This window comes from Phyllobates terribilis, unplaced genomic scaffold (genome assembly GCF_046119375.1).
Source record: "Phyllobates terribilis strain yellow unplaced genomic scaffold, ASM4611937v1 Scaffold_68__1_contigs__length_7421828, whole genome shotgun sequence".
NCBI lineage: Eukaryota > Metazoa > Chordata > Amphibia > Anura > Dendrobatidae > Phyllobates > Phyllobates terribilis.
The window spans coordinates 558,519-702,697 of record NW_027362828.1 but is presented as its reverse complement, the minus strand read 5'-3'; positions in this window follow the sequence as shown (position 1 = coordinate 702,697).

The window sequence follows — 144,179 nt, the reverse complement described above, 5'->3', positions numbered from 1 at the left end:
AGAAACCTCTGTTTGGAGAAAGGGCCAGGCCCGGAAGGGAAGGAGCACCATTTGAATTTTGGAACACAAATTTGACTGAAATAGATTGTGGGCATCATGTTGCATTTCCATGGCCCCTAGGGTACCCAAACAGCAGAAAACTCCTAGAAGTGACCCCCATTTTGTAAACTATACCCCTCAAGGATTTTATCCAGGGGTATGGTGAGCATTTTAAATCCACAACTACTACACAGAATTTGATAACATTTGGTCTCCACATTGAAAATGTTCATTTAATTTTTCACGAAAATGTTGCTTTAGCCCCAAATTTTTACTTTTGCAAGAGGTATCATAAAAAAGGTGACAGCGCGATTTGCTGCCTAATTTCTTCTGAGCAAGGCGATACCCCACATGTAGTCAAAAAGTTCTGTTTGACACACGACAGGGTTTGGAAGAAGCGACATTTGGTATTTTGAATGTAAATTTGACTACAATGGATTGCAGAAATCATGTCTCATTTGCAGAGCCCCGGAGGTACCAAAACAACAGAAAGCCCCACAAGTGACACCACTTTGGAAGCTAGACCCATCAAGGAATTCATGTAGGGGTTTGTTGAGCTTGCTAAACCAATGGGTGCTTCACAGAACTTTTTAAAATGTGGATGTGAAAATGAAAATTACTTTTCTATGCTAAAATATGGTTTTATCCCCACCCCAAATTTGAAATTTCCAGAGTGTATAATAGGAGAAAACAGAAACTTAAATTTGTTATGCAATTTCTTCCGAACATAAAGATACTGTCACGCAAGATGGATGAACACTAACAACTAAAGACAACAAAGGAAACAAACATGGGGAAAAGTAACTTAGCTTGAGCCAACTTCAGAGAGATTATTCCTAACGTCCTCCAAGCACAAAAGAGAAAGTAAGCAGACTGCAACAGCTCCAAGCCTTCTCAAGAGAACAAGTGAATATCACCGGCACCTCCCTCTATCAAACAGCAAGTATTTCAACAGCCAGGCCTGGGTGTCAGTTAGCCAGAGGGAGGTAGACGCTGGGTCCTAGAGTGAGACAGATAAGAAGGTGTCTGTAATGTCAAACGAAAAGATATTCTGCAAACAACTCGAGGGCGACTGTCTGTCACATCTCACACACACATGACAGATACCCCATATGTGACGAAAACTGGCACATGGCATGGAAAGAGCGCTATATGATTTTTGAAGCATAAATTTGTCTGGAATAGATTGTTAATGCCAAGTCGCATTTGCAGAGCCCCTGACAGGTCAAACAGCTGAAACCCCCATAAGTGAACCCATTTTGGAAATTAAACCCCTCAAGGAATTGATAAAGGGGTGTATTGATCATTTTTAACCTACAGGTGATTCACAAAACTATAACATTTAGATGTGAAAACAAAAAATTTAATTTATTCCACTAAAATACTGTTTTAGTGCCAAATATATAATTTACATGTGATATAATATGAGAAACTGGACCCCAGTATATGTTATGCAATTTTTACTGAACATGGCAGCACCCCATATGTGGTTGTACACTACTGTTTGAGCACACGGCAGGGATCAGATTGGAAGGAGCTCTACTTGACTTTTAGTACGCTGATTGTTTGAATAGCACGGTGGCTCAGTGGTTAGCACTGCAGCGCTGGGGTCCTTGGTTCAAATCCCACCAAAGACAACATCTGCAAGGAGTTTGTATGTTCTCTCAGTGTTTGTGTGGGTTTCCTCCGGGTTCTCCGGTTTCCTCCCACACTTCAAAGACATACTGATAGGGAATTTAGATTGTGAACCCCAAAGGGGACAGTGATGATAATGTATGTAAAGAGCTGCGGAATATGTTAGTGCTATATAAAATAAAGATTATTATTATTATTATTATAGATTGTGGGTCCTTGAGACAAGCCTCTGAAGTGCCAGATCAGCAGAAACCCCACCAGGTGACCCCATATTGGAAACTTCACTGCCTAAGGGATTCATCTAGGGGTGTAGTGAGTATTTTGAACCGACAGGTGCCTCGCAGAATTTTATAACATTGGGATGTGTAAATATAACATTTTAGTTCTAAAAATGTCATTTTTGTATTTGCTGCAAATTTGTCAGTTACACAAGGGTTAATAGGTAAAAATGGAACCCACAATTTATTGTGCAATTTCTACCGAATGCGGTAATACCCTATATGTTGTCGGAAACTATTATTTCCTTCAACTCGTCCAAGATGTTGGCCCCAAAATATACAGATGCCATCAACAGGCCAGAGATCAAGGATAAGCTCCAACGCTTCCAAAATAACATGTACGAACTTAAAGCAGAAGGCGTACACCTGGCAGTAAGGAACCTTAACAACATACTCTATGCCATGGCAGAAATGTCCGACCCAAAAAGATGTAGCAACAAGAGGTTGAGTAAACAAAATCCCAACAACTGGTTTGACAAGGAATGTAAAGCTATAAGGAAGGTTCTAAGAACGACCTCAAATAAAAAACACAGAGACCCAAACAACTCTACTCTGAGAGAAAATTACCACACCATGCAACAAAATTAGAAATCCATCCTCAAAAGGAAAAAGAAAAAACACATTTCCACAAAACTCCTCCAACTCCAAGATGCCCTTGAAGACAACAGCTTTTGGGAACTATGAAACCACCTAGGATCCAACCAAAAAAGCTACAACCTCCATATCCAGACCAGGAACATATGGCTCCAGTACTTCAAGGACCTTTACAAAGACATCCCAAGTGGGGGCGTGGCCAGGACCTCAATGTGAGAGGAAGTGTGTGTGAGGAGCTCCTGCTGAGCTGAACACAATAGAGGCATAGAAAAGGCAGAGTGCCGGCATTTTCACCTCAATTACAGCACACATGGGGCCACGACATGCTAGGACACCGGCATCCACTCCAGGGCCAGTGATAGCGACCGCACTGGACACCTTTCTTCAGAAGGACTCAGCACCTCATGGTGTCCCGGAGCCATCTTGGCTGGAACAGACCGGGATGCAGCAGCTTCAGACAGAGCACAGAGGTGAGGGGAGTGGGAACCAATCTCAGCTTGCAGCCCCTGCTGATGTGGATTTGCCGGGGCAGATAACAGCAAAAAGCCAAGGCAGAGCTGTGGGAGTCGTCTCCTCTGCAAATAAGACTGTTGCAGCTCACATGAGGTGCACATCAGAGCCCCCCTCCCCCTCCTCCCCTCAGACAATTGCACAAATAACAGCATGTGCTGCTGATCATCCCCAGCCCCCATCAGAAGATGGAGGGACCTTCTCTATGCATTCCCATGGGAAAAGGAGCAGACAGGCAGCCGGGGAGATTGAAGGAGAGCGGAATATTTTCACTGTCCATGATAAAGGGGTGGAGACTTGTCCTCTTCCCCTGGCTGTACTGAGGATGAATGGCGGGTTGGGAGCCTGCAGTTCTGTGCCCCCCCCCACCCCCCATGGCAGAAGTACCTAGAGCATTTACCCTCCAAGACAGACTTCAAAAACCTTATAAAGGAAGTCAAGGATACCTGCAGTTCAGAGATTGCTTATGTGAGACAAGACCTGAGGCACTTGGCAAATCGTATAGAAATACTGGAGGAAGATCATAATACTACTAGAGCTCATGTAACCAAACTACAACAAGTGACCACTCAGCAAGAATCAGTGATGCAGGATATGCATGCCCACATTGAAGATCTTGATAATAGGGAAGATGAAGCAACATACGGGTGAGGGGTCTCCCCGAGTCGGAGGGGGGGGGGATCTCAGAGCTATACTTCAGGAGATCTTCAACTCTATCCTGGGTGATAACCAGCCTGCCTCGATCAAATTTCATAGAGCTCACAGAGCCTTGCAGCCAAAAGGTATTACAGCATTTCCTGCTTGCATGACTTTGAGCTGAAAGAAAAGATAATGGCCAAGGCAAGGGCCCAGAAAGCCATAAAGTATAGGGGAGGCGGACATCCAGCTCTTCCCGGACCTGTCTAGAATTACCCTGCAGAAGAGAAAGCTGTTAGAACCCTCCTGTTAGTTTTTTTTCTATTTTGTTGGTCACATGACTTTCTGCCTATATAATCCAGCTCCGCCCTTCTGGCCTTACTGGACTTCAGGGTTACATTTACTCTTAAGCTAGCCAGGTGCCTTGTACCTTACTCTGTAGTTTGCTTGGTCTTTTGACCACTAGTACTTTTTGTTTGTCTTTGCTCTGCTACAATTTCTGTTAGGAGGTGTCCAACTATATCCCTGTCCTTAGTTCTTGTAGGGACCCCTCCCTTATATCTATAGGTGTGCGTTCAGACTAGCCGAGGACTTAGGCGGGTCTGTTCACAAGGAACAGGTCCCCCGCTGCATCGTAGGGAATCAGCTTAGTCCTATTGTAGGGACAGTTTTCCTATCTTTCCTTAGTGTTTGTAGCAGTTCGTAACAGTAAGTCCAGCCCAAAAAAAACACTCTAAGGAAAGAAATCCAGATTTCAGCACAGTGTCAGTTCAGGAGTTGGCTCAACGCCTGCACGGACTGTCTTTGGAGGTGGCCGAGCTCCAGCAACACGTGAGTAGCTGTCCTGGAGCTCATTTTGTCGAACCGAAGGTAGGACTGCCAGATTTTTTTATGGTAAACAGCAATATTTTTTTTCCTTTAAAAACGCTTGTTTATTATATTTTCGTTTAAGACCCAGATCCTCGGGGAATGAATCACAGCGCATTGGGTTTATAATGTCACTTTTGCGCAAAGAACCACAGGGATGGGCCTTTTCTCTACAACCTAATGATCCGTGTTTTAGATCTGTGGAAGATTTTTTTTCTGCTATGGGGTTGTTGTATGATGATCCTGATCGAGTCTCATCTGCTGAAACTGAATTAAGACGTTTGAAGCAGGGATCAGGTGATGTGGAAAATTATTGTACATACTTCAGAAGATGGTCAGCTGAAGTGGAATGGAATGACTCAGCATTAAAATGTCTGTTTCTTGCTGGTCTAGGTGAAAGGGTTAAGGATCTGCTGATTGCCTTCCCAAAACCTGGAACCTTGCAGGAGGCAATGCAATTAGCTATACGTGTGCACAGGACACTGCGTGCTAGGATTAATGAAGAGAAATCTACTGCTATGGCAGCTCCTAGTTTGCAGAGGGTCTGCTCGGAAGGTGGAGAACCGATGGAGATTGGGGCCATGTCACCCCACTCTCAGGAAAAAGACCGCAGGTTTGCTAAGGGATTATGCTTTTATTGCGGTAAATCTGACCACTTTATTTAGAACTGTGTGCTTCGTTTGAACAAGGAAAAAAAAAAGGTCAGTTACGCCCGTATAGCTTGTTCAAACTCAAAAGGAGTATTTCTTTCTGGAAGCACCTCATTCCAGGAGGAGTTGTTTGAATTTCAGGTATTTGTGGATTGTGGTTCTACACTCAATGTGATTGATGAGGGATTTTTGGAAAAATTTAAATTAGAATCTAAACTTTTGTCATCCCCTATTTCTGTGGTTGCTGTTGATGGCTCTCCCTTGAAATGTATTACAAGGTTTTTGAATTTCCCCTCACCATTAATGGTATTCACTAAGAGAATTTGGATTTGGCGGTATTAAATAATTTGCCTTCTCCAGTGGTTTTGGGGTTACCTTGGTTAAAATTGCACAATCCTGTACTGGACTGGTCTACCAATGAAATTAAGTCTTGGAGTCCTAAGTGTTATGATAAATGTTGTAACGGTTGCATTGCTGCTGTGAAAGAGGGGAATTACCTGTACCTATTCAGGATTTTGGAAGGTTTTTTCTGAGGAGGAGTCGCAAGTTTTGCCTCCTCATAGGGACTATGATTGTACTATTGAGTTTGTCCCTGGAGCTACTTTTCCCAGGAGTCGCTTATTTAATCTTACTATCCCTGAGAGAAAGGCCTTGGAGGAATACATACAGACAAGCTTGGCCGCCGGTCACATTAGACCTTCTAAGTCACCTGTGGCTGTTGGATTTTTTTTTGTAAAAAAAAAAGGACGGCGGTTTACGTCCATGTCTGGACTTTCGCGAAATTAATAAAATTACAGTACGCAATTCCTACCCACTGCCATTAATTCCTGACTTGTTCAACTAGTTAGTGGGGGCCAAGTGGTTCTCTAAAATTGATCTCCGGGGGACATACAATTTGTTATGTATGAAGGAAGGTGATGAGTTGAAAACTGCTTTTAACACTCCGGTGGGTCATTTTGAGAATCTGGTTATGCCTTTTGGTCTTACCAACGCACCAGCGTTTTTTCAGAACCTTATTAATGACATCCTAAGACCATTGATCGGTAAGAATGTGGTGGTGTATTTGGATGACATTTTGATTTATTTGCCGGATCTGGAGTCTCATTGGCAGAGCGTACGTGAGGTATTGCAGTTGTTAAGTGACAATTCACTTTTTGCTAAGCTGGAGAAATGTGAGTTCGCTGTGCAGAGAATTCGTTTTTTGGGCTACATTATCTCCTGCGAGGGCTTTGAGATGGACCCGGTGAAGGTTCAGGCGGTACAGGAATGGCCTAGGCCTATTGGTTTGAAATCGATACAGAGATTTTTGGGTTTCGCCAATTATTACAGAAAATTCATTAAGAATTTTTCTATAATTGTTAAGCCGCTGACCGATCTCACCAGGAAAGGTGCGAATACGGTCCAGTGGACTACTGAGGCCATTGAAGCTTTTGTGTATCTCAAGGAGAGGTTCAGTGCTGCCCCGATCCTTATGCAAAACCTACAAAAGACAAAAAATATATCTCATACCCTACCATCATTATAAATAAATGTAAAGCTTTACATTTATTTATAATGATGGTAGGGTATGAGATATATTTTTTGTTTTTTGTAGGTTTTGCATCTTATTGCTAGTGTGAACATGCTCCTATTTCTTGCATGTGTACCATCTTAGTCCTCAGTTCACATTGCTTGGTTTTTTGTCTTGTTTGCATTCTGTGCAAATTAGGGGTGTGGCATCCCCCTTGTTGAGCTGGTTAGTATATATGTAGCTTACCACGGGCTTAGGTGGTCTGATATTGGGACCCGGTTCTATTTGTCTACTCTTTTTTATATGCATTACTTCAACTTTGATATACAGTAAGGTTTTTAATATAGACAGTGTAGGACCGTCCCAATTTAGGGTCACCTTGTCGCTGGTGGGACGGCTTGTATACTTTTTTTGATCAAAAATAGTTCACTAAGTACCCTATATTTCATATGCAACTTTGCTTTACATTTATTTATAATGATGGTAGGGTATGAGATATATTTTTTGTCTTTTGTAGGTTTTGCATCTTTTTGCTAGTGTGAACATGCTCCTATTTCTTGCATGTGTACCATCTTAGTCCTCAGTTCATATTGCTTGGTTTTTTGTCTTGTTTGCATTCTGTGCAAATTAGGGGTGTGGCATCCCCCTTGTTGAGCTGGTTAGTATATATGTAGCTTACCACGGGCTTAGGTGGTCTGATATTGGGACCCGGTTCTATTTGTCTACTCTTTTATATGCATTACTTCAACTTTGATATACAGTAAGGTTTTTAATATAAACAGTGTAGGACCGTCCCAATTTAGGGTCACCTTGTCGCTGGTAGGACGGCTTGTATACTTTTTTTGATCAAAAATAGTTCACTAAGTACCCTATATTTCATATGCAACTTTGCTTTACATTTATTTACAATGATGGTAGGATATGAGATATATTTTTTGTCTTTTGTAGGTTTTGCATCTTTTTGCTAGTGTGAACATGCTCCTATTTCTTGCATGTGTACCATCTTAGTCCTCAGTTCACATTGCTTGGTTTTTTGTCTTGTTTGCATTCTGTGCAAATTAGGGGTGTGGCATCCCCCTTGTTGAGCTGGTTAGTATATATGTAGCTTACCACAGGCTTAGGTGGTCTGATATTGGGACCCGGTTCTATTTGTCTACTCTTTTTTATATGCATTACTTCAACTTTGATATACAGTAAGGTTTTTAATATAGACAGTGTAGGACCATAACAATTTAGGGTCACCTTGTCGCTGGTGGGACGGCTTGTATACTTTTTTTGATCAAAAATAGTTCACTAAGTACCCTATATTTCATATGCAACTTTGCTTTACATTTATTTATAATGATGGTAGGGTATGAGATATATTTTTGTCTTTTGTAGGTTTTGCATCTTTTTGCTAGTGTGAACATGCTCCTATTTCTTGCATGTGTACCATCTTAGTCCTCAGTTCACATTGCTTGGTTTTTTCTATTGTTTGCATTCTGTGCAAATTAGGGGTGTGGCATCCCCCTTGTTGAGCTGGTTAGTATATATGTAGCTTACCACGGGCTTAGGTGGTCTGATATTGGGACCCGGTTCTATTTGTCTACTCTTTTATATGCATTACTTCAACTTTGATATACAGTAAGGTTTTTAATATAAACAGTGTAGGACCGTCCCAATTTAGGGTCACCTTTTCGCTGGTGGGACGGCTTGTATACTTTTTTTGATCAAAAATAGTTCACTAAGTACCCTATATTTCATATGCAACTTTGCTTTACATTTATTTACAATGATGGTAGGATATGAGATACATTTTTTGTCTTTTGTAGGTTTTGCATCTTTTTGCTAGTGTGAACATGCTCCTATTTCTTGCATGTGTAGCATCTTAGTCCTCAGTTCACATTGCTTGGTTTTTTGTCTTGTTTGCATTCTGTGCAAATTAGGGGTGTGGCATCCCCCTTGTTGAGCTGGTTAGTATATATGTAGCTTACCACAGGCTTAGGTGGTCTGATATTGGGACCCGGTTCTATTTGTCTACTCTTTTTTATATGCATTACTTCAACTTTGATTTACAGTAAGGTTTTTAATATAGACAGTGTAGGACCGTCCCAATTTAGGGTCACCTTGTCGCTGGTGGGACGGCTTGTATACTTTTTTTGATCAAAAATAGTTCACAAAGTACCCTATATTTCATATGCAACTTTGCTTTACATTTATTTATAATGATGGTAGGGCATGAGATATATTTTTTGTCTTTTGTAGGTTTTGCATCTTTTTGCTAGTGTGAACATGCTCCTATTTCTTGCATGTGTACCATCTTAGTCCTCAGTTCACTATTGCTTGGTTTTTTGTCTTGTTTGCATTCTGTGCAAATTAGGGGTGTGGCATCCCCCTTTTTGAGCTGGTTAGTATATATGTAGCTTACCACATGCTTAGGTGGTCTGATATTGGGATCCGGTTCTATTTGTCTACTCTTTTATATGCATTACTTCAACTTTGATATACAGTAAGGATTTTAATATAGACAGTGTAGGACCATCCCAATTTAGGGTCACCTTGTCGCTGGTGGGACGGCTTGTATACTTTTTTTGATCAAAAATAGTTCACTAAGTACCCTATATTTCATATGCAACTTTGCTTTACATTTATTTATAATGATGGTAGGGTATGAGATATATTTTTTGTCTTTTGTAGGTTTTGCATCTTTTTGCTAGTGTGAACATGCTCCTATTTCTTGCATGTGTACCATCTTAGTCCTCAGTTCACATTGCTTGATTTTTTGTCTTGTTTGCATTCTGTGCAAAGTAGGGGTGTGGCATCCCCCTTGTTGAGCGGGTTAGTATATATGTAGCTTACCACGGGCTAAGGTGGTCTGATATTGGGACCCGGTTCTATTTGTCTACTCTTTTATATGCATTACTTCAACTTTGATATACAGTAAGGTTTTTAATATAGACAGTGTAGGACCGTCCCAATTTAGAGTCACCTTGTCGCTGGTGGGACGGCTTGTATACTTTTTTGATCAAAAATAGTTCACTAAGTACCCTATATTTCATATGCAACTTTGCTTTACATTTATTTATAATGATGGTAGGGTATGAGATATATTTTTTGTCTTTTGTAGGTTTTGCATCTTTTTGCTAGGTGAACATGCTCCTATTTCTTGCATGTGTACCATCTTAGTCCTCAGTTCACATTGCTTGGTTTTTTGTCTTGTTTGTATTGTGTGCAAATTAGGGGTGTGGCATCCCCCTTGTTGAGCTGGTTAGTATATATGTAGCTTACCACGGGCTTAGGTGGTCTGATATTGGGACCCGGTTCTATTTGTCTACTCTTTTTTATATGCATTACTTCAACTTTGATTTACAGTAAGGTTTTTAATATAGACAGTGTAGGACCGTCCCAATTTAGGGTCACCTTGTCGCTGGTGGGACGGCTTGTATACTTTTTTTGATCAAAAATAGTTCACAAAGTACCCTATATTTCATATGCAACTTTGCTTTACATTTATTTATAATGATGGTAGGGCATGAGATATATTTTCTGTCTTTTGTAGGTTTTGCATCTTTTTGCTAGTGTGAACATGCTCCTATTTCTTGCATGTGTACCATCTTAGTCCTCAGTTCACATTGCTTGGTTTTTTGTCTTGTTTGCATTCTGTGCAAATTAGGGGTGTGGCATCCCCCTTGTTGAGCTGGTTAGTATATATGTAGATTACCACGGACTTAGGTGGTCTGATATTGGGACCCGGTTCTATTTGTCTACTCTTTTTTATATGCATTACTTCAACTTTGATATACAGTAAGGTTTTTAATATAGACAGTGTAGGACCGTCCCAATTTAGGGTCACCTTGTCGCTGGTGGGACGGCTTGTATACATTTTTGATCAAAAATAGTTCACTAAGTACCCTATATTTCATATGCAACTTTGCTTTACATTTATTTATAATGATAGTAGGGTATGAGATATATTTTTTGTCTTTTGTAGGTTTTGCATCTTTTTGCTAGTGTGAACATGCTCCTATTTCTTGCATGTGTACCATCTTAGTCCTCAGTTCACATTGCTTGGTTTTTTGTCTTGTTTGCATTCTGTGCAAATTAGGGGTGTGGCATCCCCCTTGTTGAGCTGGTTAGTATATATGTAGCTTACCACAGGCTTAGGTGGTCTGATATTGGGACCCGGTTCTATTTGTCTACTCTTTTTTATATGCATTACTTCAACTTTGATATACAGTAAGGTTTTTAATATAGACAGTGTAGGACCATAACAATTTAGGGTCACCTTGTCGCTGGTGGGACGGCTTGTATACTTTTTTTGATCAAAAATAGTTCACTAAGTACCCTATATTTCATATGCAACTTTGCTTTACATTTATTTATAATGATGGTAGGGTATGAGATATATTTTTGTCTTTTGTAGGTTTTGCATCTTTTTGCTAGTGTGAACATGCTCCTATTTCTTGCATGTGTACCATCTTAGTCCTCAGTTCACATTGCTTGGTTTTTTCTATTGTTTGCATTCTGTGCAAATTAGGGGTGTGGCATCCCCCTTGTTGAGCTGGTTAGTATATATGTAGCTTACCACGGGCTTAGGTGGTCTGATATTGGGACCCGGTTCTATTTGTCTACTCTTTTATATGCATTACTTCAACTTTGATATACAGTAAGGTTTTTAATATAAACAGTGTAGGACCGTCCCAATTTAGGGTCACCTTGTCGCTGGTGGGACGGCTTGTATACTTTTTTTGATCAAAAATAGTTCACTAAGTACCCTATATTTCATATGCAACTTTGCTTTACATTTATTTACAATGATGGTAGGATATGAGATACATTTTTTGTCTTTTGTAGGTTTTGCATCTTTTTGCTAGTGTGAACATGCTCCTATTTCTTGCATGTGTAGCATCTTAGTCCTCAGTTCACATTGCTTGGTTTTTTGTCTTGTTTGCATTCTGTGCAAATTAGGGGTGTGGCATCCCCCTTGTTGAGCTGGTTAGTATATATGTAGCTTACCACAGGCTTAGGTGGTCTGATATTGGGACCCGGTTCTATTTGTCTACTCTTTTTTATATGCATTACTTCAACTTTGATTTACAGTAAGGTTTTTAATATAGACAGTGTAGGACCGTCCCAATTTAGGGTCACCTTGTCGCTGGTGGGACGGCTTGTATACTTTTTTTGATCAAAAATAGTTCACAAAGTACCCTATATTTCATATGCAACTTTGCTTTACATTTATTTATAATGATGGTAGGGCATGAGATATATTTTTTGTCTTTTGTAGGTTTTGCATCTTTTTGCTAGTGTGAACATGCTCCTATTTCTTGCATGTGTACCATCTTAGTCCTCAGTTCACTATTGCTTGGTTTTTTGTCTTGTTTGCATTCTGTGCAAATTAGGGGTGTGGCATCCCCCTTTTTGAGCTGGTTAGTATATATGTAGCTTACCACATGCTTAGGTGGTCTGATATTGGGATCCGGTTCTATTTGTCTACTCTTTTATATGCATTACTTCAACTTTGATATACAGTAAGGATTTTAATATAGACAGTGTAGGACCATCCCAATTTAGGGTCACCTTGTCGCTGGTGGGACGGCTTGTATACTTTTTTTGATCAAAAATAGTTCACTAAGTACCCTATATTTCATATGCAACTTTGCTTTACATTTATTTATAATGATGGTAGGGTATGAGATATATTTTTTGTCTTTTGTAGGTTTTGCATCTTTTTGCTAGTGTGAACATGCTCCTATTTCTTGCATGTGTACCATCTTAGTCCTCAGTTCACATTGCTTGATTTTTTGTCTTGTTTGCATTCTGTGCAAAGTAGGGGTGTGGCATCCCCCTTGTTGAGCGGGTTAGTATATATGTAGCTTACCACGGGCTAAGGTGGTCTGATATTGGGACCCGGTTCTATTTGTCTACTCTTTTATATGCATTACTTCAACTTTGATATACAGTAAGGTTTTTAATATAGACAGTGTAGGACCGTCCCAATTTAGAGTCACCTTGTCGCTGGTGGGACGGCTTGTATACTTTTTTGATCAAAAATAGTTCACTAAGTACCCTATATTTCATATGCAACTTTGCTTTACATTTATTTATAATGATGGTAGGGTATGAGATATATTTTTTGTCTTTTGTAGGTTTTGCATCTTTTTGCTAGGTGAACATGCTCCTATTTCTTGCATGTGTACCATCTTAGTCCTCAGTTCACATTGCTTGGTTTTTTGTCTTGTTTGTATTGTGTGCAAATTAGGGGTGTGGCATCCCCCTTGTTGAGCTGGTTAGTATATATGTAGCTTACCACGGGCTTAGGTGGTCTGATATTGGGACCCGGTTCTATTTGTCTACTCTTTTTTATATGCATTACTTCAACTTTGATTTACAGTAAGGTTTTTAATATAGACAGTGTAGGACCGTCCCAATTTAGGGTCACCTTGTCGCTGGTGGGACGGCTTGTATACTTTTTTTGATCAAAAATAGTTCACAAAGTACCCTATATTTCATATGCAACTTTGCTTTACATTTATTTATAATGATGGTAGGGCATGAGATATATTTTCTGTCTTTTGTAGGTTTTGCATCTTTTTGCTAGTGTGAACATGCTCCTATTTCTTGCATGTGTACCATCTTAGTCCTCAGTTCACATTGCTTGGTTTTTTGTCTTGTTTGCATTCTGTGCAAATTAGGGGTGTGGCATCCCCCTTGTTGAGCTGGTTAGTATATATGTAGATTACCACGGACTTAGGTGGTCTGATATTGGGACCCGGTTCTATTTGTCTACTCTTTTTTATATGCATTACTTCAACTTTGATATACAGTAAGGTTTTTAATATAGACAGTGTAGGACCGTCCCAATTTAGGGTCACCTTGTCGCTGGTGGGACGGCTTGTATACATTTTTGATCAAAAATAGTTCACTAAGTACCCTATATTTCATATGCAACTTTGCTTTACATTTATTTATAATGATAGTAGGGTATGAGATATATTTTTTGTCTTTTGTAGGTTTTGCATCTTTTTGCTAGTGTGAACATGCTCCTATTTCTTGCATGTGTACCATCTTAGTCCTCAGTTCACATTGCTTGGTTTTTTGTCTTGTTTGCATTCTTTGCAAATTAGGGGTGTGGCATCCCCCTTGTTGAGCTGGTTAGTATATATGTAGCTTACCACGGGCTTAGGTGGTCTGATATTGGGACCCAGTTCTATTTGTCTACTATTTTTTATATGCATTACTTCAACTTTGATATACAGTAAGGTTTTTAATATAGACAGTGTAGGACCGTCCCAATTTAGGGTCACCTTGTCGCTGGTGGGATGGCTTGTATACTTTTTTTGATCAAAAATAGTTTACTAAGTACCCTATATTTCATATGCAACTTTGCTTTACATTTATTTATAATGATGGTAGGGTATGAGATATATTTTTTGTCTTTTGCAGGTTTTGCATATTTTTGCTAGTGTGAACATGCTCCTATTTCTTGCATGTGTACCATCTTAGTCCTCAGTTCACATTGCTTGGTTTTTTGTCTTGTTTGCATTCTGTGCAAATTAGGGGTGTGGCATCCCCCTTGTTGAGCTGGTTAGCATATATGTAGCTTACCACGGGCTTAGGTGGTCTGATATTGGGACCCGGTTCTATTTGTCTACTCTTTTTTATATGCATTACTTCAACTTTGATATACAGTAAGGTTTTTAATATAGACAGTGTAGGACCGTCCCAATTTAGGGTCACCTTGTCGCTGGTGGGACGGCTTGTATACATTTTTGATCAAAAATAGTTCACTAAGTACCCTATATTTCATATGCAACTTTGCTTTACATTTATTTATAATGATGGTAGGGTATGAGATATATTTTTTGTCTTTTGTAGGTTTTGCATCTTTTTGCTAGTGTGAACATGCTCCTATTTCTTGCATGTGTACCATCTTAGTCCTCAGTTCACATTGCTTGGTTTTTTGTCTTGTTTGCATTCTGTGCAAATTAGGGGTGTGGCATCCCCCTTGTTGAGCTGGTTAGTATATATGTAGCTTACCACGGGCTTAGGTGGTCTGATATTGGGACCCGGTTCTATTTGTCTACTATTTTTTATATGCATTACTTCAACTTTGATATACAGTAAGGTTTTTAATATAGACAGTGTAGGACCGTCCCAATTTAGTGTCACCTTGTCGCTGGTGGGACGGCTTGTATACTTTTTTTGATCAAAAATAGTTCACTAAGTACCCTATATTTCATATGCAACTTTGCTTTACATTTATTTATAATGATGGTAGGGTATGAGATATATTTTTTGTCTTTTGTAGGTTTTGCATCTTTTTGCTAGTGTGAACATGCTCCTATTTCTTGCATGTGTACCATCTTAGTCCTCAGTTCACATTGCTTGGTTTTTTGTCTTGTTTGCATTCTGTGCAAATTAGGGGTGTGGCATCCCCCTTGTTGAGCTGGTTAGTATATATGTAGCTTACCACGGGCTTAGGTGGTCTGATATTGGGACCCGGTTCTATTTGTCTACTATTTTTTATATGCATTACTTCAACTTTGATATACAGTAAGGTTTTTAATATAGACAGTGTAGGACCGTCCCAATTTAGTGTCACCTTGTCGCTGGTGGGACGGCTTGTATACTTTTTTTGATCAAAAATAGTTCACTAAGTACCCTATATTTCATATGCAAGAGATATCACTATAAGCACAAAAAATACAGTTCAGAGAGTAGGAATGTAAGATTATATCTATTATTAAGGATATGGAACTAAGAGGTCTGGAATTTTACTGATATAATCTTACATTCCTACTCTCTGAACTGTATTTTTTGTGCTTATAGTGATATCTCTTGACCACACTGCCTCAATTTTATTGGGGCTTTCTATGTCTTAGGGGTTTTTTGACTTGATTTTATGGGGTGTGTGTATGTCTTGTGATAACATTAATAAAAATTTGAAATAGCAGATTTACTGAGTACCTTGATCTCTTTATTTAAATTATCAATGTAGAATGAGGAATGAGAAATAATTGGTTAGTATATATGTAGCTTACCACGGGCTTAGGTGGTCTGATATTGGGACCCAGTTCTATTTGTCTACTCTTTTATATGCATTACTTCAACTTTGATATACAGTAAGGTTTTTAATATAGACAGTGTAGGACCGTCCCAATTTAGGGTCACCTTGTCGCTGGTGGGACGGCTTGTATACTTTTTTTGATCAAAAATAGTTCACTAAGTACCCTATATTTCATATGCAACTTTGCTTTACATTTATTTATAATGATGGTAGGGTATGAGATATATTTTTTGTCTTTTGTAGGTTTTGCATCTTTTTGCTAGTGTGAACATGCTCCTATTTCTTGCATGTGTACCATCTTAGTCCTCAGTTCACATTGCTTGGTTTTTTCCCCATCCTTATGCAGCCTGATGAGACCAAGCCTTTTTTGGTCGAGGTTGATGCTTCTTCGGAGGGGGTCGGTGCTGTTTTGTCTTAGGAAAACAAGGATGGAGTACATCCCTGTGCTTTTATTTCAAAAAAATTTTGAGACCGAACTTAATTACGATGTCGGTAATCGGGAATTTCTGGCGATTAAACTCGCATTTGAACATTGGCGTCATCTCATGGAAGGTGCTAAATTTCCTATTCAGGTTTTCACTGATCATAAGGATCTGATCTATCTTGATGCTGCCAAGTGCTTGAATGCCCGTCAGGCTAGGTGGGCACTTTTTTTTTCGTGGTTTAATTTTTCTGTTACTTACATCCTAGGTACCAAGAATGTAAAAACTGATGCTTTATCTCGCAGTTTTTCTCCCATGGTTGGTACCGAGAAGGAGGAGAGCATTTTACAGGAAGGTGTTGTGATAGCAGCATTGGACTCCGTTTTGGAAGATGGGATTCTGAAAGCCCAGGAGGATGCCCCACCTAACACTCCCATTGGGAGGTTGTTTGTACCTAGGAACTTTAGGAGAGATTTGTTTGTGGAGTGTCATGAGTCTCGGTTGGCAGGTCATCCAGGAATTTTGGAGACTAAGAGACTTGTAGGTCGCAGTTTTTGGTGGCCTGGATGGCAGAAGGAAGTCATTAAGTGGGTGCGTCAATGTACTGTGTGTGCTAGATCTAAGTCTTCACATGCTCCTGCTGCGGGGTTGCTTTGCCCTCTGGAAGTTCCTAGTGCACCTTGGACGCATCTTGCTATGGATTTTATTACTGACCTTCCTGCCTCTGAGGGTTTCACTGTCATCTGGGTGGTCGTGGACCGTTTTAGCAAGATGTGTCACTTGGTTCGCTTCATCAAACTGCCCTGCGCTAAGACACTCGCTAAGGCTTTTGTTAAGGAAATTAACTCCACCTGATGAAGGCAGCAGACCGCTGCAGAAACGCGTTGTGGGCATTAATACTTCAATAAAGAGGTTTGTTTTATCCTTTTCCAGCGCCTTATCCAGTTTCTAGCGCCCCACTGACCACTTCAATTTGCACACTTTGTTAAGGAAATTGTCAGGCTCCATGGCGTTCCTACCAACATTGTTTCCGATAGAGACCTCAGTTTGTGGCTCGTTTTTGGCGTGCCTTTTGTGACAGGTTGGGAGTTCATTTGTCATTTTCATCTGGATATCATCCTGAGTCTAATGGACAGACAGAAAGAAAGAACCAAGATGTTGAACAGTTTTTGTGTTGTTTTGTGGCTGACAATCAAGAGGGGTGGTCTGAGTTTTTGCCACTGGCTGAATTTGCTCTTAACAACCATACATCCTCTTCTGCTGGGTGTTCTCCATTTTTTTGTTGTACTGGGAGACATCCGTCGTTTGGGTCATTCTCCAAATTGGTATCGGCTGAGCCGGAGGAGGAGAATTTTTCCAGTGATTTGGAGAGAGTTTGGACTGATGTACGTTGTAACCTTCAAGAGGCTAACAAAAAGTCCAAGAGGTACTTTGACGGGAAACGTCAAGAGTAGTGTTGAGCATTCCGATACTGAAATATCGGGTATCGGCCGATATTCGCAGTATCGGAATTCCGATACTTAATTCCGGTACTTTTACAATATCGTATACCGGAATCGGAAGTTCCCATAATGCAATGAGCCAGTTTCATTTTATTCAGCCAATGAGGATCCTAAGAATTGTGGGCACATCCTGTTAGGCATGTAGGCATCTTAACTAATGGCATGGCTGTGATTGGCTGCTGAAATGATGTCATGATGCACTATAAAAGCCGCCGCCGCCATTTTCAGCTCACTCTGCTGTGAATTCAGTTAGGAATAGGACGCTGTTGTTCTGAGGGACAGTTTTAGCTACCTATTTGGTCTATTCTGCTTTACCCAAGCTACTTTATAAATCGCTGTGCCTTGCAGCGCTAGTGCACAGTTCTCTGTGCTGTTCACCGCTGTCTGCAAGGTCTCTGTGTGTGAGTGCAGCTCACCCTGTAGTGTGTGCTTCAACCACGTCTGGTTGTAGTGCACTCAGTGTGTGTCACTGCCTCATACATTGTCCTTTTTTGCTAATTCATAATTTTTCCTGATATCTCCTATTAGTGTGGTGGTTCCATCCGTATTCAGCTAAATTGGTTCCAAACACACTATATAGGAGTAGATAGAGAATTTTTTTTTGTCTTGCAGCGCTAGTGCACAGTGCTCTGCATCTGCACTGTTCACCGCTGTCAGCAAGGTCTGTGTGTGTGAGTGCAGCTCACCCTGTAGTGTGTGCTTCAGCCACGTCTGGTTGTAGTGCACTCAGTGTGTGTCACTGCCTCATACATTGTCCTTTATTGCCAATTCATAATTTTTCCTCATTTCTCCTATTAGTGTGGTGGTTCCATCCGTATTCAGCTAAATTGGTTCCAAACACACTATATAGGAGTAGTTAGAGGAGCCTTTCTGCAGCATTGTGCCCTGCAGCCCCAGCCAGATTAGTATTAGCCTATTTTCTGTAGCCTCATCTATTGCATTGTAGGTTACCTTCCTACATTGTAATAGCTACAAAAAGTTTGTGATACTATCGGTATTACATCTTTGGGCACATCCAGTGTCTTTTTGTGACAAAAAAAAATAAATAAAGTTCACCAAACACTCCACTTTACAGTTGTGTAGGCCACATTAGCTCATATTAAAGTCTAGTCCACACTTTATAAAATGAGTGTTTCTTATACCTGTTAGCAGCTGTTCAGGAATAAGCACACTAAGCCCTTAGTACATTTCTGCCTATCTTTATCAGTCTATCAAGATGAAGAAGGCAGGGAGTAAGGCATGTGGTCGTGGTCGTGGAGTTTCTGCAGGGAGAGGACATGAGGATTCTGTGCCTTCATGGAGAGGACAGGGGGATTCTGTGCCTGCTGCGGGCACCAGTGACTCAGCATCCCCCAGTTTTACCAGGGAACAGTCCTTTATGCGCAGGTTTGTAGGAGCTAGCCGTACCCCACTGCTGCGGGAGGACCAAATTGAAGCCGTTGTCGGATGGATGGCAGCTAACGCATCGACTTCAATTAGTTCCAGATCCTCTCAAGTCCTGAGCACTGAAGAGCACCCATCTGTCTCTTCACCGCCTGCCAAATTGCCCAGACAGTCAGAGAGCCCTGGACAGGAGCCATCTCTACTTCTGTTCTCTGAATCTCTTGGCTTGGAAAGAGGGGGCCAGCCAAGCAGAATTCAAGAATTTGAAGAAGAGGTAGTATGCAGTGATGCACAACCGTTTTGTCTTTCTGAATCTGAAGAGGCAGGTGGGCCAGTGCCTATGGTCAGCAGCACACCTCAGTACGCATCTGATGATGAGACTCAGGTGCCACTTTCTGGTGCGTACTGTACTGTCGAGACTACCCAGGAGAAGCAGTTGTTTGAAGAGGGTGGTGTAGATGATGAGGTCTTTGACCCATCATGGCGTGAGGGACAGGAAGGTGGTGGGAGCAGCTCTGAGGAAGAGATTCCCCGAACGGTCCAAAAAGGAGGGAGAGGGAGGGAGCAGACTTGGTTGCCTGTAGCCTCCACTTCGGCACCCATTAGGAGCATGGCTATTCCAAAATCCAAAGCGTGCGCTCCCAAGACTTGCAGTGCCTGGTCCTTTTTTGACACAGTTGAAGATGACATTTGCTTTGTCAAATGCAAGCTGTGTAATCAGACGGTGAAAAGAGGGAAAAGTGTCAGCAACCTCAATACCACAAATATGTGGAAACATGTGCGGACCAAGCACGTGGTGGAGTTACAAAAACACACTGAAGACCTAGGCCAACCTACAGCGCCACCTACCACCTCTTCAGCTCGTGTTGTAGCCTCTTCCTCCAGCTCACACACAGCTGGTTCGGCTTCCTCACAGGATCGCCATGGAAGAATCTCTGGCACTGTTGTACAGAGACACAGTGTAATTCCACCCACAGCACCACTTTCCCTGTCATCCTCACACTCCTAGGCCAGTCTACAGCCATCGTTAGCACAGGCATGGGAGAAAAGGCGCCCATACTCGGCAAACCACCCCCGAGCACAGGCTCTGAATGCTGGCATTGCTAAACTACTGGCCCTTGAAATGCTATCATTCAGGCTGGTGGAGACTGACACCTTCCGTAACTTTATGGCATTGGCAGTCCCACAATACAACGTGCCCAGCCGCTTTTATTTCAGCAGGCAAGCTGTCCCTGCCCTGCAACGTCATGTGGAGGGAAAAATTAAACATGCGCTACAAAACGCCGTCAGTAGCAAGGTCCACCTGACCACCGATGCGTGGACCAGTAAGCATGGACAGGGACGATACCTTTTCCTCACTGCCCATTGGGTAAATGTTGTGGAGCCGGGTACAGATCTTGAGAGTGGCGCTGTACGTGTTCTGCCAACTCCAAGGATTGCAGGAATCCAGTCTGTACACACTGGCTCCTCCTCATACTCCAGTTCCTCTGAATCAGCGCTGCAGTAGCCGTCACGGTCTACCTCCACATCGACCCGTGAACGGTTACCTGCTGTGATGACCGATATGAGCACAGCCGTGGCCAAAGGTCAACAGGCCGTATTAAAATTAATTTCTTTGGGGAATCGAAGCCACACAGCGCAGGAGCTCTGGAATGCCATCAAGCAGCAGAGCGACATGTGGTTTGTGCCAGCGAATCTCCAGCCAGGCATGGTAGTGTGTGACAATGCCCGAAATCTGGTGGCAGCTCTGGGCCTAGGCAACCTCACTCACATCCCATGTCTGGCACATGTGCTCAACTTGGTCGTGTAGAGTTTTTTGAGGGACTATCCGAATCTTGATGCACTGCTTCACAAGGTCCACATAGAGTGCCCTCACTTGCGGCGTTCCAGCATCGCAAGATCGCTCATTGCAGCTCTGCAGCGGCGATTACATCTTCCGGAACATCGCATCATATGTGACCTACCCACCAGGTGGAATTCAACGTTACATATGTTGGAGAGTTGTGTGAGCAGCAGGTAACAGTAATGGAGTACCAGCTGCAGCAGGCGCAAACAAGTCGCAGTGCGCGCCGTTCACACTTCACCACCACTGAGTGGGCCTCTATGAAGGACATTTGCCACGTTTTGTGTGCCTTCGATTATTCCACGTGGATGGCGAGTGCAGATGATGCACTAGTCAGCATGACTATCCCCCATATCTGCCTGCTTGAAAAAACACTGCAAGCACTAAGGGACGAGGTTTTGGAAGAGGTGGAGCATGAGGAGTCACAAATGCCATCTGATTCTCTACAGTCTGCGCAACGTGGTTCCTCACAAAGGCCTACGCAGGGGACACTTTGTGAGGAGGATGAGGAGGAGTCAATGGAGGAGGAATACATCTGTCCAGAGGAGGGAGGTACACAATGCTCTAGTAGTCAGTATCTAGAGCGAGGGTGGGGTGATGCAGAGCAGGCAGAGATCACGCCTCAAGCAGGGGACAGCGTTTCTTGGCCAGTTGGCAGTCTGCAGCACATGGTTGATTTCATGCTGCAGTGCCTGAGAAACGACCGCCGCATCGCCCACATTCTCAACACGGCTGATTATTGGGTGTCCACCCTCCTAGATCTTCGCTACCGGGACAACTTACAAAGCCTCATAACACCGTTGAACCGGGAGTCTAAAATGCGGGAGTACCAAGACGCACTGGTGCATTCCATCATGTTCTCCATTCCAACCGAGAGCAGTGCTGCTAGTGCTTTACAAAGCAGCTCAGTGCGTCGAGACAGTGGAGGAAGCTCTACACAAAGAGGGAGCAGAAGCAGCGCCTCAGCACAAGGCAAGACCAGTATGGCCCAAATGTGGCAAAGTTTTGTGTCCCCGCCGCCACAAATGTCTACACCATCACAGACGGCTCCAGTCAGCAGGAGGCAACGTTTCCGTCAGATGGTGACAGACTACATGTCTTGCCCTCTCAGTGTACTCCCAGACGGCTCTTCTCCCTTCAAGTTTTGGGTCTGTAAGCTGGATACATGGCCAGAGCTTAGCCAGTATGCATTGGAGGTGCTAGCTTGCCCTGCTGCTAGTGTATTATCGGAACGCGTCTTTAGTGCCGCAGGTGGTGTACTAACAGACCGTCGCATGCGACTATCCTCCGATAACGTTGACCGGCTTACTTTTCTCAAAATGAACAAGGCCTGGATCTTGCATGAATTTGCCAGTCCTCTTCCAGAATAAATAATTGGTTGGCAACAGTATCCAGGTCTCCTGTTGTGTTCATGTTTCTACCACCTGAACTGTAATCCCTGAGCTCCAACACTGCCAGTTGCTGCTCAGAAGTGCTGTCTGCACAGTCAACACTTGCTGCCGTGTTATTGGGGTTCAGTAACGTCGGCTGTTCCCCTGCTGTGCGGACGGCAATTTCTCCTGCTCTGTCCTCATTCACACTACTACAGATTTTAAAGTTGCTCCAATTACACCTCTGGCTCCTCTGTTTTCAGTATTATCCCTGAGCTCCAACACCGCCAGTTGGCGCTCGGAAGTGCTGTCTGCACAGTCAACACTTGCTGCCGTGTTATTGGGGTTCAGTAACGTCAGTTGATCCCCAGCTGTGTGTCTGGCAAATTCTCCTGCCTTGTCCACATCCACTGTACTACTGATTTAAAACTTGCTCCAATTACCTCTGGCTCCTCTGTTTTTAGTATTTACCCTGGGCTCCAATACCGCTAGTTGCTGCTCAGAAGTGCCATCTGCACAGTCAACGCTTGCTGCCGTGTTATTGGGGTTCAGTAACATCATCTGTTTCCCTGCCGTGTGTCCGGCAAATTCTCCTGCTCTGTCCACATTCACACTACTATTGATTTTAAACTTGCTCCAATTAGGCCTCTGGCTCTACTCTGTCTTTAGTATTTACCCTGGGTTCCAGCACCGCCAGCTGTTTCCCAGCGGTGTCTTTGGCACAGGTACTCCCTCCTGCCCAGCCTGGTTCCAGCACGCCAGCTGTTTCCGGGTAGTGTCAACGTCACTTTGCCTCCAATGCGTTGTCCTGTCGTGTTGCGGTCGGGTTAGCCGACTCTGTGGTGCCTGCAGTTTAGGTGACTCCTATGTGGGCTGCAGGATCTGGCAATGAAGGCTGGTTCCATAGTGCCAATAGGACAAGCACCCCCTGTAGGACTGTGGGTTTTGGTACTGCGGCCGGCTCGCGGCCTTGCAACTTTTTTTTACATGGGTACCTTCTGCTACCCATCCGGGTTCCAGTACCGTCAGCTGGTTCTCGGCAGTGCCTTTGACTTAGGTGCCTCCTTCTCGGTATCCAAGTTCCACCAACGTCTGCTGGTCCTTGGTAGTGCTTTCTGGCACAGGTACCTCCTGCTCAGTAACCGAGTTCCAGTACCGTCAGCTGGTCCTCGGTAGTTCCATTGGCTCTTGTACCTTCTGCTACCCATCCAGGTTCCAGTACCATCAGCTGGTTCTCGGCAGTTCCTCAGCCTTCTTGTACCTTCTGCTACATTTCCAAGTTCAAGCTTTTTGAAATGGTTCTTGGTAATCACTCTGGATCTCCCTGACCAGGACCCTGAAGACGAGGACCCTGAAGACCACCCCGAAGAAGACGAGGACCCCGAAGACGAGGACCCTGAAGACGAGGACCCTGAAGACCAACCCGAAGAAGACGAGGACCCCGAAGACGAGGACTCTGAAGACGAGGACCCTGAAGACCAACCCGAAGAAGACGAGGACCCCGAAGATGACGACCCTGAAGACGAGGACCCTGAAGACGACCCCGAAGAAGACGATGACCCCGAAGACGACCCTGAACACGAGGACCCTGAAGACCACCCAGAAGAAGACGAGGACCCCGAAGACGATGACCCTGAAGACGAGGACCCCGAAGACGAGGACCCGGAAGACAAGGACCTTGAAGACGACGACCCTGAAGATCACCCCGAAGAAGACCAAGAAGATGACCCTGAAGGAGTTGACCAAGAGGACAAAGAAGAAGAAGACAACCACCAAGATACAGAAGAACAAGAGACAGATAACCAAGAAGCAGAAGTACAAGAAGCTGCAGAACAAAAAGCGGAAGAACATTAAGCATAAGACTAAAAATCAGAGCAAAAGATAATATCTAAATTATAAGCAGAAGATGACTAAGCAGTGTATGGGGGTGAGTCTGTTCCTCCTCGTGGTGCCCCTGGAAAAGACCTGCTGCTGCAGGCCAAACTGAACGCGGACATATCCTGTTGTAAATCTTTTGTGACGGACAGAACGAAAGGTGTAATGTTCAAACTTTTATAGATAACAACTACAGGAATGCCTGTCACAAATAAGAATATGATGAAGAAGAAGAAGATGAAGAAGATGAAGAAGTAAAATATGAAGAATAATAGTTGAATAAGAAGAATATGAAGAATGTAAAAAAAAAAGAATAATAGGAAGAAGGTGAAGAAGAAGAAGAAGAAGAAGAAAAAGATGTAGAAGGTGAAGAAGAAGTTGATGAAAAAGATGCTGATGCTGAGGATGATGAATGGGGAAAGTGTGGGAGAAGTAAAAAAGAAGGTGAAGAGCATGGAAGTAATGAAACATAAATATCTGACAAAATATAAAAAAACTTAACATAGTCAATATTTCCGTAACTCAGAACGTCTTAAAAAATATTAATTCCTGCTATTCCATTTGATTGGGCTAAACCTCTATGCCTTTATTGTCTCCCCCACCTCCCCCAATACATTATACATTATTCTTAGTTGTTTTCCTTCATGTAGAATTAACCTACAAGGAAAGAAAGGGTTTATTTTTATTCCGATATTTCTGTCCCATTGACTTGCATTGGTTTCCGGTATCGGTATCGGAATCGGCGATATCCGATACTTTTTGGGCATCGGTCCGATCCGATATTTCCCGATATCGGAAGGTATCGCTCAACACTAGTCAAGAGGTTTTGTTTACGGTTGGTGACATGGTTTGGTTGTCCTCTAAGAATCTGCGGTTGAGGATTCCTTCTAAGAAATTGGGCCCGAAGTTTGTAAGGCCGTTTAAGGTGCTTCAGGTAGTTAACCAATCTGCTGTTAGGTTGGAGGTTCCTACCTCCTGGAAGATTAATCCGGTGTTTCATGTTTCCTTATTGAAAAAAGCTGATGTTTCTGATAGGGACGCCACTGTCTCTGTTCCTCCGGTGGTGAAAGACGGTGAATATGAAATTTCTCGCATTCTTAATTCTAGATGGCATAGAGGGAGATTGCAGTATCTCGTCGCTTGGAAAGGTTTCCGTCCCGAGGATAACTCCTGGGTAAGGGCGGATGATGTCTCTGCTCCTAGACTTGTCGGAGCGTTTCACAGGAGGTTTCCTGATAGACCTGGGCCTGGAGGATCCAGAGGATCCTCATAGAAGAGGGGATACTGTTAGAACCCTCCTGTTAGTTTTTTTCCTATTTTGTTGGTCACATGACTTTCTGCCTATATAATCCAGCTCCGCCCTTCTGGCCTTACTGGACTTCAGTGTTACATTTACTCTTAAGCTAGCCAGGTTCCTTGTACCTTATTCTGTAGTTTGCTTGGTCTTTTGACCACTAGTACTTTTTGTTTGTTTGTCTTTGCTCTGCTACAATTTCTGTTAGGAGGTGTCCAACTATATCCCAGTCCTTAGTTCTTGTAGGGACCCCTCCATTAGATCTATAGATCTGTGTTCAGACTAGCCGAGGACTTAGGCGGGTCTGTTCACAAGGAACAGGTCCCCCGCTGCATCGTAGGGAATCAGCTTAGTCCTATTGTAGGGACAGTTTTCCTATCTTTCCTTAGTGTTTGTAGCAGTTCGTAACAAAAGCATCTTAAACCTCTGCTCAGCATGCTCCTGGATAAGAAGATTCCCTATAGATGGGGCTTCCCCTTTGCTTTAATGGCTCGCAGGGATGGGGTGTCAGCAGCGCTCCGCTCTATGGGGGATTTGGACAAGTTTTGTGGGGACCTCTAACTAACAGCACCGAACATTCCGGAATGGAACAATCTTTGCCCCACGGAGGCTCCACCTCCCGTATGGCAAAAGGTGGGGAGGCGGGGCAAAGAGGGAACGACGCCTCGCAGGCCTGGGGAGCAGGGCCCGTCCTCTGGAGTGCATAAGAATAACTATGGTTGACTGTAAAACCCAGAGCATAAGCGGCTTCGCTAGAGGGTTTACTTTTTGTCTTTATCGCTCTTTTTCACTTACAAGCCGGTACTCAACGTCAAGTTCTGATACTTATGTTTGATTTTTTTCTATGCCTTAAATGAATGAATATTTTAAAGTGTCACTTTGACAACCTGTTTATAAATGCCCAGTGGGGTTCCTTGGGTTTCAGGACAAGGATTTTGGTTATTGTTTCTCATCTCACAGGAAAGTTTTTTTTCCCCTTTTTCTGGACTCCCTCCAATATATTTTTCCAAAGGGTTGTTGGATAGCAAGAACATTGTGATTTCCCTTAACTGCATACTACGTTTTTGAAACTTAGTGGGCTCACCTTGTGCCACAGTAATAACCCTTTTCCAAGAGTTACTCTTGGGAAAATTGTTCTGATCTGTATTGATATTTGTACATGTTTTCTCTTTATGTTGGTTTGTTTCAGTCTGTGTCTCCCCCGCATCCCACTGTCTTTCCCCTCCCTCCTTTTTACCTTTTCTTTTCCTTATCAAGAGAGCAGGGGTTATTCATGGAGCTCCTTGGCAGGTCATTATGGGGCGGGAGGCTGCAACGATTGTCAGTGAGTATGATTATAAGCAGTAGCTCACCTTTTCTCACTAGCAATGGTTAAGTTGATCACTTTGAATGTAAAGGGGCTTAATTCCCCTAGAAAAAGAAGGCTCACACTGCAGGAGTTGAAGGCTCAGAGAGCGGACATTGCCTTTTTACAGGAGACGCATTATAACCGGAGTGGGACGTTTAGATTTGCGGTGCATCATTACCCTTTTGCCTACTCTGCCTATAACAATAATAAAAAGGGTGGAGTGGCCATACTTATATCATCTTTATGTCCAATTCAAATCTCTAAATCTCATGAGGACCCGGCAGGTAGATTCTTGATACAGGAGGGCTTTTTTCAGGGCAAAGCAATAATATTGTGCAACATTTACGCCCCAAATTCGGGCCAAATACCCTTTATTCGCAAGGTTCTAGCTAGCCTTCGACGGCTGCAGCCTGGGGCATTGTTGGTGGGGGGGGACTTTAATATCCCGTTCTCAGAAATAAATGATAGGCTTGCCTTGAGGGGGAACCCTCCATCTGCTGGTTCGTCCTGATTATCATTGGAATTTAGAAAATTGATCCGGGCAAATTTCCTTTTTGATATGTGGAGAATAGATCATCCCAAAGAAAAAGCTTACACTTTTTATTCAAATCCGCATCAGACTCATACCAGAATTGATTACTTTTTTGCTAATATTGTCACACTTAGAATTATAGAGAATGTAGAGGTGGGGTCCATAACATGGTCGAATCATGCGCCGGTAATATTAAATTTTAAGTTGGGTCTCAGTTCATCCAGAGCCTGTCACTGGCGACTGCATGAATTTCTGGTAAAGGATCCCTGTATTCGAAAATCTTTATCAGATCATTTAACCCAGTATTTTGAACTAAATTCGGGATCTGTGCCCTCCCTTCCTATTTTGTGGGAAGCGCATAAGGCGGTAATAAGAGGGTGCTGTATTGCAGAGGGAGCGAGGCTTAAAAAAAATTCAAGGCAATTTTTCTCGAATCTTAATTCTCAGATTCGCCTTCTGGAACCTAGATTTGCCTCTTCTCCGTCAACTGGGACTCTGAGGAAGCTGTTGGCCACTAGGTACAAATTGAAGGATCTCTCCATCTGTAAAGTGGAGAAGATGCTTGTATTTTCAAAACAGAGATATTATGAAAAGGGGAACAAGGCCCATACCTTGTTGGCTAGGCAATTGCAGGATCACTCTGTGGCCGCGGCTCCTCAGGCTCTTAGAGACGATGAGGGAACTACCCACTATGACCCGGGGGAATTGTCAAATATCTTTTATAAATTTTATAAGAAATTATATAATCTTCAGGACCCACTGGCAGGCAATCCAGAATATATGCGTTCAAAGATAGACAGCTGTTTTCGGAAAATTAGTCTACCAGTTCTTTTGACGGAGGCACAAGATTCCCTTAACAGATCACTCTTGAGGAATTAACTGACATTTTGAAAGATTTGCCCCTGGGTAAGTCACCAGGCCTGGACGGTTTGACCTATCTATATTATAAAACTTTTGCGGATATACTACTCCCCTATATGGTTGACCTTTTTAACTCCTTTCTGACGGGAACCCCGATTCCTAGCTCGCTGTCTCATTCATATTTGGTGTTAATTCACAAGGCTGGTAGAGATCCCCTTGACTGCGCCAGCTATAGGCCCATAGCCCTCTTGAACTCGGACTTAAAAATATTTACCCGTCTCCTTGCAAACAGACTGAATGTCTGGCTTCCGCACATGATTCATAAGGATCAGGTGGGGTTTGTGCCCTTCAGGCAGGGAAGAGACAACACAAGGATGGCTGTGGACCTGGTGGATGTGGTCAATAGGAATAAGTCTCGGGCGCTTCTCCACAGTCTTGATGCGGAAAATGCTTTTGACCGCCTTAATTGGCCCTTGTTAAATGGTTAATTATGGAAATTCATTTGGAATGTTAATCGATAATCATTTTTCTGAGTTCTATGCCTCAGCCATCGTGTCTAGTTGACATGCGCTATTTGTGTGTGTATTTTTGGTTCACTACCATATGTAGAACAGGTGTCCATACGACTGGCTATAAAAGCCCATGGTACAGAAAGGGGGGGGGCTCTCTTGCTCTTCCCACCCCACAAGAAGAATCTTCATGCTGAGAAGTATCTGACATGTAGGCCTGGACACGTGCTGGACAAAGACATGATTTACCAGCCAGGATCCAAGGAAAGATGGGTGAATCTCAACAATTAAGCTAATTATGGACAAATGGACAATTACTTTATAACTAATTATTGTATGTACCTGCTGCAATCTGATTCTTTTTAATGGACAATCCAAGAATAAATAGATACATTTTTTTATAAGAATATCGTGATATTGATACTTTGCGAAGTCCTCAGTAGGAAAAAATAATACAGGAAGAGTATTATTTTACAATGGTGAGCCAGCCAGTCCTGTTTTTTCATTTTTTTTTTTAATTAAGTAAGTGAATTTCTTCCGTGAACAAGGGGGGAAGTCCTGACGAGCTGAACAGCTGTTGTTCACGTGTCAGTAAATTCACTAATTTGTCACGAGAAGCAGAAAGGACCTACACACAGGAAAAGAATCAGACGAACTAAAGACAGGACGTGCTGATAAAGAGAAGCTAAGGAATCTTAAGGTAAGCAAAATATGGATATAATTTCTTCTTTTGCTAAACAAAGTAATATTAATTTCAAAGTTAATGTAGGAGATGATATAGAAGTTTTGTGGCTCAGTTTATACAAAGAATGTGAATTGCAGAATTTACAGTTAACTTCTAAATTGGTAAATAGAGACAAACAGAAATTGAGAAATATTCTACATTTGGTAGATTTTTTTCATAGTCTTGTGTTAGAGATTTCTAAGCAGGAAAATAGTGTAGAAGTGTCAGATGGTGATACTGATTCTGACTGTAATGTGGAAAATGAACAAGAAGTAAGACACGTGTCTGTAACTGAAGGTGACCTTGGGTCTGACCAAGAGACGGACATACAGAAACCTGACATGGGAGGAGACATGACTGACATACGAGAAACTGACATATTAGGTGAAGTGGGAGGAGACGTGAGTGACGTAGGAGGAGCGGACGTTCAAGAGCCACTAAAAATATCAGAGAATTCAGGAATTACCCAGGCTCAACTACAAATTAAAATGAGGAAAAATTTGCTGAAATTATACAAAATCATGCCAAAATATGATGTCAAAATCCATGCCTGTAGAAATTCAGAGACATTTGAGAGCTTCTCTGATAAGTTTGATTTATCCAATGAGGAGAGGAATCAATTATTTAAAATATGGATTCCTGTCACATTGTCCAGACGTTTACATTTAATGCCCTGTGAAAATGACTCTCCTAATGGATGGGAAAATGATTCGGACAGATTAAGATATTTGATTTATTGTGTCACAAAAGATTTTCCCAACATAGAAGATCTGCAGAAACTAAGGATTGGTAGGAAGGAATGTACATATACATTCATGTCCATATTTGAACGGTTGTACAAAGCTCTCATCAAAAATGGAAAAGTACAACAAATGATAACAACTTTTGTACAAAAATTCAAATTCCTAGATCCAGTATCTAGAGTTATAGCGTCACAAAAAGAATCCCTATTCAAATGTGCGCAGTTGCTGGATTCTGTTAGAAAACATGAGAATCGTGCAAAGAAAATAAATCAAGTTAATTTTATAAAACCAGGAAAGGTAAAATCTTACCAAAAGCCAATATCAAACTCTCCTAGACTGAGTCATCCTCATAGTGAACTCTATCAAATACGCAGGAGATTTCATATCTGTTATAAGCCATATCAGCTAGTGTAAAGATCCATCTCTCCACAGAATGAGTTAATTCTCAGTCAGGACTGTGATTCTCTAAAAAGGAAAATGGCCGAAATAGACGGACAGAGACAGGTGAGACGACCGGCTCACAGTGACGTCATGGAATGTGGACAGAAGAACAGACAGTTCTCTGAGGTTTTGAAGGATAGAAAAATGTCTTTCCTAAATAGGGCGTTCCTGGAGATATTTGAGAGAGACAGAAGATTTGGTTTAGGGAGTGGCTAAGGAAAAACTGTAATTATGATGTTGTATCAAAATGTTATACAATGTCTCAATATTTATTTATAATCTTATGCAGTAAAATTGTAGTTACATAGTTTCTAGTAGTTCATGTATGTATATATATATATACACTTGTCTAAGTAGAGATTGTGTATAATTGTATTTATATATATGTTTATAAAATATATATATATTAATTAATAAATTAGAACTTCATATATAAATTTAAGTAACAATATTTTGAATTACATTAGAACCAACCAATATATGTATAAGATATTTAAATAATTCTGTTTCTGTATGAATTTGATATTTAATTTTGTTTTCTTATATTTCCTTAGAGTTTTCATTCCAAAGCAGGATTTGATCAAACAACTCTAAAATGGATTTATTTCTTTATTCACACAGGAAGTGGAAAAAATTGCATGATTTTATGTGTGTTACATTTTAAAATAATAACAATATAACTAGTTGGACTATAATATATATGTAATACTTATTAATTCTTTTGTGTTGCTAATATTTTCTGTGCATGAAGTGTTCGTTTTAACCTGTAGCTTTACAGCATGACGTGTGACAGCTGCGGCCTTTGACTTTTGAGCTAATAGTATAGGATCCCATTCATTCTATTTCCAGCTGATGTAACTTAAAACCTGGCAGCCAGTGAGTAAAAAAAAAAAAGGAACCTAAGGACATTTCTATTTTTGCAAGACAATAGTTTTTTTAAGTGTCTGAAATTTAAGTGACTTACTCTCATATTATATAATATGTATTTGGGGAATATTCAAAGAAATATTAAGATATTAAATGCGCATTAATAAATTGGGATACAACAATTTTGGGTTAAATATATATATCTAAAACTTCATATGTGGAATGTTTGAGTTGAACAGATCTGTGAATGTCAGAGTGAAGGTGACAGATGAGCAAATCAGCAGCTGCTAAGCGTGATTGATGTGACAGAGGCCTTGTACGTTTGTATGTTTGAAAAAAAATAAATAAATGTTTCTTTATGTGAAGGTACACAAATATATTTAATTCTGAGAAAAATTATAATACATAATTAGGTATTATCTACATATATATATATACTTCTATATTTCTTAATAATTATTATTTCTTGATTTAACTAATAGTGGATAAGAGCAACCACACATCAAAATGGTTTACAAAGCAAATTTATATTTAGAATAATTTTCCACATGATAATATTCTTGAATAACTATGATATTATTTTTAATGGTTACCTAAATAGGTACACACCTCTCTTTAGACAAATCTATGCTACTCATCGATATGAAATTTATGCACAATATTTCTAGAAGAATAACTATTTTTAATTTGGTTCTGATATATACATAAATTTTATAAAATAATATTTTTGGTATTAAGGGGGAAAATGTGTTTTTGATCCTGATTACATAATCACTTTTGATCAATACTTATTTTCCACACATTTTAATAAAGAAGAAACAATAATAAGGTACAATGATATAATTAAGAAGGGTGTTACATGCAAAGTTGCATAGTTTAATAATTTTTTGGTGATACAAGGTTATGACAAATATGAAATCATCCAGATAATGGAGATATAAGGGTATTTTTTATGGAGAATATAATTACTCTGCATTTGTCATTAAAATTTAAAGGCCTTATTTTTATTTTTATTTTTACTCTTAATTTTATTTTTCATTTTTCAAATTTTATTCTTACTTATTTTCTTATTTTTCCATTTTTCATTTTTAATTTTCAATTTTGATTTTAATTCAGTTCAATATTTCAATTGAGAAAACACATTAATATTTAATGGGGTAATGTCAAGTACAAAGAATATTGCTTCATTAAATATAATGATGATATGAATTACTATAAGAAAAATGTTTACATTTTCTGAGTAAACACAACAATTCATTCATTCATTTATTCATTCATTCATTCATTCATTCATATATTTATTCATTTTTGATCCATGAGTATACATACATTCTTTGGTATTATTGGTTTAATAAAGATATAAACACTTGTTGTTTCAAAACACACTGACACCTATGGGTTGAAAAAGGTAATTACACCTATGACATAAAAATATTTTATCACATGGAGAACTTGATTGAATTATTATCTATTATTGTTTATTATTCCAAACATAATTTATTTTAATATTTTGATAATAATTAGATGGATATTATTGATTGCTATGGTACGCTGTGATATTATAGGTTAGGAAAATTGCCAGATTTGGTATCAGATTAGGGAATGAAGACTTCAATCAAGACATCGCAATTATGAATTCTATCTTAATAAAGACTTTTAATTTTTATAAATCAAAGAGATTCTCAAAAGTTACAAAAAGAAGCAACTGATATCCGGACGTCTCAGAAGGTGTGAATGCTGAGTGATAATAGACTGTGTCAATTACATACAATACAATTCACACCACTGATCACCAGGACGGCAGAGGACGATGATCCTGAATGAACTGTGTTGTGTTCAAGTTTCATCACGTTCCAGTGGTTTCTTATCACCTGCAACGCTTCAATGAAAGCTGGTGAACAGGTAATACCTGGCATATGTGTCCTGTATATAAAGGACTGAGTACTGGTTATGGTGCTATATAAAGCAGCGAAGTGTCAAGTTAACCCTTGCTTTACTGACCAAAGACGTCACATCTGTTCCAAAAGTGACACTAGACCAGTGCGGACATATGGAAGATTCCAGAATATCGCACAGATATTAAAGCTACATTTCATCCATGGACTTTGTTTTCTTATCAGTTGATACACATGATCTTTCTAATAAAGAGTACAGTTTATGGACTGCACAATAATGAACACAATTATGGACTGTACCATATCTACACGCTGTAATTTATTTCAAAGGAGTTTTCATCTAAAGACTGTGTTATAAAAGAACCAAGAAGAAGATGAGACGAAGACCCGATGACATCAGATGATGACGATTGAACCCGCGATTACTTCAATTTAGATATAGGGAAGTATAATTATACATATTAAATGAATATTAGTCACGGCTTACCATAACATGAATTCACATCATTATATAACAATAATCCGATATTGATACTATTATTACTATTATTATTATTATTATGGAAATTTAATGATATTGCCAAGGAAGAAGGAAAGAAAAAAATGATTGATGAATGTATCTTCTTTTGAGAATTTTCAGTTAAAGTCCTTTTATTCTCAAAAAAGGGGGAAATGTTAAATGGTTAATTATGGAAATTCATTTGGAATGTTAATCGATAATCATTTTTCTGAGTTCTATGCCTCAGCCATCATGTCTAGTTGACATGCGCTATTTGTGTGTGTATTTTTGGTTCACTACCATATGTAGAACAGGTGTCCATACGACTGGCTATAAAAGCCCATGGTACAGAAAGGCGGGGCTCTCTTGCTCTTCCCACCCCACAAGAAGAATCTTCATGCTGAGAAGTATCTGACATGTAGGCCTGGACACGTGCTGGACAAAGACATGATTTACCAGCCAGGATCCAAGGAAAGATGGGTGAATCTCAACAATTAAGCTAATTATGGACAAATGGACAATTACTTTATAACTAATTATTGTATGTACCTGCTGCAATCTGATTCTTTTTAATGGACAATCCAAGAATAAATAGATACATTTTTTATAAGAATATCGTGATATTGATACTTTGCGAAGTCCTCGGTAGGAAAAAATAATACAGGAAGAGTATTATTTTACAGCCCTTTATGTTTGAGACAGTGAAGACTTTTGGGATATCAGGTGCTTTTCTAACAGCACTAAAGGCCCTTTATTCTTCTCCCACAGCGTCCATTAAACTTCCCCATTGTGTATCACCCAGTTTCTCTATAGTAAATGGCACAAGGCAAGGCTGTCCTTTATCCCCGCTCTTCATAGAATCATAGAATGGTAGAGTTGGAAGGGACCTCCTGGGTCATCTGGTCCAACCCCCTGCTCAAAGCAGGATTCACTAGATCATCTCAGACAGATGTCTGTCCAGCCTCTGTTTGAAGACGTCCATTGAATGGGAACTCACCACCTCTCGTGGCAGCCTGTTCCACTCATTAATCACCCTAACTGTCACAAAGTTTTTTCTAATATCTAATCTGTGTCTCCTCCCATTTAGTTTCATCCCATTGCTTCTAGTCTTTCCTTGTGCAAATGAGAATAAAGATGATCCTTCTACAATGTGACAGCCCTTGACATATTTGTAGACAGCTATTAAGTCTCCTCTCAGTCTTCTTTTTTGCAAGCTAAACATTCCCAAATCCTGCAACCGTTCCTCATAGGACATGGTTTGCAGACCAGTCACCATTCTGGTCGCTCTTCTCTGAACTTGCTCCAGTTTGTCTATGTCTTTTTTAAAATGTGGTGCCCAAAACTGTACACAGTATTCCAGATGAGGTCTGACCAAAGAGGAGTAAAGACCAATAATGACTTCACGTGATCTAGACTGTATGCTTCTGTTAATACATCCCAGAATTGTATTTGCCTTTTTTGCTGCTGCATCACATTGTTGACTCATGTTCAGTCTATGATCTATTAGTATACCTAAGTCTTTTTCACATGTACTGTTGCTTAGCTCTATTCCTCCCATTCTGTATATGCTTTTTTCATTTTTATTGCCCAGATGTAGTACTTTGCATTTTTCCCTGTTAAAAACCATTCTGTTGGTTGCTGCCCACTGCTCCAGTTTATTTAGGTCTTTTTGAATCCTCTCTCTCTCTTCTCTAGCATTAGCTATCCCTCCTAGCTTTGTGTCATCAGCAAATTTAATCAGTTTACCCTCAATTCCTTCATCTAAATCATTGATAAAGATGTTGAACAATACAGGTCCCAGGACAGAGCCCTGTGGTACCCCACTTGAGACATTCATCCAGCTGGATGTGAAGCCATTTACAACCACCCTTTGAGTCCGATCACTAAGCCAGTTATGAATCCACCTAACAGTAGCCTGGTCCATTGCATACTTGGTCATTTTTTCAATAAGGATGGTGTGAGATACTTTGTCAAATGCTTTGCTGAAGTCAAGATATACTATATCTACAGCATTTCCCTGATCCACCCAGTCAGTGATTCTGTCATAGAAGGAAATTAAGTTAGTCTGACATGACTTGTTAGTTACAAATCCATGCTGACTCTGGTTAATCACTTCATTCTTATCCATGTACTTACATATATGTTGTTTAATAATTTGTTCAAAGATCTTTCCTGGTATAGAAGTCAGACTCACCGGCCTATAGTTCCCTGGGTCCACCTTCTTCCCCTTTTTGAAGATAGGAACAACATTTGCTCTTCTCCAGTCTTCTGGGACTTCTCCTGTTCTCCAAGAATTTTCAAAGATTATGGAGAGTGGTTCTAAAATTTCTTCTACGATCTCCTTCAGTACTCTGGGGTGTAATTCATCTGGACCTGGAGACTTGAACTCATTTATGTTAGCTAAATATTCCCTCACAATCTTTCTGTTTACAGATAACTTGGATTCCTCTATTCCTTTAAAAGGACAGTGAAGATCAGTTGATGTTACATTTTCTTTCTGAGAGAAAACAGATGCAAAATAGGAGTTAAAAAGTTCGGCCTTCTCAACATCCTCTCTTACCATTTCTCCATTTTCATCCTGTAAAAATCCTATAGCATCTTTGACTTTTCTTTTACTTTTGACATACCCCCAAAATCCTTTTTTATTGCTTTTGACATCTCTTGCAAGCCTTAATTCATTGTCAGCTTTAGCTAACCTGATACGTGCCCTACAGGATCTGCAGACTGCATTATAATCTTCTTTAGATATGCCTCCCTCTTTCCATTTAATAAACATTTCTTTCTTTCTTTTTAGCATGTGTTTAAGTTCTGTGTTCATCCATCCTGGTTTCCTTAAATGCTTCCCATTCTTCCTACTTTTCGGGATTGTTAACGATTGTGCTTTGAGAATCTCATTTTTAAAAATTTCCCATCCTTCCTGGACATTTTTGTCCTTAAGGACATCCAGCCATTGGATCCCTCCTATTCTCTTTCTGAGTCTATTAAAATCTGCCTTTCTAAAATCTAACCTTGAAGTTTGAGTCTTCACATGTCTTCCTCCTCTAGTTATCCAAAATTCTATAATAGCATGATCGCTGCCTCCTAGGGTCCCAGCCACCTTTACCTCCTCAACCATTTCCTCCCTGTTTATAAGGATTAGATCCAAAGTAGCAGATCCCCTTGTTTTCTCCCCTACCTTTTGGAAGATAAAGTTGTCAGCAAGAGAGGATAAGAATTTTCTTGACCTGTTAGTTTTACTTGAGAGAGATTCCCAACAAATGTCTGGATAGTTGAAATCTCCCATGACCACTACGTCATATTTTTTGGAGAACTTGGTCATTTGATACATAAAGAGTTCATCCATATCTTCAGCTTGCCCAGGTGGCCTGTAGTAAATGCCTACAATGGTGTCCTTTCTGTTGTTCTCTCCTTGTATTCTTACCCAAACAGTTTCCACAGAACTCCCAGTCTCTGAAGCTTCAATCTCTGGGCAGATATACGCTTTTCTAACATACAATGCGACACCTCCTCCTCGTTTATCAAGTCTGTTTCTTGCAAATAAGTTGTATCCTTTTAGCCTTTTATTCCAATCATGTGTATCTTCCCACCAAGTTTCAGTGATTCCAATGACATCATATTTCTTTTCCTGAATTAGTAGTTCCAACTCTCCTTGTTTGTTGCCCATGCTTTGTGCATTTGTATAAAAACATTTTAGTTTGTGATTGGTTTCTCTTCCTCCCATATTTTTATTATTTAAATTGTTTTGTTTTTGTTCTTCCTTTCCACTAGCAGAGATCTCAATAGTATTTGTCAGCTGTATGGCTTTTTCTGGCCTTTTGCTTCCCTTCCCACATTGTTCTAGTTTAAAGCTCTTCTGATGAGTGTAGCAAGGCGACTTCCAAATACATGTTTTCCAGTCTTCGTAATGTGCACCCCATCTCTAGCAAGTAGTCCATCGTATAGGTAATTCATTCCGTGATCCAGAAATCCAAATCCTTGTTGACGGCACCATCGACGTAGCCAGTTGTTCACCTGTAGAATCTTATTCCACCTCATTGTTCCATGGCCATCCACTGGGAGGATGGATGAGAAGACCACCTGCGCTCACAATTCTTTCACTTTCTTGCCTAAGTCTTCAAAGTCACTGCTGATGGTTTCCAGGTCCTTTCTTGCGGTGTCATTTGTCCCCACATGTATTAGCAGGAATGGGTAGTGATCTGTAGGTCTGAAGAGTCTTGATATCCTGTCAGACACATCTTTAATTTTTGCTCCTGGAAGACAGCACATTTCTCTTGAGGTTATGTCTGGTCTGCAGATAGCGGCCTCTGTTCCTCTTAACAGGGAATCCCCCATGACCACCACTCTCCGTTTTTTCTTCACAACATTCTTCTTTTTCCATCCAGGAGGATTCTGAGGGCTTACAAGGTTATTCATTGCTGGCAAAGTCTTATTTTGCTGTATTTCTTCATGGTTCTCCTGCGTGAGAGCCTGGTACTGGTTCCTGAGCAGTATGGGTGCTGACTGCCTCTCGATCATCCTGCTTCTGTGGGTCACATGCTTCCATTCCTCTGTTTCATCAGGTGCAGTTTGAATTTCTTCTCTTTCTGAATCATGAAGAGATAATTCTGCTCTGTCTAAGAACTCTTCACCTTCCTTAATGATTTTCAAGGTAGTTAACCTCTCTTCTAGATTTCGCAACTTTTCCTCCAACAGGGACACAAGCTTGCATTTCTGGCATGTGAAGTTTGGCTTTTCCACTGGCAAGTCTGTGAACATGTAGCAGGATATGCAGCTCACCAAATGGCTCCTGGACTCTTCCATGTTCTTACTGTTAATGTTCTGAAAACAGTGAAAAAAGCTTAAAAATGCGCGCACCTACTGGCGCGCGGTTTACCGATGTCCTCTTTTCAGCTCCAACAGCCAAAATCCAGTGTTCTTTGAGCTCGCGGAGACTCTTCACTTACCCCAAAATGCAGTGGGAATATGCAAATTATCTCCTCAGGACTCCTCCCCTGGTTTACCGATGTCCTCTTTTCAGCTCCAACAGCCAAAATCCAGTGTTCTTTGAGCTCGCGGAGACTCTTCACTTACCCCAAAATGCAGTGGGAATATGCAAATTATCTCCTCAGGACACCTCCCCTGGTTTACCGATGTCCTCTTTTCAGCTCCAACAGCCAAAATCCAGTGTTCTTTGAGCTCGCGGAGACTCTTCACTTACCCCAAAATGCAGTGGGAATATGCAAATTATCTCCTCAGGACTCCTCCCCTGGTTTACCGATGTCCTCTTTTCAGCTCCAACAGCCAAAATCCAGTGTTCTTTGAGCTCGCGGAGACTCTTCACTTACCCCAAAATGCAGTGGGAATATGCAAATTATCTCCTCAGGACTCCTCCCCTGGTTTACCGATGTCCTCTTTTCAGCTCCAACAGCCAAAATCCAGTGTTCTTTGAGCTCGCGGAGACTCTTCACTTACCCCAAAATGCAGTGGGAATATGCAAATTATCTCCTCAGGACTCCTCCCCTGGTTTACCGATGTCCTCTTTTCAGCTCCAACAGCCAAAATCCAGTGTTCTTTGAGCTCGCGGAGACTCTTCACTTACCCCAAAATGCAGTGGGAATATGCAAATTATCTCCTCAGGACTCCTCCCCTGGTTTCCTCTTGTTTGCCATGTGTATCGAGCCTCTAGAGGCAGCAATAAGAGTTAATCCTGACATATCGGGGGTGGAGGTAAGGGGTAAAGTATTTAAAATTTCCCTATTTGCAGACGATGTGCTACTGACCCTTACGAATCTGCATATCACCCTCCCTAATCTTAAAGTGATATTTCGGGAATATGGCATGATCTCAGGATATAAGATTAATTCTAAAAAAACAGAGGCACTTCCACTAAACCTTCCCCATTGTAGCATCGGCATCTCTGCCCCCCTGCCAGGCAGAGACGCCATCCCACTCACCTCCTCGCTCCCCGCTCTGCGTTCACCAGCGCTCCTCTTCCTGCTGCTGGCGCGCGCAGCTCCCCGGGCACTGTGCTTAGGACACACGCGCTCCCTCCCTCTTAAAAGGGCCGCGCACGCCGTCCTAAGGAGTCCCCGGCCAATAGCCGTGGGTCCTCCCATATATAAAGCACCTCCTCCAAAAAGGAGGTGCCCGAGCAAAAGTTGTTGCACAGTGTTTCTGACCTCTGCTTCAGCCCTCAGGTCCCGCTGCTAGCCTGACTACCAGTCTTGCCCGCCAGCCTGTTACCTGCCTGTTACCTGTCGTGCCTGCCAGCCCGCTCACCTGGGAGCACTTGCCTGTTACTTGCCTGTTACTTGCCGTGTCTGCCAGCCCGCTCACCTGGGAGCACTTTCCTGTTACCTGCCTGTTACCTGCCGTGCCTGCCAGTCTGCTCACCTGGGAGCACTTGACTGTTGCCTGCCTGTTACCTGCCGTGCCTGCCAGCCCGCTCACCTGGGAGCACTTGCCGTGACCACCTAGAGACTCCTGCAGTCACTTGCCGTGACCACATCGAGACTCCTGCCGTCACTTGCCGTGACCACCTGCCAGCCCACCTAGAGACTCCTGCCGTTATTTGCCGTGTTTTCCTGATAGCCTACCTGGAGGCTTCCGCTCGCCAGCCTGCCTGCTGTTCCGGTCAGTCCCTGCCATCTGTACCGTGGGAGTCACCTGCTCCCTTACAAGGTGGTCCCCAGAGTAGCACCTGGTCCCTCGGCTCGGTCCCTCCCTGGTCACGGAGTTAGCCGCCGTACGACCAGGGTCGGTCCAGCAGGTTGATACTTAGTTACGCCCCTCTGGGTCCCTCCTTGCACAGCAGCACAGAGGTTCCACCCCCCGGACCCGTAACACGCATGAAGAATTAGATCATCTTAAGCTGAATTAAAAATTCCGGTGGAAGTCAGAGAGTATCAAATATCTGGGGATTAACATAACGTCAGACTATGGGACCCTGTTTGCTCATAATTTTCTGCCCCTTTTTAAAGAATTGAAGGGTCTTATGGTCAAGTGGGCCAATCTTCATATCTCATTTTTGGGGTGGATATCGGCGGTGAAAATGTCCCTTATTCCTAAACTCAACTACTATTTTGAAACTCTACCAGTTGGGGTTCCTATGGGGGAGTTGAGGGCTCTCCAATCCTGCATAATGAAGTTTATATGGAATAATGGGAGGCATAGAATCTCCAAGCAGGTACTGATCTCGGGGAGGGAGCAGGGGGGGTTATCGGTCCCGGATGTGGTAAAATACTATTGAGCGGCTCACTTGAGAAGGATTCCTTCGTGGTCATCCCTTTGGGCATATAATTAGTGGACAGAAATTGAAAAATTATGGATAGCCCCAGTTCATCCGAATTCACTGCTGTGGTCTGAGAAATCTGTTAAACTCCAAACCACTTTACTGGGCCCTATGCAATTCACTAGAGACATATGGGACACCTGTAGGAGGAGATTTCCTCTTTCTTCTAAACACTACCCGATGATATCGTTTGTCTTTCAGCCTTTGCTCCCTCAGAGCCTAGAATCATCGATGGTTCACCCCTGGATCAATGCGGGATTATTTAGATTTGCGGATATAGTGGACAGAAACACCTTAGTAATAATCAGTTTGATTATTTAAAAGAAAGTTTTAACATCACTAATCGGGAATTCTATAAGTACATACAGATTCAGTATTTTGCAAGATCCCTGTTTGGCTAATATAAAGTGTCCATCCCCACGGAGTTTGAGAGGCTGTGCAGGAGAGGTCCCTCTACCAAGGGGTTGATCTCGGATATATATAAAACAATCAATTCACCGGTGGGTGGACCCATCTTCCAGCACCCCTATATGTCTAAGTGGGAGGGATTCTTGGGAAGGAGGCTTTCCCCTCAGACATGGCAGACAATATGGTCTAAAGCAGCTAAGACATCAATTTGCACCCTATACAAGGAGAACCAATATAAAATTTTAATGCACTGGAACCATACGCCGGATATCCTGAATAAAATAAACCCGCAGGTCCCGAGTATATGCTGGAGATGTGGATCATCTGTCGGCACTCTGACACATGTTTTCTGGACCTGCAGCAAAATAGTTCCTTTTTGGGAAACAATAAGAAAACTGGTTCAGGAGGTGCTATTTACAGAGATTTCTCTGGAGCCCTCTGTTTTCCTTCTCAATGTGACCCCTAGGGGAATGGGTAAACATTCTTCCAAATTGCACCTCCACTTGTTGACAGCAGCGAGATGCATGATTGCTCTATGCTGGAAAAGGGACTCACCACCCTCTAGACAAGAGTACTACGCTAGGGTCTGTGATGTGAGGTGGATGGAGTCTTTGAACACAAGTCTTAATGCAAAGATGGACCTGTTCAAGACAGTATGGGCCCCATGGAACTACTATTGGGCGCAGCGTAGTGAATGACCAACTGTTTCATGATCTTTGTCTATATCATTCTTCCTTTCCCTTCTTTCTCTCAGTGTTGTCTTAGTTTTTTTTTTTTTTTTTTTCTGTGTTTCATGGACTGTTATTTAAAATGGATTTCATATCAGATATTTGAATTTGAAAGCTTTAAAGTGATCTCTAATGGGTCGTCCTGTTGGAGGCCTAAGTGTTTTCTCTGATATGAAAATTTGAATGACTTCTCTGTGTTCTATGTTTCCTAAAAATATGTGAAAAATTTTAATAAAAATTACAGTTATAAAAAAAAGACATCCCAAATGATGACCTGAACGTGGCACACAAAGAGTTTGTGAACAAACTGAAGGATATGGAGAAAAAATTCAAAGACTTCCAAAACCCTCTGAACATACCAATTACATTGGCAGAAATAACAGAAAGGATCACACTGATGAAAGGTAAAAAAAAAAGCCAGCGGCCCAGATTGGATACTCCCAGAAATGATAAAATACAGCCCGCCAGACATCCAGGGTGCGATAGCAAAACTATTCAATATTGTACTGCAGACTGGCTACTTTCCCAAAAACTGAAACTGAGGACTCATAACCCCGATACATAAAAATGGGGATAAGTACGACCCAGCAAACTACAGGGGAATATGTGTCAGCAGCAACCTGGGGAAACTCTTAAACTGCATCCTGAACAAGAGGATCATCATCTTCCTCAACCAATACAATGTCTTCAGCAAAAGCCAAGGAGGTTTTATGCCAAATCTCTGCACCACCGACCACATCTACACCCTGCACAGCCTCATCAAGAACCATTTCCACAATACAAAGCATGAGAGGGTCCATGACTGCTTTATAGACTTCAATTAGGCCTTCAAATCAGTGTGTTACCCAGGGCTAGTCCTAAAACTGCTGGGGAGCAGAATATGATGCAGAACATATGATGTCATCCAAAGCTCCTACACTGAGAACAGCTGCAGCATGAGGGTAAATGCAAGGAGGATGGCCTGTTTCCAACAGAACTGAGGAGTAAGACAGGGCTTCAGCCTCAGTCCAACGCTCTTCAATATTTACATCAACAAGCTGGTGGTGGCTCTGGAGTCCTTCTCAGCACCAGGACTCACCCTGACACAGAGGTGAAATTTCTGCTCTATGCTGATGACCTTGTGCTGTTATCACCAACTAAGAGAGGCCTCCAAGTTAATCTGAAATTCCTAGAGACCTTCAGCACCACAGGGGCACTGCCAATCAACCGGAAGAAAACTAATACCATGGTGTTCCAAAAAAGAAAGCAGATAGCAGCAGGCCGCACCCCCTTCATAATAGACAGCTGTCTACTTACGGAAACCAACAAGTACACCTACCTGGGCCTTGAACTCGGCCAATCAGGGAGCTTTAAGCAAGCCATACAGTTGCTGAAAAACAAGGCGTGCAAAGCCTTCTATACCATCAGAAGACATCTTTACCATCTTAAGGCGCCTGTAACCATCTGGCTAAAAATCTTTGATACCATCATTGCCCCAATCCTTCTGAATGGCAGAGAAGTCTGGGGTCCAGTCTCATACCCGAACTGATCCAAGTGGGAACGTTGGACCAACAGAAATATTCCACCTAGAGATCTACAAACTGCTCCTCCAAGTCCATCGGAGCACATCAAACAGCGCCGGCCAAGCAGAGCTGGTCATATTCCCATTACACCTTGTGACCCAGAAGAAGGCAATATCATTCTCATCTATAAAGTAGTAGTCCCAGCTACTACCATCAACAAAGCCTCGCTACATCAGGAAGCCCCAGGAGAACGAACCCCCCAACACAAATCATCCCAAACCAGCCTGACCAAGCCACCAACCTGCATGGCCTGACAAAAGGTTAAATCCGGAAGATGGTACACAACGGCAAAGAGGAATATATCAGTGTCTGGAGGAACGACATAAACAAATCACAGAAACTGATGATATACCAGAACCTACAGAAGGGATACAAACTGGCCCCATAGCTAAAGAAACTAGCAAACTCCAAAGAGCGACAGATTCTGAGCCAGTACAGACTGAGCGCCCACAGTCTATTCATCGAATCCGGGAGGCACTGACAGAACTACATGCGGGAAGAGCGCAGACTCTGCCAGCAGTGCCCCCAGGAGGTCTTGGAGAATGAGGTCCACTTCTTGCTGAGGTGCCCCAAATACTCAGCAGTGAGGGACACTCACTTCAGGACACTGTCTGATCTCCTCCCAGACTTCACCTCCATTGAAGAGGAAGAGGAAAGTGCAGCGGCCACAGCAGTGCAATATGTCAGTGCCTGCCACAAACTTGGGAACCCCCTATAGTTCCAGTGACAGATGACTAACCTGACTGGAGGTTGGCTTTGAGCAGGATAAGTTAGGGTTTTTATTGGTAACATTTTGGGGTACATAACATTTTTGATTGCTTTCAGTATAAGTTCTACGCTGAGCACTTAAGTTGGGGTTTCCGTGTAAATCCCGCAAAAATGCGATATAAACTAAATCCCCCACGGAACCACTCACTGTAATGAGGCAGATGGAGATACTTTGGACTCTGTTTGCTATCTGTTCCATGGTATCCGTCTTCAGACGTGCACAGAACTGTGGTCGACCACACGTGTGCGCTAAAAAGACACTTAAAATGATAAAACGTTGCCGGAACAGAGACCAGACTGAGTCTAAAGTGACTCCATCTGCCTTATCTGAATCACATTTTTTGGGGGGATTTGTGTGTCACCCCAGGCCTGGATGCCACAAATATTAAAGGCTGTGTCTGAGAGCAGGAGGGAGGTTACCTGGTCAGGGACAATTAGCATACAGCACCTGCTGTCCCAGGCCAGTAGGGGGAGCTGGCTGCCCCTATAAAAACTGGAACTGAGGGCAGGGTTAGGGAGAACTGGATGACCTAGCTCAGGACTGAGACTAGTCCGAGAGAAGTAGGGACAGTTCAGCTGTAGCCGAGGAGTCCGTGATACAGAGGAGAAGCTGCGAGCCAGGGACAGAGGGGACGAGAGCCGGTCCAGGCTGAGAGAACTACACTACCGGACATTGGGGTCCGAGGCTGTCAGGGTTGCAAGCCCAGCAGCAGAGAACCAACCCGCGAGGGATTTCAGGTCCCTTGGCCTAAGAAGCCTGGAGGCTCCGCCACACAGAGGGACCAGTACAGCACGGAGAAGCAAAAGGTGCCTAAGGCCCGAGTCGCAAGCCATACAGGCGAAGTACACGGCCAGCTCAGGGACGTGGGCTATTACAACACGAAAAGGGGGATAGTCAGCAAGGGCAGAGAGAGAACGGTAGGCCTTCACACTCACCCTGACCAGTGGGTCTCGCCCGAATGCTCTCAGACACCCAGGCCCATTCCTACCCGGTACTCCTGTTGGGTCATTAGTAATACCTACAATAAAGACCCTGGACTGTTTGAAGCGGATTCTGAACTCTTATTATTGCGGCCTGCACTATCACCTCCAGCATTCACATACGCTGCCCTGAGGCTACACTCTTCCCGTGGGGAGTTATCCTATCCCTGTGCAGCACACCAACATCAGCCTCAGCGGTCTGCCTTGCAGCGGCTGTCATCCCTGACCGCAATCCACGGGTGGCGTAGTCGGACATTCATAACTCTACAAATAGACTGCCACAGCATTTGGTCTGACCACCCTGAGCCACGGGATCGGGTTGCCACTACTACCCCCATCATCGCACTGAAGCCCGGTTCCGGGTGCCCCACGGCCCAGGGGGCGAGTCAGCTTTTGGCGTAGTCGGCAGGATTGTGACCAACCCGCCACAAACGGGTATTGCGTGCCTGAAAAGACTGCAGAGATTTCCTGCCATCCGGAGCCGTTTCCCGCCATCGGACGCCATCTTCAGGACGCCGCGCGGGAAGAAGAGGGGCATGGACGTCAAAAACGCGTGAGACTTGAAGCTCCGCCCTATGCTGAGACGCTGCGCAAGGTCCTGGAAGGGGAGAGAGCGACGCTGACGTTATCACCCTGCGACGCAAGGTCCTCATCCAGAGCATCGCGAGCGGAGCCGCGGCCTACAGAAGAGGATCGTCGGAAGGTAGGCCACGGTTAACTAGGGGGGAGGAAGATTCGGACACGGAGGGACCCTCTACCACCAGCGTAGCCGCTGCAGCTGTGATGTCGTTTTCCATGCCCTATATCCTGGCTACCACAGTATGCTGGCGAGTCGCATACCTTGGGCGACTTTAAAGAAAGACTGTATGGCTTATTCAAGGTTTATCCCCTGACAGAAGAACAGAAAGTAAGCATACTAATAGGGCAGTTAACTGGTGCGGCCCAACGTGAGGTAAACTCTTGGAAAGCTGAGGAGAAAAGGACTGTAAAGGGGGTTCTGACCCGTCTGCGGGACACCTTTGACACCCGTACCTCAGCAGAAATCAAAGTGCGGTTCTATGGCTGTAAGCAGCGAGCCCAAGATAGTATCAGAGACTATGCCTTGAACCTGCAAGAAGCTCTGGGAACAATCAAGCAAGCTGACCCTGGCAGCGTGCAGGACACTGATAAACTGTTGACTGACCAGTTCATAGAAGGTCTGCTGTCCAGCGCCCACAGAACCCAGCTGCGCCTCATGGCCCTACAGAACCCCGATTTGACTTTTGCGCAGTTCAAAGATAGGGCCATCCGGGTGCTCCGAGAACCCGCACCAGGTGGCGCTGTGGTTTCCCGGCGCCCCGCCATCACTTTCCACCAGGGGGTGGCGCCCTACCCCGCAGACCTTGTGGGGGCTGATGCGCAGGCCCTAGATCCATCCCAGCCTGCAAACCTGCACCATCAGGTCCAAGAACTAACAAAGAGTGTGGCTGCACTGACCAGGACCGTACAGTCGTTGCAGATGGAACCGTCAAGACCAATCAAGTTGGCTTCCAGTCTGGAGGATGTCCCGTGGTGTCGACAGAGAAGGATCCCGTCGTTCAGAGGGAGGCCCACCGACCGTTACACTGAGGATGGACAGCCGATTTGCCGCCGTTGCAGCCAGCCAGGACACATAGCCAGGTACTGTACTTTAAATGGGTCCGACCTGGGGCAGAGGGCCAACCCCCAGGCATAAGGTCATCAGGCCCGTCTAATTGGCGCGATAAGTACGTGGGGGGACGCCCGGTCTTACCCGTAGTGCTGGACGGTATCCTCATGAGTGCACTGCTGGACACCGGGTCTCAAGTGACTACCATCCCCTACGTACTTTTCAAGCGGTACTGGAGTGACACTGATATAACCCGTTATCCAGACGATGACTTAAGTATCATTGCCAGCAATGGCCAACCCGTGCCGCAGGTGAGGTTCAGAGAGGTGACCATCAAGATTGGTAAGGTTGAACTGCCGGCACAGGGAGTGATCATTGTGGACATTGACCGTCGTGAAAGTCACCCTAAAATAACCTTGGGTACTAATGTGATCGAAAACTGTCTTTCAGAAGTAATTGTGATTTTGCAGCAGGTGGCGATGAATGCGAGCTCCAGTCAACAGAGGGTCCTCCAGAAAGAGATAAGAGCCCTGATGAGACGGCAACAGATAGAACTGTCTGGTGGTGAGATCGGTAGCGTGAGGATAAGCGACCCGTTCCCCATTGCCATGCCTCCCAAAAGTGAAGGGAGTGGAACACCACATCCCCACGGGGAGCCACCCACCAATAAAAGAGAGACACAGACTTGTACCCCCTGCACATTATCAGAATGCAAAGGGCATGCTGAGAGAAATGAAAGAAGCTGGGTCATTAGAGATAGCTGTAGCCCCTGGGCAGCTCCCTTAGTTTTGGTAAAAAAAAAAAGACGGTACCATGAGAATATGCGTGGACTATAGGAAGGTCAACCGTATCACCCATAAAGACGCGTACCCGTTACCTAGGGTAGAGGAGTCTTTAGCAGCCCTAAAATCAGCTAACTTCTTCTTTACTTTGGACCTTACTAGCGGGTACTGGCAGGTTCCTGTGGCAGAGGCTGACAAGGAGAAGACCGCCTTCACCACCCCGATGGGATTAAGTGAATTCAACTGTATGCCATTCAGGCTCTGCAATGCACCAGGGCCTTCCAGAGGCTGATGGAATGCTGACTAAGACCCCACCTGATGAAGACGGCTTAGACCGTTGAAACGCGTTGTGGCAGTGGTATTGGAGGAAGAATAAAAGTCGGTTGCCATCTATTAAATTGTCCAGTATTCCTTTGGCGCTCCCTGAGACCGCTGCACCATTGTTTACTTGTGAAATATCTCCATACGGAGCCAAAGCGGCAGGAGCAGCCTGGTCTATTTGGATGTTTGAGGACCTGCGGTTATCCAGCCACCGGGTTAAACTACTGAGGACCTGCGGTGACGTAGTATCTGGTCCAGCAGGATCGTGTGACCACTTGAGGAGCACGGAGTTGCGAGGCAAACACCGACAGGACGGTACTACAAATAGAGGCGACCCGGAGCCTCATTAATCACACGCTTAATCTTGGTTGTGTAGATGTACACAACCATCACAGGTGAGTGTACTGGCACTTTTTAAATTATTTAAATAGCCCTGTGAGTCTACACATGCGCCCTTTCTTTTCTTTTCACATCTAAAGCACCTGGCCGAGGTGTTCGAAGCCCTGGCAGGCTATGGCCTGAAGGTGAAACCCTCAAAGTGTCACCTGTTAAAACCGAAGGTACAGTACCTAGGGTACGTGGTGAGCGCTGAGGGAGTAGCCCCCGACCCCGACAAGGTCACAGTAATCAAGAGCTGGCCAAGCCCCTCTAACATCAAAGAAGTGAGGCAATTCCTCGGGTTGGTAGGCTACTACCGAAGGTTCATCCCCGGGTTCACTAAGATGGCAGCCCCTATGCAAGACCTCCTGATAGGGCAATCTAAGACCAGAAGCCAAAAGCCACCCTTCAAGTGGGACAAGCCGGAAGAGGAGTCGTTCCGACAGTTGAAGATGGCCCTCACGGGGGATGAGATCCTGGCCTACCCTGATTATGGCCAGCCTTTTATTCTCCACACCGACGCCAGTAATGTGGGGCTGGGAGCCGTACTGTCGCAGAACCAACAGGGCAGAGAAAGGGTGATCGCGTACGCCAGCCGGAAGCTGAGGCTCACTGAAAGAAACCAGGAGAATTACAGCTCCTTCAAGCTAGAATTCTTGGCAGTGGTGTGGGCCGTCACAGAACGGTTTAAGCATTACCTGGCCTCCGCAAAGTTCACTGTGTACACGGACAACAACCCGCTGATACACCTGGACAATGCAAGACTTTGTGCCCTAGAACAGCGGTGGATGGCCCGGCTATCCAATTATGACTTCACAATCAAATACCGGGCCGGCAGAACCAACGCCAACGCGGACGCCCTATCAAGAATGCCCCACCTACCTGAAGGAGAAGACGACTTGGAAGAGCTGGAGGAAGTAGAACATATCACCGAGCAGCTGTAAACACTCGGAGCTCGGCCCGAGCATACTCGGCGAAAGGGTTAATAGAACATACTCGCTCAACACTAACTGTAATGCTTGGGCATGCTTTATAACAGCGATCAAAGTGAAAGTCCACTTGATGGACTAAGTCGAAAGATTTTTTAAAACGTTTAAAAAATTTGTAAAAATGTAAAAAAAAAAAAATAGTGAAATAATAATTAAAAATTACATTAAACCAATAAATATTTTTATGTAAAAAAAAACCAAAAAAGTAAACATATTTGGTATTGCCGCGACCCGACCTATAAAACTGTCAAACTAGTTAACCCCTTTAGTGAACACAATAAAAATAAATATTTTAAAAAAGAGGCAAAAGCTATGCTTTTTTATCATACTGCCGAACAAAAAGTGGAATAAAACAACAATCAAAAAGACGAATGTAAATAAAAATGGTATAGCTGAAAATGCCATTTTGTCCGGCAAAAAGCAGGTTGCCAAACAGCTTCATCAGGAAAAACATAAAAAAGTTATAGCTCTCAGAATAGAGTAATGCAAAAATAATTATTTTTTCTATAAAATAGTGTTTATTGTTTACAAAATAGAGTCACTGATAGGGGTTTTTCACTGTTTAGGCACATCAGGGGCTTTCCAAATGCGACATGGCGTCCACTCTCGATTCCAGCCATTTTTGAGTCCAAAAAGTCAAACTGAGCTCTTTACCTTCCGAACCCTGCCATGTGCCTATAGAGTAGTCTTCTCCCACATATGGGGTATCAGCAGGGCCAGCATCAGCACTTGGGCAAGCGGGGGTGCTCACTCACCGTTAGGGACCCTGGTGCGCTATGGGGTCAGTGAGTCGGGGGAGCATGGTGCCAGCATTCGCGAGTGAGCCCCCATGCTTTGTTCAGGGCCCTGGCATTTATACTTACCTCATCTCAATGCTCTGCAGCTCCGGTGTCTTCCGTGTCTTCTGACACTGTGATGTGTCAGGGCAGAGGGCGCAATGACATCAGTACACTGCGCCCTCAGCTCTGACAGTGCAGAGAGTCAGAAGACGCTGAGGAGTCCTGACCTGCCACCAGCAATGAAACGTGAGTATTTATTTATTTTTTTTAAATGTATGGAGCATTATATGGAGCCCATTCTCTATGGAGCATTATATGGGGCCCATTCTCTATGGAGCGTTATATGGGACCCATTCTCTATGGAGCATTGTATGGGGCCCATTCTCTATGGAGCATTATATGGGGCCCATTCTCTATGGAGTATTATATGAGGCCCATACTGTTTGGAGTTTTATATGGGGCCCATTCTATATGGAACATTATATGGGGCCCATTCTCTATGGAGCATTATATGGGGCCCATTCTCTATGGAGCATTATATGGGGCCCATTCTCTATGGAGCATTATATGGGGCCCATTCTCTAAGGAGCATTATACGGGGACCATTCTCTATGGAACATTATATGGGACCCATTCTCTATGGAGCATTATATGGGGCCCATTCTCTATGGAGCATGTGCCCAGAGGCATAGCTAAGGGTTGGGTTCAGGGGGGGCAAAACTTCTGAGTGGGCCCCTAACCATGTAACCCTGATTACAAATATGGTGGTGCACCCTAATAGTGGAAGTAGGAGAACTTCAGCAGATGACCGTGCTGTTGCTAAAAGAAATCTTTATACAATGATTAACACTGATATTACTGCCATACTGTGTTGACCATATAGTAGTAGATACCAGTATTGCAGAGCATATAAGAGATTACAGTACAGATATATATAGTACCTTACAGGTGACGTCCTTTCTGCTAGAGTCATTCACTTTTCCCGTCTTTTCCACCTGTCCCAGACCGATATAACGACTTCTCCAGCCACAGCTCATCTGCAGAGATCACAACAAAGACACATATGACTTCTCACATTTCAGGCACCAGCCCCATCTATCCCAACCTGCACAAACCCCTCATCCTGCTGATACCCCAATGCTGAGCCGCTGCTGCTGAATGTGTCCCTATTACTGATCCTCTTAGTATCCCAAATAATAAAGCCCACCACTGTGCCCCCTCATAATAATGCTAACACTGTGCCTCTTACAAAGTAAAATCCCCCCTTTGTGCTCTCTAGATGGTAAAACTACCCCTTTAAAATATTACTGCCCTGTGCAAGTGCCCTAGAAAACAGTGCCCACATTTTGCCCCTAAAAGTAATAATGCGTCAGGTGCACCGTTGACGGCCACAATACCGTAAGTGCCCCTATAACAATAATGATTCTTAAGTGCCCACTTAACATTTAATAATGTCCACTGATTCCCCCATGTACAGTAATAATGACCCATGAGTCCCCAGCATTGTTTATGTGGTCGGTTAGTCATGTGACTACATGTATGTTATTTGCATGTGTTGACTAGACTCTCACAGCTTGTCTCAATTCTCTTGTATTGAGAGAAGCTAGTCGACATATGCAAATAGCATACATGTGGTCACATGCCCGCCCGATCCCACTGTTGAAATTGGGGGCTCATGACAGCAGGCGCACCATACCCTGTCATGATTTGCCCGTCTGCAGTCACATAGAGTGACTGCAGACTTTTATCCCAAGCCCGCACAACCCCTTTAATAACTTTATACAAATAATAAGCTGCTTATTATGAAATTATTATTAAAGGGATTGTCTAGTCTGAAGCTACAAGTCTGCTGTGACTATGTGACTGCAGACTTGTGAATCCTCACATTGCATGCACAGCACACTGTCTAGGCTCTCTGGTTCGGGGAGCGGGTTGTCATGAGACCTCAAGTATGCGATTTGCATACACCTGGCCACATTCCGACTAGACTGTTTCCGGTCTTGCTCAATACACTTGTATTGAATGGGGCCGCGAAGTTGGAATGGGGCCAGGAGCATGTAAATCACATACTTAAAGGGGATTTCCCACGAACAAAAGTACATTTTAATCAATAGTTACTGTAATAATAATCATTTCTACAATTGGATGTATTTATAAAAATGTTCCTGTGCTGAGATAATCTTATAAATGTTCCCCTGCTGTGTACTGTGTAATGGTTGTGTCTGACCGTACAGAAACATGGTCTGATTGTACCACACCTCCTGGGCAGGGGAGGAAGCAAAAGAGCGTACAGACATTACAGCCGGGGAGCACAGCTGATTCTTTCTTTTAAGTAAAACATTGTTTAAAATGGACAGGGAAATGTTTTACCTCACAGAAAGAATCATCTGTGATCCCGTGCTATAATGTCTGTATACTCTTTTGTTTCCCACCCTGTTCAGGAGATGTGGTATGATCAGACCATGTTCCTGTATGGTCAGACAAGGCCATTACACAGGGGAACATTTATAAGATTATCTCAGCACAGGAACGTTTTAAACACATCCAATTGTGGAACTTATTATTATTCCAAGATCTATTGATTAAAATCAACTTTGGTTCATGGGAAAAACCCTTTAGCCCCTTAAGCCTCGGAGCATTTTCCGTTTTTGCATTTTCGTTTTTGCTCCCCTTGTTCCCAGAGCCATAGCGTTTTTATTTTTTGGTCAATATGGCCATGTGAGGGCTTATTTTTTGCGGGACGAGTTGTACTTTTCAACGCCATTACTAGTTTTACCATATCGTGTACGGGAAAACGGGAAAAAAATTCCAAGTGCGGTAAAATTCAAAAAAAGTGCAATACCACAGTTGTTTTTTTTTTTTTACCACGTTCACTGAATCCTAAAACTGACCTGCCCTTCTTATTTTACAGGTCATTACGAGTTCATAGACACCAAACGTGTATAGGTTCTTTTATATTTAAGTGGTGAAAAAAATTCCAAAATTTGGTAAAAAAAAAAAAAAATAGCGCCATTTTCCGACACCCATAGCGTCTCCATTTTTCGTGATCTGGGGCTGGGTGAGGGCTTATTTTTTGTGCGCCGGGCTGACATTTTTATTGATAAAATTGTGGGGTAGATCCGATGTTTTGATCGCCCGTTATTGCATTTTATTGCAATTTTGCGGCGTCCAAAAAACGTAATTCTGGCGTTTAGAATTTTTTTCTTGTTACGCCGTTTACCGATCGGATTAATTATTTTTTTATATTGATAGATCGGGCGTTTCTGAATGCGGCGATACCAAATATGTCTATGTAGGTTTTTTTTTTTAATATTTTATTTTGAATGGGGCGAAAGGGGGTGATTTAAACTTTTATATTTTTTTACTTTTTTTTATATTTTTAAAAACTTTTTTTTTTTACTGTTTGCATGCTTCAATAGTCTCCATAGGAGACTAGAAGCAGCAACTGTCCGATCGGCTCTGCTACATACAGGGGACGAGCAGGTCCCCTGCATGCAGCAGAAATGGTCCTGTGCTATGAGCGCCGACCAATAGGTGGCGCTCATAGCGACCAGATCATGACAACCACAGGCGTCTGCTGCAGACCCTGGGTTGTCATGCCCACCCATCGGTGATCCGCGATCACGTGACGGGGTCGCCGATGGGCGGGGCTTATGCCGCGCTACCCGGAAGCGCGCGTTAAATGCCACTGTCGGAGATTGACAGCGGCATTTAACATGTTAACAGCCGCGGGTGGATCGCGATTCCACCCGCGGCTGTTGCGGGCACATGTCAGCTGTAATAATCAGCTGACATGTGCTCCGTTCAGTGCGGGCTCAGCGCCGGAGCCCTCACTGAACGGGGGGTACGCAAATGTGCGTACCAATACGGCAAGCGTTGTTAAGGGGTTAAGGTCACATGACAACCCGCTCCCCGAACCAGAGAGCCCAGACAGTGTGCTGTGTGTGTAATGTGAGGATTCACAAGTCTGCAGCCACATAAAGTAACTACAAAAGACAAAAAATATATCTCATACCCTACCATCATTATACAGTTATATGAAAAAGTTTGGGCACCCCTATTAATCTTAAGCTTAATGTTTTTTAAAAATTGGTGTTTTTGAAACAGCTATTTCAGTTTGATATATGTAATAACTGTTGGACACAGTAATGTTTCTGCCTTGAAATGAGGTTTATTGTACTAACAGAAAATGTGCAATCTGCATTCAAACAAAATTTGACAGGTGCATAAGTATGGGCACCCTTATCATTTTCTTGTTTTAAACACTCCTACCTACTTTTTACTGACTTACTAAAGCACTTTTTTTGGTTTTGTAACCTCATTGAGCTTTGAACTTCATAGCCAGGTGTATGCAATCATGAGAAAAGCTACTTAAAGTGGCCACTTGCAAGTTGTTCTCCTGTTTGAATCTCCTCTGAAGAGTGGCATCATGGGCTCCTCAAAACAACTGTCAAATGATCTGAAAACAAAGATTATTCAACATAGTTATTCAGGGGAAGGATACAAAAAGCTGTCTCAGAGATTTAACCTGTCAGTTTCCACTGTGAGGAACATAGTAAGGAAATGGAAGAACACAGGGACAGTTCTTGTTAAGGCCAGAAGTGGCAGGCCAAGAAAAACATCAGAAAAGCAGAGGAGAAGAATGGTGATATCAGTCAAGGACAATCCTCAGACCACCTCCAGAGAGCTGCAGCATCAAATTGCTGCAGATGGTGTCACTGTGCATCGGTCAACTATACAACGCACTTTGCACAAGGAGAAGCTGTATGGGAGAGTGATGCGAAAGAAGCCGTTTCTACAAGCACGCCACAAACAGAGTCGGCTGAGGTATGCAAAAGCACATTTGGAGAAGCCAATTTCTTTTTGGAAGAAGGTCCTGTGGACTGATGAAACCAAGATTGAGTTGTTTGGTCATACAAAAAGGCGTTATGCATGGCGGCAAAAAACCACAGCATTCCAAGAAAAATACTTGCTACCCACAGTAAAATTTGGTGGAGGTTCCATCATGCTTTGGGGCTGTGTGGCCAATGCCGGCACCGGGAATCTTGTTAAAGTTGAGGGACGCATGGATTCCACTCAGTATCAGCAGATTCTTGACAATAATGTTCAAGAATCAGTGATAAAGTTGAAGTTACGCAGGGGATGGATCTTTCAGCAAGACAATGATCCAAAACACCGCTCCAAATCTACTCAGGCATTCATGCAGAGGAACAATTACAATGTTCTGGAATGGCCATCCCAGTCCCCAGACCTGAATATCATTGAACATCTGTGGGATCATTTGAAGAAGGCTGTCGATGCTCGGCGACCATCAAACTTAACTGAACTGGAATTGTTTTGTAAAGAGGAATGGTCAAAAATACCTTCATCCAGGATCCAGGAACTCATTAAAAGCTACAGGAAGCGACTAGAGGCTGTTATTTTTGCAAAAAGAGGATCTACTAAATATTAATGTCACTTTTCTGGTGAGGTGCCCATACTTATGCACCTGTCAAATTTTGTTTGAATGCAGATTGCACATTTTCTGTTAGTACAATAAACCTCATTTCAAGGCAGAAACATTACTGTGTCCAACAGTTATTACATATATCAAACTGAAATAGCTCTTGCAAAAACACCAATTTTTAAAAAACATTAAGCTTAAGATTAATAGGGGTGCCCAAACTTTTTCATATAACTGTATATAAATGTAAAGCAAAGTTGCATATTAAATATAGGGTACTTAGTGAACTATTTTTGATCAAAAAAAGTATACAAAAATAGTTCACTAAGTACCCTATATTTAATATGCAACTTTGCTTTACATTTATATATAATGATGGTAGGGTATGAGATATATTTTTTGTCTTTTGTAGGTTTTGCTTCTTTTTGCTAGTGTGAACATGCTCCTATTTCTTGCATGTGTACCATCTTAGACCTCAGTTCACATTGCTTGGTTTTTTAGCCACATAAAGTAATTGCAGACTTGTACATTTAGACCAGACAATCCCTTTAAATGTTGTACAGCTCATGCCATGGTTAGTGTATGGGGGTTTGTTATACTATCAGGCAGGGGCTTATAATAAGACCTAAACGGTAAATATAATAAGGCTGGTTTCACATGTCCGTATATTTCCGGTATCGGAAAAACCGCTACTGGAGATATCTGTTTCTTGTATGCCGGTGTGTGTTATACGTGTTGCACCCGTGTGCGGCCCGTGTGCCGCATCAGGATCACACGTACGGGCGGCTGGGAATCAGTGTCCAGGTAGCGCTGCCGAACGCTGCCCTCATCATGGTTCAGTGCCATCACTGCGATCATCACCAGCAGTGGCAATGATGAGGGTAGTAGTAGTGTCTGCTCCTGCAGTGTCCCTTTGTAAAAATAAGAATAAAATAATAAAATCCGTGTGGTATGTTTTGCGGACCGTGCATCTGCAAAAAAACGGACATGTCAGTGTGTGGAGCACACGGACACACGGTCTGTGAAAACACACTGACATGTGATCAGACCCATAGATTTGAATGGGTCTGCGTGTGTCAGTGTCTCTAGTACGTGTGGAAACTGTCACCACTCGTACCGGAGATCCTGACCTGTGAACGAGCCCTAAGTCCCCTACCTCCCTATCTCCACCCTCCCCAGACAGCAACTATGACATGAGATTGCACATAATCTCAGAACACAAGGCCCTCAGCGCCACCCCCACCCCCACTACCCCAATTCAGCTCCCCCTCTTCCCCTCACATTCACCCCACTGTCTCCCACAGTAACATCATATGCTGTCATTTATTTTAAAACTAAAAAAACTGGTTCCAGCAGCACTTACATATGAAGGTGATTGATGACTGGTCCGGGCCAGGCCCTGTCTTGGCACAGGTTGCACAACCTAACTGCAGCAGCTCACTAGGACCCAGGGTCCAGCGTGGACCAATCAGAGCACTGATGGTGTGGAGCTAACCGCAGCGCTGCCAGCCTGTAGAAGAAGATGAGGTTAGCAGCACTTTAGCCCTCACCGTGCACTGCACTGAGACTCTGCAATTGGCTGCTGTGCTGTGCAGCCTGCAGAGTCTCAGCTCAGAAAGAGAACAGCAGCGTCACCTCAGAGAGCCGCGGTCGCCTTCTGCTTAACAGGGTGGGCCCCTCAACGTGACGCCCCCTTTACCCCCCAGTAGGTACGCCACTGATGGGGCCCATTCTCTATGGAGCATTATATGAGGCCCATTCTCCATGGAGCACTATATGGGGCCCATACTGTATGCAGTATTATATGGGGCCCATTATTCTGTATGGAGCATTATATAGGGCCATTATACTGTATGGAGCAATATATGGGGCTCATTATACTGTATGAGGCATTATATGGAAGCCCTTATTCTGTATGGAGCATTATATAGGGCCCATTATTCTGCATGGAGCAATATATAGGGCTCATAATACTGTATGGAGGACTATGTGGTGCCCATAATACTGTAAGGAGGACTATGTGGTGCCCATAATACTGTATGGAGGACTATGTGGTGCCCATAATACTGTATGGATGACTATGTGGTGCCCATAATACTGTATGGAGGACTATGTGGTGCCCATAATACTGTATGGAGGACTATGTGGTGCCCATAATACTGTATGGATGACTATGTGGTGCCCATAATACTGTATGGAGCACTATGTGGTGCCCATAATACTGTATGGATGACTATGTGGTGCCCATAATACTGTATGGAGGAATATGTGGTGCCCAGAATACTGTATGGAAGACTATACTGTTCGGTCTAAAATGAAGACTTTAGAATCCCCCCAGGTCACGCCCTGTGCGCTGCGGGGATTCACCAGTTTCTGAGCTATTTACAATAGATATCACTCATGTAATGTAAGAAATAAGTGAAATCTTGGGCATTGTACTATACCTACAGTATATTTCTCTGCTGTATCTGTGCATCATGTACCATGGTATGTGTAAAAGGGGCCCATGAGACACTTTCGCCCAGGGTCTACGAAAAACTGGAGCCGGCCATGGGTATCGGAGTACTCTGGAAAAATTGCACAACAAATTTTGGGGTGCATTTTATCCTGTTACCCTTGTGAAAATATAAAATTTGGGGCTCAAGCAACATTTTTGTGAAACAAAGTAAAATGCTAATTTTTTTCTTCCACGTTGTTTTAATTCCTGTGAACCAATTGAATGGTTAATAAACTTCTTGAATGTGGTTTTGAGGACTTTCAGGCTATGTGCCCACGATTAGGCTATAGCAGTGCTTTGGGCACAATGTATTTTCGGTGCGTCCAAAAAGCTGGGACCGATCACGCAGGTGTTCATTAAACACATGCGGATTTACTGCATCCAATACATTCTATTGGGGAAATTTCTGTTGCGGAAATGCTGACATGCTGCGGCTCGTAAAAACCGCGCCACGGGTGAGTTTACGCGGCATCAAATAGAAGCACAGTGGGCATGGGATTTCTATAAATCCCACCACTATGCTTCCAATATGGAACAAAGCGTTTTGGACGCAGCACTGCTATTACGGATCGTGGGCACGTACCCTGAAGGGTTCAGTTTTTAGAATGGAGTCACTTTTGGGTATTTTCTGTCATATAGGCCCCCCATAGTCACTTCAAGTGTGATGTGGTCCCTGAAAAATGGTTTTGTAAATTTTGTTGGAAAAATTAGAAATTAATGGTCAACTTTAAACTCTTCTAACTTCCTAAAAAAAAAAAAGTTTAAAAAAATAGTGCAGATGTAAAGTAGACATGTGGGAAATGTTATTGATTAACTATTTTGTGTGACATAACTCTCTGTTATAAGGACATAAAAATTAAAAGTTTGCAATTGCGAAATTTCAGATTTTTTCACAAATAAACGCAAGTCATATTGAACAAATTTTACCACTGGCATGAAGTACAATAAGTTAGCAAAATAAAATTTCAGAATCACCGGGATCCTGTTGAAGCGTTCCAGAGTTATTACCAGATAAACGGACGCTGGTCAGAATTGTAAAATTTGCCTGGTCAGGAAGGTGAAAACAGGCTTTTAGGGTGAAGGGGTTAAAAGGAACCCCCAATGTAAGTGGTCAATGGAGAGCGCAGGATAAACGTGACCTGAGTTTTATTCTGATTTTTGGTAGGTAGAATGAACAAAAAAATAGCAGTACAATAGTCCTTATTTTTATTTTTGTGCGGTTCCTCGTGCGGTATAAGAGATAAGGTGGATTTATTCTTGGGTCGGTACAATTACAGCGAAACCAGCGTTATATATATTTTTTATGTTTTGCTGCCATCACAGTGTAAAATGCTTTTTTATAAAAAATATTTTTTTCATCGCCATATTCTGAGAGCTGTATTTTTTTTATTGTTTGGCGAACAGAGCTGCACGAGGGCTTATTTTTTGCGCGAAGCCCCATTTTGGGGAACATAACATTTTTTTGATCACTTTTTATTCAAATTCTTTAGATGCAGAATGAAGAAAAAACAGCAATTAAATGATTGATTGTTTCAATTTATTTTTGTGTGGTTGATGTTATATAATTTTTATGCTTTGCTACTTTTATACACTAAAAACAATATTTTACAAAAATGGATTTGTTTTTGCTCCGCCATGTTATGAGAGCTATAAGTTTTATTTTTTTCTAGAGTAAGTCATATTAGGGCTTGTTTTTTGCGGGACAATTTTGAGTTTTCTTTTATACCATTTTTCTTTATATATGTATTTTTGATAACTTTTTATTCCATTTTTTGTGTGTTAGTATGATGAAAAAGCGACATTTTTGGTGTTATTTTTTTTTTTTACTGTGTTCACCATACGGATTAAATAATGTGACAATTTTATAGATCTGGTCGTTTCAGATGCGAAAATTCCAATTATGTGTACGAGTTTTTATCTTTGTTATAACGCAAATGCTGCTTTTTGTGATTTGTGTGTGCTTCTTTTTGGATTTTTACAGACATTTTATTTTTTTTTGTTTTACTTTTTCACTTAGTCTCACTGCGGGACATATATAATTTTTACTTTGATCGTCGTTGGTCTCTAACAAGCCACTGTACCCTGTGGTCATCACATGGGGTCATTTAACCCTTTAGATACAGCTGTTGCAAGTAACAGCGTTATTTAACGGGTTAATCGGACCCCATCGGTTCCAAATCCGTCCGGGCCGATGCCACAGAATGCCAGCTGTCATTTAAGGGGATAATAAATATTTTTAATCTTGATTCAGGCGTCGCTCCCTAAACACTGGACCCCCGTGCCTAGTGGCGAATACGGACCTGTGGACTGTGCATATAGTGTACATGGATGTACACATGTGGGTGACTGTGCTGTGTGTCAGCGCAAGGATTTCCATATGTGTGGCTATATACACATTACTCCAGGATAAAGGCCTGGGAGAATAGCACTGGGGACTCTCTCAGCAGCCTGCTCTGTAGGCAGACTAGAATCCCCTCCATTCCAGCAGCCATGTCACTGATAAACTGTCTACAGCTGGTGCCTGCTGTGATAGCCTCCCCTTCAGAGGCTCCAGTCTGGTCACCTCTATTCAGAATGGAGACCTGTTGGAAGCCATATTCCACACACAGCAAAAGCAGCTTCCCTTCCTGGAGACAACAGCAATGAGAGCCGTGTGACGTGGAGGCTCCGCCCCTCCCGATGACGTCACCGCAGAGTCTAGCATCTCTAGCTAACGCCCGCAGAGGCAGTCGCTGGTATACTGCGTGCAGTACACAACGTATCTGGCGGGAGCGGGTGAGAGAGAGCGACCGTTACTACAGATACAGCGACATCCACTGCGAACAAGAAGACATCTTCTCATCTCCAGGAGACTGTGGCAGCTGGCAGGAGATGGCCATTCTATCAACACCTAAAATGGCGAGGCTGGTAAGTTACAAGATGGAGGCGCTGTGTGCTGATGGGCTGTGAGAAGAGCAGGCAATAGAACTTCCCTGCCTAATCAGCCCTGATGTTACTGAGTGGAAAAAAGCTTTAGAAATCATTTCTACTGTCCCTGTTTCCTGTGCTAATGAGGGCTTTGCCTAGTGGGTGTTAGGTCCCTCCTTCCCATGTTGTCAGGCCCCTGTTGGTGTGATAACATCATTTGCGCGAGCGACATCATCGCCGCTCATGCAAATCTCGCGCATGCGCCGCTCATTCCGGCAGCGTCACTGCATCTCTGAAGCCAGGTGTACAATTCCCCGCATCAGAGGCGCACTGCGCATGTTCGGAGGTTTAGAAGATGGTTTGCGCCTCTGATGCGGGGAAGCGTACACCCGGCCTCGGAGAAGCAGTGACGCTGCCGGAATGAGCGTCGCATGCGCAAGATTAGCATCAGCTGGCGATGACGCCGCTCGTGCAAATTATGTCATCACGCCAACAGGGGCGTGACAACATGGAAAGAGGGCTGACTAGTCTGGGGAACGAACGCCCTATCGACTAGTCAAACCTTCGTTAGCATAGGTAATGGGGAACTTGTGAATGTTTTTTAAACCTTATTTTCACTCAGTAACGTTATACGGGGCTGGTTAGGCAGGGAATTTGCTGATACATAGGTGAATGCTTCTGGGTTGGAGGGCATGGGGGACCTGACAGGTTCCCTTTAAGCATATTCACATAAGGGCAGCACGCTGCATTGTATTTTATTAATGTCATTTTTTTTGTGGTAAAACCTGTAAAAAAACAGAAAAAAATAAATTGCAGAATAAGAAACCTACTTCAGCATCGTGCTTGGGCTTCTGATCTTTTCTGACCTTAAAGCGCACCTGTCAGCAGGATTGTGCTCAGTAATCTACATACACTGTCAGGTGGGCGCCATTACCATGAATAATATGACACCTTGGCTGATGAAATCCATCCAGTGGTTCTTGTTTAACCCCTTCATGACCAGACCAGTTTCCATTTTTGTGTTTTCGTTTTTTGCTCCCCTTCTTCCCAGAGCCATAACTTTCTTATTTTTTGGTCACTATGGCCATGTGATGGCTTATTTTTTGCGGGACAAGTTGTGCTTTTGAACAGCACCACTGGTTTTACTACATCGTGTACTGGAAAACAGGAAAATTCCAAGTGCGGTGAAATTGCAAAAAAGTGCAGTTCCACAGTTGTTTTCTTGGGGTTTTGTTTCACCATGTCTGCTGAATGCTAAAACTGACCTACCATTATTATTCTCCTGGTCATTATGAGTTCGTAGACACCAAACAGGTATAGTTTTTTTACTTAAGTGGTGAAAAAAAATCCAAAGTTTGCTTAAAAAAAAAAAAAAATGGCTCCATTTTCCGGGACCCATACCATCTCCATTTTTTACGATCTGGTGCTAGATGAGGGCTTATTTTTTGCGCGCCAAGCTGACGTTTTTATTGATACCATTTTGGGGTAGATCCAATGTTTTAATCGCGGTTATTGCAATGTTGCGGCGACCAAAAAAAAGTAATTATAGCATTTTGAATTTTTTTCACGTCACACCGTTTATCGATCGGATTAAATATTTTTTCATATTGATAGATCAAGTGATTCAGAATGTGGATATGTGTATGAGTGATTTTTTTTGTTTTATTGTGAATGGGGCGAAAGGGGGTGATTTAAACTTTAATATAATTTTTTTAATATTTTTAAACTTTTTTTACTTTACACTAGCTTCAATAGTCACAATGGGAGACTAGAAGCTGCAATTCTCTGATCGCCTTTGCTACACACAGGGGATGATCAGATCTCCTGTGTGTAGCAGAAATGCTCACCTGCTATGAGCGCCGAGCACAATCTGGCAATGACAATGGCTAGGGTCTCCTGCAGACCTGGGTTGTCATGCCAACCTATCGGCGACCCACGATCATGTAACACGGTCGCCGATGTGCGGAGCCAACGACACGCTTCCGGGAAGCGCGAGTTAAATGCCGCTGTCAGAGATTGAGAGCAGAATTTAACTACACTGTGTTCCAAATTATTATGCAAATAATATTTTCTCAGATTTTCCCAAATTACCTATATGAATTGCAGTCATTGTAATTTTCCAGTCAAATAACTATTAGAGTACAATTGAAAGGTTTTTGTACAAACTGCCTATGATAACAGTATAGTTTTAAAAAATAAAAAACTCAACTGCACTCAAAATGCATGTTCCAAATTATTATGCACAGCAGAGTTTTCAACCTTTTCATTTTAATAAAGAACAAAAAATTGTCATTTTTGAAATTATAAGCATTAGCAGGTTATTACAAACTGAAATCAAACAGTTTTCAACTCAAAACTTTATTCTAGGTGATGTTACATTTGCACATAGGACCGCTTGTTCGAAAGGAGCTTCTGAACTTTTTCATCCATTGAATTTGTCAGGTTTTGGATGGTTTCTGCTTCCAATTGTTTTGCCTGAGGACAGAATACCCTCCCAGAGCTGTTGCTTAGATGTGAACTGCCTCCCGCCATCATAGACACTCCTTTTGATGATGCCCCAGAGGTTCTCAATGGGGTTGAGGTCAGGGGAGCATGGGTGCCACACCATTAGTTTGTCCCCTTTTATGCCCATAGCAGCCAGAGATGCAGATGTGTTATGTGCAGCATGAGACGGGGCATTATCATGCATGAAATGATCTCGATGGTCCAGATGGATGGATTGGAGGATGGCTGGTTGATGGACACCCCATGCAAACACGGCTACGGCGCTAACAAGGAGGAGGTGGAGTAATGTTTTGGGCTGGAATCATGGGGAGAGAGATTGACGGCCCTTTTAGGATCCCTGAAGGGGTAAAGATGAACTCCATAATGTATGTTGAGTTTCTCAAACAGCACTTCCTTCCATGGTTCAAGAAGAAGAACCGTGCATTCCGCAGCAAGATCATTTTCATGCATGATAATGCCCTTTCTCATGCTGCACATAACACATCTGCATCTCTGGCTGATATGGGCATAACAGTGGACAAACTTATGGTGTGGCACCCATGCTCCCCTGACCTCAACCCCATTGAGAACCTCTGGAGCATCATCAAAAGGAGTGTCTATGATGGTGGGAGGCAGTTCACATCTAAGCAACAGCTCTGGGAGTCTATTCTGTCCTCAGGCAAAACAATTGGAAGCAGAAACCATCCAAAACCTGACAAATTCAATGGACGAGAGAGTTCAGAAGCTCCTTTCGAACAAGCGGTCCTATGTGCAAATGTAACATCCCCTAGAATAAAGTTTTGAGTTGAAAACTGTTTCAATTGTACTCTAATAGTTATTTGACTGGAAAATTACAATGACTGCAATTCATATAGGTAATTTGGGAAAATCTGAGAAAATATTATTTGCATAATAATTTGGAACACTGTGTAGTTAACAGCCACGGGGGGGGGGGGGGTGGATCGCTATTCCACCCGCAGCTGTTGCGGGCACATGTCAGCTGTATATATCAGCTGTCGTGTACCTGGAAAGCTGCGGGCTCAGTGCTGGAGCTCGCACCAAACAGGGGGTTCTCACGTTTGTCATACTATTATGGCACACGTCAAAAAGGGGTTAATTTTTACTTATAGTTTGGAGATGATGATATGCTCGTGCTCTGGGACAGCCTGTAGGGTGGGCTCTATCTGGTGCTCTGCTTATACAGTCAGCTATATGCTCTTATGACAGGTCACTGATCGTTCAGTTACCTGCCTCCTATTTTACATGTTATATACATAATGTGGGGTTAGAAAAAACAAACAAATCAAGCAAAATGGCGCCCGCACAGGCACAATAGCATCTATCGCTTGGCCATAGATGCTACTGTGCACGTGCCGTGGCCATTTTGTTGGAGCAAAAGAAAAATTTGTCTCCAGAAAAATGGCCACGTCACGTGCGCAGTGGCATCTATCAGCAATCGAGGCTCTTAATCTGCGCAAGCCCCGCCCACTGGTGGCTGGCTCTTGCGCATATTGAGAGCATCACTTGGCGATAGATACTATTGCAATTGCTCCGCTGTCATTTTGTTGGAGCAAAAAATCTGGCTCCAGCAAAATGGCCACAGCACGTGAGCAGTTGAATCTATCGGCAAGCGATGCTCTTACTTTGCGCAGGCCTTGCCTACTGGTGGGCGCCGCTTGCGCAGAATAAGAGGATCACTTGCCGATAGATGCTACTGCACTTGCGCCGCAGACATTCTGCTGGAGAATAATTTTTTTACTCCAACAAAATGGCCGTGGCATGAGATAGATGCGCCTGCGCGAGCGCCATTTTGATTGATGTCATTTTTTTCCCCCCATAATGTATACACTATGTAAATTAAAAATTGGAGACATGTCAGTGATCGATCAGTGAGCTGTCATAAGAGCATACAGATGTAAGCAGAGCACCAGATAGAGCCCACCTCACAGACTGCCCCGGAGCACGAGCATATCATTATCTCCAAACTGAAAGTAAAAATTACACAAGAACCACGGGACGGATTTCATTAACCAAGGTATCATTTTAATGTGTGTAACAGCGCCAACCTGACAGTGTATGTAGTTTACTTAGCACAATCCTGCTGACAGGTTAATTTTCAAGGAGTTGTCTGCTCTAAATCATTAAGTCTGCAGTCACTCTGTGTGCCTGCAGACTTCTGAATCCCCACAGAGCACAAGGTTTAAAAAACATTTATATGGTCCTCATTTCCTATGCTAATCAGGGATTCGACTAGTGGGTGTTAGTTGCTCCCAGAAGAGTCAGCCTCCTTTCCATGTTATCACGCCCGTGTTGGCGTGATAATTTGCCGCTCATTCTGGCAGCGTCACTGCATCTCTGAAGCCAGGTGTATGCTTCTCCGCATCAGAGGCGCACTGTGCATGTTCGGAAGTTTAGAAGATGACTTCCGTACATGTGCAGTGTGCCTCTGTAGCCAAGAAGCGTACACCCGGCCTCAGAAAAGCAGTGACGGTGCCGGAATGAGCGGCGCATGTGCAAGATTTCCATGAGCGACAATGACGCCGCTCGTGCAAATTATGTAATCATGCCCCATCAACTAGTCAAAGCCCTCATAAGCATAGGCAATGGGGAGCATGTGAATGTTTTGTAAACTTTGTTTTCACTCAGTAATGTTATACGGGGCTGGTTAGGCAGGGAAGTTGCTGATACATAGGTGAATGCTGCTGGGTTGGAGGGTATAGGGGATGTGACAGGTTGCCTTTAAGCTTACTCACATAAGAGCAGCGCACTGTTTTGTATTTTATTAATGTAATTTTCTTTGTCGTAAAACCCGTAAAAAACCCCAGAAAAAATAAATTGCCGAAAAAGAAATCTACTTCAGCATCGTGCTTATGCCTCTGATCTTTTCTGACTTTAAAGCGCACCTGTCAGCAGGATTGTGATTGTGTGCCCACACTGTCAGGTGGGCGCCATTACACTGATTAAAATGATACCTTGTTTGACGCTTGGCGATAGATAATACTGCTCATGGTCTGCGGCCATTTTGTTGGAGCAAAAAAAATTAGTCTTCAGCAAAATTGCTGCATCGTGTGGGCAGTTGCATCTATCAACAAGCGATGCTTTTAATCTGCGCAAGGTGGGCGGCACTTGCCCAGTTTGAGAGCATCTCTTGGTGATAGATACTACTGCACACGCACCACTGCCAATCTGGCTCCAGCAAAACGGCCACGGCGCATGCTCAGTTGCACATATCAGCAAGCAATGCTCTTAATTTTATCATTTTAATCAGCGTAACGCTGCCAACCTGACAGTGTATGTAGTTTACTTAGTACAATCCTACTGACAGGTGCACTTTAAAGGGGTTGACAACTCTAAATCTATAAGTCTGCAGTCCCTCTATGTAACTGCAGACTTATGAATCCCTCAGAGCACACACTGTGAGCTGCGGGGATTCGCCTGTGTCTGAGCCATATGCGTTATACATACTCCTGGCCAGATTCCGACTAGTGGGTGTGGCTTCGCTTCATGCACTTGCATAAAGTGAGGCTGCGCCCCAACTAGTGACTCGACTGTTCAGTGAGCGTGGCTTATATGTAAAGATGGTCTGAGATCAGTGGCCCAAAGTCATTTAACCCTTGAAAAACACCAGTTACTGGCTATTTGCCCCCTTTGATGGCAGTTCTCATGCCCAGAGCATATTTAAACGGGCTAGAATGACCTGAACTTGATGCGCCCATCACTATGTATGTAATGGTGGTCAGAGATCAGTGACCCAAAGTCATTTAACCCTTGAAAAACACCAATTATTTATTCAAATATGTGAAAATTGGTTATATCTCCACTTTGATGTCAGTTTTGATACCCAAAACTTATTTTGGCCAGGCTGGAGTGACTTGTATTTGATGCGGGCAATCACTATGTAATGGTGGTGTGAGATCAGGGGCCCAAAAACACTTAACCCCACTGCCCACTTTGATGCCCATTTTTGTGCCATTGTTATAACTTTTGTAGCTGCTCTTAATTGTATTCTAATCAGGGCACCTCGCTGCATTGTATTATATTAATGCATTTTTTTTTGTCAAAGCGCACCTGTCAGAAAGATTGTGCTCAGTAAACCACATACACGGTCAGGTGAGCGACATTAAACTGATTAAAATGATGAAATCCATTCTGTGGTTCTTGTGTAATGTTTACTTTCAGTTTGGAGATAATAATATGCTCGTGATCAGGGACGGCCTGAGGAGCCTCCTATTTTACATAATGCATCCATTAGTGCGGGGTAAAATAAGAGTCAGGTCAGTGAAGGCACAGTGACCTGTAATAAGAGCATACAGATGAATATGTAAGCAGAGCACCAGATAGAGCGCCCCCCCCCCACAGGCCGCCCCGAAGCACGAGCATATCATTATCTCCAAACTGAAAGTAAAGACTACACAAGAACCACAGGACGGATTTCATCAACCAAGGTATAATTTTAATCAGTTTAATGTCGCCCACCTGACAGTGTATGTGGTTAAGGCTGTGTGCCCACGATGCCTCCCAGCCTATGGCCCCGATGCTGCGGAGGGGCCGCATGCGGATATTCAAATGAGCGGCACCTTTTTTTTTTACCTACGGACTTTCCCCATAGAGGTTAGGTCTATGGGGAAAGCCTGCAAGCGGACCTGCAACTGAAATTGACATGCTACGGTCTGGAAAGACGCGCCACATGTCAGTTTCCGTGAGTGAGCCACAGACGCATAGTAGACATAGAATTTCTAGAAATGCCATCCACTGTACTGTAACATTTGTCTCCTGCTTATTTGACGCTGCATAAGTCCGCAGCGTCAAACCTGCAGCGGCTCCGGATCGTGGGCACACAGCCTACTGAGGACAGTCCTGTTGACAGGTGCGCTTTAAATCTGTAAAAAACAGAAAAAAATAAATTACCTAATAAGAAACTGCCTAATAAGAAACCAACTGCAGCATCGTGCTTCACACAGCTTCATACTACTACAGTGGTGGCCAAAAGTATTGTCACCCCTAAAATTCTGTCAGATAATACTCAGTTTCTTCCTGAAAATGATTGCAATCACAAATTCTTTGGTATTATTCTCTTCATTTAATTTGCTTGCAAGGAAAAAACACAAAAGAGAACGAAGCAAAAATCAAATCATTGATCATTTCACACAAAACTCCACGGTATGCGTGGCCCCCTCAACCCCCAATCCTAGGATGCGTGGCTCCCTCATCCCCCAATCCTGAGATGAGTGTCCCTGTCATCCCCCAATCCTGGGATGCGTGGCCCCGTCATCCCCCAATCCTGGGATGCGTGGCCCCCTCATCTCCCAATCCTGAGATGAGTGGCCCCCTCATCCCCCAATCCTGGTATACGTGGCCCCCTCATCCCCCAATCCTGGTATGTGTGGTCCCCTCATCCCTTTCACGCTGCACACATACAAAAAAATAAACATTTATACTCACCTTTCTTCTCTGTGCTCCAGCGCTGCGGTGTCCTGTTCTTCTGAGGAGTGCGGCGCCGGAGTACGCACGTGCCCATACTTCGCTGTCCTGTGCCATTTTGCTGAAGACACACTGAAAATGTGTCTTCAGTAAAATGGCACCGGATAGCGCTATACGCATACGCCGACTACGACACCTTCACTCCTGCCCTGGTCTCTGGCGAGAAGAGAGGTGCTGTGGCAACGCTCCTCCCGGTCAGGTAAGTATGTAAGTATGGCGCCGGAGATCGTGGTATGCGTTCAGTGTCTTTTCATACTGCGAACTTTGGCGCCATATACTCCTCTTACCTGTAACAGCTCCATGCATTTATCTGTCTGGAGCCAGACTGCGCAGGCGTGTCTAGCTTGTGCAGTCTATAGAGGCTTCAGACAGAGGGACGCTTGTAGTGTTATATTATAGATACACATGCACAGCTTCACACTATAAGGTATGATAGTAGTGTGACGCTGTGCCTGTGTATATAACATCTAGTGGGGAGTTCACACTATAAACTATAAAGTGTTTACATAGCTCTATACTATATACTATTATATATTATATACCTCGTCGTGTAAAGCTGTGCATGTGTATATAATATATAATGAAGCGTTCACACTACATACCATAAAATGTATACATATCACTATACTATATACAAGAGCATCTCACTAAATTAAAATGTCATCAAAATGTTAATTTCAGTTCTTCAATACAAGAAGTGAAACTTATAGAGTCATTAAAAACAGAGTGATCTATTTCAAGTGTTTATTTCTGTTAATGTTGATGATTATGGCTTACAGCCAATGAAAACACAAAAGTTATTATTTCAGTAAATTAGAATAATTAACAAAAAACAAGCTTTTAAAAATGTCCCTTAGTCTGTTTCAGTAGGCTCCACAATCATGGGGAAGACTGCTGACTTGACAGTTGTCGAAAAGACAGTCATTGACAAACTCCACAAGGAGGGTAAGCCACAAAAGGTCATTGCTAAAGAAGCTGTCTTTTTACACACTGCTGTATCCAAGCATATTAATGAAAAGTTGCGTGGAAGGAAAACGTGTGGTAGATAAAGGTGCACTAGCAACCGGGATAACCGCAGCCTTGAAAGGATTTTTAAGAAAAGGCTATTCAAAAATTTGGGGGAGATTCACAAGGAGTGGACTGCTTCAAGAGCCACCACACACCGACGTATCCAGGACATGGGCTACAAGTGTCGCATTCCTTGTGTCAAGCCACTCATGACCAATAGACAACGCCAAAAGCGTCTTACCTGGGCCAAGGAGAAAAAGACCTGGACTGTTGTCAGTGGTCTAAGGTGTTGATTTCAGATGATAGTAAATTTTGCATTTCATTTGGAAATCAAGGTCTCAGGAGTCTGGAGGAAGAGTGGGGAGGCCACAATCCAAGCTGCTGGAGGTCTAGTGTGAAGTTTCCACAATCAGTGCTGGTTTGGGGAGCAATGTCATCTGCTGGTGCAGGTACACTGTGTTTTATCAAGACCAAAGTCAGCGCAGCCGTCTGCCAGGATATTTTATAGCACTTCATGCTTCCCTCTGCCGACAAGCTTTTAAGAGTTGAAAATTTCTCCAGCAGGACTTGGCACCTGTCCACACTGCCAAAAGTATCAATACCTGGTTTAAAAACAACAGTATGGCTGCGTGCACACGATGCTTTTTTCATGCGTTTATGCTGCGGATTTTCCGCTGCTTAAACGCATCAAAAACGCATGGTAATCCGCACCCCATGGTCCCCAATGGCATTCCGCAATGTCAATGCACATGCTGCGGATTTTTCCGCAGCGTTTCTGCAGCGCAAATAAATCCGCAGCATGTTCATTAATTTTGCGGAAGCGCCGCCATTGACTTGCATTGAGACGCATATAATGCGCGTCTGTACATTTATACAAGCGGATTATATGCGTCTCTATGTGCGGATGGTACCCAGTTCTGGAGGAGAGGAGACTCTCATCCAGACCTGGGTACCATTGTACCTGTAAAAAAAAGAATAAAATAATAAATAAAGTTTATATTCACCTGTCCGGCGGCCCCTGCAGCGCTTCTCCTTCCAGGACCTGAGATGACGTCGCGGTCATGTGACCGCAGGCTGTCTCGCGAGATGCCGGCAACCCGGAAGAAGCCAGGACGAGCGCGACAGCACACGCGGCGGGGGATCGGGGGTGAGTATAGCTTTATTTTTTTATTTTTACGGTCACACTATGTAAATCCATGCCTTTTGCATGGATTTAAATTGTGTGACCTAGTTGTCAAGCACTTTCCAAGTGATGCTATCGCTTGGAAAGTGCTCGTCAGTCCGCATGCAGAAACACATGCGTTAACGCATGTGGGTACGCATGTGAATCCGCATGTATTCTGCAGGAAAAACGCATGCACAATCTGCATGCGTTTTTTCTGCCAGGGAGATGCAGAAATGCTGCAGAAATTTTCTGCTTCATTTCTGCATCGTGGGCACATAGCCTATCACTGTGATTGATTGGCCAGCAAACTCGCCTGACCTTAACCCCATAGGCAATCTATCGGGTATTATCAAGAGGAGGATGAGATACACCAGACCCAACAATGCAGACGAGCTGAAGGCTGCTATCAAAGCAACCTGGGCTTCCATAACACCTCAGCAGTGCCACAGGCTGATCGCCTCCATGCCACATTGCCGCATTGATGCAATAATTGAGCCCCGACCAAGTACTGAGTGCATTCACTGAACATACATTTCAGTAGGCCAGCATTTTGGATTTTAAATTAATTTTTCAAGACGGCGTTATGAAGTATTCTAATTTACTGAGATAATGACTTTTGTATAATGATTGTCTGTAAGCCATAATCATCAACATTAACAGAAATAAACACTTGAAATAGATCACTCTGTTTGTAATGACGCTATATAATATATGAGTTTCACTTTTTGTATTGAAGAACTGAAATAAATTAACTTTTTGATGATATTCTAATTTAGTGAGAAGCACTTGTATACAGTGCTGAGCATAAGTGAGTACACCCCCTGTATTATCAGTACATTATTTTTACAATGCTCAGCATAAGGGCGGTTTCATGCGTCTGGATATTTCCGGGACTGGAAAAACCCATATCGGAGATATACATATCCGGTGTGTCTGTGTGTGTCACACTTGTGGCGCATCAGGATCACCCGTACCGGCGCCTGGGAATCAGTGTACAGTTCCCAAGCCCTGGGTGCTATATTCTGCCCTCATCATTGTTCTTTGCTCGCGCTGTGATCAGCACGAGCAAGAGACAAAGTTGGGTGTAGTAGTGTCTGCTCCTACAGTGTCTCAGTGTAAAATAAGATTAAAATAATAAAATACATTTACTCGCCTGTCACCACACGTACTGGACACACTGACATGTGAAAGAGCCCTAAGTAGGTACTCCCCCTTATTATTGGTACATTATATATACAGCACTCAGCTTAAGTAAGTACACCCCTCTATTATCAGAACATTATATACAAAGTGCTCAGTGTGTGTACACCCGTTTATTATTAGTACTTTATATAGCACTCAGCATAATTGAGTACACCCCCATATTATCAGTGCATTATATATACAGCAATCAGCATAAGTGAGTACAAACCCTGTATTATCAGTATATTATATAGAGTGCTTAGAGTAAGTGAGTGCACCCCCTGTATTTTCACAAAATTATATATAAAGCTCTCAGAATAAGTGAGCACACTCCTGTATTATCAATACATTATACATAAAGTACAGACCAAAAGTTTGGACACACCTTCTCATTTAAAGATTTTTCTGTATTTTCATGACTTTGAAAATTGTACATTCACACTGAAGGCATCAAAACTATGAATTAACACATGTGGAATTATATACTTAACAAAAAAGTGTGAAACAACTGAAAATATATCTTATATTCTAGGTTCTTCAAAGTAGCCACCTTTTGCTTTGATCACTGCTTTGCACACTCTTGGCATTCTCTTGATGAGCTTCAAGAGGTAGTCACCGGAAATGGTTTTCACTTCACAGGTGTGCCCTGTCAGGTTTAATAAGTGGGATTTCTTCTTGCCTTATAAATGGGGTTGGGACCATCAGTTGTGTTGTGCAGAAGTCAGGTGGATACACAGCTGATAGTCCTACTGAATAGACTGTTAGAATTTGTATTATGGCAAGAAAAAAGCAGCTAAGTAAAGAAAAACGAGTGGCCATCATTACTTTAAGAAATGAAGGTCAGTCAGTCCGAAAAATTGGGCAAACTTTGAAAGTGTCCCCAGGTGCAGTTGCAAAAGCCATCAAGCGCTACAAAGAAACTGGCTCACATGAGGACCGCCACAGGAAAGGAAGACCAAGAGTCACCTCTACTTCTGAGGATAAGTTTATCCGAGTCACCAGCCTTAGAAATCGCAGGTTAACAGCAGCTCAGATTAGAGACCAGGTCAATGTCACACAGAGTTCTAGCAGCAGACACATCTTTTCAACAACTGTTAAAAGGAGACTTTGTGCAGCAGGCCTTCATGGTAAAATAGCTGCTAGGAAACCACTGCTAAGGACAGGCAACAAGCAGAAGAGACAAGTTTGGGCTAAAGAACACAAGGAATGGACATTAGACCAGTGGAAATCTGTGCTTTGGTCTGATGAGTCCAAATTTGAGATCTTTGGTTCCAACCACCGTGTCTTTGTGCGACGCAGAAAAGGTGATCGGATGGACTCTACATGCCTGGTTCCCACCGTGAAGCATTGAGGAGGAGGTGTGATGGTGTGGGGGTGCTTTGCTGGTGACACTGTTGGGGATTTATTCAAAATTGAAGGCATACTGAACCAGCATGGCTACCACAGCATCTTGCAGCGGCATGCTATTCCATCCGGTTTGCGTTTAGTTGGACCATCATTTATTTTTCAACAGGACAATGACCCCAAACACACCTCCAGGCTGTGTAAGGGCTATTTGACCAAGAAGGAGAGTGATGGGGTGCTACGCCAGATGACCTGGCCTCCACAGTCACCAGACCTGAACCCAATCGAGATGGTTTGGGGTGAGCTGGACCGCAGAGTGAAGGCAAAAGGGCCAACAAGTGCTAAGCATCTCTGGGAACTCCTTCAAGATTGTTGGAAGACCATTTCCGGTGACTACCTCTTGAAGCTCATCAAGAGAATGCCAAGAGTGTGCAAAGCAGTCATCAAAGCAAAAGGTGGCTACTTTGAAGAACCTAGAATATAAGACATATTTTCAGTTGTTTCACACTTTTTTGTTAAGTATATAATTCCACATCTGTTAATTCATAGTTTTTATGCCTTCAGTGTGAATGTACAATTTTCATAGTCATGAAAATACAGAAAAATCTTTAAGTGAGAAAGTGTGTCCAAACTTTTGGTCTGTACTGTATATACAGTATATATATATATATATATATATATATATATATATATATATATACACACACACACATACAGCGCTTAGCATAAGTGAGTACACCCCTGTATTATCAGTACATCCTATATAATGCTGGACTCGTCTTTCTTTCCAAAGCCGGGATGGGCGGAGACTGCTCAGTGTGGCGCCGGAGTCAGCACGTGCGCATACCGCACTACGGCGCCATTTTATTGAAGACACTGTGCTTGCGAATTCGCAGATACAGTGTCTTCAACAAAATGGAGCTGGATATCGCAGGATGCGCACGTGTCTACTCCTGCACCATTTTATTGAAGAATTCTACTACAACATCAGTATAGCAGTGCTCACAAGCCGGCCATCACCATTATCCTTATAGTCAGCTTGTGCGCACTGCTATGTTGACGTTGGAGTACATTACTTCAATAAAATAGGCGCTGTTTTATTGAAGACACTGTGTATGCAAATTTGCAGACCCAGTTTCTTTAAAAAAATGGTGCAGGATAGCGCTGTATGTGCACATGCTGACTCCAGCGCCATTAAAGGGGTTGTCCAGTACTTTATATTACCCCCCCCCCCCCAATGTATCCCCCCGGGTCCCCTAAGGATTTTTGTAATTACCTTATGTTGCAGATACTGCCTGTGAGCAGCACGATCACTGGCCGCTCACAGGCATGACGTGAACCCCGACTACAGCCGGCTCTGACATCCGCTGATGTCACGACAAGTGCTGGCAGCAGCCAGGGGTCTCTGTCTTCTGCGTTCCGCGGTGGATGCCAGGCTGTGAGCGGGGTTACCCTCTACCCGCGTCACACCCAGCATCTACTGTGTGCTCTGCCTCTCCCCATTCATTGGGAAAGCGCGCGGTGGATGCTGGGTGTGACACGGGGTAGCCCCGCCCACAACCCAGCAGCCACCGCGGGGACCGCATCACTGATGTCACTCCTCACTTGTTGTGATGTCAGCGCGGGGTCACGTGATGCCTGTGAGCGGCCAAGGATAGCACCGCTCACAGGTAGAAACAGCAACCTAAGGTATTTACAAAAATCCTTAGGGGCCCCGGGGGGGGGATCCATTGTGGGGTAATAAAAAGTACTGGACAACTTCTTTAATAAAATTAAAAATGTACCAGTAAAAATGCTTGCCACGTGGGCGTAGAACGTGTTTAATAGCTAGTGCAATATATAGTGAGGCATTCACACTATAAGCTATACAGTTTATACATAGCTCTATACTGTCATATAGTAGATGCCTCGTTGTGTGAAACTGTGCCTGTGTATATAATATATAGTGGGTAGTTCACACTTTATATTGTATACATAGTAATACGCTATACTATCATATAGTATATACCTTGTATATAGTATAGAGCTCCGTAGATCACTACTAGCTTCACGATCACCCAATTAAGATTATTAGCTGCCACCACCAATCAGTTCCGGTCGATTGGATGCCTTATAGGTAGCGTGTGGCTTTGGGGGAGGAACGATTACAGAGCAAAAGAAACAGAACTATTACATTTTATATTTAATCCAAAGGGAGACAGTGTTTATGAAAAAATATACAAAAGATTTTACAAAGGGAGACAAAACAATACAGCATATACAGTTACAGAAATAAAAGGGATTAACAGAAAAGCTTACTATACCGATCGCAGAGACGATTCAGTTTAGATGAAGGAAAGCGCTTCGATTTGACTGTTAAGGAACGTGGCCCTTGCTTACACGAAAATATGTATCTTCCAGCATGAGCGAAGATCAATATTCGGCTTGATCTTTTATGCCTGATTGGGCCCTGCCCACACACTCCCCTGTGATGATGTCACGTGGGCTGGTCTGCGCCCTTCATGTTTTTTTTTAAATCTCTTAATTTCTGTGATATCTCCTCGCTCGATGATCGCAGAAGTTAGCAAGTGAATCCATATTTTTTATTGTGATTTTACTTTTCCTTAGAGATCAAACATGACATGGCTGCTTTCAGTTATCTTTGCCCTGTTGCGTTACAGCTCAACGGCAGGGCTCGCAGATATGGAAAAATATGCATACTGTTCCCCACATAGCCCCGCTGCTAAAAATATAGGTCCCATCACAATCAGAATTATAGAAATTCCCCTATTCCACACTTACTTTCGGTACCTAAAAGTCTGGAGATTAAACGCATTTGCAACTGGAAATGACCCGGCTATTCTCAGGAGTGTGATAGATTCCCTTTGAAGCCTAAGGAGATGTTTCCTATCTCTCTCAGGTGTCATAATGGTTACCTTTACACAACTCATTCAGTCTCTAGTCCAGGGGTCCTCAAACTTTTTAAACACGGGGCCAGTTCACTGTCCCTCAGACTATTGGAGGGCTGGAATATAGTTTTTTTTAAAAAAAACTATGAACAAATTCCTATGCACACTGCACATATCTTATTTTGATGTAAAAAAACAATACAGGAACAAATACAATATTTAAAATGAAGAACAAGTAAAGTTAGATAAACCGGTATTTCAATAGGCAAGTAAATGTCCCCAATAGACACCATAGGCCCCAATAGGCAGGTAAATATCCCCAATAGGCAGCATAGGTCCCCAATAGGCAGGTAAATATCCCCAATAGGCAGCATAGGTCCCCAATAGGCAGGTAAATGTCCCCAATAGGCAGGTAAATGTCCCCAATAGGCAGCATAGGTCCTCAATGGGGAGGTAAAAGTCCCCAATAGGCAGCATAGGTCCTCAATGGGCAGGTAAATGACCCCAATAGGCAGCATAGGTCCTCAATAGGCAGGCTATTTCCCCCTTATAATGCCCCATGCAGGCTGTTCCCCCCTTATAATGCCCCATGCAGGATGTCACCCCCCATATAATGCCCCATGCATGATGTCCCTTTCTCCCACCATATAATGCCCCATGCAAGATATCACTCCCCTGTCTTTATAATGTCCCATGCAGGATGTCACCCCCCCATATAATGCCCCATGCAGGATGTCACTCCCCTGTCGTTATAATGCCCCATTCCGGGTGTCACCCCCATATAATGCCCCATGCAGGATGTCCCTTTCTCCCACCATATAATGCCCCATGCAAGATATCACTCCCCTGTCTTTATAATGCCCCATGCAGGATGTCACCCCCCCCATATAATGCCCCATGCAGGATGTCACTCCCCTGTCGTTATAATGCCCCATGCAGGATGTCACCCCCCCATATAATGCGCCACGCAGGATATCACTCCCCTGTCGTTATAATGCCCCTTTCAGGATGTCACCCCCCATATAATACCCCATGCAGCATGTCACTCCCCCATATAATACCCCATGCAGGATGTCACCCCCCCATATAATGCCCCATGCAGCATGTCACCCCCCCATATAATGCCCCATGCAGGATATCACTCCCTTGTTGTTATAATGCCCCATTCAGGATGTCACCCCCCCCATATAATGCCCCATGCAGGATGTCACTCCCCTGTTGTTATAATGCCCCATTCAGGATATCATCCCCCCATATAATGCCCCATGCAGGATGTCACTCCCCTGTCGTTATAATGCCCCATGCAGGATGTCACCCCCCCCCCATATAATGCCCCATGCAGGATGTCACTCCCCTGTCGTTATAATGCCCCATTCAGGATGTCACCCCCCCATATAATGCGCCACGCAGGATATCACTCCCCTGTCGTTATAATGCCCCTTTCAGGATGTCACCCCCCCCATATAATACCCCATGCAGCATGTCACTCCCCCATATAATGCCCCATGCAGCATGTCACCCCCCCATATAATGCCCCATGCAGCATGTCACTCCCCCATATAATGCCCCATGCAGCATGTCACCCCCCCATATAATGCCCCATGCAGGATATCACTCCCCTGTCGTTATAATGCCCCATTCAGGATGTCACCCCCCCCATATAATGCCTCATGCAGCATGTCACCCCTCCCCCATATAATGCCCCATGCAGGATGTCACCCTTAATATTATGTCCCATGCCTCCATACATTAAAAAAAAAATGCAATTCTCACCTCCCTCCTCCTCACCTGCTGCAGCTGCTCAATTCCGGACTCCAGCGTTGCCGGCCTCATCCTGCTCTGCGCTGCCTGTGATGGCTCAGGGGAGGGCACGGTGTAAAGACGTCACCGCACCCTCTGACCTGACACGTCACAGGGAGCATGCTCCAGGAAGACAGTGGATCTGCGGAGGCACGAGAGGTAAGTATCCGGCTGCCGGGGCCATGAGCAAGCGGGGGGAAGGGCGGGCGCTGGCACCGCTCTCCTCTGCCCCCAGCTCGGCGGGCCGGATAAAAATCCTCCGCGGGCCGTAGTTTGAGGACCCCTGCTCTAGTCCATATGTTTCAAGGTGTCTATTCATCGCATGTGTCTTTTACTAAGGGCTCCATTTCTTATGGTAATTAGCCTGAATAATTAAGTTTGGCACTTCTTGTGTGCACTGCCACTTTACATTGAAGCAGCTTTTTAGATTGTCAGCTTTACTCCTTACTATGGTATAGGGTTTGTGGGGATGAGGGGCTTGGAGAGAGAGATATTTTTTATATTTCCTGACAAATAGTATACAGTATGGAGCTATGTATACAATATGTAGTATATAGTGTGAACTCCCCACTATATATTATATGCACAGGCACAGCTTTACACAATGAGGTATATACTATGTGATAGTATGTGGTATAGCACTTTGTATACAAGATATAGTGTGAATGCCCCACTAAATATGATGTACACATGCAAAGCTTCACTCTGAGCTATATACTATACAATAATATATAGTATAGAGTATGTATACATTAGTATATAGTGTGAACTCCCCACTGCATATTATATACACAGGTACAGTTTTACACTACGAGGTGTCTACTAGATGATGGTATATAGCAATGTTTCCCAAACTCCAGTCCTCATGGCCCCCACAGGTCATGTTTTCAGGATCTTCTTAGTATTGCACAGGTGATGGAATTACTATCAAGGCATCATGAATTCTCTAACCTGTGCAATACTAAGGAGATCCTGAAAACATGACCTGTGGGGGCCATGAGGACTGGAGTTTGGGAAACACTGGTATATAGTATAGTGCTATGTATACATTATATGGTATGTAGTGTGAACTCCCCACAATAGTGATGGTCCGAGTCAAAATCAGGTCACTTTAACTTGTCTCAAGCATTAGAACTGGTATTTTTAGGGGTTAAATTACTTTGGTTCACTGATCTCACACCACTGTTACACATATAGGGATGCCCTTCATCAAACATAAATTCTCTAGCCCAGCTTAAACGGGTTCTGTGCATCAGGACTGACATCAAAGTCGGCAATTAGCTTATTTTTACAGATTTGCATAAGTTACTTTTTTTAATTGGTTAAAGGGGTACTCCGGGGAGATAAAAAAAAAAAAAGTTGTACTGTTCCTGCACTCATACACTATAAAGATGATATGCCCAGCGCGCTATAATAATCTTTATAACTCCTGCTCCCTGCTAGTAGCCCTGTGAATGAGACATTATCAAGGGGCTGCTATTAGAAGCTGTGAGCAGGCGATGCCCTCGACATGTCCCCTCACCTGGGACTGCAGACAGGGAGACATTATGGGGCTGGTGTGACAGGCGCTGCTTTTCACTGCACTGCTCACCCCTCTGTCTGGGACATTACAGCAGTGTGCAGCTCCTCGCTGTTATTACCCAGTCTAATAGTTGTTTCCCTGCCGACAACGGGAGTTGCCTCGCCTCCTCTCCTCAGGCTACCTGTTCCCTACATGCGGGAGCAGCACTTAGTGTATGATGTAATGACCCAGGCGGGAGGGGGTAGCAGTGAAAGAGCAGATCCTGTCACGGAATTAAAAGGGTTAAAAAGATTATGTATCTGCACTGGGCATCTCCTCTTTATAATTTGAGTGCAGGAACAGTCCAAAATAAATGTCTATCTCCCTGGGGTACCCCTTTTAAATAACTGTGGGCCAGTGATCTCACATCACTGTTATACAATAGTGATGCCCTGCATGAGATTCAGGTCACTCCAGCATGGCCCAAATGGGTTCTGGGCATGTGAACTGGCATCAAAGTGGGCAAATGGTTGTATGACTTAGTACTACTGGTTTTACTGCACCACCACACAGAAGAGGAAGACCCACATCACAGTTTCCTTCTGGATGGCCAAAGTGGTTATTAATCAGAAAAGCTGGCATCAAGGTGGGCAAATTTCAACTTTGTCGTGGGTTGAATAAGTTACTGATTTAGTTTTTTTTAGAGTTTAAGGGGTTGTCCGGCCTTAGGCTACTGTATGTACCTGCAGACTTGTGAATCCTCACATCGCAAATATTGCTCACTGTAAGATTTCTCCGATGGCGGCACAAGGAGTTGGCGGTCATGTGTAATTTGCATACTTCAGCCATATCCTGACTATATGAGCGTGACCTCCCTCAATGCAAGTGTATTAAGTGAGGCTGGATACAATCTAGTCAGAAAGTGGCTGGAAGTATGCAATTTGCATACTTGTGGTCACATGACTGCCCACTAATGGCGCTGGCACCGGAGGATCCTCACAGTGAGCAGTGTGTGCATTGTGAGGATTCACAAGTCTGCAATCACATGCAGTGACTTCAGACTTGTAACCTAAGGCCGGACAACCCCTCTAACTCTAAAAATAAACCAGTAACTTCTTCAAATCAGTACAAAGTTACAATTTTTGTCCACTTTGATGCCAGCTTTTCAGATCAGTAACCACTTTGACCATCCTGAAGGAAATTGATTATAATATGGGTGTTCCTCTTCTGTGTGCTGGTGATGTAAGACCAATATTCATTCAACCATTTAGCAACACCAGATACTTATTCAAATCTGTGAAAACTGGCTAATTGCCTACTTTGATGCCATTTTTGATACCCAGAACCCATTTGGACTAGGCTGGAATTACCTGAATTTGATGCAGGGCATCACTTTTTCTGTAATTATGGTGTGAGATCAGTGGCTCAGGGTTATATAACCCTTCAAAAACACAAGTTATTCGGCTGTGTGCCCACGATGCTTTTTTGGTGCGTTTTTTGTTGCGTATTTGCAGCGCATAAACGCTCCAGAAACGCATTGCATACCTTTTCCCATGACTTCCTATGACATTCTGCAAGTTCTGTGCACATGGTCAGGATTTTTTCTGCGCAGAAAATTTTCTAATAACTCAATTTGGTGACAGTTCTATTGCCCAGAACCTGTTTGGGCCAGGTTGGAGGAACGTGTTTGATGCGTAGTATCACTCTCTGTGTAAATCCTAAATACTTGACATTTTTTTTTCTTCAGCAGACAAAGCTTAAACGGCACAGAAGAGGGTAAGTCTGATTTCATTCTCTTATGTCCATTACTAGGACAATATCTTTATAAATACTGTGTTTTCCTGGATATAAAACCTACACCTAAAATAAGCCTTTGCATGATTTTACAGAGTTTTTGGCGTATGCTTGAAATATAATCCCCAAAAATAAGCCCTAGTTACAGTTAAGGCCAGCATTAAAGTGGGTGGAGAGCAAACTGGGCAATTGACCAAGACCCCAACTTTCGTCGGTTGTGTGCCCACGATGCGTTTTTTAAGTGTTTCCGCAGCGGCAAAAACGCTGCAGAAATGCTTAAAAAACGCATGGTAGAAGGCCTGCCATGTTCCCCAATGATAATCCGCACGTGCTGTGCACATGCTGCAGAAATTTCCGCTGTGGATTATCATTGCGGAAAAAAACGCAGCACTACCAATTATTTTGCGGAAGTGCTACGTTTTCGCCGCCATTGACTTGCATTAGAACAAATGGATTACGCATCACTGTATACAGTTATATGAAAAAGTTTGGGCACCCCTATTAATCTTAAGCTTAATGTTTTATAAAAATTGGTGTTTTTGCAACAGCTATTTCAGTTTGATATATGTAATAACTGTTGGACACAGTAATGTTTCTGCCTTGAAATGAGGTTTATTGTACTAACAGAAAATGTGCAATCTGCATTCAAACAAAATTTGACAGGTGCATAAGTATGGGCACCCTTATCATTTTCTTGTTTTAAATACTCCTACCTACTTTTTACTGACTTACTAAAGCACTTTTTTTGGTTTTGTAACCTCATTGAGCTTTGAACTTCATAGCCAGGTGTATGCAATCATGAGAAAAGCTACTTAAAGTCGCCACTTGCAAGTTGTTCTCCTGTTTGAATCTCCTCTGAAGAGTGGCATCATGGGCTCCTCAAAACAACTGCCAAATGATCTGAAAACAAAGATTATTCAACATAGTTGTTCAGGGGAAGGATACAAAAAGCTGTCTCAGAGATTTAACCTGTCAGTTTCCACTGTGAGGAACATAGTAAGGAAATGGAAGAACACAGGGACAGTTCTTGTTAAGGCCAGAAGTGGCAGGCCAAGAAAAACATCAGAAAGGCAGAGAAGAAGAATGGTGAGATCAGTCAAGGACAATCCTCAGACCACCTCCAGAGAGCTGCAGCATCAACTTGCTGCAGATGGTGTTACTGTGCATCGGTCAACTATACAACGCACTTTGCACAAGGAGAAGCTGTATGGGAGAGTGATGCGAAAGAAGCCGTTTCTGCAAGCACGCCACAAACAGAGTCGGCTGAGGTATGCAAAAGCACATTTGGAGAAGCCAATTTCTTTTTGGAAGAAGGTCCTGTGGACTGATGAAACCAAGATTGAGTTGTTTGGTCATACAAAAAGGCGTTATGCATGGCGGCAAAAAAACACAGCATTCCAAGAAAAACACTTGCTACCCACAGTAAAATTTGGTGGAGGTTCCATCATGCTTTGGGGCTGTGTGGCCAATGCCATCACCGGGAATCTTGTTAAAGTTGAGGGACGCATGGATTCCACTCAGTATCAGCAGATTCTTGACAATAATGTTCAAGAATCAGTGACAAAGTTGAAGTTACGCAGGGGATGGATCTTTCAGCAAGACAATGATCCAAAACACCGCTCCAAATCTACTCAGGCATTCATGCAGAGGAACAATTACAATGTTCTGGAATGGCCATCCCAGTCCCCAGACCTGAATATCATTGAACATCTGTGGGATCATTTGAAGAGGGCTGTCCATGCTCGGCGACCATCAAACTTAACTGAACTGGAATTGTTTTGTAAAGAGGAATGGTCAAAAATACCTTCATCCAGGATCCAGGAAATCATTAAAAGCTACAGGAAGCGACTAGAGGCTGTTATTTTTGCAAAAGGAGGATTTACTAAATATTAATGTCACTTTTCTGGTGAGGTGCCCATACTTATGCACCTGTCAAATTTTGTTTGAATGCAGATTGCACATTTTCTGTAAGTACAATAAACCTCATTTCAAGGCAGAAACATTACTGTGTCCAACAGTTATTACATATATCAAACTGAAATAGCTGTTGCAAAAACACCAATTTTTATAAAACATTAAGCTTAAGATTAATAGGGGTGCCCAAACTTTTTCATATAACTGTATGTAGATGCACATTCCATGCGTTCTAATGTACGGCTGGTACCCAGGTCTAGAGAAGAGGAGACTCTCCTCCGGACCCGGGTACCATAGAAACTGTGAAAAAAAGAATAAAATAAAAAATAAATATGATACTTACCTTCTGGCGGCCCGCGGCGCGCTCCTCCTTGCTTGGTGGCAGTTCGCGATGGAATGAAGGACCTGCGCTGACGTCACAGTCATGTGACGGGTCACGCGACGCTGACGTCGGCAAGTCCTTCAGTTTACCACTGCCAGCAGTCGGGACGGTGAAGCAAGCCAGCATGGGCCATCGGAGGGTAAGTATATATTTATTTGTTTATTTTTTGACATTCTCTCGGGTCACACTATATGCCGGTTGCATGGATTCATATAGTGTGACCAAGTTGACAAGCACTTTCCAAGTGATGCTAAAATCGCTTGGAAAGCGCTTGACAACCCGCATGTGGAAATGCCAGTGAAGAACACTTCACTTCCGCATGTACCTGGCAGGAAAACCGCATGTACAATCCGCATGTACAATCCGCATGTACAATCTGCATGTACAATCCGCATGTACAATCCGCATGTACAATCCGCATGTACATTCCGCATGTACAATCCGCATGTACAATCCGCATGTACAATCCGCATGTACAATCCACATGTACAATCCGCATGTACATTCCGCATGTACAATCCGCATGTACAATCCGCATGTACATTCCGCATGTACAATCCGCATGTACAATCCGCATGTACAATCCGCATGTACAATCCACATGTACAATCCGCATGTGTTTTTTTCTGCCAGGGAGATGCAGAAACGCTCGGGAAAAATCCTGAGCATTTCTGCATCGTGGGCACATAGCCTTAGAGGTCACCAGTGTTTTTATTCCGAGGTTAAGACTTCCTAAGGACGTTTGGTGACATCAAGGTCATTTGACCATGATCTCACCAAATTTTATTTAACCCCTTCACCCCCCAAGCTTGTTTTCATCTTTCTGCCAGCCCAATTTTTACAATTCTGACCACTTTATGAGGTAATTACTCTGGAACGCTTCAACGGATCCCACTGATTCTGAGATTGTTTTTTCATGACGTATTGTACTTCACGTTAGTGGTAAAATTTGTTCAATATGACTTGCGTTTATTTGTGAAAAAAATGGAAATTTGGTGAAAATGTCGCAATTTTCAAACCTTTAATTTTTATACCCTTAACCCCTTTACAACCTTGGACGTATGAGTATGAATCCTGAACAATTTACCTCCCCCACTATTATGCCAAAACCAGAATGAGATTTTTTTTTTCACTGTACTTAATTTACATGCATAAAAGAGACAAAGCATGAACAAGAGATAATTCTGCAAAAAAAAAATCCAAAAACGCACCAAAACAACATAAATAATGCAGCAAAACCTCTGTTTTTGACCCAGCTGATTTCCTTCCAGAGATCAGTTTTGCTGCAGATTTTTGACATAAAAAAACAACATGTGTGAACAGGGCCTAAAAATTACACGCCTCAAAGTCCTCAAAACCACATTCAAGAAGTTTATCCCTTCGCAGGAATTAATGCATCACAAGAATTAATGTGGAAGGAAAAAAATTAACATTTTATTTTTTTTCTAAAATTTGTAACTTTAGCCCCAAATTTTTTATTTTCACAAATGGACTCCAAAATATTTTGTGCTATTTCTCCTGAGTGCGCCAATAACACATATGTGGGGGAAAGCTACTGTTTTGTCGCACAGCGGCTCGGAAGGGAAGGAGCACTGTTTGACTTTTTGAATGCAAAAAATGGATGGAATCGACTGCGGACGCCATGTCACTTTTGGAGACCCCCTGATGTGATTTAAAAATGGAAACCTCCATAAACTAGACCATTCAAGGCGGGGGCGAACACTGACATCTTGGGGACCCTGTGCAAGAAATGTGCCTAGAACCCCTCCTTTTATGGCATTTTATATATGTAATAAAAGAGGGCACTGTGACTAACAGAAATAACAAGAATACACTTGTTATACAGTACAGACCAAAAGTTTGGACACACCTCATTTATAGATTTTTCTGTATTTTCATGACTATGAAAATTGTACATTCACACTGAAGGCATCAAAACTATGAATTAACACATGTGGAATTATATACTTAGCAAAAAAGTGTGAAACACCTGAAAATATGTCTTATATTCTAGGTTCTTCAAAGTAGCCAGCTTTTGCTTTGATGACTGCTTTACACACTCTTGGCATTCTCTTGATGAGCTTCAAGAGGTAGTCACCGGAAATGGTCTTTCAACAATCTTGAAGGAGTTCCCAGAGATACTTAGCACTTGTTGGCCCTTTTACCTTCACTCTGCGGTCCAGCTCACCCCAAACCATCTTGATTGGGATTAGGTCTGGTGACTGTGGAGGCCAGGTCATCTGGCGTAGCGCCCCATCACTCTCCTTCTTGGTCAAATAGCCCTTACACAGCCTGGAGGTATGTTTGGGGTCATTGTCCTGTTGAAAAATAAATGATGGTCCAGCTAAACGTAAATCGGATGGAATAACTTGCCGCTGCAAGATGCTGTGGTAGCCATGCTGGTTCAGTATGCCTTCAATTTTGAATAAATCCCCAACAGTGTCACCAGCAAAGCACCCCCACACCATCACACCTTCTCCTCCATGCTTCACGGTGGGAACCAGGCATGTAGAGTCCATCCGTTCACCTTTTCTGCGTCGCACAAAGACACGGTGGTTGGAACCAAAGATTTCAAATTTGGACTCATCAGACCAAAGCACAGATTTCCACTGGTCTAATGTCCATTCCTTGTGTTCTTTAGCCCAAACAAGTCTCTTCTGCTCGTTGCCTGTCCTTAGCAGTGGTTTCCTAGCAGCTATTTTACCATGAAGGCCTGCTGCAAAAAGTCTCCTCTTAACAGTTGTTGTAGAGATGTTGCTGCTAGAACTCTGTGTGGCATTGACCTGGTCTCTAATCTGAGCTGCTGTTAACCTGCGATTTTTGAGGCTGGTGACTCGGATAAACTTCTCCTCAGAAGCAGAGGTGACTCTTGGTCTTCCTTTCCTGTGGTGGTCCTCATGTGAGCCATTTTCTTTGTAGCGCTTGATGGTTTTTGCAACTGCACTTGGGGACACTTTCAAAGTTTGCCCAATTTTTCGGACTGACTGACCTTCATTTCTTAAAGTAATGATGGCCACTCCTTTTTCTTTACTTAGCTGCTTTTTTCTTGCCATAATACAAATTCTAACAGTCCATTCAGTAGGACTATCAGCTGTATATCCACCTGACTTCTGCACAACACAACTGATGGTCCCAACCCCATTTATAAGGCAAGAAATCCCACTTATTAAACCTGACAGGGCACATCTGTGAAGTGAAAACCATTTTGGGCGACTACCTCTTGAAGCTCATCAAGAGAATGCCAAGAGTGTGCAAAGCAGCCATCAAAGCAAAAGGTTACTTTGAAGAACCTAGAATATAAGACATATTTTCAGTTGTTTCACACTATTTTGTTAGTATATAATTCCACGTGTGTTAATTCATAGTTTTGATGCCTTCAGTGTGAATATACAATTTTCAAAGTCATGAAAATGTGGAAAAATCTTTAAATGAGAAGGTGTGTCCAAACTTTTGGTCTGTACTGTATATATATATTCAGTCAGTCTGAAAAATTGGGAAAACTTTGAAAGTGTTCTCAAGTACAGTTGAGGCCTCTCCTCACTCCATTCATTGTTCTCTCCCCACCCCCATCATTGACCTCTCTGCACCCCCCCATTATAATCTCCCCCACTCCTCATTGTCCTCTCCCCACTCCATTCATTGTCCTCTACCACAGGCGCGCACTACATGCTGATGTCATCAAGCCGTGCGCGCCTGTATGAGAGAGAAAGCACTGGGCAGGAAGCAGAGGATGGATTCGTGCAGCTCCACAGCCATTATCTTATCTCCTGTTGGCAACGGAGATGCATCAATCGCTCCCTGCCCGCTGCTCATAATGAGGGCAATTGCCCTCATTATTAGCCACCCTGCAAGGGCCCCCCTGCACCTCCGAGCCCACGTGCAGCTGCACCGACGGTATGTCCGCCCCTGTTTCATGGAATGTATATAGATGTGTGTTGAACACGTTGAACTTCCAGATGCTTCACAGAAGTTTATAATGTAGAGCCGTGAAAATAAAAAGTCACATTTTTCCCACAAAAATGTTCATTAAGCCCCAAATGTAGATTTGATGAAAGCCGGCCGGTGGGTGCAGCTCTCTGGCTCCCCCTTACCTCTCAGGTGAGTCAAGGTACTGCACCTAGAGTAAGTGGTGCCAGGAAGCTGCTACCAGGGGGGGAAAGCACGGTGGTGTGTTGTCCCTTACACGTCACCAATCCGTGACGCCACGATACAGGCACAACTCTCTGGCGCCCCCTTGCCTCTCAGGTCAGTCAAGGTACTGCACCTAGAGTGAGTGGTCGCCGGAGAGGCCGTCCTGTAGCCCTCTGGGTATTTGAGGCCCTCTTCAGTGAGGGCGGTATATATATTCCCCTGGCTGCGCCAGTAATATATATCCACACCTCTGACCGTCACTGCTAGCCTTCCTCAAATCCCCCAGATGGTATGCTGCCACCAGTTCTCGTTTGATACAAGCCCGGTCCGTTAATAGACTTGTATCGGGTCAGGAACCAACCCAGTAGCGTTTCAGCCAAGCGTTTCCGGACCAATGGATTCGTATATGCAGAGTAAAGGATACAGCCCACGATTAATTTATGATTTAATCGATTATAAGAATACACTAGATTACAAGGCTATACCATTAACTATACAATGGTATTTTGGCCAGAATAAGAAATATAGCAATTAGAAGTACAAAACACAGGAATAACAACGATAAATCAGTTACCGTTCTTGTGGTGCAAGGGAGGATTGCGATCCCACAGGTTCAAGCTTAGTTGCAGTCGTCCAGGCCTCAGTAGCACATGGCAAAGGTGCTCCTCCCACTCAGATACCTGGACCCGACGGTAGGAGTTGTTCACATCATCTCCTGGGTCAAACTGAGGGGGTTTCTGACTGTCGGCTATACTAAAGTCCTGTCACGCCCACTCTTGGTGATGTCAGTTTACTAAAACCCGCCCCCCAACCAATGCTCATTTTAGCTTCATTTTAGAAAAGTACCCATAACTTTCCCTGGGGTGACCTCATCGTATCACCAGAGGTCTCATCGTGATCCTCCTCTTGTGGGGAAGCCATTGACTCTAAACATGCCTCCCCTGAGACCTTGTATATGGTTCTTCTAAATATCCAGCTTTCCAGGCCACTCAGGGATTTATGAGTCCCATGATTGTGTCCGCGGGCACCTTCCTCACATGATACATTTTATTTGGGTTCCCTAACTTGTATCGTGTGGTTAGAAATTGATACTGTATCTTGTAGCTTTTGGGTGGCCATTTTCCACAAAGAAAGCACATGGTTCCTGGACAATGGAAAGGTTTGCAGGCATGCACAAATGGTTTGCTTTTGGTTTCCAGTGACATCAAGGTGTTAATTACCCCCCTGGGGCCTAGCTGACTCTGTCCTTCTTGGACACAGAAAAAATGGCCCATCTATTTACCATATCAAAAACGTTTCTGGAGACTGATCTCCAGAGGTGGGGGCGAATTGCTCTGTTTACCAGGGGCTGCAGAAATCTGACATGGTAGAAGCTGTGTGACAATAGGGAATATCTTCAGGTATGACGTATCATACCTAAGATGGCGGCTAACTTTCATGACACAGTAGAATTTTCACAAGGGTAAGAAAATGCACAATACAATTTGCTGTGCAGTTTCTTCTGAGTACGCCAATACCCCATATGTGGAGGAAAAGTACTGTTGGTGCGAATATCAGGTCTCGGAACAGACGTGCCATTTGAGTTTTTGAATGCAATATTGGCTGGCATCATTAGCGGATGCCATGTGGTGTTTGGGGAGTTCCTGGTGTGTCTGAATAGTGGAAAGCCACCCCCCACAAGTCAACCCATTTGGGAAACTAAACCCCTGAAGGAATGTATCTAGATGTGTGTCGAGCACCTAGAATTCCCCAATACTTCGCAGAAGTTTATAACATAACTTATGAAAAAAAAAAAATCACATTTTTCCCTACAAAATTTTTAGCCCCAAATTTTGCATTTTCACAAGGGTAACAGGAGGAAGTGCACTTTACAATTTGTTATGCAGTTTTTCCTGAGTACACCGATGACCAATATGTGATGGAAAACTACTGTTTGGGCGCATGGCAGGGTTCGGAAGGGAAATAACTATTTGACTTCTTGAATGCAAAATTTGCTGGGATCACTAGCGGACGCCATATCGCATTTGGAGAGTCCCTGATGTGCTTAAACAATAGAAACTAGACCCCTCAAGGAATGTATCCAGATGTGTGGTGAGCAACTTGAACCCCCGGGTTCTTCATAGAAGTTTATAAAGTTGAGCTGTGAAAATAAAAAAAATCAAATTTTTACAAAAAAAATGTTCTTTTAACCCCAATTTTTTTTTTTTTCACAAGGGCAACAGGAGAAATTGCACCATACAGTTTGATGTGCAATTTCTCCTAAGTTTGCCGATACCCCATATGTTGTGGAAATCTACTGTTCGGGTGCAAGGCTCAAATGGGAAGGAACGCCATTCAACTTTTTGAATGCAAAATTGTCTGGAATCGGTAGCGCATACCATGTTTTTTTTTTCATTATTTTGTGATTCTTTAACCCTTTCCTGACTAGCAGTATATGTACGGCGCCACGGGAGCTGCTATCCCGCAAACCGCCTACATATACTTCCTCGCATCGGGCAGGCTCACAGAGACCGCCACCGCGATCAAGTGCGAGTGTTAGCTCTATATGAGGACTGACACCCTGTAGCAGTGCCCATGATCAGTGCTAGCACTGATCGCGGGCTTTTAACCCCTATGATGCTACTATCAATAGTGACAGCGACATCGAGGAGTTTCACAGAGGGAGGGAGCTCCCTCTCTGCGCCCATCGGCGTTGTGCCGATGGTCTCCATGGTGACCCTGGGCCGAAAGATGGCCGCGGGGTCACCCAGGGGCGATGACCTGTAAGCTCCTGAATTTTATTTAAGAAAAATGTCCCGAAAAGCTAATTTATGAATCATAATAGGACCAGTTAAAACATAAATTTTTATTGACGAGGGTTTTTAAAATGTCAAAAATATGACCACGAACACACAGACACCATAAAGTGTTAGGGTGCATGCACACGGTCAGTGTTTGCTGCGGATTGGACGCAGCACACTTGGTCTGCTTCCAATCTGCAGCGGCCAGATGTTACAGCATAGTGGGTGGGATTTATATAAATCCCATGCCCACTATCCGTCTGTCTGCTCCTGCGGCTCACCCGCGGAGAAGGACATGCGACACGTCTTCACAGACCGCAGCATGTCAATTTCTCTTGCTGAAATGCTAGTCTCCGCAAGAGAAATTGACATGCTGCTGTCTGTGAAGACTATACATTACACTAGTAGAATTTCTCTTCCATACTGCAAAAGAAATTCTACTAGTGTAATGTATAGGCTGCGGTGACGCCGCATGTGTTCAATAAACACATGCGGATTTACCTGTGTGCAGCGCTTTGGACGCAGCATCAGTATGCTGCTTTCAAAGCGCTGCCATTCCTGACAGTGTGCACATACCCTTACCCAAAAGAAACTTTTCAAATACCTCAAAATTCTGTATATTGACTATCTAAATGACCCTAATTTAACACCTATCAATTTCCCTGCCTAACAGCGGAGGTTGGCACCCTATCGGGAAAGCGTTACGGCGCCCCCGCTCCACGGCGGCTAGCCCTCAGATGCCCTGGATGACCCGAGTCAAATGTCTATATCCAACAGGAGAATGGAAAAAATCTTCAGGCACCACTGTGTGATATTTATATAGCTGAACACCAGCAGTGATAAAGGACAATAATAGTGGTGCAAAGGCTAAAGGATGGCATCTATGCAACAAGTAGAAAAATGAATAGCAGTACTCACCTTAGTCCTTTGGCTAAAAAGTCCTTTATTTCGATGCAGCGGTCTATCGGAGGTGCAGCGCAGACAGCGGGGAGACGAGAGGACGACGGCCGTTTTGCGTCTTACAAGCGCTTCTACACATAGGAGGAGTTTAGTATACATAATTAAAAGTTAATTGATTAACATAAAAACATTCATTAAAAAAAACATACAGATGCTATACAATATTTTAGAAAGAGACTGCCATATCTAGGTTTTCATTTAGCCCTAGCGGGCCCTGGGCTTCTGCTTTTAATATCCATTTCCCTTCTCTTGCTAACAGGAACTGATTGTGATTTCCCCTTTGTATGGGGTATTTTAACTGTTCAATGCCTGGAAATTGCAGTACACGAGGGTTTGCATTGTGACACTCCCGAATGTGTTGAATCAATCTAGGTGAGCCTTTACCAGAGGAAATGGAATCATAGTGTTCTCTAAATCTGACAAATGGTTTTTCCAATATAATAGAATTTACATGGACAGTATAATATTATAATATAATATTTATTCCTTCTATATGAAAATAATGGTTTGTTCAAAGCTATATCACAGAGATCCGGATCACTTTCAAGTAAATGCCAATTGTTCCTTACTGCATTCTGTATTAGATCTGTGTTGGCACTTTGTTTAAAATTAAAAATACATTTTCTCTTTTGGTTAGAATCTACTTTTGCATTTTTATGTTGTTGTTTGATTAATTCATGTTGTTTTTTCTTGTGTGCTCTATCTTGTGCTTCTCTCGGTAGTGTAATTGGGTATCTATCCTCTCCTAGAGAACCTGTTAGTTCCTCTGCCTGTTTCAAAAAACCTTGATCAGTATTGTTAATTTTTCTTATGCTCAAGTATTGACTATATGGTACAGTTCTTTTAGTATGAGAAAGATGTGCACTGTCATAATGAAGTAGCATATTGGTAGCTGTTACTTTTTTTCATATAAAAGGAATAAAAATTTGGGAGATTTATTGATACATAATAGATTTAGACGCACTACCGAAAAAAAGACATAGTTAGAAGAAAATTCGTTGACTGGAAATTACAGGTGTGGTAATTGTTCTTTTTGCCAGGCACACATTACAGGGAAAAATCTAAAAATAGGAGCTATATGGCACGAAGTAAAATAATTTCTCATGCAGGACCAAACATGTGGTATATACACTGCTCAAAAAAATAAAGGGAACACTCAACACATGATCTGAATGAATGAAATCTTCTCATTGAATACTTTGTTCTGTACAAAGCTGAATGTGCTGACAACAAAATCACACATAAATCACCAATGGAAATCAAATTTATTAACCAATGGAGGCCTGGATTTGGAGTCACCCCCAAAATTAAAGTGGAAAAACACACTACAGGCTGATCCAACTTTGATGTAATGTCCTTAAAACAAGTCAAAATGAGGCTCAGTATTGTGTGTGGCCTGCACGTGCCTATATGACCTCCCTACAACACCTGGACATGCTCCTGATGAGGTTGCGGATGGTCTCCTGTGGGATCTCCTCCCAGACCTGGACTAAAGCATCCGCCAACTCCTGGACAGTCTGTGGTGCAAAGTCACGTTCGTGGATGGAGCGAGACATGATGTCCCAGATGTGCTCAATCAGATTCAAGTCTGGGGAACGGACGGGTCAGTCCATAGCTTAAATGCCTTCATCTTGCAGGAACTGCTGACACACTCCAGCCACATGAGGTCTGGCATTGTCCTGCATTAGGAGGAACCCAGGGCCAACTGCACCAACATATGGTCTCACAAGGGGTCTGAGGATCTCATCTCATTACCTAATGGCAGTCAGGCTACCTCTGGCGAGCACATGGAGGGCTGTGCTGCCCTCCAAAGAAATACCACCCCACACCATTACTGACCCACTGCCAAATCGGTCATGCTGAAGGATGTTGCAGGCAGCAGATCGCTCTCCACGGCTTCTCCAGACTCTGTCACATGTGCTCAATGTGAACCTGCTTACATCTGTGAAGAGCATAGGGTGCCAGTGGTGACTTTGCCAATCCAGGTGTTCTGTGGCAAATGCCAAGAGTCCTGCACGGTGTTGGGCTGTGAGCACAACCCTCATCTGTGGACTTCGGGCCCTCATACCATCCTCATGGAGTCGGTTTCTAACCGTTTGTGCAGACACATGCACATTTGTGACCTGCTGGAGGTCATTTTGCAGGGCTCTGGCAGTTCTCCTCCAGTTCCTCCTTGACCAAAGGCGGAGGTAGCGGTCCTGCTGCTGGGTTGTTGCCCTCCTAAGGCCCCCTCCACGTCTCCTGGTGTACTGGCCTGTCTCCTGGTAGCACCTCCAGACTCTGGACACTACGCTGACAGACACAGCAAACCTTCTTGCCACAGCTCGCATTGATATGTCATCCTGGATGAGCTGCACTACCTGAGCAACTTCTGTGGGTTGTAGAGTCCGTCTCATGCTACCACGAGTGTGAAAGCACAACTAACATTCAAAAGTGACCAAAACATCAGCCAGAAAGCATTGGTACTGAGATGTGGTCTGTGGTCCCCACCTGCAGAACCACTCCTTTATTGAGGGTGTCTTGATAATTGCCAATAATTTCCATCTATTGTCTATTCCATTTGCACAACAGCATGTGAAATTGATTGTTAATCAGTGTTGCTTCCTAAGTGGACAGTTTGATTTCACAGAAGCTTGATTTACTTGGAGTTACATTCTGTTGTTTAAGTGTTCCCTCTATTTTTTTGAGCAGTGTATATTATACTGTCCATGTAAATTCTATTATATCGGAAAAACCATCCGCCCTTTATTTGTCAGATTTAGAGAACACTATGATTCCATTTCCTCTGGTAAAGGCTCACCTAGATTGATTCAACTCATTCGGGAATGTCACAATGCAAACCCTCGTGTACTGCAATTTCCAGGCATTGAACAGTTAAAATACCCCATACAAGGGGGAAATCACAATCATTTCCTGTTAGCAAGAGAAGGGAAATGGATATTAAAAGAAGAAGCCCAGGGCCCGCTAGGGCTAAATGAAAAGCTAGATATGGCAGTCTTTTTATAGAATATTGTATAGCATCTGTATGTTTTTTTAATGAATGTTTTTATGTTAATTAGATTTTAATTATGTATACTAAACTCCTCCTATAAAGGAAGAATCTTTTGCACTTCCTTTAAAGTTTGGACCCGTAGAAGCGTTTGTAAGTCGCGAAACGGCCGTCGTCCTCTCGTCTCCCCGCTGTCTCCGCTGCACCTCCGATAGACCGCTGCATATGATTGTCCAGAATGCTATGACAAAAAGGACTTTTTAGCCAAAGGACTAAGGTGAGTGCTGCTATTCATTTTTCTATTTGTTGCATAAATGTCTATATCTCCTAACAGGAAGCTCTGTTTCTATACATAGATCACTCCTAGTGTGCTAAGGGTAAGTCATAATGCAACAAATGATAATCAATCAAATTATATGAAATTAAAGTAGTGTCATTATCACACACCTCTGTTTGAAATCACTATCTTACTGATAATAATGGAAAGAGAAGTGATTCAAAGTTCATAGTGCTATAACAATCAGGTCCATAGCAGATCAATATTTAGTTGATCAGACCTATACATTTTAAAAGATTATACCATAGTTTAAGTGCACTGTGCATGAGACAAAATTGACCATATAAATGTGATTTAACCAATTGCACCAGCAGCCCATATGGATCACACTTATATCGATTTATGAATACATATAAGGAGACTTTAATAATATCTTCCCTAGCAATGTGAGCAATTATACTTCAAGGATAATAAACCATGATAGAAACAAAGTACTTATCAATGTGTGATAAAGATCCTCTACATCGCCTCTACACGTTTCGCCCTGTTAGCTCTTCAGGAGGCCTGATGGCAGGTAAATGTGGTGGATATTTGCATGTCTGTCTGATTCAACACATGTCCTTTTATACATAAATAGGAGAACTATTGAGTATAATGGCATAAGAAGCTTTATTTCATAAATAATTCATTTAAAATTAGTACATCACATCAAAAATATGAAATATTATAAAGACAGAGACATGCAGACAAATAGTCCCAATTTTTATTGCTGACCTCTACGAAGGGTCCATCCAAGGGGTCATAAAGCATACTAGTGCAGGGATAGAGAGAGAAGCAAGTGATCAAACGGCTTACATGCAATTATACTAAGTTCATGGAGCCCACTCTACCACAAGAGCTAAATTGCACCTCACTCACCGAGTAAAGGAGAGCCCAAGTCTGAGAGGAACGGCACAGGGACTGGTCAATGGCAAAAGAGAGCCTCGACGCGCGTTTCGCCGGTGATTATCCTTGGCTTTCTCAAGAGACGTGTGTGGTTGCGCTTTCAGGACCTTTAAATATGCCCCCAAGAGATCATGTGTATTGTCACGTGACTCTCCAATATGGCCGCCGAACATCAGATGAAAGGCTGCGCATGTGCTGCTGCTACCACCGCCTCCATGTGCGCGCCCCAGCCGTCATGACTTCGGCACGTGACTGGAAGTGCGGGTAAGCGCTATTCCCGGCGACGCGCTGAAGGCTTATTGACAGCTGAGCGCTACCATAGGGCGGGAGAGACCGGGCGCATGAGCACAACATCTGCTCACAGACAGGCATAGGGGGAAATATGTATGTAATGGACAAATCTACTGCCAAGAATCAATGTGGTAGCAAATTAAAGTGCCATCCGATCATAATAATATTCATGCATTGAACCTAATATCACAAAGTATGAGGGATTATAGCACTCAATGATAATCATAAGTATGCTAGCAAACATCAAAATGCAAAGGGGAAACATACATTATACAAAATATATGTGCATATATTCTTCGCCATCTATCCAATCTATTACAGATATCAGGATGAGAGGGGTCCACAGACAAAGTTCGTCTCTACAAATGGTATAGAGTAGACGGTTTCTAAAGCGCAATCACTATATAAAAGAAGTGAGTACAAATAATAAGAACAAATAAAAACATAGAACCATGGTCCCTAAATTAGGGACCATGGTTCTATGTTTTTATTCTTAATTTTTTAAAATTTTATTTGTTCTTATTCTTTGTACTCACTTCTTTTATATAGTGATTGCACTTTAGGAACCGTCTACTCTATACCATCTGTAGAGACGTATTCTGTCTGTGGACCCCTTCCATCCTGACATCTGCAATATATTGGATAGATGGTGAAGAATTTGTGCATATATATTTTCGTATAATTGATGGCGCCTTAAGAACCGTCTATCCCATACCATTTGTAGAGACGAACTTTGTCTGTGGACCCCTCTCATCCTGATATCTGTAATAGATTGGATAGATGGCGAAGAATATATGCACATATATTTTTGTATAATGTATGTTTCCCCTTTGTATTTTGATGTTTGCTAGCATCCTTATGATTATCATTGAGTGCTATAATCCCTCATACTTTATGTGATATTAGGTTCAATGCATGAATATTATTATTTCCCCCTATGCCTGTCTGTGCACAGATGTTGTGCGCATGCGCCCGGTCTCCCCCGCCCTATGGCTGCGCTCAGCTGTCAATAAGCCTTCGGCGCGTCGCCGGGAATATCGCTTACCCGCACTTCCGGTCACGTGCTGACGTCATGACGGCTGGGACGCGCACATGGAGGCGGTGGTAGCCGCAGCACATACGCCGCCTTTCATCTGATGTTCGGCAGCCATATTGGAGAGTCACGTGACTATACACGTGATCTCTTGGGGGCATATTTAAAGGTCCTGAAAGCGCAACCACACATGCCTCTTGTGAAAGCCAAGGTTAATCACTGGCGAAACGTGCGTCGAGGCTCTCTTTTGCCATTGACCAGTCCCTGTGCCGTTCCTCTCAGACTTGGGCTCTCCTTTACTCGGTGAGTGAGGTGCAATTTAGCTCTTGTGGTAGAGTGGGCTCCATGAACTTAGTATAATTGCATGTAAGCCGTTTGATCACTTGCTTCTCTCTCTATCCCTGCACTAGTATGCTTTATGACCCCTTGGATGGACCCTTCGTAGAGGTCAGCAATAAAAATTGGGACTATTTGTCTGTATGTCTCTGTCTTTATAATATTTCATATTTTTGATGTGATGTACTAATTTTAAATGAATTATTTATGAAATAAAGCTTCTTATGCCATTATACTCAATAGTTCTCCTATTTATATATATATGGTTTTGAGTAGGCACTTGTGTGTGAAGATGGGGGTTGGCCCTCCTCTTTAGACCCCCTACCCACACTATCTATTATGTGGGCCGCAGTTTGTTTACATGTCCTTTTATATAGAGCTCCCTCTCAAACAGTCTCCTCCCCAATCATTTTGATAACTTCCTGTGTAACCGCCCCTTTGACCCTCTCTAGATATAACCCCCATTACTCAATAATCGCCGCTCAGTGTGCCCTGATATAAACCACATATGAAGCAGTCAGGCTAAGATCATTTAAAGCTCAGAAAGCGCAACCCATCCACCACCATACATTATCACGGAGTACGCGCCTATCAGCCACCGCAGGAAGTGACGCGTCCCACTGATGCGATGCGTTCCGACTCAGGATGCTCACCTTAATGCTATGGAACACACAGTACTGCACATGACCGGAAACTTTACACCGGAAATAACGTGTGCAGATGAAGCAGTGCGATCCAGCCTCAGACATTCTCCTTGCTACTGTGGAGCGCACGGTACTGTGCATGACCAGAAACTCCGCTGGATAACAGCAACAACCAATTTAGGTGTGCCCAACCCTCTGATTCGCTCCAAACGGGAGCGCAACCACTGACCACCAATATACATAGCCAAAGATAAAACTGTGGATACCATATTTATCACAACTACTCTATTGGTTGATAAACGGGGAAATTGAGAGACAGATAAAATTGCAATTACTCTCTAAACCTCACCTTCAATACTTATACATATGATAGAGTATTTTATAATCACATATATTTACAGAGCGGCAAGGCAAAAAATTATACTAAAAATAAGGGGATGATGAAGACTGATGATACAATAACTTTTTTTAGGGAGGGGTAGAGGACAAGACAAGAAGAGGGGAGAGCAAGGAGGAGCTCCATTGACCATATAGGACAATCAAATGTGTATGTGTGTATATCTGTAAATATATATACACTACAGACCAAAAGTTTGGACACACCTTCTCATTTACATATTTTTCTGTATTTTCATGACTATGAAAATTGTACATTCACACTGAAGGCATCAAAACTATGAATTAACACATGTGGAATTATATACTTACCAAAAAAAGATTGAAACACCTGAAAATATGTCTTATATTCTAGGTTCTTCAAAGTAGCCACCTTTTGCTTTGATGGCTGCTTTGCACACTCTTGACGAGCTTCAAGAGGTAGTCAACGGAAATGGTTTTCACTTCACAGGTGTGCCCTGTCAGGTTTAATAAGTGGGATTTCTTGCCTTATAAATGGGGTTGGGACCATCGTTGTGTTGTGCAGAAGTCAGGTGAATACACAGCTGATAGTCCTACTGAATAGACTGCTAGAATTTGTATTATGGCAAGAAAAAAGCAGCTAAGTAAAGAAAAACGAGTGGCCATCATTACTTTAAGAAATGAAGGTCAGTCAGTGCGAAAAATTGGGAAAACTTTGAAAGTGTCCCCAAGTACAGTTGCAAAAACCATCAAGCGCTACAAAGAAACTGGCTCATATGAGGACCGCCCCAGAAAAGGAAGACCGAGAGTCACCTCTGCTTCTGAGGAGAAGTTTATCCGAGTCATCAGCCTCAGAAATCGCAGGTTAACAGCAGCTCAGATTAGAGACCAGGTCAATGCCACACAGAGTTCTAGCAGCAGACACATCTCTTCAACAACTGTTAAGAGGAGACTTTGTGCAGCAGGCCATCATGGTAAAATAGCTGCTAGGAAACCACTGCTAAAGACAGGCAACAAGCAGAAGAGACTTATTTGGGCTAAAGAACACAAGGAATGGACATTAGACCAGTAGAAATCTGTGCTTTGGTCTGATGAGTCCAAATTTGAGATCTTTGTGCGACGCAGAAAAGGTGAACAGATAGGGTATGTGCACACGATGCAGAAATGAAGCAGAAAATTTCTGCATCATTTCTGCATCTCCCTGGAAGAAAAAACGCATGCAGATTGTGCATGCGTTTTTCCTGCGGAATACATGCGGATTCACATGCGTTTCCGCATGTGGATTGACAAGCGCTTTCCAGGCGATTTTAGCATCACCTGGAAAGTGCTTGACAACTAGGTCACACTATATAAATCCATGCAAACAGTATGGATTTATATAGTGTGACCCGAGAGAGTGGTAAAAATAAAAAATAAATGTATACTTTACCCTCCGATGGCCCGCGCTGTCCAGCTCACTCCGTTCTCCCTTCCGGCAACACTGAATTTAAAGACCTGCCGACATCAGCGTCACGTGACCTGTCACATGACTCTGACGTCAGCGCAGGTCCTTCAACTCACTGCAAAGTGCCGGGAACCAAGCAGGAGCGGTACGCGGGCCGACAGTAGGTAAGTATACATTTATTTTTTATTTTATTCTTTTTTTTACAGATTTTTTAATGGTACCTGGGTGTGGATGAGACTCTCCTCTCATCTACACCCGGGTACCATCCGCACATTAGAACGCGTGGATTACGCATCTACATATACAGTGATGTGTAATCCATGCGGTCTAATGCAAGTCAGTGGCGACGAAAACGCCGCATTTCCGCAAAATTAATGGACATGCTGCGGAGTTTTGAGCGCAGCATAAACGCTGCGGAAAAATCCGCAGCATGGGCACAGCATATGCGGATTTCCATTGGGGAACATTGCTGCCCTTCTACCATGCTTTTTTAATGCGTTTCCGCAGCTTTTCCGCAGCTGCGGAAACGCATAAAAAACGTATCGTGTGCACACAGCCATAGACTCTACATGCCTAGTTCCCACCGTGAAGCATGGAGGAGGAGGTGTGATGGTGTGGGGGTGCTTTGCTGGTGACACTGTTGGGGATTTATTCAAAATTGAAGGCATACTGAACCAGCATGGCTACCACAGCATCTTGCAGCGGCATGCTATTCCATCCGGTTTGCGTTTAGCTGGACCATCATTTATTTTTCAACAGGACAATGACCCCAAACACACCTCCAGGCTGTGTAAGGGCTATTTGACCAAGAAGGAGAGTGATGGGGTGCTACGCCAGATGACCTGGCCTCCACAGTCACCAGACCTGAACCCAATCAAGATTTGTTTGGGGTGAGCTGGACCGCAGAGTGAAGGCAAAAGGGCCAACAAGTGCTAAGCATCTCTGGGAACTCCTTCAAGATTGTTGGAAGACCATTTCCGGTGACTACCTCTTGAAGCTCATCAAGGGAATGCCAAGAGTGTGCAAAGCAGTCATCAAAGCAAAAGGTGACTACTTTGAAGAACCTAGAATATAAGACATATTTTCAGTTGTTTCACACTTTTTTGTTAAGTATATAATTCCACATGTGTTAATTCATAGTTTTGATGCCTTCAGTGTGAATGTACAATTTTCATAGTCATGAAAATACAGAAAAATCTATAAATGAGAAGGTGTGTCCAAACTTTTGGTCTGTACTGTATATATATGTGTAAATGTGTAAAAAGAACTGACCAGCACATCCTAAATGTGAACAGGTGCAAGCTGCAGAAACTGAATAAGATATATGAAAAGAAAGCACAGCAGCACTCCATTATGGCCAAAATACATAAAGACAATAAAAACGTTTGATATAAACTGTGATATTACTCAATGGACTTTACTTACAATAAACGGAGGTTCTTAGCGCATAAATTGGCCAATTCATGTGTGCCCATCAACCGCTGCAAGGTGACCTCCCGTCTGATGGGTACTTCTCTGCCTACGTGCCTCTCTTGGGCTACAAGCCTATAACTCTGGACAGAACATGTCACTTCTGGGCTAAAACACCTACAATTCAAATGGGCTGGTAGAATAGAATATACATCACCTGCTGGTTAAATGGGGGGAATGCCAGGTCAGACAGGAGGCAGTTACAACCTCCTATAGTAATATATAATAAGAAAACTGACCAGCACATCCTAAGTGTGAACAGGTGCTAGCTGCAGAAACTATATATAATGATGAAGTCTAATCCAGATAAAAAAATAGACACAAGAATTTGTGCAGCCCACAATGAGGGGACAAAAAACTAGCTTATATGGTCAGCCAAAACAATCCAATCGATTCAAAGGTCCATCATAACGTCTCATGGTTATAAGAAACAGGCCTATGTAATTTGTTTGTTTATCCACTTAGGGGTAAGGGAATCCACTCTAAAGGTCCATTCACATTCATGTTTCAATAGGTCCTTATCCTGATCGCACCCTCTGGGGCTAGATTTCACAACCTCAATAACTGTAAAGAGAATTTCATCTACTTCACCCAGATGTGTTGTTCTCATATGTCTTGACAGTGGGGTATGTCGATCATTCCTGATGTCACCCAGATGTTCACTCACTCTCCTCCTCAGTTCTCTCTTAGTTTTGCCCACATAATTAAGTGGATATGGGCAGGTTGCCATATAGATCACACCTGAGCTCTTACTGTGGAAAAAGCACGGTGGCTCAATAGTTAGCACTGCAGCCTTGCAGCACTGGGGTCCTGGATTCAAATCCCACCAAGGACAACATCTGCAAGGAGTTTGTATGTTCTTCCCGTGTTTGCGTGGGTTTCTTCCGGGTTCTCTGGTTTCCTCCCACACTCCAAAGACATACTGATAGGGAATTTAGATTGTGAGCCCCAGTGGGGACAGCGATGATAATGTATGTAAAGTGCTGTGAAATATGTTAGCGCTATATAAAAATAAAGATTATTAATATTGTTAATATTTTACCCATGCGGAATCAAACACAAAATTTCAAAATGGATTTCCAAAAAATCAATCTAATATTAAATTTGCAAAAAAAATAACATGTACCTCCTATGCTCCTAGCCACATCTGTACCAAAATTCAAGTTGGCATCTCAATGGGATCATACTTAACCCCTTAACCCCCGAGGGTGGTTTGCACGTTAATGACCAGGCCAATTTTTACAATTCTGACCCCTGTCACTTTATGAGGTAATTACTCTGGAACGCTTCAACGGATCCCCCTGATTCTGAGATTGTTTTTTTCGTGACATATTGTACTTCATGATTGTGGTAACATTTCTTCAATATCACTTGCGTTTATTTGTGAAAAAAACGGAAATTTGGTGAAAATGTTGAAAATTTGGCAATTTTCACAATTTGAATTTTCCCACATGTCTACTTTACATCAGCACAATTTTGGAACCAAAATTTTTTTCTGTTAGGGAGCTATAAAGGTTAAAAGTTGACCAGCGATTTCTAATTTTTTCAACAAAATTTACAAAACCATTTTTTTAGGGACCACATCACATTTGAAGTCACTTTGAGAGGTCTTCATGGCAGAAAATACCCAAAAGTGACACCATTCTAAAAACTGCACCCCTCAAGGTGCTCCAAACCACATTCAATAAGTTTATTAACCCTTCAGGTGCTTCACAGGAATTTTTGGAATGTGGAAGAAAAAAATGAACATTTAACTCTTTTCACAAAAATGTTACTTTAGACCCAATTTTTTTTATTTTCACAGGGGTAATAAAAAATGGACCGCAAAATTTGTTGTGCAATTTCCCCTGGGCACGCAGATACCCCATATGTGGGAAAAAACACTGTTTGGGCACACGGCAGGGCTCGGAAGGGAAGGAGCGCCATTTGACTTTTTCATTGTAAAATTTGCTTGAATAATTAGCGGACGCCATGTTGCGTTTGGAGAGCCCCTTTGTGCCCAAACATTGGAGCTCCCCCACAAGTGACCCCATTTTGGAAACTAGACCCCCAAAGGCACCTATCTAGATTCATAGTGAGCACTTGGAACCCCCAGGTGCTTCACAAATTGATTAGTAAAAATGAAAAAGTGAAAAAAAAAACACTTTTTCATTTTTATGAATCAATTTGTGAAGCACCTGGGGGTTCCAAGTGCTCACTATGCATCTAGATAGGTGCCTTGGGGGGTCTAGTTTACAAAATGGGGTCACTTGTGGGGGAGCTCCAATGTTTGGGCACACAGGGGCTCTCCAAACGCAACATGGTGTCCGCTAACAATTTGAGCCGACAATTTGTTAGCGGACACCATGTTGCGTTTGGAGAGTCCTTGTGTGCCCAAACATTGGAGCTCCCCCACAAGTGACCTCATTTTGGAAACTAGACCCTCCAAGGCAGCTATCTAGATGCATAGTGAGCAGTTGGAACCCCCAGGTGCTTCACAAATTGATTTGTAAAAATGAAAAAGTGGAAAAAAAATCCTTTTCCATTTTTACGAATCAATTTGTGAAGCACCTAAGGGTTCCAAGTGCTGACTATGCATCTAGATAGGTGCCTTGGGTGGTCTAGTTTCCAAAATGGGGTCACTTGTGGGGGAGCTCCAAAGTTTAGGCACGCAGGGGATCTCCAAACGCAACATGGCGTCCTCTAACAATTTGAGCCGATTTTCCATTCAATTTGTTAGCGGACACCATGTCGCGTTTGGAGAGCCCCTGATTTGTTAGCGGACACCATGTCGCGTTTGGAGAGCCCCTGATGTGCCTAAACAGTGGAGCTCCCCCACAAGTGACCCCATTTTGGAAACTAAACCCCTCAAGGATTTTATTAAGGTGTATAGTGAACATTTTGAACCCAGAGGTACGACACAGAATTTGATAACATTAGGTCAATATATTGAATAAGTTGTCATTAGTCTTGAGCGCAAGTGCTCGCTACTTGAGTTTGCATCGGGTACTCAGGTATGCACCATGTACTGCGTGTGCTCGAGTGACATGCTTGAGTCCCCGCCCGGATGTTTCACGGTTATTAGACACCCAAAAAAAAACATGCGGGGATCGCTCATGCATGGCAGACAATCCCCGCAAAGTTTTTTGGGCCGTGAAGCTTATGGGGCGGAGACTCGAGCATGTCACTCAAATACCCACGATACTCAATGCATACCAGAGCACCCGATGCAAACTCAAGTAGCGAGCACTTGCGCTCAACACTAGTCGCCTTATTGTCATGTTTTTTTCTTTTGTAAAAAATCACAACCCCATCACAACCCTAACCCCAACCCAGCCCTAACCCTAGCACAACCCTAACCCTAGCACAACCCTAACCTGAGAGTTTATTTTTTACGTCGTTCCTCATGCGGTATAAGTGATTAGACGACCTTATTCTTCGGGTCGGTGAGACTACAGCGATACCAGAATCCTATGGGGTTTTTCTGACTGACAGCTGTCACACACTAAAAGACGCATTTTTTGTAAAATCTAGTTTTTGCATCGCCATATTTTGAGAGCTATAATTTTTCCAGATTTTGGCAGACAGTCATATGACGGCTCGTTTTTTGCGGGATGACTTGACGTTGTTATTGGTGCCATTTTCAGGCACGTGACATTTTTTGATCGCTTTCTATTCCGATTTTTGGGAGGCAGAATAAACAAAAACCAACAATTCAGGAATTGTTTTTTTTGTTTTTTTTATTCTGTTCCGCGTGTGGTAAAATTGATAAGGTAGCTTTATTCCTCGGGTCAGTGCGTTTACAGCGGTACCACATTTATATCGTATTTCTATGTTTTGCACTTTTACATAATGAAAGCAATTTTATAGAAAAAAATATTTTTTAGCATTGCTTTATTCTGAGAGCTATAACTTTTTTATTTTTCGGCTGATGGAGCTGTGTGGCAGCTTGTTTTTTGGGGGACGAGATGACGTTTTCAGCGGTACCATATTTATTTATATTCGTCTTTTTGACGCGTGTTATTCCATTTTTTGTTTGGCGGTATGATGATAAAGCATTGTTTTTTGCTTCGTTTTTTTTCATTTTTTTTACCGTGTTCACTGAAGGGGTTAACTAGTGGGACAGTTTTATAGGTCAGGTTGTTCCGGACGCGGCGATACCAAATATGTGTAATTTTATTGTTTGTTTTTTTTTTTTTTATAATAATATTTATTGATGGGTACATTATATTTTTATTTTTGGTGGATTATTTTTTTAATTTTTTTTTATATATTTTTACAATTCTTTTTTTTTTTTCACTTTCTGATAGTTTTTATACTTTATTACTTTGTCCCACTATGGGACTTTCACTTTTTTTTCTCTGATCGCCTGCATGGCACAGGAATGCAGCACCATCCCTGTGCCATGCAGGCTGTCAGTGCTGGACAGGGAGAAGATAGTTTGGAGATGCACTGAGCATGTCCAAACAATCTTCCTGCTGTCTGGTGACCCGGATGTTGTCATGGCAACATCCTGGAAGCCACGGCAGACAGCGCTGGAAGCCAGAAGAGGAGGTGAGTATCTGCGATCACCTCCCCTTGCCCCCGCAATGCTGCGGTCGACTTCGATCGCAGCATCGCGGGGGTTAATGTGCTGGGAGCGGTGCCTGAGCGCTCCCTGCACATAGTACCGGGTGTCAGCTGTGACAATCAGCTGACACCCGGCGGCGATCACGCCCGCACAGCCTGTGTGCGCTCGTGATCGCCATGATTTACTAATACGGGTCTGGCTCTAAAGTCCCAGGGCACAGACGCGTATTAGTACGTCAGATGTTGTTAAGTGGTTAAAAAACAAACTAAAACAAAACAGTATAAACACTGTCAATTCGAAAATCTTGAATTCAGATCTGTTCAGTCTGTGGTCTAAAAGTATAAGGTCTTTTTTTACAAATAAAAAACTCATGTTTTTATAAATGTCTGCCATCACAAGAAAGAATTTGGAGTGGAAGCTGAATGGCTCTTTTTTCTACAGCTCATGGCAAAGGTGTATGTGATGGTTAAGAAGGCAGCGTGCAACGTCTTGCAGCTCGGGCTAGCCTCCAGAGGCCATATTCAGACCACATCTTAACACACCGCCAACTATTCAGCTGCAGTGAGAAAATATTCCTAACATTCAGTTCATGTACTGTACAAACCAGGACTACAAAGAAGAGGAGATTTTGTTAAAACATTAGTTACAGGAAGTAGAACCCATCACAAGAACTTCACAATACCACACTTTCATTCCACTGAGTGACACAGAAATAAAAACATTCATTCAGCAACGACAGTGAAGTCCATGAAGTGATTGAAGATGGCACAAGATTGGCAATGGTGACATAACTGGTTATGTGACCTGTGAATATGATCAGCACTGGTGGCTGCCGGCTAATGTACTCTGCCAAGATTATGCTAATGAAGAAGTAGAAGGGATTTTTCTGCATCCTTCTGGTCCGTCCCCTTCCTTTGTGTATCCAAGAAAACCAAAGCTATTAAAAGTAACCAAAAATCAGATATTAACTCAGGTGGACTCTAACACCATAACAACCATACATACTGACACAAAAGGAAACGGCCATTGTTATAAGAGATTGTTGACAAGATTAAATCTTGCCCAGTAGAAGGGACAAATTGATGAAACAAAAGGACTTACTATTAATTCAATTGTTCAGACTAGTTAATTTTGTTTTATTTTAAAGCTTGGTGATTTAACTACTATACTCTGTTTAAAAACTTGAAAAAGTACATATCTAGTGTTGTAATATTAATAATAAAAAAATTGAAACACGTGTATTTAAATAACCCTTTCTGACATTGTACGTAATAATACTGTCCTGTGCCCTGGGTCTTATGGACCAGGTACTTATTATTACTTCTCATCTTTAATGAGGCACCGTGACCGGAGTCGTAGTGATCACATTTAAATTCTGGTGCATCTTACCTCAGGGTAGATGGCGTCGTCATCCTAGGAGGATGTCACCGCCCCCCTGCAACTATGACCGCTGTGATTGGCTGTAAGAGCACCGATCACAGGCTGGTGCCTGGCAACGCCAGGCCTCACCTGAGCCCGCTATGATTGGTGTTATCGACGATGACATCGATCACACCAGTCACAGCGCACAGATGCGCTGTGACCTGGCTGTGACTGTCCTGCACTTCCTCATAGTAGCTGAGGACTTGTACAGGGCGGTCACGCTGTCAGATTGTGTGCCGTGCTGGGCCTTGTGGTGCGACAAAAGCCTGTGACCCCACAATTGCTGCTCCTGCTGCTAGCAAATAAAGAAGATAGAAGAAAGAAGATCCCTGCCTGATCTCTCCTCATCCACCTCAATCCCCCTCTTCCTCCTTTCCCCCTCTTTTTATCAAACTCCCCACCTCCCCCTTTCTGCCACCGAGTGATGATCAGTACTTGATTTTTGGCAGATTTTTTTTTTCGTGCGTCCTGCAGCGGCTGAGCATGGATCAATGACGCAAATCACTGATCAACGTCTGTGCTCGCTGTTTTCCAGGACTTTTTTTTGTCTCTGTCCATTCCCCCCCTCCTTTGCACTACCTCTGTGCGCACATCCAGCAGCTGCCGAGCATTACACTTTTTTTCTCCCCTCCCTTTGCACCACCTCCTTGTGCACATCCATCAGCCATCGAGCGTTAGTCAGTGATGCAGATCACTGATTCACACTCGTGTTTGCTGTTTTGCACTCCCCCTCCCTTTGCACCACCTCCGTGCGCACATCCAGCAGCCGCCAAGTGTTGATCAGTGGCGCACATCTCTGATCCGCACTCATGCTTGCTGTTTTCCACTGTTTTGTTTCATAGACTTTTTTTTCTCCCCCCCCCCCCTTTGCACCACCTCCTGTTATTGCTTTTTTTCTTTAAAAAAAAAAAAGTTTACACCAAGCACTCTCACACACACAACTGAATAAAGTACTGATACAAACACCACATACATGAAAAAAAAAATGTTGTCCCGCTTGTCCCACACACGGTATTCAGTGAAGGAGCCATACACTACTTTCCTTGCCTTCAACACTGACAGTAAGGGAGAGGATCCCACCTTTCTTTATTTTTCCTCATCCTCGTCCCCCTCTTCCTCCTCGGGTGATTCTGAACCGCCAAAAAGACGCCCTAGGACAAAAGCTGAACCAGCGCCAGCCATTATTGACCCCATGTGGACCTAGACCCTCGAAAATTATGAGCCACAGATTCCGCATATTCTGGTGCAATAAGGAATCAAGTTTGACACCACCCGCCTCACAGAAATAGACTTTTTCAAAGTCTTTTTCTCTGAGGATTTTTTAAACCTGATGGTGGGCGAAACTAATTTGTACGCTCAACAATTTTTGTCACAAAACCACTCATCATTTTCTAACTTGAAGTTAGAAGTTTTGGGGCCTGGTCCTTCACATGGGGATACTGAAGAAGCTAGAAGTTCATTGGAGTGTTAACGTTTTGTATAACACTCCATTGTTCCGAATGGTCATGATCCAGACACGTTTTGAGACCATCCACAAATTCTTGCATTAAATGATAATGTACGTTGTTCTCACCGAGATGATCCCAATCATCTTTTCAAAGTTCGGCCGGTCATCGAAGAACTTCAACAACAAGTCTACTGAAATGTACATGCCTCAAAATGACATCTACGTGGATGAGTCCCAAATTCATCTTAAGGGGAGGCTTAAATTCTGGCAGTACCTGCGCACTAAGAGGGCCAGGTACGAAATGAAGCTGTACAAACTGTGTGAGAGTACCTCAGGGTACACCCACAAGTTTAGGGTTTATGAAGGAAAGGACTCCTGCATTGAGCCCACTGAATGCCCCCCTGTCCTGAGAGTGAGTGGTAAAATTGTGTTGGATTTGGTGCGCCCACTGCTGGATCAAGTTTATCACCTCTACGTGGATAACTTTTATACCAACATCCCACTCTTTAAGTCCCTCTTTGTGTGAGGTACCGCAGCCTTGAAATACTGTCCGCAAAAATCAGATGCCTCTCGAAGATGCTAATTGGGCAGCTGCTCAGAAGGGGTGAGAGCAGAGCCCAATGCAGCAACCACATGCTGGTGGTCAAGTACTAGGACAAGAGGGATGTCCTTCTCTTGACCACCATACATGGTGATGGCAGCACTCCCAGCACTGTACGAGGTACCTCTACACAGGTCGTCAAACCAGATTGTGTACTGGGGGGGGGAGTTGATCTCTCTGATCAAGTCCACCAGCCGTACAGTGCTTTGAGAAAGGCCAAGGTGTGGTACAAGAAGGTGGCCGTGCACATCGTACAGATGGCAATGCATAACACTTTTCTTTTATCACGATGTGCAGGCCAGACCGCTACATCGTATTTTCGGTTCCAGGAGGTAGTGATCAAGGCCCTGTTATTTGGCAGTGAGGAAGGAGCAGGCCCCAGTAATTCCGGAACTGAAGGTGCTCGTATAGTACAATGCCAACATTTCCCGGGGGAAGTCCCTCAAAGCAGAAAAAAAGGTAAGTCACAAAAGAGGTGCTGAGTGTGCTACGGAATGCGACACCTGCACTGACAAACCTGTCCTGTGTATGAAAGAATGCTTCAGCCTGTACCACACATCCATGGGCTACTAAATTCATTTCTGACTTACACAACTGATATATGACAACTAGTGTTGAGCGATACCTTCCGATATCGCGAAATATCGGATTGGATCGGACCGATACCCAAAAAATATTGGATATCGCCGATTCCGATACTGGAAACCAATGCAAGTCAATGGGACACAAATATCGAAATGAAAATAAACCCTTTCTTTCCTTGTAGGTTAATTCTACATGAAGGAAAACAACTAAGAATAATGTAGAATGTATTACATGAAAAGCCGGCAATTCAGCAGCGGCATACAACGGTACCTGACAATTTAGAACAGAAAGAATAGAGCATCACACATAGATTAGATAGATAGAAACATGTCAGTCACATATATAAGAAGTACAGTGACAGTGTTGCTTACTGTACTTGTCATTTAGTGTTAAAGGATTTATTAAAAAAAATAATAGTGTTTTCATGCACAGTCTCTTTAAAAAAGTCGGCCGGCAATTCAGCATCGGTACCCGACAATTTAGAATAGAAAGAATAGAGCATCACACATAGATTAGATAGATAGAAACATGTCAGTCACATATATAAGAAGTACAGTGATAGTGTTGGTTACTGTGCTTGTCATTTAGTGTTAAAATAAAGGATTTATTAAAAAAAAAATTGGCGTGGGGTTCCCTGTAATTTTAGTCTTTAGCGGAGGTTAAGCGGATGGCTGGGGCAGATGTTTGAAGCCTGGGAAGGGGGTAATACCCACGGAGCTTCCCAGGCTACTAATATCAGCCCCCAGCTGAATACCTAGCCTTTACTAGCTATTAAAATGGGGGACCCCCAAAAAAATGATGTGGGGAATCCCCTATTTTAATAGCTAGCAAAGGCTAGGCAGACAGCTGGGGGCTGATATTAGTAGCCCAGGAAGGGTGCCATGAATATTGGCCCCCTCCCAGGCTAGAAACACCAGCCGTCAGCTGCCCCAGAAATGGCGCATCCATAGGATGCGCCAATTCTGGCACTTAGCCTCGCTCTTCCCACTGCCCTGTAGCGGTGGCAGTGGGGTAATAGGGCTGGGGTTGATGTCAGCTTATAATGCCAGCTGACATCAAGCCCAGGTTAGTAATGGAAAGGCGTCTGTAAGACACCCCCATTACTAACCCCATAGTCAAAGTTAAAAAAAAAAACACAAACACCCAGAATAAAGTCCTTTAATTGAAATAAACACACAATTCTTTATTGTTCTAAATTAAACCATACTTACCATCACGCCCATTCCAGCTAAAGCCAACGATCTCCTGCAATAAAAGTAAAATAATAAAGCAACTTCATCCTTACCTTTCGATGGTTCCCAGGATGGCTCCAGCTCTGCTACATTCACATGACAGGCTGGATCGCAGCCGAAAGCTGCCATCCAGCTTGCCATGCCGCAGACACTGAGAAGCGCAGGCATGCTTGCGCTCCTCAGTGTCTGGCTGTGACGGCATAAAGATGAGCCGAGGTCATGTCCAATGAACTCAGCTCACCTCATGCACGTCACTGACAGCGTCGGAGAATTCTACTGCGCATGCGGTGAGCGTGAGAGAATTCTCCCAAGGTGTCAGTGACGTGCATGAGGTGAGCTCATGTCCAATGAACTCAGCTCACCTCATGCACGTCATTGACAGCGTGGGAGAATTCTCCTGCACTCAGCGCTTGAGCAGGAGAATTCTCCCATGCTGGGATGGCATTGAGATGACAGGCTGGATCGCTGCTGAGCGCTGCCATCCAGCATGCCATCCTTCATAGACACTGCAGAGCGCAGGCATGCTTGCACTCTGCAGTGTCTCTGAAGGATGAAAAGCTGGATGGCAGCGTTCAGCTGCGATCCAGCCTGTCATCTCAATGCCATCCCAGCGTGGGAGAATTCTCCTGCTCAAGAGCTGAGTGCAGGAGAATTCTCCCACGCTGTCAATGACGTGCATGAGGTGAGCTGAGTTCATTGGACATGAGCTCACCTCATGCACGTCACTGACAGCATGGGAGAATTCTCTCACGCTCACCGCATGCGCAGTAGAATTCTCCCACGCTGTCAGTGACGTGCATGAGGTGAGCTGAGTTCATTGGACATGACCTCGGCTCATCTTTATGCCGTCACAGCCAGACACTTTCTCAGAATCAGTGGGATCCGTTAAAGCGTTCCAGAGTTATTACCTCGTAAAGTGACACTGGTCAGAATTGTAAAAATTAGCCTGGTCATTAACGTGCAAACAGCCTTTAAAGGGGTTAATATTGCTTCTTTTACTTTAGTATTAAACATATAAAAGTATTGTCCCAAGGAGAGATCCCAACTTGAGTCCTTGTACAAATGTAACCAAAAACACAGGTAACACTTATACCTATTTAAAATTTTTTATAACATAGTAGCTATTGAACCTGTTCTACGCCCGGGTGGCGAGCATTTTTATTGGTATATGGTCCCCCATCCTGTTATGTGCTGCCCCTATTCTGCGCCCCCATCCTGTTATGTGCTGTCCCCATCCTGATATTTGTGCTGTCCCCATCCTGGTATTTGTGCAGCCCCCATCCTGGTATTTGTGGCTCCCCATTTTGGTATTTGTGCTACCCAATCCTGTTCCCCCATCCTGTTATGTGCTGCCCCATCTTATCCTGGTATGCATGATACCCCTCATCCCTATCCTGGTATGCATGGTACCCCCTCATCCCTATCCTGGTATGCATGGTACCCCTCATCCCTATCCTGGTATGAATGGCACCCCTCATCCCCAATCCTGGTATGCATGGCAGCCCTTATACCAATCCTGGTATGCATGGCACCCCTCATCCCAATCCTGGTATACATGGCACCCCATCCCTCATCTTGGTATGCATGGCTCCCTCATCCCCAATGCTGGTATGTATGGCCTCCTTAGCCTTATCCTGGCATGCATGGGCCCCTTACCCCCATCCTGGTATGCATGGCACTCCTCATCCCCAATCTTGGTATTCATGGCACACCATCCCTCATCCTGGTGTGCTTGGTACCCCTCATCCCTATCCTGGTATGCATGGTACCCCATCCCTCATCCCTATCTTGGTATGTATGGTACCCCCTCATCCCCATCCTGGTATGCATGGCCCCTCATTCGTATCCTGGTATGCATGGCCCCTCATCCCTATCCTGGTATGCATGGTACCCCTTCATCCCTATCCTGGTATGCATGGCCCCTCATTCGTATCCTGGTATGCATGGCCCCTCATCCCTATCCTGGTATGCATGGTACCCCTTCATCCCTATCCTTGTATGCATGGTATCCCCTCATCCCTATCCTGGTATGCGTGCCACCCCTCATCTTCAATCCTGGTATACTTGGGACCCCTCATCCCCAATCCTGGTATGCATGGCCCCCCTCATCCCCAATCCTGGTATGTATGTTCCCCTCATCCTCAGTCCTGGTAAGCATGGCACCCCTCATCTCCAATCCTGGTATGCTTGGCACCCCTCATATCAATTCTGGTATGCATGGCTCCCTCATCCCCAATCCTTGTATGTATGGCCCCTCAGCCTTATGCTGGTATGCATGGTACCCCTCATCCCCATCCTGGAATGCATGGCATCCCATCCCTCATCCTGGTATGCATGATACCCCTCATTCCCAATCCTGGTATTCATGGCACCCCTCATCACCAATCCTGGTATGTATGGTATCCCTCATCCTCAATCCTGGTATGTATGGTACCCCTCATCCGTATCCTGGTATGTATGGTACCCCTCATCCCCAGTCCTGGTATGCATGGCAAATGTGTCTTCAGTAAAATGGCGCCGGATAGCGCGCTATGTGCATGCGCCGGTTCCGACCCCGCATTCCTGACCCAGTCTCCGGCCAGAACAGAGGCGCCGGGGCAACACACCTCCCGGTTAGGTAAGTATGAAAGTATGGCGCCCTAGATCGCGGTATGCGTTCAGTGCTTACGCTTACCGCGATCTCCGGCGCCATACACTCCTCTTACCTGTAATGGCTCCTTTTTAATTTGACTCCTCAAAAACAAAATATTAGCAAACATAATCTTGTGACATGTCAAATTAAAGCTTGTACCTTTCTAAACAGAACGGTGGGAGATCTCTTTATCTTATTTCTAACCCGAGATATGACATATCAAAAATTTATCATTATGCAAGCCCAAAATTCTAACTTTTTCAAAACTTTAGAAATCTATATAAAATTAACTACCTTATTTTGAAATTCACTAAATTAGCACTGAAAAAAAAACAAAGAAAAAAAAAATCCGAAGACATTAGGTAAAAAAAATATTCAGATTTGGATCACTTGACAGAAAATGACCCATATGGGGTATTTCTACATTCAGCTAAAATTGTGGGACAATTTTTTTTGTGCCATTTTTGCCCAGTGTGAAAGTGTAAAATCTGGGGCTAAAACAAAATTTTGGTGGTAAAAATTTAATTATTTTTCTTCACTGCCCAATGGTATGTGGAGTCGGTAAGCCAAACCTTCGACTCCTCAATTTCCATGACACCGACTCCACCTTCGACTCCACGACTCCGGCTCTGACACCCTCATACATGGCTCATGTTTAAGTGATAAATTTACGGTATAAATTTCCCTTCAGAGCTTTGCACTGTGCCTCAAAAGTAGTTTTGGACCACATATAGGGTATCTGCGTACTCAGGAGAAATTGCACAACACATTTTGGGGTCCATTCTCTCCTGCTATCCTTGTAAAAATGAAAAAACTTGCGGTTAAAGCAATATTTTTGTGAGAAAAATATATATATTTTTTTTAATTTTCACAGATCAGTGTTGAAAAATTCAGTGAAGTACCTGGGGGTTCAAGGTGCTCAACACACATCTAGATAAATTCCTTAAGGGGTCTAGTTAACAAAATGGGGTCTCTTGTGGTGGGTTTCCACTCTGTAGGCACATCAGGGGCTCTCCAAATGTGACATGATGTCCTCCAATGATTTCAGCACATTTTGCATTTCAAAAGTTAAATAGCACTCCTTCCGTTCTGAGCCCTGCTGTGCGCCCACACAGTAGTTTTCCCCCATCTATGTTGTACTCTTGGGAAATTTTACAGTGTTTGGGGTCCATTTTCTCCTGTTACCCTTGTGAAAATAAAAACATTTGGGTCTAAAGTAAATTTTTTGTGAAAATAGTTAAATGTTAATTTTTTCCTTCCACATTCCTTTAGTTCCTGTGAAACAACTGAAGGAAGGGTTAATATACTTGAATGTGGTTTTGAGCACCTTGAGGGGTGCAGTTTTTAGAATGGTGTCACTTTTAGGTATTTTCTGTCATATAGACCTCTCAAAGTCACTTCAAATCTGATGTGGTCCCTAAAAATGAGAAATCGCTGGTCAACTTTTAACTTTTCTAACTTTCAAACAGAAAAAAAATATGTTTTAAAAATGATGCAGATGTAAAGTAGACATGTGGGAAATGTTATTTATTAAATGTTTTGTGTGACATATCGCTCTGATTTAAAGGTATAAAAATTACAATTTTAAAAATTGCAAAATTTTCGCCAGTTTTCAGATTTTTTTCTCTCAAATAAATACAAGTCATATCGAAGAAATTTTAACATTATTATAAAGCAGAATATGTCATGAAAAAAAGAATCTGAGAATCAGTGGGATCCGTTGAAGCGTTCCAAGGTTATTACCTCATAAAGTGACAATGGTCAGAATTGAAAAAAATGGCCTGGTTAGGAAGGTGAAAACAGGTTCTGGGTGAAGGGAATAAAAAATAATTTACAATATTTTTTTAAACCTTTTTACTTAATCTCTCTATGGGACTTTCGCAGCTCTGATCACCATAATAAAGATTCTAAAGCATAGCAATGCACAAGCATTGCAGTGATTTATAAACTGTCAGTGCTAGTTAGATCATGCACTGCTCTTGATCTAATTGGCTTGCTAGCACTCGTGACCCAGATGTCATCATGACAACGTCGAGTCACCATGGCAATGATCGGCCCCTGCCTTGTAAATGCCGCGATCGATATTGATCGCAGTGTGTAGGGGGTTAAACTGCCCTTCAGTGAGAGCTGGGTGTCAGCTGTCAGAATCGCTGAACACCCGGCGGTGTTCGTGCTCCCACAGAGTCTGTGCGTGACAAATCTGGAAGTACTTACCAACCTGGACTTATGGATACATCGAAGGTCGTGAAGGGGTTAAAGTAAAGTCTGTTAAATGGAAGCTGTGACATAAGTGCTCAGCGCAGAGCATGGGATAATTGTGAACTTAGCCTTAAAAGCAAAATGTTATCTACTGCAAAATGGTACCAAGAAAAGCTGCCACTCAACTCACAAAAAACAAGTTTTCACTCAGTTTCATCATCATGCAGTTGAAATATACAGATTTCACTCTGCAACACCAATTGCATTCTGATTTCTGGAGAACACCTGTGCAGTCCAACCGCAACTGAGAGGGTGTAATTTCCAAAATGGCTTCACTTGCAGCAGGTTTCTGCTGTTTTGGCAACCTCGAGGCTTCTCAAATGTTACATGGCAGTCTCAAAGCATTTTTGCCAAAATTCTGCATCAGAAGTCAAGTAGCCCTCCTTTTCTTCCGAGCCCTATGGTTATGGTGTGCCCAAACAGTAGTTTCCGGCCACACATCGGGTGCCGGCATATGCAGGAGAAATTGCACAACAAATTTTGGGCTCCAATTTCTATACTTGAAAGGTTAACAAACTTTTGAATGTGGTTTTTAATACCTTGAAGGGTGCCGTTATTAAAATGTGGTCTTGATTGTGGGGTTTCAGAAATATAGGCCCCTCAGTCACTTCAGAACCGAAGTGATCCATTCTAAAAAAAAAAAAAAAAAAGATTTGTAAATGTTATTGAAAAAATGCTGCTGAACATTTAAACATGTTAAGAAAAGGGATGTCAGAAATGTTGCTGACGTAAAGTAGACATGTAGTAAATGTTAGTAACTATATTTCGCATTTTGCTTGCTGGCAGGTATGAGCTTGTAAGGAGAGTCAGCGAGAGGCTGAAAGGGAAGCCTAAACCCATCTACGTGTTTGAGGAGAAGTACCCCGACTACTATTTTACTGATGGTAAGGTGTATATTTGTGTGTGTTTTGTTGTACACGTTTGTACGTATGTTTTCCTATGAAGTGCTGCATCGGGGAGTAATGTTTAGGGCTCACTCACACTGGCGTAAAACACGGCCTTGAGCTATCCAATATTTTATCGAATAGCACTCAACCCAATATTATACTAAGGGGCAGTACATAGCACCGACTATTTTCTCATGCCAATTCAGTATGAAAAAACAATTGCAGCCTGCACAGGTATGCAGCGATTGGGTTTATGAAAATGTTTTCAAATTCAATGACTGTTTTAATAAATTTAACCATCACATATGGATAATGCACAAAATGCGCATGAAATTACCTACAAGTGAGATGAACAAGGAAAATTTTTACTGTAGGCAAAAATGCAAACAATATTATAATTTAAATTTATTGAACATTCATTCTGCAACTTTATTGCAAATTAATTCTTATTCCTTTTCTTTTTCTCTTCAGTTCTCCTCTCCATGTTAATGTGGAGTGGTGGCAGGAGAACTTTAGTGGAATTAACTAAACATTCCGCAACTATGTTCTTGAATCCCAGATTGCAAAGATGTTCTTATTGACCCACTGTTTTGGCTCCAGTAATGAGTCCTATCCCGGCTGTGCCATTCTCACAAAAGCATTGGTACTTCACGCATCCTTCTTGCTGCTTAAGGAGCAATGAGAGAACTTTCAGATCACCACATATTGACCTTCCTTGATCCTTGTAATTAAAGCGGTTGTCCACTACTTTCACATTGATACCCTATCTTTAGGATAGGGCATGAATGTATGATCGGCTGGGGTCCTGAACGCGGCACCCCCGTCGATCAGCTGATATCGGTGCCTTTCGGAAGTCCTTACCTGCGGTGCTTGGCAGTCAAGTTGTAGTGGCTGGCGCTTGTTACTGCTCATCCACCTCCCATTCAATTGAATGTGCAGTACCCCCCGGCGGCCACTACAGATGGACAGCCAAGCACTGCAGGTAAGGACTTTCGGCTGGGACCGATAACAGCTGGTCGGCGAGGGTTCCCCGGCCGATCATACATGGATGCCCTTTCCTACGGGCATCAATGTGAAAGTAGTGGACAACTTCTTTAAGTTTCTTTAGAATAAAGTCAAAATTCTCATAGCATTTCTTCAAGTGCATAGAATGCTCTACAGGCACTAAAGCATACTTGCTGCCATTGTGCAGTAGCACAGCTTTCATACTTTTTCATGAATCAATAAAGAATCTCCACTTGCTCACATTGTACTCAATGTTACATTTTTCCATCAGCCTAGGAATATCACTGCAATACACTAGAGCACCGTCTTGAGTAAAGTATGGAAGGAATTCCTTTTCTCTGCTTCTGTACCAAGAATTAACAGTTAACAGGAATAGTGGGTTCTTTTCCTTTAGTCTAGAGCCTAAAAGTTGTGCAGAATATTTAGGAAGTCCTTGACTAAATCATTTTATTCAAAGTGTGAAGAAAAAGCTGTGGCTCATTGGGACTAGTATGAAACCTTCGTCAGAATCCTGCTCTTCATGTTCTGAATCAGGTGTATCTGCAAGTGTATCCAGAGATGAAAGGACAGGTATTCCTGGACCGTGAATCACAGGGCAAATCACTATGATTTCACTATGATTTCGCTACGAGTCAATGGGTGTGTGTGAAATATCGGACTGCACTCGGACTTAATCTGAGTGCAGTGTGATGTATGCGCACAGAGACAATGGAGAAGATTGAGAAATTAAGTTCTCCGTCTTCTCCACACCTGTGCTGAGATTCTCTCATGTGAGAGAATGGGATCACACTAACATGACACCCAGATCAAAATGACAGAGTGTGAGCCGAGTGTCCTTAGCATAATCAGCCCGATTCTCTCGCATGAGAGAACTTACAACAGTACAATAAACCTCATTTCAAGGCAGAAACATTACTGTGTCCAACAGTTATTACATATATCAAACTGAAATAGCTGTTGCAAAAACACCAATTTTTATAAAACATTAAGCTTAAGATTAATAGGGGTGCCCAAACTTTTTCATATAACTGTAAGAGGGATTTAGAGCCCCTTTAACTTAATGTGGGTCACTTTTGGAGAAAAACTCCATAAAATGTTTTTAAAAAAGTATGTTGCTGCATCTGTAATGACTTGATAGATAATAATGTCATTATTTATCCCACACAATGAAAACAACAAAAAAGACAGTGTAAATTGAGTGTCTCCGTAATCATATTGAACCAAAATAATAGCATGAACATTATACTGCATGGTGAACACAATAAACATTAAGAACAATTGCACATTTATTCTTTGTTTTGTTCATCCTTGCTAACAAAATTGATTAAAAATGAGAAAATACCCCAAAATACTAGTAAAAAATACATACAGCACACTGGCTCGGTGTTTAGTACTGCAGCCTTGCAGCGCTGGGGTCCTGGGTTCAGATCCCACCAAGGAGTTTGTATGTTCTCCCCGTGTTTGCGTGGGTTTCCTCCGGGTTCTCCAGTTTCCTCCTATGCTCTAAAGACATACTGATAGGGAATGTAGATTGTGAACCCTGATGGGCACAGTGATGATAATGTATGTAAAACACTGTGGAATATGTTAGCGCTATATAAAAATAAAGATTATTATTATCCTATTCGGCAAATACACTGTGTTCCAAATTATTGTGCAAATAATATTTTCTCAGATTTTCCCAAATTACCTATATGAATTGCAGTCATTGTAATTTTCCAGTCAAATAACTATTAGGGTATGTGCACACGATGCAGAAATGCTCAGGATTTTTTCCTGAGCGTTTCTGCATCTCTCTGGCAGGAAAAAACGCATGCGGATTGTACATGCGGTTTCCTGCCAGGGACATGCGGAAATGAAGCGTTCTTCACATGCATTTCCGCATGCGGGTTGACAAGCGCTTCCCAAGAGATTTTAGCATCACTTGGAAAGTGCTTGTCAACTTCACACTATATAAATCCATGCAACCGGCATGGATTTATATAGTGTGTGAATGTCAAAAAATAAAAAATAAATCTATACTTTACCCTCTGATGGCCCCCGGTGTCCTGCTTCATCGGTCCCGGCTGCCGGCAGTGAAGACTTTAGGACCTTCCGACGTCAGCGTCACGTGAACCGTCACATGACTCTGACGTCAGCGAAGGTCCTTCATTCAACCGCGAAGTGCCCGGGAAGCCAGCAGGACGCAGCGCGGGCCGTCAGAAGGTGAGAATATATATATTTTTTATTTTATTCTTTTTTTTTTAATGGTACCTGGGTCTGGATGAGAGTCCTCTCATCCACACCCGGGTACCATCCGCACATTAGACCGCATGAAAAGCGCATCAACATATACAGTGATGCGGATTCCATGCGGTCTAATGCAAGTCAATAGCGGCAAAAGAGCAGCGTTTCCGCAAAATTAATTGACATGCTGCGGATTTTTGACCGCAGCGTTTACGCTGCGGAAAAATCCGCATCATGGGCACAGCACATGCGGATTTCCATTGGGGAACATTGCTGCCCTTCTACCATGCGTTTTTCATGCGTTTCCGCGGCGTTTACGCAACTGCAAAAACGCCGCGGAAACGCATGAAAAATGCATCGTGTGAACTCAGCCTTAGAGTACAATTGAAAGGTTTTTGTACAAACTGCCTATGATAACAGTATAGTTTTAAAAAATAAAAAACTCAACTGCACTCAAAATGCATGTTCCAAATTATTATGCACAGCAGAGTTTTCAAACTTTTCATTTTAATAAAGAACAAAAAAATGGTCATTTTTGAAATTATAAGCATTAGCAGGTTATTACAAACTGAAATAAAACAGTTTTCAACTCAAAACTTTATTCTAGGTGATGTTACATTTGCTCATAGGACCCCTTGTTCGCAAGGAGCTTCTGAACTCTCTCGTCCATTGAATTTGTCAGGTTTTGGATGGTTTCTGCTTCCAATTGTTTTGCATGAGGACAGAATACCCTCCCAGAGCTGTTACTTAGATGTGAACTGCCTCCCGCCATCATAGACACTCCTTTTGATGATGCTCCAGAGGCTCTCAATGGGGTTGAGGTCTGGGGAGCATGGGTGCCACACCATAAGTTTGTCCCCTTTTATGCCCATAGCAGCCAGAGATGCAGATGTGTTATGTGCAGCATGAGACGGGGCATTATCATGCATGAAAATGATGTTCCTGCGGAATGCACGGTTCTTCTTCTTGAACCATGGAAGGAAGTGCTGTTTGAGAAACTCAACATACATTATGGAGTTTATCTTTACCCCTTCAGGGATCCTAAAAGGGGCCGACAATCTCTCTCCCCATGATTCCAGCCCAAAACATTACTCCACCTCCTCCTTGTTAGCGCCGTAGCCGTGTTTGCATGGGGTGTCCATCAACCAGCCATCCTCCACTCCATCCATCTGGACCATCGAGATCATTCAATGCATGATAATGCCCCGTCTCATGCTGCACATAACACATCTGCATCTCTGGCTGCTATAAGCTTTGAGTGCAGTTTGAGTTTTTTATTTTTTTAAAACTATACTGTTATCATAGGCAGTTTGTACAAAAACCTTTCAATTGTACTCTAATAGTTATTTGACTGGAAAATTACAATGACTGCAATTCATATAGGTAATTTGGGAAAATCTGAGAAAATATTATTTGCATAATAATTTGGAACACAGTGTATTAAGCCGGTGACCAAATAAAGATAATAAAAAAATGACATTGTCCAGCAGAATAGATATAACATGTCTGCTATACGGAACAATACACAATGGTGTCAATTAAATCTACAGTTCATTATGCTAAAAAATCCCTTAGGCTATGTTCACGCATTTTTGCAGCGTTTTTTATGCTTTTTTTAGTGCAAATTTTCAGCTTTTTTTTTACAGTACCAGCAAAGTCTATGAGATTTCAGAAATCCCATGCACACACCTTGTTTTTTTTCCTGACTGTTTTGTCAAAGAAATGCGTTTTTGCAAAATGTAGCATGTCACTTCTTTCAGCGTTTTTGCCGCGTTTTTTACTTAGTTGAAAGAAATGGGTAGAGCAAAAAACGCAAGTATCAGGTTTTGCTTCGTTTTTTGGTGCCAAAACCTCATGACTTTGAGTCAATTATTTTTTTATGCACTAAACTTTATCAGCATGCAGAAGAAACAAATGTACACTGACAAAAACGCCACAGAAAATGCTGTCAAAAACTCAGCAAAACCTGCTTTTTTTTACTTGCTTCTTTACTGCCAATAGAGCAGGTTTTTCCTGCAGAAAGAAACACATCAAAACGCATCTAGTGAACATAGCCTTGCACAGCTCTGTAGACTAAAATATATATAAGATATGACTCTCAGAATATGAAGGCACAGAAAATATTTTTTTTATCTAATTGTATGTTTCTCTATGTTAGCATTGGGGACACAGGATCATGATTGTACCTCCTTCCACTAGGAGGCTTGACCACAGGTGAAAAAATTAAGTGCGATATCTGCCTGGTGGCGTATACCCTATCTTAGGCATCATTCCCACGTTGGTATCTCCAGTACGTGTGGTGCCAGTTTTCACACGTACTGGAGGTACTTACACATCTAGAACCATTCAAATGAATGGGTCTTTGCACATGTCAGTGTGTTTTCACGGACCATGTGTCCGTGGGCAAAACACACTGACATGTCCGTTTTTTACATGCAGCACGGGCCGCAAAATGTCCCACACCTGTGCACATTGATGACACACTGATGGCATCCTTGTGTCATCAGTGTGACACTTACCCGCGCCTAGGAATCAGTGGTACAGTTCCCGCTGTTCCCAAGCGCTGGGTGTTGAAGGCACGTCTCATCATAGTCCCCTGGTTGGGGAGCGATCAGCGCTAGCAACAGACAATGTTGAGAGTAATATTCTGCTCCCGCTGACTCCAAGTGTAAAAATAAGAATAAAATAAAAAAATCCTTATACTCACCTGTCTGAAGATTAAATAAGTGTGCCACCCTGTAATCCATCTGACTGACATTTCTTCATCAGTGTGATCGGCGCCGTGAGGCGGCCGCACACGCTGAGGAGCTGAGTAGAATGATTCGCTACAGCGAGCGGGCCCCTGAACTGCGCTGAGCTCACTGAGCTGTGTCCTGTCACTCAATGATCTGCATGTATAGCTTCATGTGTAATTGTGAGCAGCGACTGTTTAAGTAGGCACAGAAGCGGGATTGTTGCACTGACTATGGCGTCATCGCTGCTCACCATCTTTGTGGAGTCCTCAAAGTCTTGGAGAACTGCACATCTGTCAGACATCCATGCCTACTCTTCAGTTATTATGTGTGGAGGCTAACCAGAATAACGATGGGAGTGTTGGAGCTGGTACTCAACCACTAGTCTCTGCTGCTCACAAAGCCTTGCCAGCAAGTGCAGTACGGAGTTCCAGCAAGTGGGCACATTGCAAACCAGTCAATGAGCTGGCACTTCCATGCACTGCTGCAGAACTGCCAGAGAGGTGGCAGCTATATATGACTTGCATAAACGGGCGCTGACGCGGTTTACCTTGACCAGAAGCTCTGGCAAATCTGGGTATGTTTTCAGAAACCGCTGAACTACCACGTTGAGCATGTGTGCCAAGCATGGTACATGTGTGAGCTTGCCAAGCTTCACACCTGCCACCAAGTTGTGCACATTATCACATACGACCGTGCCTGTTTGACGGTTCAGCTTCAAAAACCACAGATCTGTCTGGTCTGTTATTCCTTTAAGTAACTCTGCCGCAGTGTGCGGTTTGTTTCCTAGACAAACTAGCTTCAGCAGAGGCTGTTGCTGTTTTGCAGAGGCAGTGCTACAGAGCTTCCTGCTGATATGTGGATGATGTGCTCTGAGATAGCACATCAGAGGTGGAGGATGAGAAGGAGTAGGAGGGGATGCAGGAACTGGTGTAGAAGGTGGAGGAAACCCTGAGAGAAGTAGGGCCAGCAATCCTCGGGATTGGGAGCACATGCGCCGTGCCAAGGTGTGACTTGGCCCCAGCCTTCACAATGTTCACCCAGTAGGCTGTTACGAAAATATAGCATCCCTGGCCACAAGCGCATGTCCACATGTCGGTCATTAAGTGGACAATGTTAGTAAGTACGTTGGTAAGGGCGCAGTTGATGTTCCTGTACACATGCTGATGCAAGGCGGGGACGCCAAATTGAAAGAAAAATTGGCGGCTGGGAACCAAGGAACGACCACCGCCATAAATTGGCGTAAATCCTCCGTGTCTGCCAGCCGAAATGGCAACACTAGAAACTTTCATTTTCGTTCCAAGCACTGAGGTAGGGACAGCTAAACGCTAGGCTGGGAGAAAGATTTGGAAGTGCCTGTTTATTATAAGTCACAAAGTGCAAAGATAGGTCAGTGTTTTGGACAGGGGATTGGGAATCGCCTAGCATAAGGGAAGAGGCAGAGGTGTCACCCAGGTGTCGGCCCACCGAGTCAGGTGCTTAGATGACATGTGCCTGATCATGCTGGTGGTGGTTACATTTTTAGTGGTTAGGCCCCTGCTGATCTTTGCATGTCATAGGTTGCAAATGGCCATTTTGTTTGTCTTAGAACTCTTTAAAAAGAGTCCCAGACTGGGGAACACCTAAGTCTTTGACGGAGAAATTCAGAAGTGTCGGTGTTCTGCGGAACAGTTGCCCGCCTTCTCCCTCTGGTCACCCCACTGCCTCTTCCTGTCTGTTTCAATGTTGCCAATCTCTCTCCCTCAGCGTTGCTGGCCTCGCTGTGCATGCCAGCTTCCTAGGTAAGGATGATGACTTTGTCATCCACCACCTCGACTTCCAGCATTGCACCTTGGTTCTCTTAATATCGTGACTTAACAACAAGACTTAACAGCTACTGTGTCTCATCATCATCTTCCTACTTATCCCAAATCCAGGGTCATTTTTTGTGGCCATGACTGCTGTAAGGTAAGTGCATCACTAAACAGCATGTCCCTCTTGGAACATGCAGGTTGAGAGGCCACAATCAAGAAATCATGTTGTAAAGAGCTTCTCAGTGTGTCTGTGCAATGGTGTCAGTGTGCCGGGCACCGCCTGTCCTTTTATAATGCCTAATGGTGTTAGATGGCTAGCCAATCACAGTAATGCCACAACCAAGATCGCTACAGCATTACAGTGACTCACAGGCAATCCCCGCATGCTTATTGGCTGTGCAACAGGCGGAGGTAACGGTCCTGCTGCTGGGTTGTTGCCCTCCTATGGCTCCCTCCACATCTCCTGGTATCTGCTCCATGCTCTGGACACTGTGCTGACACACACAGCTACCCTTCTTGCCACAGCTCACACTGATGTGCCATCCTGGATGAACTTCACTACCTGAGCAACTTCTGTGGGTTGTACTGTAGACACCACCTAATGCTACTGTACATCTAGGGGTGAGAAAAATGAAAAAAGTGACCAAAACAACAGCCAAAAAGGATGAGAACAGAGAAATGGTCTGTGGTCACCACCTGCAGAACCACTCCTTTATAGGGGGTATCTTGCTAATTGCTTATCATTTCCACCAGTTGTCTGCTCCATTTGCACAACAGCAGGAAAAATTGATTCACAATCGGTGTGGCTTCATAACTGGACAGGTAGATTTCACAGAAGTGTTATTGACTTGGAGTTACATTGTGTTGTTTAAGTGTTCCCTTTATTTTTTTGAGCAGTGTATATAGGAGGCTATGTGGGGGCTCATACTGTATATAGGAGGCTATGTGGGGGCTCATACTGTATATAGGAGGCTATGCAGGGCTCATGCTGTATATAGGGGACTATGTAGGGATCATACTAAATATAGAGGGTTGTGTGGGTGCTTATGTGGTATATAGAGGGGCTATGTAGATGCTTATACTTTATATAGTGGGGCTATGTGGGGGTTCATATTGTTTATGAGGCTGTGTGGGGCTCATACTGAATAAAGTGGGTTATGTTTGTGCTTGTACTGTATATAAAGGGGCTATGTGAGTGCTCATACTGTATACAGAGGGGCTATATGGGGGCTCATACTGTATTCAAGAGGCCGTGTGGAGGCTCATGTGGGATGTAGGGGGTTTTCCGCATACTTAATTCTGCTCAATATTAAGGGAGAATATTAATATAATTATAATTAATATGTTAATATTAATATTGAGCATAATTAATTCCAGCCTATTGGTTTGGCCATCAAGATCAGTCACAGTCTCTCATGTGGACCCTCAGGAAAATTAAATGCCCACCCCTGATATATGCCATCACATCTTATCCTGTATATGCCGTCTGATGTCGGTAGCCACAGTATATGATATACCAGTGACATATTGTTCCATATACTGGACGTGCACAGACATCCTGTTATATAGAGGATAAAATGTGGCTGGTGTAATATATGATGTCTGTAATCATAGGATAATATGTGACTATTGTATATTATACCGTGTGATGGCTGTAGCCACATTATGACATATACCAGTCACATATTATTCTCCTGTATGTAATATATTATGTGTAGCTAAATGGAGAATGAGCCTGCACCACCTTCTAAGCGCATAATGACCGCACCTGAATCTTAACGGCAAATTCACATCGCATAAACCTGCGGTGCCAGCTTTAAAATGCAGAAACAATAGTCCAATAGAGAGAAGATGATGAAAAGCTACACTCACCGTTTATGTAAAAATAAGAGTCCTTTATTTCATATTCAAATAAAATGAATGGAAAGCAGGGAGTGCGGGGAGGAGGTGGAGGACAGCTGTTTCACGCTCTGACTAGCGCTTCTGCGGGTCCATGTGACACAGCTGTCCTCCACCTCCTCCCCGCACTCCCTGCTTTCCATTCATTTTATTTGAATATGAAATAAAGGACTCTTATTTTTACATAAACGGCGAGTGCAGCTTTTCATCATCTTCTCTCTATTGGAATATATTATGTGTACTGACATCAGGTTGCATATACTAAATAAGATGTGGCTGGTATAATATCTGATGTTCTGTACTCTTAGTATAATATATACCATCAGATACTATACTCTATCACATCTGATATTTGTATATCATCATATTAGTACACCATCATATTATATCATATACCAGTCACATATTATCCTGTGCACTGTATGTGGTATATTGTGGCTGGTGCATGATATACGGACTACAGAGGTTATATTCAGGATAAAATGCAGCTGGTAGAATATCTCATATTCTATGCCTTTATATACAATCACATATTATCCTGTATGTGACATGGGGTGTCAGTATATCATACACCAGACACATATTCTCCTGTATACTGGATGAGCATCAGATGTTACATACAGCATAAGGGTTCATGCAGACGTCTGTGGATATCAGTCCGATCACGGACCACAATGCACGGACTGGCCACGGGTCTACCAACCAGAACAGAAATATATGAAGCTGGAACTTTGACCAGTCCGTGCATTGTGGTTCGTGATCCACATTTGTCTGCATGAGCCCTAATATGTGATATTTCACTCTATGACCATTTTTCATGTTCTAGAGTTCAGGCGTGCATTGATATCTTGTCCAAGTGAGTAAGTTTGAAAAAAACACAAAAAGCTATTCAGAGTTACCGCTTTGCAGAATCATGGATTACAATGGTCAGGTGTAACACTACTATACTTATGACCACCTTTAGGGCTCATGCACACAACTGTTTAAATGAAACGAGCGCTGTCTGTGGTTTTGAAGGCTAGCACTCATTCCCATGTTGGCAGCACGCATGATTTGCCACAGAAAATCGGATGGCGGTTGACCATTCTAGTCTATGCGTCTGTGAAAAAAATGGGACCGGACTCAGATTATCCAGACTAACATACTGGTGAAGGTGTAGAAACTTTAGTTTTCTCTCCACCTCTGAGAAAATCAGATCCCACTCTGATTAGCAAAATTGGAGCATTTTTCTCCCCAGCCTCACACTGAGTACATGCTGATGTTTAACAGCTAAGATAACTAGTTATATTGATCCTTTATCACTGACCTCTGTTCACCTACATGATTGCACTGGTACAGACAGCAACATTTATCTGTAATTGCATAGCTGAATCCCAATAACCTTGTTACCTCTAATTTATGAAGAAGTCATGTAAATATGATACCGATGGGCTGCGACTCATGGGCCACTGTTGTGTGCTGGTTGTGTTGTATGCTTTACATTGTGAAAATCGATAGCACAATTTTACCAGAGATGCCTACATATTTACATAGAACTGTAATTCAAGTGACACACAATAGAAGTTCAACCGAACAAAATGTGGGATGAAGTAGATGTCTATGATGTCTATAATACATGAGTAATATTATGTGGCATACAGTGTGCAAAGTACAAAGCTGTCTTACCTATAAGCAGGTTACATTGTCGGTGATGAACACACTACTCCATAGCTGAGCCGTGCAGACAGATACAGTGATAACCGAGGTACGGGAGTACCCCGGTATGGAGGAAGGACCTGCTGAAGAATATACTAAACAATCCTCTCACTGAGAAGAGACAAACATAAGTGACATGAGCACCAATGGGAAATCTGGAACTGTGTGCTTCACTTGTGGTACCTATAAGGCTATGTTCACACATGGCATTTTTTAAGAGTTTTTTTATGCTGTATTTTACAGTACCAGCAAAGTCTGTAAGATTCCAGAAATCTCGTGCACACACCTTGTTTTTTGTTTGATCAGTATATTGTGCTTTGCATGTTTTTTTTTTTGAGAACAGAGCATGTCACTACTTTCAGCGTTTTTTCAGCATTTTTCATCCATTGGAACTAATGGGTGCTGAAAAAACACCTAGTGTGAACATAGCTATCAGGTTTTTCTGCGTTTTTAGTGAAAAAAGCAAGTAGAGCAGTATGTGAAACTCATTTATTTTTGTGGTTTTACCATCTTGTCTTGGTCACCTGAGATGGCAGTTTGGATTGTACAGTTTAATTAAATTAGTGATGCGTAAACATTGGCTCAGCTAGGTGTAAGATTGAACTATTCCTGTGGCCCATGTAAATTTTCACAGTATACGTGTGAAATTGAATAATGCCTGAGCAATTCATTGACAGATCATAATGTGAAAATAAATAGTATCATACAAACTCAATGCACTGCCAGTGTTTTAGTTAAACTATTCTTAAACAATTCACCTCCCCCACTTTTACATTTGAAATTATGGTTAACCCCTTAAGGACCAAGCCACTTTGTAGGTTAATGACCAGGCCTTATTTTTTTAAATCTGACCACTGTCACTTTATGAGTTAATGACTCTAGAACTCTTCAACGGATCCCACTTATTCTGAGATTGTTTTTTCGTGACATATTGTACTTCATGATAGTTGTAAAATTTATTAGATATGACTTGCGTTCATTTGTGAAAAAATGGAAATTTTCAAATTTAGAATTGTTATACCGTTAAATCAGAGCGATATGTCACACAAAATAGTTAATAAATAACATTTCCCACATGTCTACTTTACATCAGCACAATTTTGGAACCAAAATTTTTTTCGTTATAAAGTTATAAGGGTTAAAATTGACCAGCGATTTCTCATTTTTCCAACAAAATTTATAAAACCAATTTTTAGGGACCACATCACATTTGAAGTGACTTTGAGGGGCGTTTATGACAGAAAATACCCAAAAGTGACACCATTCTAAAAACTGCACCCCTCATGGAGCTCAAAACCACAATCAAGAAGTTTATTAACCCTTCAGGTGCTTCACAGGAACTAAAGCAATGAGGAAGAAAAAAATTAACACTTAACTTTTTCTCACAAAAAATTGAATTTAGACCCAATTTTTTTTATTTTCACAAGGGTAACAGATAAAAATGGACCCCAAAATGTATTGTGTCATTTCTCCTGAGCACACTGATACCCCATATGTGAGGGAAAACCTCTGTTTGGGCACACGGCAGGGCTTGGAGGGGACGAAGTGCCATTTGACTTTTTGAATTCAAAATTTGCTGGAATAATTAGTCGACACCATGTCGCATTTGGAGAGGTCCTGATGTGCCAAAACCGTGGAAAACCCCCACATGTGACCCCATTTTGGAAACTAGACCCCTCAATAAACTTATCTAGATGTGTGGTGAGCACTTTGAACTCCCAGGTGCTTCACAGAAGTTTGTAACGTAAAGCCGTGAAAATAAAAAATCTAATTTTTTCCATCAACAAAAATGTTTAGCCCCAAATTTTTTATTTTCACAAGGGTAACAGAAGAAAATGGACCTCTCATTTTGTTGTGCAATTTCTTCTGAGTTTGCCAATACCCTACATGTAATTAGGTCCAATATTTTTATTTTCACAAGCATACCAGGAGAAAATTGACTGAAAAAGTTGTGCAATTTCTCCCGAGTACGCTGATACCCCATATGTGGGGGAAAATCACTGTTTGGGCACACCACAAGGCTCGGAATGGAAGGAGCACCGTTTGACTTTTTGATCGCAAAATTGGCTGGAATTGAGAGCAGACCCCATGTCACATTTTGGAGAGCCCCTAATGCGCCTAAACAGTGGAAACCCCCCACAAGTGACCCCATTTTGGAGACTACACCGCTCAAGGAACTTATCTAAATGTGTGGTGAGCACTTTGAACCCCCAGGTGCTTCACAGAACTTTATGACATAGAGCCATGAAAATGAAAAGATCATTTTTTTTCCACCAACAAAAATGTTTAGCCCCAAATTTTTTATTTTCACAAGGGTAACAGAAGAAAATGGACCTCTCATTTTGTTGTGCAATTTCTTCTGAGTTTGCCAATACCCTACATGTAATTAGGAACTAATTTTGAGGCATAGTGCAAAGGTCAGAATGGAAGGAGCATTATATTGTAGTGCAGATTTTACTGTTATGGTTTGCAGGTGCCATCACCCACTGGGAGATTCCTTGAGGTGCCATAACAGCAGAATTACCCGTAAGTGACCCCATTTTACAAACTATGATCATATTGACACCACAGATGTCACAGAATTTTATACCATTGGGCAGTGATCAAAAAATAATTACATTTTTATCGCAAAAGTTTTGCTTTAGCCCCAGATTTTGCATTTTAATGGATAAAACTGGCACCAAAGTGTGTACCACAATTTCTTCTGAACTTGGCAATACCCCCCCATATGTGGCTGTACAGTACTGCTTAGCCACACGGCGACACTCGGGAGGGACGGAACGCTATCTGCCTGCTGGAGTGTAGATTTTCCTAGAATAGTTTGCGGACTCAATATACAGAGCCCCTAAATGCTAGAAGAGCAGAATCCCCCCCTCAGGTGACCCTATTTTGGAAATTATACCCCTGCCAAACATGTGGATGCTAACTGTGGTTTAGGCACACACTGGAGCTCAGAAGTGGGGGGGGGGATTAGAATTTCAGAGTGCAGAATTTGCTGAATTTCTTTTGGGGGCAATTTCACTTTTCCAGATCCTTTGTGCTACCAGTGACGTGGAAGCCCCCTGTGTTTCCATTTATAGATGGATTTTTTGTGGATTGAGTTGAAGCTTTTATTGGGAACATTTTACATAACATTTGGGATCACATTTATCCTGCGCTCTATGCTGGGCAATTGCTTTGGGGCTTCCATCCTAATCTCTGAGTGACGTGATTCAAATAACACCCCTGCAGGGATCCATTCACTCTAACGAGGTAGCAGAGTTACTCTGGACTCTGTCTGGCCTCTGTTCAGCGTTGTCCTTCTTTTCAGAGGTGCCCAAAACTGTGGCCGACCGCGTTTTCATGCACGCATAAAGACAGACGCCGCCGGATCACAGGTCAGACGGAGTACACAGTGCCTCCATCTGCCTCATTATAGGGAATCTTCCTTGGGGACAGTCGTGTGAAGGCTTGTTTTTTGCGGAATGAGTTGATGTTTTTATTTGTACCATTTTCGGGCACATGACATTTTTTGATCGCTTCCTATTCCAAATTTTAAGGAGGGAGAATGAACAAAAACCGGCAATTCAGGAATTGTTTTTTTTTTATGCTGTTCTGCGTGTGGTAAAATTGATCAGGCAGCTTCATTTTTCAGGTTGGTGCGATTACATGGGTACCACATTTATAGCTTTTTTTATGTTTTGGCGCTTTTACACAATAAAACCTTTTATAAAAAATTTTTTTTTTTTTGCATCGCTTTATTCTGAGAGCTATAACTTTTTCATTTTTCAGATGATGGAGCTGTATGGCAGCTTGTTATTTGCGGGACAAGATGACATTTTCACCAACATTGTATTATATTCGTTTTTTTATCTCGTTTTATTCCACTTTTTTTCCAATGGTATGATGATAAAGCATTGTTTGCCTCTTTGTTTTTTTTTTTTTTTTTTTTCGGCGTTCACTGAAGGGGTTAACTAGTGTGACACTTTTATAGGTTGGGTCGTTCTGGAAGTGGCGATACCAAATATTTGTGTTTCATTTATTTATTTATTTTTTACTTAAAAATGTGTATTTATTAGTGTAATATTTTTATTATTATTATTTTGTAATATTTTTTTTACTTTTTTACTTTGTATCTTTATGGGACTTTCACTTTTTTTCCTTTGATCACAGGTACAATGTATTGCAGTGCACTAGATTGTAATGCATTATACCTATAGTGAAAGCTACTGACACCATACTGTGGGCATGGTCTCAGCAGCTTTCTGTAGCAAAATCCTGAACAAACCTTCCTGACAAGAGATCAGGCTTTGCTGCAGAAAAAAAAACGCACTGTGTGAGCATAGCCTAATGTTGATGTCTTCTTATATGGTAGGAGGGCCTGACAGCAACTTCTAACTTTGCAAACCCCCCTCTCTCCCCCCAAAAGCTACACCAACTACGGGTTATCCCTCCAATAGCTATGAGGACCCTCATTGAATTCTAATCCAATCAGCCAAGCTAGAAACAGAGATTTCACTTTTTTTGGCCTTTTTTTAGTACAAAAATGTCAAAGTGTTATTGCTTAATAAACTAGATATATTGGGTCAGCCTTATATTGGGAACACAGGTATTCTTGTTGTACCATCAGCTGTAATATCTCCTTACAGAAAATGTAGTAACAGTTTTTGGCCTGAACCTCTATGTGTGGTGAAGGGATGTTACCCACTTGGGAGCGTCGAAGGCAAACAGGAAGCGTTTTCATTTAAATGTCCATAGCGGTTTATTTACTTCATAAACCGGTCAAAAGCAAAATGCAAACAAAAAGCCTTTAGTGTAGGCAAAAACAAAGAAAACAGTACTTTAAGAAAAGTCTCTAGTAAACCGGTCCTGTGGTCACACAGGCTGGATAGCATCCAGTACACAGCTCAGTCGGGAAACAACCACACACAGGAGGCCTTCTCCCTCCAGATACACAGACAATGTGCCAAACAACAGCCTCCATTATATAGGCTGTTGACCACACCTAGAGGTGAGGTATGTCGGTAGCTAGACCCGTCCAACTCTCATAGCTACCAATAACCCGGTCCCAGGTGCACCAAATAATCTTCTTAGTGCTTACGTGCACTAGAGAAACACTCCGGGCTGCATCACGTAGGGCAGCCATCTCTATGACACATACCTCCCATCGACTATGCGACCATTAGCCACCTTTCAGTGGATAGTAAATTTTGTCCAGTGTAACAACATCATGAAAAGTGACAAAATGTGCCATCCACACACACGGGAGGGCATCCCAATAAAAGAATGCTTCACATGTGAATCATCCTTTTTGTTATATGCCATAAAATATCTATGTGGACTGATTTATAAATGATAACAGATTTATTAAGTACCTAACACATAAGGGACTGCATATCCTGCAAAAGTTGCAAAAAAAAAGAATAGATGCAATTTTCATATAGTCCGTCGCCAGCACGTTTTCCCATACTGTGCTGCCTATAGACTCCCGGTAAAAAGGTCTTTCAGCTCTATGCCATTTCCATCAAGCTAATTACACCATTGCTCAATTTAGATTTCAGGTATTGGAACACATTCACAACACAACGCTTAGACGAGTTGGTAATTATCAACAGGATTTAAAGCGAAAGGAAGCATTATAGATCCATCGGTTACAAACTCTTCACCCTAAGGGTCTTATGGGGAGTATCACATTTCCAGTTTTATACACAAATTTTTTCCCATCGCTTATAAATTGATTACTATATGGGTTTACTCACATCCCTCTTTCTACAGAATGGCTAGGACACAGATCATCCATATTATTGGTATATTCCTTTCCTTATAACAGTTTCTATTCCTCATTATCTTTTTTCCTTATTTCCCCTTTCTTTACAATATGGGCCTTTTTATCTTTCAACTTATAATCTTTCTCCTCTATCCTCTCTTTTTTTATTTCTCTGTTTAATGCATCCATATATTCCTCTCCCTTCCTCTTCTACCTCTAAAAGTCATATTCTCGATACGAACACCACTTTCCAATCTGTGACATACTCCTTATGCATGCACCACCCAAATACTTGGCAGAGGAATACTATCTATATGTAAGACACCTTAGGACTCCCATACACCCTGTACCCATGTGTATTTTACAAATAATCTCAGTATACATAATGCACATGTGCAGTTACTACCTCTCGTCATCCAAAACACGTCCCTTTATATCCGCCCAATATCACACGCTGATGTTAATCACATCCTATACAGGTGTATACAAATAGACCACAGAGGACATAGTAGAACTCCATAAATAGTAACTATGGCCACCTTTATCCAGCATTAACTTCACAATTTCTTGCCTGTGTTCTACTGTAAAAAGAAAGCCATTTTTGAAAGCAAACCATAAGAAATCCCATTTACAGTTTGCAAAAAGTCATGTAGGTGCCACAGCTAGCATATGTAAGAAGGTGCTCTGGGCAGATGAGATCAAAGTAGAAAATGTTGGGCTAAATTCAAATCACTGCGAGGTGGAAAACTAACACTACACATCACCCTGTAAACACCATCCCCACTATCAAACATGATGGTGGCAGCATTATGATGTGGAGTGGAAAGAGGCTTTTTTTCAGCAGGGAGAGAAGATGGATGGAGTTAAATACAGAACAATCCTGGAGGAAAACCTGTTTCAAGGTGAAAAACACTTGATACTGAGGCGTAGGTTCACTTTCCAGCAGGACAACGATCCTAAACATACTGCCAGACTTACAATGGTATGGTTTAGATCTAAGCATATTCTTGTGTGTGAATGGCCCAGTCAAAGTCCAGACCTACATCCCATTGAGAATCTAAGGCAAGATGTGAAAATTTCTGTTCACAAACACTCTCCATCCAATCTCACTGAGCTAGAGCTAGTAAGGAAGGAAAGAGGGGGAAGAGCTCACCACTCTGTGTAGTCACTATATCCCGGTTGTAGACTGTGTGGAGGGTGCCTGATACTGCTAGTAGAGCACAGCCAATGGCAGGAGAATTGAAAGAGTGCGGCACTTCCAACTAACGATTTAGTAAAATGGAAATTTTATTGAAATAACATTAAAACTTTGGAATCCAAATCACATGTTAAATTCCTGATGCGTTTCCAGACTACGGCCACTGTGCACCAGAAACGCATCGGACTTTTAACATGTGATTTGGGTTGCAAAGTTTTTCAATAAAGTTCCCATTTTAGTAAATCGCTGGATGGAAGTGCCGCACTCCTTTTTGTTCTCCTTCCATGAGCTAGAGCTAGTTTGCAAAGAATGGGCAAACATAGTCTCTAAATGTTCAATGCTGGTAGAGAACTACCCCAAACGACTTGTAACAGTAATTGCATCCTACAAAGTATTGACTCAGGGGGGCTGAATACAAATGTCATTTCTGGGGCAGCTGCGAGCTGCTATTTTTAACCTAGGAAGGCAAACATGTTCAGCCACTATCCCCATGATTAGCAACCAGCAGCACTTTGGATGCAGCATATTTTTGCTGCATCCAAAAAGCTGTGTTATTATGCTGCATATTGTTTTGTCAATACATGCGGATCCACCGCATGTAATGACATTTCAATCAGTCATAATCTGCAGTGGAGAGTAACGTCTCCGCTACAGAAATTGATCTGCTGTGAGTGAGTTTGGGTATGTGCCCATGATCAGGAAATGCTGCAAGTTTGAAGATGCAGCATCAGTTCTGCAGCGGCCAGATGTTACAACATAGTGGATGGAATTTCTGTAAATTCCATGTCCACTATGCATGCATCTGAGGCTGCGGAGCACCCGTGGAAACTGACGTGCTAGTGTCTCTCAGGACCACAGCATGTAAAATTTACTTGCCGAGTCGCTAATCTCTGCAACAGAAATTTAGCAACTTTAATGTATTGAATGCTGTAAATCTGCATCCGTGAACACATGCAGATTTATCTGTGTTCACTAGAACGCAGCATTTTGGACACAAAAAAATATGCTGCGTCCAAAGCGCTGCCATGTCTGGATCGTGGGCACATAGCCTAAAATTAAAAGAAATGACTTGTGCTCCCACATTCTCATAGCCAGTAGAGGGAAAGCCGACTGCTGGGAGCTGATATTAGTAGCCGGGAAAGGGGCCATTAGCCAAAAATGTTCCCTGGCTATTAATAACAGCCCACAGCTATTTGCTTAGCCTTTCAGCAGCAGAAGGGAAGAAAGGGAGACACAGATCCATTACTAGTGGGTAGGCGGAGCCCCACAGGATAGTTCCCCTCAGATTAGAAAAAGTGACGACCGGCCCCTCCAGCTTAGGCTCCTCCTACTCCCATGTTCTTCAGTCTAAAATTTGAGGTCGCAGAGGATAGTCGCTGCCTTTGCAGCTCCTCAGAAGAATTTTTTATTTTACTCCGGAGACCTGGACTCCCCGTGGTCTAGAGGTCTCAGGGGGTCTCGGTGCTGCTGGGACCCCTGACCCTCCCCTGGCAGATCTGTGTACCCCCTAAGGAGGTCCCCGCAGAAGCCTGCCGGCCCCGGGGGATACAGGGCGCTCCCTGGCGGAGACGCACACCGCTTCTGTGGGGTCCCTGCGCGCTCCGCCGTGGGGGGGAGCAAAGGGCCACGGATCCACACATCCCTGGGGGTCCCTGTGGCGCTCAGCTGGGTAAGTGCTCTCTGTGGTCTGAGGGCTTCAGCGGCTGCTGCGGCAGCCGCTGTTACTGTTTCATGTGGTGACTGCTTTTTTTGTCCCTGCAGGAGGATATCTCCGCTGCAGGCGTTTGTGTTATCGGCAGGGGAGCGGGGACAGAGGAGCGCGGGCTCCGTTAGTAGCGGCAGCAGGGGGCGTGGCTTCGCGCCTCTCTGCTGCCTGTCATCATAGCCTCAGACAGGAAGTGCCAGGAAAGCGCGCGCTGGAGCTGACCCAGCTGTGGTAGCAGAATCACACATCCTCGGTTCCTGTACCCATTGTAAGGGGTTATTACCGCCTTATCCGCGACGCTCGCAACTGTGTGGCGGCATGTCGGATCAGGGGGCGCGGACCTCTCTCCCGGCCCGCTTCAGGATCGGTCACGCGTAACTGATACGCCGGGGTCTTCGGCGTCAGGTTCGACACTGGTCGGGGGTCTCAGTGATGTTAAAGTGGAGGCGCTCACTCGCTCCATTGACAGTCTGACCTCCTGGGTCATTGGGTATCAGCTAAGTCCCAACCGACGTCACGAGGCAAGAAGCGCCACAGGCCTGTGGTGGCGCTGTCTCCTCCGCGCAGTGCGTCGGAGGCTACGGAATCACTGACAGACTTTGCTGGTGAGATCTCCGATTCTGATGAAGAGGATCGGCAGGGTCGCTCTGCTTCGCTTTCGGGCCGCGTGGACGCCTTTATTGGAGCTATGCGGGAAGCGTTACAGCTGTCTGAAGAGGCGCCCTGGCAAGTCGGCCCGGCTGTATCAGGAGTCGTGTCGGGCTCGCTCGATGCTGCCAGCGCACGACGAACTTAACGAGGTGGTGGAGAAGGAACGCCTGTGTCCGGATAAACGCTTCCAGGGGATGCGGTGTTTTGATGCCGTGTATCCCTGCTCCACGGAGACGATCGCTAATTGGGTCCCCTCTCCGGAAGTGGACGTGCCATTGTCTCAGCTGAGCAAATCCTCTTTGCTTCCTGTTAAAGGGAAGGCGAGTCTACAGGAACCGCTGGACAGAAGGACGGAGTTAGCGGCGAAGTCCATCTACGAGGCCGCGGGTCATGGATTTCGAGCGGCCTTGGGGGCCATGTGGGCTAGTGAGGCTTCTCTGCGGTGGTTGGCTCAGCTGCGGACGGCGTGGCAAGATGGGACTCCGCTGTCTGAGGTGGAAAGGCTTTTCCAGCTGTTGGAAGAGGCGGCCTGATATGGCAGGGACGCAGTGCTGGATACTACTTCGGTTCTGTCCAGGACTCAATCCTCGGCCGTCACAGTCAGGAGAGCACTGTGGCTTAAACAGTGGACTGGAGATGCAGTATCCAAACAAGGTCTGCTGAGTCTGGCGTACAAGGGCGGTCAGCTTTTTGGTTCGGACCTCATGGAGCTGATTGCTAAGGCCAAGGCCAAGGATTCGGCTTTGCCGCAGCGGAAAGCAGCGGTTTCTACGTCTGGCAAGTCAAGTTCCGGTAGTGGTCATTGGTCCTTTCGGCCCAGGGGACGGTTCGGTCAGCCCTCTTGGAGATCGGGTCGTCCCTCGTCTTCCGGGAAAAAGACCACCCAGAAATCCCGTACTCCCTGGAAACAACATTTCCGTCAGGACAAACGGGAGGTTGACAAAAAGCCCGCTAAGGCGGACTGACGCCAGGAACCCTCTCGAAGGCTCTCGGGTGGGAGGTCGTCTGCTACAATTCGGGTCGATTTGGGCGTCCCACGTATCGGACGCCTGGGTGACGCGGGTTATGTTGGCAGGCTATTTCATAGAGTTTCATTCTCGACCCCCGGACAGGTTTCGTCAGTCATGTATCCCGTCCGAGCCCAAGCTAGCTGCCGCACTGCTGCGGGAGGTCGACTCTCTTCTGCAGCAGGGTGTGGTGGTTCCGGTTCCACCGGAGGACCAGGGAAGGGGGTTTTACTCCAACCTTTTTGTGGTTCCCAAAAAGGAGTACAAGTTTCGCCCCATTCTGGACCTAAAAGAATTGAATGTTCATGTATGGACCCGGAAATTCCGTATGGAGTCTCTTCGCTCTGTTCGTGGCGGCCCTGTCACAGTACGATTTCTTGGTGTCGATCGACATCCTCGACGCCTATTTGCATGTCCCTATCGGCAGGGCTCACCAGCGCTTCCTACGTTTCGCCATAGTTCAGGCCCATTACCAATTTGTGGCCCTACCATTCGGGTTGGCCTCGGTTCCCAGGGTTTTTACAAAGATTCTGGCGCCGCTCATGGCGCTCCTTCGAAGGCAAGGAGTTACGATTCTCCCCTACCTGGACGACCTGTTAATTGTGTCGCCCACAGCGGAGGAGGCGGTGACAGCTCGCGATCTCTCCCTTCAGCACCTGGAGGACTTCGGGTGGCTGGTCAATTGGAAGAAGTCGTCATTGGAGCCGTCGCAGTCAATCCTGTTCTTGGGGATGCATTTCGACACTTTAGGGGCAGTGGTGTCCCTGCCTCCGGACAAACAAGCGAACCTGCGTCACCATGTCCAGGCTATGAGGTCGGCGATGGCGATGTCCCTTCGGAAGTGTATGCGCCTTCTGGGTCTGATGGTGGCGGCAATGAAAGCGGTACCGTTTGCACAATTTCATTCCCGGGGTCTCCAAGATCTTATTCTGACCCGTTGGGATTGATCGCTGGATCGCTGGATCGGTATCTCCCGCAGGGTGCGAGAATCTCTTGGATGGTGTTTACGTCCGGAGGCTTTATCCCTGGGGAAATCCTTCCTCCTCCCACGGATGTCGGTCATTACCACCGATGCCAGCCTGACTGGCTGGGGGGGGTTTGGAACGATCTCTGGGTTCAGGGGGTCTGGTCGTCAGAGGAGTCTTCTCTGCCGATCAACATCCTGGAGTTGAAAGCGATATTTCTCTGCCTCCGACATTGGACGGTCCCTTTGAGCGGTCTGCCGGTCCGGATTCAGACAGACAATGCGACAGCTGTCGCGTATATCAACCATCAGGGCGGGACGAGGAGTTCCAGACTCATGATGGAGGTCTCTCGGATCCTGGTTTGGGCTGAGTCCAGGGTTCCAGCCATTTCCGCGATTCAAATCCCAGGAGTGCTGAATACCATGACGGACTTCCTCAGTCGCGAGCAGGTGGATCCCGGAAAATGAAGTCTTCATCCGGATGTTTTTGCACTGCTGTGCTCCCGTTGGGGGACTTGATGGCATCCAGGCTGAACGCCAGGATTCCGACGTTCATGTCCAGGTACAGGGACCCGGAGGCTGTGGCGGTAGATGCTCTAGTGGCCCCGTGGGACCAGTTCGAACTGATTCCGCCGGTATCCTTACTTCCTCTGGTCATCCGGCGGATCAAACTCGAACGAATTCCGTCAATTTTGGTGGCGCCGGATTGTCCACGGAGGGCGTGGTATTCAACGCTGGTGTCTCTCCTGGCGGCGCCTCTGTTTCCACTGCCTCTTCGCCCGGACCTGTTAACCCAAGGGCCCATTTGTCATCCGGACCTGAAGTCGCTTTGTTTGACGGCGTGGCACTTGAGACCGAGATCTTGACCCGTCGTGGGTTTTTGGCCGAGGTCATTGCCACCTTGCAGCCAGAGGTCCAGCTACGACTAGGATTTATCACAGAACTTGGGAGGCCTTCTATTCATGGTGTTCTGGATTGTCAAGGAACCCGAGGGTTTTTTCCATTTCCAACTTCTTGGCTTTTCTGCAATGCGGTTTGGCCAAGGGTCTGGCGGTTGGTACCTTGCGGGGTCAGGTATCTTGCTTTTTCGGAAGGCGATTGCCTCGCGCAGGGATGTGCGCTCTTTTTTTCGTGGGGTAGCACGTCAGTTTCCGCCTCGGAGGGCGTTTGTGGCTCCTTGGCAGCTCAATCTAGTCTTGGAGGCTCTTCAGCATGGGCTGTTTGAGCCTATGGATTCAACTACGCTTTACTTGCTTTCTTGGAAGGTGGCCTTCCTGATGGCGGTCACCTCTTTTCAGAAGGGTTTCTGAGTTGGCGGCACTGTCTTGCTCGCCCCCTTTTCTCGAGTTCCACTCGGATTGCGTGGTGCTTCGTACCCGTGGCGATTTTCTGCCTAAAGTGGTGTCGCGTTTCCACGTCAATCAGGACATCGTGTTGCCCTCCCTCTGTCCGAATCCGAAAAGTCCAAAGGAGCGAGCCTTGCACTCGTTGGATTTGGTGCGGGCTTTGAAGTTCTATCTTTCAATCACACAACGGTTTCGGAAGTCGGACTCTCTTTTTGTGATTTCTGCTGGTCGTCGGCGTGGTCAGCGGGCCTCCAAGGACACTATAGCTTAGTGGATACATTCGGCTATCCTGGAAGCGTACCGGCTCAAGGGCAAGCCTTGTCCGGTTAAGGTTCGAGCTCATTCCACGAGAGCTGTTGGTTCGTCGTGGGCTTTTCATCAGGGGGCCTCGGCAGCGCAGCTCTGCCGGGCGGCTACCTGGCGCTCCATTCACACCTTTACTAAATTTTATAAAGTGGACGTGAGTGCTTCCGCCGATGCGGCCTTGGGACGCAGGGTCCTGCAGGCGGCGGTGGTTTAGGTTATCTCTTTATCTAGTTTTGGCGCTTGTTGCTCGCTTTACTAAGTTGTTGGGGTGTTGGCGATTCTGCCACTGTTTCCCACCCTTGAGTTCTGGACTGCTTTGGGACGTCCCACTAGTAATGAATCTGTGTCTCCCTTCCTTCCCTTCTGCTGCTGAAAGACGGATTTTGGTAAGACCTTACCTGTAAAATCCTTTTCAGCGAAGGAAGGAAGGGAGACACAGCACCCTCCCATGGCAGAAGTGCATTATTGTTTTCCAGATGCGGCGCGACTCCTCTCTGATGGCGGTCATCTGGGCTGGGGTCGGCGCGCTAGGGCTCTGTTCCAGTATTGCCAGCTCATCGCAGTTGTCAGGTCCAGTGAGTAGTGCCTGGGACTGTGTGTTTTTTTTCTGTTATATGCATAACCTGTTCTCTTGCATTTCTGAATTTTCGGAAGGGGTGGTGTTGTTCCGCTGGTGTTGTCTGCTCTTCCTTAGCTTGTGTACGGACTGAAGAACATGGGAGTAGGAGGAGCCTAAGCTGGAGGGGCCGGTCGTCACTTTTTATAAATCTGAGGTGAACTATCCTGTGGGGCTCCGCCTATCCACTAGTAATGGATCTGTGTCTCCCTTCCTTCCTTCGCTGAAAAGGATTTTACAGGTAAGGTCTTACCAAAATCCGTCTTTACTGGCTAGATTACAGAGGACCCCAGAATAAAATTGACATAGGGTACCCCTATAGAATCTAACCAGCAGACAGCTGTGAGCTGATTTTAATAGCGAGAGAAGGGGCCATGTATACTAGTCCCCGCTGAGGCTAATAATATCAGCTCTCAGCAGCCCCACTACTGACACGTCCATGAGATGCACCAAATCTGGCGCTTAGTCTATGCTCGCCAACTTGCCCTGGTGCGGTGGCAAGTGTAGTAATATGGTTGAGGTTCATGTAGGCCGTGTATTGGCAGCTGACATGAAGCCCAGGTTAATAATGGATGGTGTCTATAAGACACCCCCTTAATAACCCCGTAGTACAGTTTTTGACATTTTTTAAATAGACACGGCCAGAATGAAGTCTTTTATTTTAAATAAAATTCCACACGGTTTTTAATCTTTTATTTAAAAATAAAAAAACACTGTATACTCACTTAACTCCTAATTGCTGATGCCCTCATCTCCTGTAAGAAAGCAAAAATAAAAAAACACCCTAACCCGCCATGATGATGTAATCAACAGTGTCCCACAATGATCCGGGTCACTTCTACAGCAGCCACATGAGCAATCACCAATGTGGCTGTTGTAGAAGACAGCGCTGCAATACACTGACAGGAGTGTAATCACAGTGTACATTGCTGTGCTGCAGGATAGAGGTCGCTGGAGTTCAATCAGCCGATGATTAGCTGAGAGCTCCAGTGACCTCACTTACTGCATCAGTGTTGCGTGACAAAATTCACACGCAGCATCGGTGCCACAAGTGAGGTCTCCGGAGCTCGTCAGCTGGTTTTCAGCTGATGAACTCCGGTGAACTCAGTTCCAGCAGCGCTGTACACTGCCGGGAGCGATCACGCTCCCGTCAGTGTATCGCCGGATGATCAGATTGCCGTAGTACACCCTGGGTATAGCAGACAGGTGTTTTTATTTTAATATTGATTTATTTTATTTTTTTACACAGACTACTCATCCCCTCAGCCGCACCTGATCACGCTATTGTCAACGGGAGCGGCCGTCGGATCATGGGAGGAGTAGCCTCCCCCAGGCAATTCTTTGTGCTTTTATGCCACAGTTTTGACTCATTGACTTAAATTGAGTCAGTCAAATATGAAGCAAACCTCCGCAGCAAATCCACAAATATTTTTATACCTGCATTTTTGCTGCGGACTTGACTGACTCAATTCAAGTCTATGGGTGAACAATGCCGCAAAAACGCACAAAGAATTGACAAGCTGCCAATCTATACGCAGTGATAATTCTGACAGGATTGTCGTTGCATTAGCTGGCACACCGATTACCTAGCACTTTTGGTGCATTTCCGCATGGAAAAAACGCTGCAAAAACACATAAAAAATGTACAGTGTGCACATAGCCTAAGAGTGAACGCAGACAAGGAAAGAAGTCAGGACACCCTCTGGTCAAGGTGATCTGCAGCGGTGAGTGTATGTGTGGAAGAGGAAAACAGAGAAGCA